This window comes from Stigmatopora nigra, chromosome 13 (genome assembly GCF_051989575.1).
Source record: "Stigmatopora nigra isolate UIUO_SnigA chromosome 13, RoL_Snig_1.1, whole genome shotgun sequence".
Classification (NCBI taxonomy): domain Eukaryota; kingdom Metazoa; phylum Chordata; class Actinopteri; order Syngnathiformes; family Syngnathidae; genus Stigmatopora; species Stigmatopora nigra.
In genome coordinates, this window is record NC_135520.1 from 9911545 (window position 1) to 10030509 (window position 118965).

Below are 118965 nucleotides of genomic sequence, written 5' to 3' on the forward strand. Positions count from 1 at the left end.
TATAAGTAGATTTAACCTTCCCTAGTCCAGTTTATCTCTTTTTGGCAGGGTTTCCATATTGTCTTAATATAGTTACAAACTCATTTTCATACAGGGTAGTAGTGTACTAAACATTTGTGGTACAATTAAAACAATGTAAGCATGAATTGCACATGATTAACCAAGACAGGATACATATGTGAAATCATAGCGATTGAGAGTTGAACAAAAAGAAATGGAATAAGTGTCTGTTTATTTGCACAAACATGAAACATTAGATTAGATTATATTAGATTAGGAATGGAGGAACTAGTACTGCCAGTGGCTGCCGCTTGAACGGCGCAATTTTGAAAAAAAAAAAGACATGAAAACAAATATAAAAATCTCATTAAATTGTCATATAATCAAATTGGGGTCTTGTAGGGTATCATAAGGTTTGGTATGATGAAAGCATTAGCCAAATAAAACTAAATGTTTGGGTGTGAAATTCAGCTTCTTTTCAAACTTTTCTAATTTAGTGATGAAGAAATGTTAAAGGTTATTATATTAAGATTGTTAAAAGTATCAAAAGGTATTCAAGTATTGTTACTGAAATGTTGGATCTGGATATATTTGTTAGGGGGGTTAGGGTATGAATACTCAGTTGTTAGTTTGTATTTTCTTTACCACACTTACTTAGACAATTGTTGTCATAGGGTTAATCGGATTTTGCGAGAACTGGAGGATAATGAAAATCCTTTTGAACTGGCAGAGCTGAACAAATGTATATTCTTTGTCACCCTACCAGCAAATATATATTGGATGTCTACTAGTGATGAACTCATTTGAAGATCATTTAATTACTTTTGATGTCTTAACAAATTTGAGTACATAATTTTCTCCCACATAATAAATGATTCAAATCAAATCCACATTCAAAATAGACTTGGATTGAATATTAGAAAATTGGAATTTAATAATTTAATCCACCCTTTGGTGCTGTGGTTCTTCCGGTTGAGTTCAGTGCGGCCAGTCTGAGTTCGATTCTCATTCGTTGGCAGTGTGAGTGGTTGTCTGTCGCTCTGTGTGTGTGCCCTATAACTGACTGGGGACCAGTCTAAGGTATAATCTGCTTTATGCCTGAATACAGTTGTGTTAGGCTCCAGCAACCCACGCAACCATTTCGAAGATGGCTTGTATGGAAGATGAATCAATGAGTGAATGATAAAAACCAGACACGTTGTAAAATCTGAACTGGCCTTCAATAGAAACATAGCCTAATTTTAATGTAGCAGAGAGTTGTCAGTTCATTTGGGTTGACAAGACAAATCAACATATCTGCATCCTCTTACACTTCTGGACCAACTGCTCAAGTGTGGGGAAAAAAAGGTTCAACAGCTGCCTCCTTCATCACCTGACAAGTCAGATGAAAGGAAATGCAGATTTGGCACCCTGCTCTAACAGATAGTTTCATTTTTAGACAGCGCTTGATGTTATCATCCTGATGGCAAAGGGAATGCAGGTCTTCTGTGTCTCAAAGCTCACGGGAAATATTAAGGCCGTTGCTGTTGCATGATGATGACAAGATCAAAGCCTCTCAAATGCTCTTTCATTATTTTCATTGTAGCTTGCCTTTTACAAAGGCGTTGCTGTAAAAAGCCAATGAGATGCAGTGAATCTATTAAGTTATTTGTTGGTCCAGCTATTAACGATCCAAGCACTTTATTCATACCACAGAGATTGGTATTTTAAGTATAAGATAAAGTGTAACAAGCTTTGACAAATTCTGCCAGGCTTTTTTTTCCTAAGTAGAAGTACCACTGTATTCACGCAGTATATACAGCAGGTTGTCTAATGTTTAGTAAATGTCACCATAACCAATACTAAAAGTAGTAAATTACATTTAAAACTACTACGATAAATTCATACGATTCATTGCAATACTTGACCAAATTTTACTGGGAAACTGTATTTGTTAGTACATACTATATTTAAAGGTGTTCACATTGTATGTATTTTGACAGGCAGTTCATTAGGATGGAAAAATCCCAAAATTGATTGGACCAGTCCAAATGCTACAGATGTGTTGTTTATGTAGAAGGAAGGGTGGTTGAGTTGGGGTTTCTAGACCAAAAATAAAGTACTATACATTGCATACAGATTACCATCTTGGAAAAACCTGCTCAAATCAAAGGTAACAACGCCTCCCACTCCTTCATAATTTAATATCCATTGAAAGGTACGCATGTCCTCTATACAAAACAAAAAGAAGAAAAAGAAAAAACAGAAATTAGGTTGTGTGCAATGAGTAAGAAAGATATTCAAGTTTTTTACTGTTCTCTACAAAGGACACATTTGAACTATTAGTGATTTGGAAGATTTTCACTACTACATACGTATATCAACAAAAGATCCGAAGCGCTCAACTCTCAGGCAGAATAGCAATTGATGCCACAGTGTTGACATATATAGGCAGTTGACTAATTCTATTTTATTTCACCTTTTGTTTTTTCTATGGTAATGCAAAGGAAAAACGGTGGCTAACCCTTGTGGATTGTCCTCTGCAATCACTGTGATGATCAGACTACTACGCTTTGCGTGGGCAAGTACAAAGTGACGTCAGTGACGTTTGAGCAGCTGCTTCCTTTCAAATGGATATGAAATGATGCCACACATTTTATAAAATCCCACCGTGCATGATCTCAGCATACACTCCTGCACTGGCCAAAGCCAAACCACATTTCCCAATGGAACTGCCCCATTAAAAAACAGCTTGTGGCAAGTGTCAGCACGCACAGCCGTGTGTGTGAAAGATGTGAGCAATAACAGAAAAAGGAGCGTATCAAAGAGCATCAAGCGGGCCTCCCGGCTACGAAGTGAGTTAATACTGTACGTCATATTACGCTGTTGGAAAAAAGAAGGCTCACTGTGACGTAATTTTATGCACTAGCCTTCAGTCTTATCAGTCTCAGCTCGGAGCTAATAAAGCTGTACCGCTGGTGCTTGGATGTGATGTGCATAAAAATGTGTGAGGCCTCCAGGCATGCAACTTCTGAGGCATTTTAGATTTTCATTCATTTTCTGAATCACATATCCACACAAAGTTTGCCTCGGTGCTGGAGCCTATCGCAGGTTACAAGGAGACGGGCATCCATTCACACTCACTCTTATACCATAGGACAATTTAGAGTGTTCAACCCGTCTATTATGTTGTTTTTTGGATTTGGAAGGAAACCAGAGTACCCTGAGAAAATCCACACAAGCCAGGAGCAAAACATGCAAACACAGTGATGTCCGACCTCTGACTGAAACCCTGACCTCAGAACTGTGAGGCCGACGCATTAACCACTGGTCCGCCGGGCTGCCCCTAACGTCTTTATTATGGGAAACAAAAATGGAGAGGGGGACATTTAAATTCATTCATTCAGTATTTTCTGAACCGCTATATCCTCACAAGAGTCGTGGGGGTTGCTGGAGGCTATCACACTTAAATTTAGGCACTAGACGGGTGGACACCCAAAATTGATGTCTAGCCATTTGCAAGGCATCCGGAGATTGACACCCATTCAAGCTCACACTCATACTTAGGGGGTATTGAGACTGTCCAACGACCTCTTTGGAACGTGGGAGGAAACTGGGGTACCCAGAGGAAACGCACGCAGGCCCAGGGAGAACATACAAACTCCACACAGTTGGACCGACCTGGATTGGAACCAGGGACCCCAGAACAGAAGCTGAATATTTAAAAAGTAAATCAATAAAAGATAAAAATGAGAATAAATGAATCAATAAAAATGTAAGACGTGTGAGGATGAACGGTTCGGAAAATGAATGAATGAACACACTGTAATTAGTCGATTGTGTGGCATTCCCAGTTTACTTTCCATTGCCACTGGGAAGGGCAAATAAACATTGATTCCTACCTTCCATTCAAATCGCATTGGAAGTCTAGTGCTGTCAATGGCAGCCAAAGGAGTTAAATATTTATATGGATTAGTGAAGTTAATGACCCCTAGAAGAAAACAATAAATACAATAAGGCCCGTGACTAAGATGAGTTTAGCACCTCTGCTGTAAAGGATGAGGAATAGAATTATGCCATTTACAGTACATATGATTGATTCATATTGCAGCATGATAATAAATCATTTTACCATTTGTGCTATAATATTGCATGAAGATAAACAATTATTAATGACTAATTTGTGAGTTATGCTTGTTGTCTCCGATTGACTCTAAATCACAGAGACAGAAAACTAAAACAATAATTTCAAACATTAATTCTCCTTATAACAAACATTTCAGATAGCATTAAATGGGGCCAATTGTTCATCTAAAATCTGTCTCTTTTTGCATTTTTATCGGGCAGGAGCTAATTAATTCATTTATTTTCCATATGAGACCTCAGGAAAACTCCAGTCTAAACTGGTTGCCCGTTTGTTGTCATATCAAACCCTCGACTCCAGAACGGTGAGGCCCACGCGCAAACAACGATACGTAAAAGGAATGAATGATTTTATATTTATCAAATTAATTTTAATAATCAGATACAGTACATCTGCGATCAGCTGGCCACCCCTTCAGGGTGTCCCCCGCCGCTGGCCCGGAGACAGCCAGTATCGGCTCCAGCACCCCCCGCGATCCCAATGAGGATAAGGCGTTTCAGAAAATGAGAGATGAGTGAAATATTATCTATTAATATATTTACACTTTTTGCATAAAAACAACTCAAGGCACACCAGCATTTGAAAATTGTATAAATCTTGTCTTCTTCTAGTATTAAGACTTGAATCTTCTAATATTACAATCTATGGTTTTAATCTTCGTCATATTTAGATTTTAACCTCAGTAGTACAATTTTAATCTCGCAATATGAAGATTTTTTCCTTGGATTGTCACAATTTCCCGTATAACCATCCCTCAACGCACAGTGGTTGGAAAACGGCCCCTCCACTGTCATTCACTACAGCGAGCCTGGCAATAAGACGTCATATGTACGCACCAGGAAGTATCTAGACGACAACAGACGGAACTGCAGCTGGATACGCTTGTCAACACCCTATACGCTTCCCACCAAAAGACAATAATTTAAGATCATAAGAATGAAACACTAAGATTACACTACTACACTAAAATCGGGCTCGTGGAAAAATCGGTGAAGGGGGTAAGTTACTTTATCTGTTATCTTAGGATCATATTTTCATATATATTTCACATTCGGCAACCATTCTGTATACTAGTTTTGTATACTGCATGGTACATCGAATAATAGGGAATGTGTTTAACCTGTTTAACGCAATGGGCTACCAATGGCAGTGATGGACGAACCAGCATTGCTATTAAGTGACATTTTTACATTGATCTCAATTGGCTTTGGCATATTTTGAATGAAATCCAGGTCGGTCCACCTGTGTGGAGTTTGCATGTTCTTACCGGGGCTGTGTGGGTTTTCTCTGGGTACTCCGGTTTCCTCCCACATTCCCAACACATGCATGGTAGGCTGATTGGAGACTCTAAATTGCCCCTAGGTATGGGTGTGAGTGCCAATGTTTGTCTGTGTGCAGGTGCCCTGCGATTTTTGGGTCAGAAAATGAATGAATGAATATTTCCAATGATGAAAGCCTGAAAATCAACAACCTCACTTAATTCCAGTATTTAACGTCTGTCACTGTCAGTGACAGCCAATGAAATGAAAAGTAGCTAAAAAAATATATATATATTTTAGCACAGCCCTGCCTCTTCATCCCCCTGATCTTTTGTACATTTTGCATGAATATAGTTATGTTTCACTTATTTCAAAAAACAACCAGCTATAATGTTTAATTATATGTTTTAACTTTTCAGATTGACAGCTATCCATCTTTACAGAAGACAACATAACATTTATACGTAAATGTCTTCTGCATGTCCACCACAATCACCTGCAGTGGCAAAGTCTGAAGTTGCAATAGATGGAGAATGTCCACTGCTGGCTGCCACTTTCGCTTATTGGGACAATATCCTAGGTCCCCGTGTTCATCACATTTGGGCACCAAAAGGGGAACATCTGATGTTGCTCAGTGATGGAGATGTGACCTTCTTGGCCAATCACACACTAAATGGGGAGATTTTGCGAAGTGCCGAGTGCGGCGCAGTGGATGTCAAGTTTTTTGTCCTGGCAGAGAAGGGTGTCATCATTGTGTCTCTCATCTTTGATGGTGAACTCAAGGGGGACAAGAACACCTGTGCGTTGTCCATTATTCTTCCACAAACGGAGCTGGCCTTCTACCTGCCTTTACATACCATTTGCGTTGAGAGGCTGAAGCATGCTATCCGAAAGGGTCGCATTTGGATGCAAAAGGTAATTTTGAGACCTCAATAATAACTTGAGTAATTACTCTGAAATATTGTTGATAAAAAATCTTAAAATATTAAAATATTATTTAGCTTTAGAGTAAAACTTGACTGCTTTAGAGAAGGCAGGGCAGCCTGGCAGCCAAGTGGTTAGTGCGTCAGCCTCACAGCTTTGCGTGGGTTTTCTCTGGGTACTCCGATTTTCTCCCACATCCCCAAAACATGTTGGGTAGGCTGGTTGAGCACAGTAAATTGCCCCTAGGTATAAGTGTGATCGTGAATGGTTATCTTTATTCTTGTGCCCTGCCTGCGATTGGCTGAGCACCAATTTTTGGGGTCACCTGTCTGGTCCCTAAAGTTAGCTGGGGTTGGCTCAAGCATCCTCCGAAACTTTTAGCATCTCCACCTTTTGATTAATGGCAGAATAGAAGCAACAATTAGGTGCATACTGCGCTCTACTGTACACATGATTAATGGCGGATTGGAGTCAACCATTCAGTGCATACTGCCACCTACAGTACAAGAGTTTATACCCCCTTCTTCCATCTTGATTACCCCTCCATGCGCATGAGTGCATTGAGCACACCCGCGAATAGTTGCCGCCATAATGGATAATCAAATTTGTTGGCAAAATTTAATTATCGATGTTACTAATTAGTTTTTGCAGCCTTATTATACACTAAAAAAACCTTAAAAATATATTTTCATTAAGTACCCAACCATTGGTATACATTGATTTCAGTGTGTATACATCTTTACAGTATGCCATTAATGTTTTTTTTTGTCCTTTGCTTTATTTCAGGGTTACAACATCATCGCAGTGTTGAGCTTGGAAATTGTTCCTATTATGGAGCTGCTTTCCTCTATGAAGACGCACAGTGTGCCTGAAGAGATAGATGTGAGTGACTGTAGTCATCATTTGACAAAAAGTAAAAGCACAGTAACATCTCATTACAAATTATTGATTGGTGGGATGTCATGTGGCATTTTGTGTAAAGAGCCCATTGACGGCCGACTGCTGTACTTCAATTTGAAGATACCACACTGAAAGCCGTTTGATTTGCACCAAAAGTGGGTAGCCTGACGCAAACAGGACTGGGCTCATCTTTGGTGTGCGTTTCATGAAGGCGAAACATGCCCCAACAAAAGAGTGATAACCTTAAATGAATACTTTTCTTAAATCATCTCCAATAAAAAAAACATTAATTCATTATGTTCAATAATTCATTATTTTTCAACAGTGTGTGGATGTGGGCCAGTCGAGCAATGCGATAGACTAACTTATTCGGCCCCATTTCTGAGGTTTTGTCATTCATTAATAACAGTTTCCTTATGCACATAATGGTAGTTTTCAGGCTTTTTGATACTACTGCACATTATGATTCCGCACATTTGTTTGTCATTTGTATCTTGCCAAGTAAACCTCTTTTACAGTTATTTTCCTGTTTTTCTTCATCTGACTAGATAAGAGACACCCTGCTAAATGATGATGACATTGGAGACAGCTGCCATGAAGATTTCCTCCACAAGTAAGCGCCCCAATCCTGACAAACGATGATAGATAATGAGTAGTGCTATATTAACCTCCATCAGCCCTCCAGTGAGAAAAGGGGCCAAATGTAGCTGAAGTTTTCTCTATTCCAAGTTGCTCACAGCCTTAGACCTTCATCGTTGCATTTTGCTGTGATGCAAAATGGTCTGCAAAATAAAGTAATTTATTTGCACGTTAAATGACATTTATAGCGTAAGAGAGTTTAATAATACAAACAGCTTAGATGATTTAATGTTTAGCAAGTATAGATCATTTCGGACCAGTCAGATCATCCATGTTAATAGCCATAAACTACAAAGAGAGCATCTATTGCAGTCGATGCTTCACTCGGATACAAGCAGTTGGTATTAACTCTTTTGGCCTTGTCAACTGAGATCCTAAATAGCTCATGCTAAATTTCGTGTCCAGTCAAACAGACTGCACTGTTTGTGGACGTGTTGTGCATTAGTTTAAATAGTATGTGCGATATGATATATTCAGTCATTAACAGATTGCGTGTGCTTTTAGCAAAACCTGTAAAACTGGTAATTACTTTTTATGACTGCGTTACAAAAAAAAAAAAATCTTATACTCCAATAAGCCAGCAGCCGGATAGGAGCCATGTTCGAATTTAGTGCAAGGAAGAAGACTGAGCAGCTGCCACCAGTTAAGGTGCACTTAAATACTACAAAAAATACTTTAAAGTGATAGCAGACCATATGTTGGACACAAATCCATCCAAAAAAAACCGACAGAAAAGGCTTAAGAATGAAATTACATCCTAATTAGCCTTTCTTTTACAACTGCCTTGGCCCTGCCCACTAAAAACTATCCAAATAGGAGATAATGTCACAGACAAATTGCTTCAGTATGATAGCATCTATCCATATGCTATCTTTTCTCTTGTTATCATTTGGCTGTTCTGTCATTTCGTCAACATTACTAGTGCAGCTCTGGGAAGCTATGAATCATCATCATCAGTTCTGGTTGTTATGTCACAACCAGAATAGCTAAAAAAGTGGGCATTCCCTGATGTATTATTTTGGGTTGAGTAACTATAGGGCGGGAAATAAAATTAACCAGATTTGAATGCCAAATTTGTTTTTTTTACTTGTTTAATACATTCATGCAATTATTTTCATTTCTTGAAATTGCAACCTTTTAATATAACCTTTTAAATCATTGCTTTTAACATTTTGATGTTTGCTGTCCAGCACATTTTTGCTGAAAATAATGACTCGTCTTATGAATGCAATTTAGGTGTGAGGCCTTAATTTACATCACTTAATGCTCTCTGCTCCCAAGAATTTTAGAAACAGTAAAAACAAACTCTTTTTTTTCTCACTTCCCACTGTTGTCAGAGTCAAGCCATGTGTTACATTGGCATTGTCATATTTTTAGTTATCACTAAATTGCCATCTACTTTATATGTGTAAAGCACCACTAAAAAAATCCTCAGGGTCACGCATACATGCTCACTGGCATATAGATTTAATATCAAGGATTATCTGTAGTTCTAAATCTATTTCTGTGATTTATGATTCAGGGCCATCAGCTCTCATCTCCAGACTTGTGGTTGTTCAATCGTTGTTGGAAGTAACCCAGAGAAAGTAAACAAGGTAAATTCACCAGATTACTTGCTACAATAACATCAATGAATACAAAATATACATCCATTTAGTTTAACTATCAATCAATTCTAAAGCTAGAATATTTTCACACCATAAACCACTTTGTTACATGAATAGTTTTAATTCTATGGTTTTTGAGTCATTATTTCCAATCCATATTTTGGCAGATTGTGCGAACACTTTGCCTCTTTCTTACTGCTGCTGAGAAGAAATGTTCTCGCCTTTGCAAGGCAGACTCGTCTTTCAAATATGATACAGGCCTCTTTGTTCAGGGTCTACTAAAGGTAAGATACAAGCAAGCAAAAAAATCTAGCTGATTTAAATGTAATACTCTAGAGGTCTTATTATTTATGTTTAAGTGAATATCTGAAAAACGGTTATTTTAATATATGTTAATTTGCCAGTTGTTCTCTATTTCAATATTGTTACTTATGTTTGTTCTTGGTTTCACCTCGAATTAAAAAAAATCCTTTCCAAAACTATGATGTATACTCCATTGCGACATATAAAATGTTTCCTCTTCATTTTGTATTTTTTTTCTGTGGTACCACTTATACACAGTAGCGACAAAAATACAATGGTTGTTATGCAGTTTTTTATTTTGACAGAACTTTTCACATAAACCACAAAGAGGTGCAAACCAAAAAGGACATACTTTAATAAGAAAAAAAAAGTTCTCAGAGGATGAACTTGGCGAGCATGTTTCTTTTTTATTGAAGTCATTTTTCTGCATAATGGTTTTGCTTGTGTAAGATCCCATTAATAGTTTTATATAGTTTTCCATCTCTGGGTAGGTATTTGCCATGTGTTCACCTGTTACTGTATTTTTCCTCTGCATTTACATTGAAGTTTAAGCCTTTTGTGCATGACTCTTTTTTTTTAACACTTAGTTTTGACTGATTATTAATCAAAATGGATTGGACGTCTAGCGCTGACCGTGGTGCTGAAAGATAAAAATTCACAGCCAGAGTTCCCAGTTTGACCTATTGAACATTTATCGCCAACAATTACATGCAATGAGTCCAAAACTGGGAAAAAAATAATTTTCAAGTCTTACTAAATTTATTAATGACGTTTTTATTAGGTGACCAAAAATATACTCTTTACACTGCACTGTAAAGGAATCAAGTATTAACTTTTAAATAGCTCTCCACTCTAGTGACCACTGTCCTCGCAAGGGTTAAGTAAAATACATTTTGCAGATCACTGTGTCTATTTCCATTTGTTCTAATCCTTTATTCATTTTTCAGGACTCTACTGGTAGTTTTGTACTGCCCTTCCGCCAGGTGCTTTACTCACCTTATCCGACCACACACATCGACATCGACATCAACACAGTCAAGCAGATGGCGCCTTGCCATGAACATACATACAGACAACGTGGCTACATGCGGTCTGAGCTTAATACACTTTGGAAGACAGACGGCGAAGCGGACATACCTCCTGACAGTATCATCTCCACCGATGAAACATGTACACCTGACTTGTGAGCTTGTCATTTCTTTCCATCGTTATATTGACTTTTATTGTTTTGTTGTTTTAGAAATGTGATTATAATGTCAAAAATAACAATACAATTGAATTCTTTTTATAGGAATATATTTCAAGATGTTATGCATACAGATACTTTGGTGAAGTCATTTATAGATGAGGTAAGTCCTTAAACCTTTTTGCCTTTGATATCAATGCTAGGTTCACACATCTAATTCTGCAGAGTAAAACAGTTTGTATCATGTGGGTAATCATACACCAATTCTAACCTTCTTATCACAATTTGCATGACTTATTTGCTACGAGCAGGCGACTGAATCGCAATAAACAACTGTAGTTTCTAATGAAATAAGGAATGGTAATATTTCAAGTTTGTAGTATTCTAGACCAATGTTATTCTCTGCAGACTAGAAATGTGGCAAAATGCTTTACTTGTGCAAACGGGATAGCACAAAGGAAAAAGTATAGTAGGAATTATTCAGAATTGAAAAGTTAACATTTCATACTACAAATAAAGTGTTACTTTTTTCATATGCTTGCCTAATGTTTAATAACTTGCTCCATGACATTTTTTTCATCTGCCCGAGTAATCGGAAAGTGGGTAACATCACTCTGTCAGACAAAGGAGAAAATACTCCAAAGTCTAACAGTCTAACTTTTCCATGAATGTTTTTATGATTGTTTCAAGTATCTCAGATTATTCTTGGTTCCCCTAAATCTTGTATTCAAATTTCTTGTCATGTGTAGGTGTTTATGCTGAAGTGTGGCCTTTCCCTGCGGAGTGCCTATTTGGCTCAATTCTTGTTGCTGCTTCACAGAAAGGCTCTCACACTCCTGAAGTATATTGAAGATGAAACGTAAGAAATCTTTACAAATTTCCTCAACTTTTGCTGAAATTACGAATTGTAAGACCTCAGAAGGATTTAAATTCTCACTTTTTTTGTCTCTTAGTTTGTGAGCATTATCCATGATAATCAAATGTGCTCCATATTCACAAAATCTTTCTAAATCTAAGTCAAGAATGAAAACTGTTGTAAGGATATCCAGAAATTACAGAGATTTTCTTGTGACTAATTCATGGTACACTCGAGCCCTTTCCCCAAAATCATCTGGGATAGGCTCAAACTCACCTACAGTAGTAGTGAGGATAAGCAATGAATATGATGAAAATGATTATAATAGAAAGATAATGAGTGACTTTACCTCAATTGAAAAGACTGGGGTTTTCCGACTTTGTCAAAGTCTGTGTCTGTCTATCAATAGTTCATCTTTGGTAAACGTCCAATCCATTTTAGTGGCAAGACGGTATCTGATGTAGTGTTTAACTGCAGCTATAGCGCTATTTTTCAGTGCCTGTGTTTAACAAGTTGCTAACCATTGACTCCTTACCCTTTACAGTCAAAAGGGGAAAAAACCTTTCAGGTCCCTACGCAATTTAAAGACTGACCTAGATCTGATGGTAAAAGGAGACCTGAACATTGTCATGGCTTTTGCGGAGAAGTTGAGAGCAGGACTACACTCATTTGTATTTGGAAAGCCATTCTACACAAGCATGCACGAAAGAGATGTTCTCATGAATTTTTAATCCTGAATTTTTAAAAAATATATATATACGGTCATATATATTTTAATTACATGCAAGTTTCCTTTTCATACCAAGATTTTTTATTCAACCATTGTCTTATCTTTTCAATGATTCAGTTCAAATCATTACAGTTTCTCTGAGCTGTTGAATTTTATATCCCTAATCTTCTTTTATGATATGTTTTGACAAGATAAAGATTATTCTATGTGCTATGGAGAATAGTGTGAAAATCGTGCTTTTAAAAGTGTTACAATCATTTGCATGCTTTAAGATGCAGTTTATTAAAAGCCTCTGATATTACTTACGTGAAGCAAATGTCATTGTAATTTAAGGAATAGATCCTCATTTTTTTATTATTAAGGAATGTTTGTGCAAAATGTGAATGTTACAAATCCATTTGCAGTATTAAAATATTTACTTTAATTCTGAAGTCTGGTGATTTAATCAAAGATGAACTCAAAATCATTATCATTAGAATTGGTTACGATTTATCATTCTTTTCTGCTTATTTTTTTTTAAACAATATAATTTTTTCTGGGTTTTTTCCCCCCCACATTCTGTCTCTGATAGTTGAAGTTTACCCATGTTGACAATTACAGGCCTCTAATCTTTTCAAGTATGATAACTTGCACAATTGGTGGTTGACTGGTGGTAAACAATACTGTGTTTTTTTTTTTTTAAAGTGCTCATCCAGCCCACATGCATGTTTTTGGGATGTGGGAGAAAATTGGAATACCGAGAAAAAAAACATGCAAGCCCAGGGAGAACATGCAAACTCCACCCCTTCAGGACCTTGGATAGAACCCTCGACCCCAGAAATGTGCTGACCACTCACTCACCAGCCTGACCACCTTGCAAAAACATCAGTAAAATGAATAAATATAAACAATGCTGGATTGGACCTTATTAAATGTAGAGAAATATAAACAGGATAACTAAATTGCTTGGATTTTTTTCTCATCTTTCAAAACTATAGTTCAAAACAAAACATTCAATTCAATGCCACAAAGCTTTATATTTAGTGTCCAGATGTTGAATGCGTTAATTCAATTGAATTGGGTTTATATCAGCCAAATCTAGTTATTACATTCCAAAACGCACCTTTCTTTGTTACATAAAAGCTTTAGTTTTTGCGCATTTGACAAAAGTTCCGCCCCGTTTTGACGATCATAGTTTTGATTGGTACACTTATATTTTCGTCAGAAATACTTGTAAAATTGAACTCTCATTGGTGGAATCAGAAATTGACGCACCGATTCCCCATTGGTCCGTTTCACATCTGCTGTCATCAGAAGCGGAAGAGATGTTGGCTATCCGCAAGCCAGGTAAATATTCAACAGAGGATGCATTCTGCCCATGCCTGTCACAAAAAATGACAGCAACTGTTGGATCACTGATATAAAGATGAAAATTCAGCCTTCACGGGGACATCAAGGTACTGTAGTCTCTATAAGTGCTTTGTTTTCATATATTATTAATTGTGAAGTTGCAGGGTGCGGCCCGTTGTCATTAGCTTGTTGGCTATCCACAGTGCTTACTTTCTAATATTGAACATTTATCTTTGTTATGGGCATGATCCTTCAACATCAAATGCTATTTGTGTGCAGATCGGGAACGCGATTCATAACTGCATCATAGTAAAGTGTTAAATTTTGAGTGAATCGCCGTTTCGGGGTAGTTTCATGTGCTGAGTAGTAGTGAACTGGGGAAATTGCTCAAGAATTAGGATTAGCTCGTCTGGTTTTGGTATGGCTTTCCCACAAACCCGATTTTAATAAAAATAGTGCTTTTTTGTAGTCCACATGAACTGTAACAGTGGCAAATTCGTCATCTGTCTCCTTACAATATCAGATCATATTCGTCCCTTTTAAATTTCCCATGTAAACAAAGCAAATTGAAGTTGGGCAATCTGATTGGTTTGTGATAAAATGCCAATTTATCAAGTCTGCGCTTTTTCCATTTCTTCTGGAATAAATGGGGAAATAAGTTTTCATCATACAATATTTTTTTTTCTTGTATCCTTTTTATAGATGTACCTGTAAACCAAAATCACACATCGAGCTGGTGGGCGGAATCTGTGATGTAATTAGTTGAACTGAAATGTAGGCCTACATATGCGGTAAGTACTTTATCCATATTAAGAGTTTTCTTAAGCACAAATACCTCTCTAACTATTTACACAGGGATCATTGCCTGTTATTTCATTTTCAGTTGATCAAGGTCAGTGAAAGCTGACCAATAAACAAAGTGAAGAAGGAAGAGAAATTAATTCTAAATAACTTGTTAAAAATTAGTATGAGAAGTGCTGATGTGGAACTTTTAATTAAATGTTTTGCATGTATGTTATTTTTATATCAAAGGTCGTGCTTAAAAAGTAAATACAAAGTTAAAATTCACAATCCGTATTGTATGTACTGTTCTTTAAGACCAATTTCTATTAATTAATGGATAGCAGTCTTCTATGCTTTTTTGTTGTTGTTGTAGTTGTCGAAATCAATGAGAGAGCCATTAGCAATGGAAGTGCTTGGTTCCAAAAACAACGAAAGTACCTTTCCTAGTCTTGGGGATTTGGATGACTTTCTCACCAAGCATAACTCTAACTTCATATGGCTTCTCGTGGGTAAGTGCTTTGTATACGTTTTGCAAACATCAGTTGAAGAGAAAAACTTAATCTAAATATTTATACATATAAATATATTCCCCATATATGAGGATATGGGTTGTCCCAGTTATTTGGGGGACAGGTTGAATGGATATTCATCTTATTTAGTTAATTTTGTGTTCTTGAAATTAATGTGTATAATTTTTATATTCATGTAATCATTTAGGATTTATTAAGACATTTCCATATTCCCTATAGTGGAAAAATAATCAAATGCATCCAATCCATTAAAAAACAACTCACCTGCAAAATAGAAAATGGCATTTTTTTTTGTTGATTTATTTTTTCTCGTTGCTTTATATAACAAATAAGAGGAATACATGAATATTTCATTGAGTTATATCTCTATAGATAGTTCAAGAAGTATTTGAATACCTGTCTATGAGCTGTTATTCTGACCCTGAAAGACCTGTTAGTCCACCTTTAAAAGTCCACCTCCACCCCTGAAACAGATTTACCTGTTTGAGGTCCTGTATAAAGACGCCTTTCCACCTCATACAAGCAGTAAGACTCAAACATTTAACTTGGCCAAGACCAAAAATCTCTCCAAAGACACCAGAGACCAAATTGTACACCACCACACATCTGGAAATAGTTACGTAGAATGTGTCAATTAGCTTGGTCAAAAAAGGTCCACTGTTGGAGCAACGAGTACAAAATGTAAGAAACTAAATGACGGTCAATCTCAGAGTGGAGCTCCATGCAAGATATCACCTCTTGGGGTCTCAATGATCCTAAGATAGGTGATCAATCAGTCCATAAATACACAGGACAACCTGGTCAATGACATTTGACTCAGTCAATAATACGTCTTAAAATACATGGCATGAATAATACATTTGAATCTAATGTATGTTGTATTTCTTCCACTTATTAATGGTATTTCTAAACTAATCAGTATTGTATTTTGTCATTAAGCCACCATTCTGTCCTGTGGATGGATCATCTATTTAACTTATTACAACTCCCGGAACATTGGGCTCATCCTCACCTACATCATCAATAGACTCTACAAGGATGGCTACATTCATATCGGTAAGTTTTTTAGCAGCTACACACAAGTTAAAACCCCAAAAAACGCTATCCCATGGGTCACGGGAGGTGCCGGAGCCATCTCAACTAATTACAGACACCAGGCACGGGCCACCCTGAATTGGTGGTCAGTCACAGGGAGACGGACAACCATTCACTCTCGCGCTCATACCTAAGGGCAATTTATAGTGCTCAAAAGCCTTTATGCATGTTTTTGGGACGTGGGAGGAAACGGGAGTATCCGGAGAAAACTTACACAAGCCCGGGAGGAACTATGCAAACTCTACACAGTGAGGACCGACCTGGGATCAAATCCTAAACCCCACAACTGTGAGGCTGACGTGCTAACCACACGGCTGTCGGGCTGCCTAGAATCAGTATATGTTCTTTGATTCTAGATATGTTAAACACATCGGCAAACGTTAAATTCTTCTTTATTTGTGGCCATGACTAAGCATACAGAAACATTCGTACTATTCTAAATCCAAAAAGAATTTCTAATCCAAATGTGTTTTAATCGGATAATCGTGCTAGAGTTGAGCATGTTTTGTTCACTCTGTCACTTTATTTGAAGATCCTCTGACGCCACTCTCTAACATTCGTGTTGTTAGGGTGACTACAATTTTATAATACACTCCATATTTTCTTCTACTTTTCTCATTTTTAAAACATATGGAAATGCAAATTTAGTTATTTTTGATTCAATATATAACGTTTTTTTTTAAACTCTAGTGCACTCATTTTAAAATATTTAGGAGACTGCAATTTGAGACTTTTTTCAACACGAACAGGACTTGGGATATATAAATGTAAATAAAATTGTGGCCATTAAGTTTTTTTTCTGGCACCACGGGGACAGAGTGATTATCACGTCCGACTCATTGTTCTGAAGTCGAGGGTTCAATCCTTGGTGTATTCTGACCATGCTTTGTAGAGTTTGCGTGTTCTCCTAGGACCCACATGGGTTTTTTCTCAATGTGATCTGGCTTCCACCCACATCCCGAAAACATTATGCTGGTTGAACACCCTAAATTGCCCCCAAATTTGACTTTGAGCATTTATGGTTTTCCGTCTCTCTGTGCCCTGCGATTGGCTGGCAACCAATTCAAAATGTTCCCTGCCTTGGTTGGGATAGGCTCAGGCACTCCTGGCACCCCTTGTGAGGATAAGCAGTTCTAAAAATGAATGAATTAATTTCCCACACCTTTTTAAACACTTATGTACTACACAAAATTGTTGTCTTCTTTCTCCACAGGTTCCTTCTCCTTCTCTGTTTTGTCAGGAAAGGTCATGTTTAGAGATGTTTACTATATCAACCAAGATATGTCTATCAGGTAATCTGGCCTCTTGAATTGATCCTCTAGTCTCTGTAAATATAATGTTCTGTTTATTTTTTAATTTATTTTTTGATAGAATACAAGATGGCTTCCTCATATTCCGCTGGTGGAAAATGTATAACCCGAAGCAGAAACAGCATGGTGAGGGATCCTTCTGCAATTCCCACACAAATTCTTGGGTATTTTTGTCTTTGGAGATAAATTCACAAAAAGATTTGCTTTTGAGGGTTGACAAATCTTGTCACATTAAATCCTACAATTTAGCAGTTATCTATGTTGACTGCTTTTTTATGTTGTTGACTACTTATAATTATACCATACTCAACTCGAGTTCTTTTCTTGGAGGACCTAGTCATAAGATCCTAACCCTTCTAGTCACTTTTGTACCTACTCATTCATGTGACTACTTATTCATGTTGACTATTTATCTATGTTGCCTAAATATTTCTTGATGGTTTATTGATTATATATTTATTTATGGTTGTTGTTTGTACACTTCATGGTGCAGCTTTAAATCTCATTATACTTGTATAATGAGAATGTAAGCAATCCATTTAATATAGGCCACTTTACAAATACTTCTAACATAGACTACACGTGTTTACACTTCTCAGAAAAAAATGCTACTTTCACAATGAAAGACCAAAGTTGAGAGTGGATATGGCCTAAATTGAAATTCTAGGCCATTTTTAATTGTATATATTTATTTACAGTATAGCTTTGTTATGTCATCAGACCCCAAAGCAGAGACGAGGCTTTACGTGACAGTGAACGGTTTTGAGTTTCATGTCTACAATCGGACTGACCTCTACGCTCGGCTACAAGAGACTTTTGGCCTGGAGCCGACAGTTAGCACATCCAAAAAAGATGACGACCAGGGAGGGGAAACAGGAAAAAAGACCTTAGAACGGTAAGAACCTCCATTACAGCATGATATATTCTGTATATTTTACATACTTAACTATAGTATATACTGTATATTATTATTTATTTAAAGTTTGGATTATTTGGTAGGGCGGCCCGCTGGAGCGAGTGGTTAGCACGTTGGCCTCGCCGCTCTGGGGTCCTGGGTTCAAATCCAGGTCATGTCCATCTGTGTAGAGTTTGCATGTTCTCTTCTCCCTGGGCCTGCGTGGGTTTCTTCTGGTTACTGTGGTTTCCTCCCACATTCCAAAAAACATGCATGCTAGGCCGATTGGACACTCTAAAATGGTCTCAAAGCTCGGTATGGATGTGAGTTTGCATGGTTGTCCGTCTCCATGTGCCCATCGAGTCAGCTGGGATAGGCTCCAGCACGCCCTTGCAACCCTAACGAGGATAAAGCGGTTCAGAAAATTAGATGAGATGAGAGATTATTTGGTGTCTGGTCATAGCTGTATTCAGTATTACTTCATTTTTGATGATGTATCGGGTAAGCAGCAGTATTGTCATATTCTATAAAGATGGCTTTAAAGTAATTTTGTCGATAAAGCTAGTAATTTGGATCCTCAGCTATGCATCCTATATACAAGAGGTTCTTGATAATTAATTGGTTCATACTAAAATATATTTTTAATATCTGAAATGTGTTTGAAAGTAGGAAAGAAGTTTTTTTTCCACTCCAAACATTACTGTTATTCCCTCACTGTAGAGCACAACTGATTACAAGGCATACCACCCAAATTTCACAAAAGTCTTCTTAGTATCTTTTGATATCTGTACTCTGTAAACCTGTCTCATCACCCTCAATTGTTCTTTTGTATTGGCTCCAAGTAGCAGACAGAAAATTATTTGATAATAAAATCTCCTTAGTGCTTGATTATCTCAACTAATACGAACCCTAGCATAGCAATTTCATTCTTGCACGTTGGATATTTAAAATATCCAATTTTATAATTAAACTCATTTAAACAATTGATTGCCTCCCAGAATGTCAATCATATTTGTAGTCTGTTAAATTGCTATTAAGTACTGTTGGGATTTTATAAATCAGGAAGAAAATTCTCACATAAATTTATTGTCATTTCTCGGCAGTGTTAACATTCAAGCTGAAAATCCAGACACCACATCCTCTTGGCGCTCCCTCATTCCTGTTATCAAAGTTAACATCAGTACAGTGAGTTAACACACTTGTAAAAATGCTTAGTCTCGTGCTAAAAAGTAAGATTTTTTTTACCTTGTAATGTGTCTTACTATGTTTTATTTCTCCTTTGAAGGGACGGTTGGCATTTGGGAATCACCACCTCCCTCAGACTCTTTGCTTGAATTTTGAGGATGCCTTTCTGACCTATGCCACCAAGCCTCCATCTAGCCACCTGGATCAGTACATGCACATTGTAAAGGGCTCACTAGAGAATGTGCGAGTCATGCTGGTTCCTAGTCCACGCTATGTTGGCATGCAGAATGATGAGTAAGGATGTGTTACCGAGACAGATTGTCTTTTTAACTCATTCACTGTCATTGGCAATGGGAGACATCAATTTGACTGACAGTATTTGTTCAATCATTGCCAGTAAATGCCAGCCAATGGTTTATTTTATGTAATGACATTATAGCTGTTAGAACAGTGAAAATGTTGTTGGTATTGCCTAAATTGCAGTCAAGGACTTCCCTCATTGTCTGGTATTGATGCCAATAGCAGTAATTGAATGATTTCAGTCAGTTTTCCCAGTCAAAGTGGACTGGATGTCTATGGCCGTCAATGACAGTGCAACAGATTACTTAATCCCAGCCATGCCAAATGAAATTGGTTTGATGTATAAAACTGCCAATGGCCGTGAACAAATTAATTGTTTATATATTATAGCATAGTTGTTTTAGAGCATACATCAAAGTATTTGATACATGTATTCAAAATTACTGAAATACAAATTGTAATAATATACAGCACTTTAAAGTTTATAAACACGTCACAAAAATTAACGATGTCTTGGCAATTTGTTTTGAAGACCCCCCAGGCTGATGGGAGAAGGCTTTGTGGTCATGCAGTCCAACGATGTAGATATCTACTACTACCAAGATGAACCTGGTATGAACAAACAACAACAAACACAAACACTATGGAATATTGTCCACACTATTGGCTCAAGAGAAGGCTAATAACTAGAAATGAAACCAGCATGTAGATGCACCAAAAGAATTTCCTATTCTTGCTTTGTTGTTTTATTCATTTATTTTTTGGGGAGTAACATTTGTTTGCAGAGAAACACAATTTTTCTATCTGTACATGAGGTGTGGTACCAGTGGGACAAGAACATGGGGACGAAGCTGAGACACCCAGTGAGGATGATAAACTTCAGGATCTTCCTCCATGCTGGGGTCTTGACATTGTCTGTGGAAAAGGAACTGATTTCAACTATGGCCCTTGGGCAGATCGCCAGAGGTGCATAGACAAGATATTGCATGGAAAAACAGACACATAATCTAATATTTAACTGACATTTCAGTTTTGTGCAATGTATGATATTTTTAATTTTGGATTAATATACGTTAACTTTATGTTATAGGGATTGTCTGTGGAAGTTCTTCTTGCCGGCAGACTATCAGGACATGAAAGTGACTGCAATGGCCGAGAGAGGACAACCCAGGCAGATACAGGCATTTGAACTCCGCATGAACATCATTGCTGATGCCACCATTGACCTGCTTTTTACCAAAAACAGGGTATATTAAACTCTAGAAGTGTTTTTAATGCTTGACATTTTAAATTGATTTTCTTGATCCTTTTATTTATTTGTTTTTGTGTTTTTTTTTTTACTATGATGACTATTCCTCACTGTTTCTCCAATGACCAAACGCCCACTGTACCAATACTCTGTGTCTTCCTCTTTTTAATCTTCTGTCTTAATTCTTCCCACTAGGAAACCAACGCTATTCATGTGAATGTAGGTGCAGGTTCTTACCTGGAAGTCAACATCCCCACGACTGTTGGAGACACAGGTAGTTAACAAATCAATAAATAAAAAATTAAAAAGAAACTTTGGCCATCCCATATATTAACTTATCTATATCTATGGACCCAAAGTAGAAGGAATAGATAATCATTTGAGAAATTTATCAATCCTGTTGTCTTCCCTGCCTAAAAAGTCCTGATGATTGAGGTGTGGAAATATTCAGCAGTATAACTCAAAATTTGTTTTCAGTCTTGTCATAATTATTTTTTTCCCATATTTCGTTTAAAAAATAAAAATAAAAAAAACATGGAATGACTTCATAAGGTCTTTAACTGTTGCCACATCTATCATTTTTAAGAACTGACAGTGCTCTTTTTGATTTTTCTCTAAGGCTACCTGACTACGATCAAAGGGCAGCTGCTTCATGTTGACACCACCAGCAGCATGCAGTACAGGACTCTCCTTGAAGCTGAGATGTTAGCTGTAAGGAGTATTTCATTACCTAAGTGCTCTACAGCTTTAGATTTAGAGATTCTTTTTAAAAAAAATTTAATAGTAATAATAAACATTTTTACAGTCAGTTTGTTGCTAAATCTGTGCAAGCTACACATAGATAACATTTCCAAATGTCTTTTACTTCCAACATTTTAGTTCCATGTGATTGCCAGCTACCCTCGGGTATGGAACATGCCCCAGTCTTGGCAGTGTGAGATTGAGGTGTACAAAGCCACTTACCATTTCATCTATGCCCAGAAAAACTTTTTCACAGGTGAGTTAAAAATCATTATAAATAAACAATTGGAACCTTTCATAATGAGACTCACAATTAAGAAAAATGTTCAAAAGATTGACATCATATAACATTTTCTTATTAATTCAACAGATTTGATTCAGGATTGGGCCAGTGATAGTGCACCAGACATTTACTCGTTTGTTCCCTATTCTTGGACATTCAAAGTTCTTTTTCACCAGTTTGAAATGATATGGGCTGCAAATCAAAACAACTGGATTGACTGTTCCACCAAGCAGCAGGAGAATGGTAAGGAAGATTTTTCTTAAGTCTGCTTGAAACTCTTAATTTTTTTTCACCACTTTGCTACTGATTCATGAAAAAAATCTGGAGACGACAATTAATTAATGAACACTGCTCTTTAAGAAGAAAACATTGTATAAAATAAGTCATAATGGCTAGATAAATAATGACTTTTAAATGTCAATAAAACACATACAGCAAACAAATTAAAATGACATTAAATTAACAGAAGAAAATAATTTGAATTGTTTTTCATTGCTAAATTTTTAAGTGCTTTGGCTCTCCACTCGGGTTGAGACATCCATTCATTTATTCATTTTCTGAACCGCTTTATCCTCATTAGAGTTGTGGGGGGTGCTGGAGCCTATCCCAGCTAAAGCCAGAGGCGGGGGGACACCAAAACCAAGGGAACAACCCAGAGTTTTAGACACTTTAATCAAGACACAATGCATTTTATCTCTGTTCTAATCCTTACAATGCCAATTTCCTGCAGTGTACCTGGCAGCATGTGGTGAGACACTCAATATAGACTTCATTTTGCCTTTCCATGAGTTTGTTCCTACCACTTGCCATACACGCTTCAGCTTGAAGGTTAGTCCTTTTTTTAAAGTATGGTGAAGTGCCAACATTAATCTATCCAAAGTTTGCTAATGAGTCATAACTTATTTTTAGATTTAGATTCATTTTATGCACTTGCTAAGATTAATTTTATGCACTTGCTGAGCTTTTATCGAGTGTATTTCATTATGTCTTGACCATTTTAGGCAGAGGATACAGACATGCGACTTTCTTTGCCTGAGTGCCATCCCAGTCGGTACCCCCTCCTCACCCTTGCCAAAGATTACCAAAATGTCAAACTGCCCCCAGACACGTTTATGCCAGGAGAAAATCAAAGCGCACCACCACCCAAACCCAACAAGTCCCAGTGGAGGAATATCACCCATGCAGAGTGAGTGTGTAACTGTGTATTAAAGTTGGAGGGGATGAAGGAGGGTGATTTTATGCAAAGAAAATGGCTTCATGACTAACCTCAAAGTACATTGGAAAAATATTTAAAAAATTACTCTCTCTTGAATTATTATATTGTTTTCAATTTAATAGAAATGAAGTTTAATTAGTCTTTTTGTTAAATAATCATCATTACTTATTAGTACATAGGAAAGTGTAGGCAAGGTTAGTAATTAAGATGAGTGGTGCTAAGTATATGAAACAACTTAAATTGTATAGAACGACAACTTATTTTCTGCGTCGGTCAGTGTGGAGCTCAGCAGACTCAGTTGGTTGGCTAATGTAGTACTATCTTGAAAATGTTTAAAATGATTAAAAAAAACACAAACAAATATGTAAATATTTTACTTGAAATGGCATCAATACTCACAAGTGGCATGATTGGACATGCCTACAATGTATTCAGTATTATTTTTATCCATTCATGGTTGTCAACAAGTCTTTATTTTGCCCTATTCAACAATTTTTTTCCCATTTTTACTTCGCATTTACAACCTCTTTATTAGATATACAATATACAGATATACAAAGTACAAATATATCTTGAAATTATATGTACTTCTTTTTTTTTTAACGCAATTCACTCATTTTTTGCCATTTTCAACAATAGACAACCATTTCATTTAACCTGGGAGTAGTGGCTTTGAATGCTCCTATTTCAGTGACATTGATGGAACTTTTTGTCCAATTTATATTAACTGCAAGGGACAAATTATAGTTTATTTGTACTGAATGGCAGCAAATGAGTTAAGCTGTCTTTCTAAAGTTGTTTCATAGGCTGTTGCAAAATTTAAACTGCATTTGTTCTTCCAAATGTTTTCATCAGAGCTGGCTGGGTTGACTGTTGGAGTGTACCAAACTTCTTGCTCATTATTGACTACACATGGCATCCTATTTATCCCCAGAAAGCAGATGAGCAACTCAAACAGTCATGTAAGCTTCCTCCTATAGTCCAACAAATGTATAATTCTTTTCAAAATGTATTTGATTCATATATGTGTTTTTCATAACTATAGTGTCTGAAATGGAGGAATCAATCCTGTCAGCTTCACGACCACCAGAACACACTCCAGGACACCATTCCCACCCATATTACATCTCTGCTACAGCCAGCCACAGCCAGGCAGCAACTGATCCATCAGAGCTCCCTCCTGACAGACTTCATGTAGAGATGGAAATGTCATCTGATTCTCAAATTATCCTTTATGGTCCTTTACTCCGGGCTTTGATTTCCATCAAAGTAAAACTATTTTTTAATTGTCTGTCTCATCAAAACCTGCAAGTTATCGAGTAGCATTTTAATGTTTCTAATGTTTTCTCAGGAAAATTATTTTGGTGAAGATGACATGTACACTGATTTTGAAGAGACAGTGTCGAGTCCGGTTTTGTCCACTTCCTCATCAGGCCTTGGTTGGTCACCTCTTGGAATGGAAGACAGCGGACATAAGGAAACGTCCAACATACATCCCTTGGACCTGCGTCCCTGGGATATAACTGTGCTCATTAATCTCTATAAAGTTCATGGTCGACTGCCCATGGTAAGGATTAATCTGCATGTTTAGGGTTTAAAAAAATGTCAACAGAACAAAACTTTGTAAATCAATGCTGAAAGAGTAACAATATAATACTGGACAGTCTTGTCCAGAATAAAAATATACTGTTGTAATGTTTCAAACATCGGTAGTTGATTGATTGATATCAAAACAAACATGATATTTAACAGTAAAGATTGAACATTTAAAAGGCTTATGTTAAAAAAGGCAATTTTGAGATTTGAAATGTCACTGTAATATATATAAAAAAACCAATAATTCATTCATCATTTGTACTGCACATCCTCACAAGGGTTATTGGGGTTGCTGGAGCATAGCCCAGCAGACCTCAGGCGAAAGCCGGACAGCACCCTGACTGGTCGCCAGTCAGTCGTAGGGCATACAGAGAGACAGGCAACGGGCTAGAATCGATCCATCACTTGCCCTGATGAAGGTTAGGCAGATGAACCACTACAAAATCAGGTGGCAGGAATTTAACATCAGTTTAAAAATAGAAATTCGAAAAGGAGATTAAGGGTAATTTTTAGGCCATATCATCAAGTGCGACTTTGGCTGATGTGGATGCAAGGGTGGATTTTGGTGATGTACAAGGATTAATCTCTAAATTTGTCTCTCTTTTTATCTTCAGCACTGTAACAGCGAGCTACCAGAAGGTCCATCTGGCTTCTTGGAGCGACTATGCTTTGAAATGAAAAAAGGTCACAAGGAGACTATGCTTCAGCTATTACTGTCACCAATTCACATCTTTGTCAGTGATAACTACCAGGTGAACAATAAAGAAAAAATGTTATCGGCTCTATCATGCACTAGTTATGTCCCATGCCATTTTATTTCGCTTTGCTTCTGTCTTAAGTCTATTTAGAAGAAAACAAATATATTATATATTTTTAAAAATAATACATTCTTTGTGCCACAGCGTCCCACGGTGGACGGAGTCCTGAGAGATGGTCACCTAAGCCTGTCCGGCTTGCAGATGAGAGCACATGCCATGTTCTCCGCAGAAGGATTGCCACTAGGAAGTGACACCCTTGAATATGCCTGGCTCATCGATATGCAGTTAGGGTCTCTCTCTGGCAGGGTTACTCTTCCACAGGTGTGTACTCATTTCTGGTGAACTTGAAATCTAATTTAACAATTATTCATGCAGCATCACCTGAAATTTCAACTACAACACATTCTGGTTTTGAAATAATTTGTTCCATTTAGTGCAAACTGCTGCCACCATGAAACTTTTAGCTTCCATATGAATAAGAACATAATGTTAAGTTGTTACTCTTGTGGTGTGAGTGTGCCACAAAAAGTCAAAGGATAAAGCAAAACAGACAGTCAAACCTTTTAATTTTAAGAAGGAGGGCTTTATTCTGAAACATAGTCCACCAGTGTCACTCCTTGATTCCCGCTACACATAAAATCAGTTAAAACTCTTTTGATCTTGCAATTAATATATTGTGTAATTGTTTTTTTTAAGGTGGCTAGTATGATAGAGTGGGGGGAATGCTTCGTTTTCCATGTGATGTCCCGGGAGTTCCAGCTTGAACACCCGAAGCCCACTGTCATTTGCCAGCATGGCGTTGACCGGCGCATGTGTGATGCTAAGGTAATTTTGCTTACCATAGTACTTATTGACTGTTATTTTTGTGCCATTTTTGTGTGTGTGTGTGTGTGGGGGGGGGGGGGGGGGCTTCGTTTCTTACTGGCAATGTCAAAGGACAATTAAATCCTTCCAATTTCATGTGCTCAACAGAGGATTGAAATTAGGTGGGATAAAACTGTTTTTAGAATGTATAAACTCTTTGGCTGCCATTAATAGCTGTAGGCGTCCAATCCATTCTGGTTTGCATTGACCCCTGAATTAATGTAGAGGCACTGAGTGAGGAGCACCATTCTGTGTTAAAGCTATGGAGTACAACAGAATGTCAATTGAATTTACGCTTCTTTAGCTAGACATATTAAATGATGTTTTCCTAATTTGCTGCGGAACAATAACAATTGCGTTGCCCTTATTTTTGACCCCACTACTTGAGAACATTAGCAATTTTGGGCGATCCCTCCCTTGATTACCAAACTCTTGTGCTTGTACTCGTCAAGGTTTGGGTCTGTGGGACATCATTTTCTTATACAAAGTTGCTTTGCATTTTTCTTGTGATCGGTGATTGTATAGAGTCAGTTTATTGCGAGACAGAGTCGTGGTGAATAACTAATGTGAGCAGTGAGCATATCATTCACATAACCTGACATGTAGAGTGCTTGTGACAAAGTTAACAATAGACTTTTCGACGTGAAATATTTATTGTCATTATAATGTTGGGCATGATTAATAACTGTGAAGAAGAGCAGTTAATTAAGTGACACCGACAAGCTCATGCATACGCAAGCGTGCATACATTTTTATCCCCTTTTGTGTCCATGTCTTTTATTTATTTAATTTTAAAATTAATCGATTATATTAATTATAATAAATTGCCTTCAGGGAACCATTTCACTTCAGTTATTTTACTAGGATGTCAGCGTTGCACACACAATTAATCAAACTTAAAAGCTGGACAAATCTTGCCCTTGCAACATGAACTGGATTTTATTGGTGTAAAGTGGGTTGAAGAAGGGCAAGGATTGCTTAAAAGTTAGTAAACCTTTGACATACCCAATTTGCATGAAGTTTAAATATTACAACTCCCCCTTCCTTTTATTTTTATTTTTATTTTTTTAGTTGGCCTGCTTGCCAGGTCACTGTCGAACCTCCGAGGAGCTCAAGTACACCATGACACGACTGGCCGTGGATGGAGTGGACCTTTTCATCGTTGAACATGGCTGTGCTGCTAACATCAAAGTATTTACCACTTATTATTGGAATAATTTTACAATGTACCTCTTAGCACTTTCCAATTTCAACAGCTTTATTGTTAAACTTGGAATAGCTCCACTATTTATGCAAAATAAGTATTTTCAATACAGAATAAAATCATTCTGTGTTGAAAATACTTATTTTGCATAAATAGTGGCGCTATTCCAAGTTTTATGAGCCCAACTACAACAATCATGGTGGAGTAAAATATGATGTTCCTTTTTAGACCGGTATTTTACGTGTGGCCAACTGTAACCTGCATAACCAAGCTGTGGGAGAGGGCATCAGTGCTGTGGTGCAAGACCTAAACATCCAACAGTACATTGAGCAGCAGCATCACAGTGAGGTGAGCAGGCTGCTGCCAACTGGTCAGGGGCAAATTCCAGGACAGCCACTAAATCTAGGACAGCCTCCGGTAATGCGACGCTCTGTCTGGCTGGAAGCGGGCTCAGTCAACCTCAACCTCATCACAGCAGACATTGCCCTGGCTGCTGACCATTCAGCCAAATGTGAAGTCCAGAGGCAATTTCTGGAACTGCATGACACACAAACCAAAAGGTATATAAACATAATCTGTCATATGCTCCTTGCCAACAATTGCTGTTTTTCAATATTGTGCTGTCGTTTTTCTATGGTGAATTAGCAGTTGACCTCTTTTTTTCTCAACCCTCTTCCAAGACTCTGGTTCCTATGGCCTGAAGAGGCTGGCATTCGAAATAAGCGTAGCAGGAATCGATGTGGCTGCCTCGGAGGTTGCAGGTTCTTTGGAGGAACCAACATGGGGTTCGATTTCTTCAAACTAGAAGAGATGACACCTTCATCCTCATCTGCATTCTCATCCTCCAGCACAGAGTCGGATATGTGTTATGGTCAGTCTCTGCTTCATCCTGGAGAGTGGATTATGACCAAGGAAACACCCAAAATTGATGGTAGGATGATTACAATAATGTTATCCGTTACAGACTGTCTGCTTCCATTCATACCGAAATTAATCTATTCGTTAATTGAAATGAATAGAGCAGTCACTCGGCTTAAAATTTGTCTAATTGAGGAAAACCTTTGGTGTTAGGTATTTTTGGGATGCTTAATACAAATATGACCTTTTTTTGTAATTTATTTTTACGACTGTAAAAATAGCCCAAAACTAACAATAGATAGCAAAATAATACCTGTTACTCCACGATTTAGACATACTGCACTGCTGCCCAAGTGCTCCAATGTGTGAAAATCAATCAACTATGACATGCGAGCGCTGAACACAATTCAGAGAATGTTTGCTCAAAATTGTCTGTTCAAAACATATCTTTTTGGAGCATGTCTAGAATTTCTATCTCATTCTAGAAACAACAGTCCATCTGTGATTATAAAATGACAGTTTCCAAATCTGCATTTTGTCTTAAACATTTTTTTAACAATCAATTTATTATTATTAAGATTTTTTTTACTTTTACTAATTAGGAAGGGTTGTTGGCCTGAAAACAGATACACACTCACCTTGCCTGCATCCTGGAGTGCCTGAGAGGGCCGGTCAGCAGCACCTTAGTCTCAAGGTGCCACAACGCTCTCACAGCTCTGCCTCTTCCTCAGAGGAGAATAGTTCTTCCAGTGCGGCATTACCCCTTCTAGCCGGTGATAGGGACACCCCTTCGCCAAATGTTGAACAACGTGTGTTTTCTGTGAATGGAAAAAGTCCTGCTGAGTGAGTAAAATGGAAAAACCTATCGAGTTGACTACGAGAAGCATTTAAATGTGTGATATATTTAATCAATCTAAGCTGAGATTTTACATTTTTAGCTTCACATACATTTTTATTTCATTTTTAATTATGCTACTTGTCTGTGTGACTTTTACAGCACTTTCCGGGATATTCCTGAAGGCTCACCTATTTCAACCAGCAACTGTCAGGAACGAACTTCGGTGCGCTCACCCCTTTGCTCTCCCATTAAGCGGCAGTCTTCAGTACACTCTAGTCGACTAGGCAGCACGAAGAGCTTGTCAGCTGCTGTTTTTAATGACAGGCCCCCTCCAGTGCTGTCTGGAGGTGTTCAGTTTAGCGGTGATGTTTCCCGGAGTGACGAAAACGTCCTGGATTCACCGCGTCAACGTCGAAGCTATGGCTCATTCCCCTTCACTCCTTCAGCAGACTCCAACACCTTCCATCAGTACCGATCCGCAGACTCCAGCATGTCAGTAGCTGACAGTGAAGCCTATTTCTCTGCAGCTGAAGACTTTGAGCCGATCAGTAGTGCTGATGAGGGTCCTGGGACATACCCAGGACGCAAAAAGAGGAGAAGGCAGCAGATGCAGCAACCACCACAACCTCCCTATTACATGGAGAACTACAGGTTAGCTTTAGTCTATAATTAAAAGTTATGTCATATTCTCATGAACAAGGGAGCATAGACAATCAATCAAAGTTTGTATTTTCATTATGTCCAAACAGTATAACATGAGATTAGATTAAACTTTATTCACCCCTTACTCGAGAAATTCACGTTGTTGCAGTAGCAAGAAGCTGAAAACATACACTGGAAAATACATTGTAGACCTAAATTAAGGTTTTGAAATGTTCTTGAACTCGAATCCATAAATTAGTTACTAATTTTCTTGGTAACTATAAGGGTTAGAACTATTTATTGCAAAAGTATAGCTGAGCATTAAAAAGGGAACATATTACATACCTTATAATTTAGTAGCAATTGTACTAAAATATTCTTCTTCTTGCTCAGTCGGAGCTCCATCTACCACAGTGTTGAAGGCCCACTCACTTATGTGCTCAATGGCGAGCTGATCACTGAGCCCCGTCCTCTGCCTCTACCACCAACACTACCACCACTGCCTTCCCATCCTCTGCCAAGCCACATATCCCAAGCCTCCTTTGTATCAGCTCTAGCCATGGAGGAAGAGAGTTCCGTGGAGGCTGAAAAGACGGCAGAGCCTGGCCCAGTAACAAGACAGCCCCATGTGATGGCATGCTACCAGAACTACCTCGCCCACTATCAGGTGATAGTTGTATTTTTATCTTAATTGTCTCATGTCAGCCTGAAATTGTTTTCTCATTGAGTTTTCAAAAATTCTGACACTATCTGAATCAGGGATCGTTTAGGGGAGTTACATACTTCGAAAGACACGAGGCATTGGGGTAGTTAGGACTTTGGTCTGAACCATGGCGGTCGCTTTCACCCATCAAGTGAATCACAAGTTTTATTAAGTTCAGGGCTTGCATTATTGTTATTTTTTTACACCATTTTTTTTACTTTTATTGCAAATGAATATTGGGTCCAAATATTGGTTATTGGTCTTTTCTAACTACTAATTTGTATCGGTACTGAAAAATCCCTATCGTCAATTACTACCTTTTGATACTCTCCAAAAATAGCGTTCTCATTCTTTTGGGATTCAAGATGATTTCAAACCTTTATTTAGCATGTGGTGTTTTTATGTGAGACTGGTCTTGGGTGTACAAAACTGTACATCATTGTGTTTTGTTCTAAAATTTCTGTGTGGAATTTGTGATTGCCCAACCACAATTGTGTGGGTGTTGGCAGCATGGAAGGAATTTAATCCAGTTCTAACTTATCTATTGTGTGTTGACGTGTGCTGCTTTCCAATTTATTTTCATTTTTATTTTTTTTTACTTTAATTCAGGTCTCCAATTGGTCTGTCAAGCAACCCACCAATAAGAGGACTTCCAAGTCTTCACTACACCGCCCCCTAGACCTTGATACGCCCACAAGTGAAGAAAGCTCAACCTCTTTTGACCAACTCTCGGTTCCAAGTTTTAAGGTTATTGTTATTTTATCAGTACAGTTTGTAAATTCAATTACTTAATTTAAATATTCTAAAAGTAACCAAAGTGCATAATCATACTAATGTAGATAAAACTATTTCAGGTGATAAAACACGGCCTCTCAGCCAGTTCTCTGTTAGATAGGGGACTTCAGCTGATGGGAGATAACAACAGGTATTTCAGTAAATAATATTTTATTTGATGGATTTTTCAGCAGCAACTAATGGTCTACCAAACATTAACTTTATATTACCTTTTCCTGCAGTACGCCTTATACACCCCTGGATAAGAGAGCGATGGAAAATACTGATGAGGATACTACGACAGATGATTGGTCTTTAGAACAGCCTTTAGCACAGACCAGGACCACAGCCATAGTCGAGGTGAAGGGGGCCATCAATGTGGTACTTACACCCCTGGTAGCCGAAACCTTGGACAGGTAACGTTGCAATGTTGGTGAAAATCATATAAATAAATAAGAACTGTAAAGAAATATTTTGTTCATTAGTTCTGATAAACAGTATTGGTTTGTAAGGTGGGAATTTGTTTGGACTTTTATTTGAGTGTCACTGTCTAATCATGATGGTGTTTTTTTCTGGCAGTTTGGCTTTGTGAAGACTGATTTTCCAGTATTGCTATGAATCTATTTACATCTGTAAAATATTTTGAAAACCTTACAACCAGTTTGTATTGGTCTCGTTTCAGGTATATAGAGTCTATGGTTCACTTTGTCAGTATTCGTCATCCTGCAGCCATTTTGGATGATCTACATGGGAAAGTTCTCAATGAGGCTTATCAGATTAGCAAATCTACAGTGACCGAATCTGTAAGTAAAGAAAAAAAAACATTTTAAGGAAAAGCCCGCCTTTTTTATAATAAATATTTTATATAAATTTGGACAGAGCCAAGCAGCCAAACAGGAGCAAAAGCTTTCCAAGACAGAGGGCACAACCCATGGTTCGCTTAATCCTTCCCATGGTAAGACAGATTTGTCTGTCAAACCAGACAATGTGAAAATTAAAGGCCTCCAAGCCAGTGTCTCAATCCCTAAGGTAAACTTCCTGATTTAAGATTCATAATTAACCGGGTCGATGGATGAGGGGTTCGCGTGTCGGCCTCACACTTCTGACATTGAGGGTTCAATCCCAGGTGGCTACTCTAGTTTCTTCCCACATTCCAAAAACCTGCATGCTATTCTGGTTGAACATTCAAAATTGCCCCTATGTATGAGTGTGAGTGCCAACGGTTGTCCATATCCTTGTGCCCTGCGATTGGCTCGCCACCAATTCAGTGTGTCCACCGCTTAGTTGGGCAGGTTTGACTCCAGCATGCCTGTGAGGATAAACGGTATGGTAAATGAATATATACGATCCTAGGGAGCTTATCCCAGTTGACTCGGAGGCGTGAGGACACCCTTAATCAGCCTGGCCAGACGATCATTTGGAACAAGCAGATGGACAATCATGCACACTCACACGTATATTTAGGGGCACATTAGAGTGTCCAATCAGCCTACCATGCATGTTTTTGGAATGAGGGAGGAAACCAGAGTACCCGGAGGAAACCCACGCAGGCTCAGCAAGAACATGCAAACTTCACACAGGTGGACCAACCTGGATCTGAACTCAGGACCACAGAGCCGTGAGGCCAGCACGCTAACCACTTGTTCCACCGGGCCACGTTGCAAATATTTGTATACTCTAATATATTAATATCTGCAGTGTTTTATTCTTTATTCTTTCCTTTTAGGTGAACCTATGTCTTCTACAAGCCTCTGTGGAGGAGGGTTTTCCATCTTCTTCGTCTAAGTGCGTCACACATGTATCTCTTGTGGCGCTGTGCTTTGACAGAATTGCCACTCAGTTCAGGATGAATAGGTGAGGCCTCAAATGTTAAGTGTGCTTGGAAGCATGTGTGTGCATCTGTGTTGTTGGGTAGTCTAATATCTGTGTGTGACCCATTTGAGATAAAAATTATTTTAGATGATATACTTTTTTTAGGCAAGGTTATCTTCAGTGTTTTGCTGTTGTTGTTGTTGTAATCTTAAATTCAGGTAGTGAAATTTGTCAACAATGAAGTTTAGTCACAAAAATATTAGGAACAACTCAATATGATGCAGTACAGTTCTAAATAATATCACATGCACCATGATTATTATATTGAAAGCAGTTTTTGTGTATATTTTTTTCCAGGGGTATAGTCGAAGAACCTCCCATTACTACAGAACAAGGGCGACCCTCTGCTATGTTAGAAAAATACGCTTCTGCCACTAAGATGCAGCCTCAATCATCTGGCTCATTACGTTCTAATGCTGGCATTGAAAAAGGCAAAGAAATAGCCGCAAGGCTCAACATCCATCGTATCCATAGCCAGCTAAGAGGCCTTGACTCAACAGGTTGGGTTATTTTCTTTTAAAATGTATATCATATTTAATGGTTTGCTTTTGGATTGTCTGAAATGCTATTTCTTCATAATTTCTCCACCCACAGACATTGGCACATCTGCCATTACAGCCATCCCTATTGAGAAGTCCAAAGTGCTGTTTGGATTAGAGGAAATGGAGGAGTTTTCTCTAGTAGATGAGACAGACTTTCATGGGAGCTCAGGTGACCTCACTCGTTCTGGCACTTCACTTGAGAAATGGGGTTGGATAATGTTTGAATGCGGCATTGAGAATCTCACAGTCAAAGGTAAACAAGCTGGAAGAAAATTCACAAAATATGCATATTTTTGAATTGCTAGTGAAACTTTATACTGCTTTTTGTAGGCGGTCGTCAATCAGGAGCTATTCTTTACAATGCGTTCGGCATGATGGGCCGCTCAGATACGGATGGAAAAGCCGGAATTCCCAAGTCTAATGGATCAACTGGTTCTCAGACTGGGAGTGGTTACAGCACTGATGTATCTGATGACAATTTACCACATGATACTGTCAACCCCCCTTCTGATGTTAATGGGCATTCGGACTCAGATGATCAGGTACGGCAGCTGGTTGTGATTACATTACCGCGTTGTACAGTACAAGATAAGAAATTAGTCTAAATTAGGTCATCCTAGATGCAGAACTCAAGTTAATGCAGTTATTGCAATTTTGTTGTTTTATCACTGCAGCTCGGTTAATTTACATTTCAGAAACCAAAAGCCTTTTATTTACAAATGTGATTGCACTTTAGTTTACATATATAAATATCCGATACTATTAAGATCTGATAGACAGTTTTTGCATGATTTGAATGAGGCAAAATAACATCATTTTTCGTTCAAATATATTGTTTCAGATGTATTGTCATAATTTTTTATGTAAAAATGGAATTTGGTGTTTAAAGTATTTTTTTCAAACTTGAGTCTTGAAAAATGGGGTCGTCTTATGTTCGATATATGCTTCAATTTGAAGTCCTTTGTTGGTGATGGGACAGGCCCATGTTAATTTTAGCTCTGTTTCTTAATATGCTGTAACTGTCCAGGATGAAGGGGTTGAGTCAGATGACCTAAAGAAAGACCTTCCACTAATGCCTCCACCACCTGATTCCAGTAGCATGAAACTAACTCTCCGTGAGATTTGGTTTAGTTTTGCTGCACCTACCAATGTGCGACCTTCACAGGCCATTTCTAGGTAATGATGTCATTAAGCCGCCTATAGATATGTTTACAATGTTTATAAACTCAACTAACAAATGATAAAATAAATGTACATCTCTTAATGTAAACTGAGCAAGCAAGCTGCAAAGATTTTACTTTGCATTTAGTTTGATTCCAACGTGATCTTTATTACTTCCTCTTGGTCATGGTGAGGTTACATTTCATAATAGCTATCAAAAACATTTTCACATGTAACAATTGACAGCAAAAATAATTGCATGGAGCTGTGCATCATTTATTGAATGGCACAATTGAAATATGTAAGTGTCACGATTAGTGTTATCAGCTTTAGGTTTAGTACTCTTCTCAGTAGGATGTAAGTAAATAAAATACTTTGTATTTTGTGCTTGGCTATTAAAATTATGCAGTTTAAAACATTAGTAGATCATTTTCAATGTACTTAAATGTTTAATGTATTCACATTTGTCAGGACGCAAATTTGATAGATGTCAATCTAACCCCCCAACATAAATCATCCTTATGTTTTCTAGGCAGTTAAATCTACTCAGCACTGCCACTCCAGCTATCGGAGCCTGGTTAGTCCCAATTGACCAGCTCAAATCTTCTTTTCGCAAACTAGACATGGAGGGTACACTCCGTGTGTGTGCTGTAATGGGCTGTATAATGACCGAGGCTCTTGAGGTCAGTACCTTAATCATTAAGACAATGCTGTTCAGTCCAAACCCTTTTCATTGAATTACTAAATTTCCTTATTGCAGAAAAAAAGTATCCACATCCCGATTCGAAGCAAGTATAATCGTGTGACTAAGCGAGCGCACTACCTGCATGAGAATCCCTCATGTATGCTTTGCAACATCCTTCACCGATATCTGCAACAGGCAGACTATTCCGTCATTGAGGAGGCAACCTTGGTTAGTATGAGATTGATGCATTTCTTTACCAGTGCAAATACATATTATATGTTCTCATGGATGCCCTTTGATACTAAAATCCAAATTAACCTAAGTGTTTCCAGTGTTAATGTTTTCTCTCCTTATATTTATTTACAGAACGATGGGGTCCCAGCCTTAGTGACTCTTAAAAAGGGTCTTGTAGCTTTGGCTCGTCAGTGGATGAAATTCATTGTGGTTACTCAGGGATTCAAAGCTATTGGTCTAATGAGACCGAATCAGCTCACGAAACCAAAGGAATCTCAGCAGAACTTGGCTGAGACGAACCTGGGCTTGGATAACGGTGCTGCAGTGCAAAGCGATACAAGTGGTGATGGAGCTGAATTTGAATATGATGCAGGTGGAGGAAAAATATTTCTTTTAACCCTTTCATGGGAAAATTGCGATTTAGTGTCAACTTTAAGCTGTTCACTGTAGTGACCACTTTCTCCAAAAAAAAAAAATTGGGGTAAAACATTTTTTACATTAGAAAAATTAACTCTCACAGGCAAATTATTTCTTTTTTTCCATTTCACCATTAATCGCCAAATATCAACAGAAACCTGAAGCGCTCAGTCATTGCTTGAGAAAAGATTGTCTTAATATACTTTTGACATTATGTAAAGTTGAAAGATTTTGCTATATTGTGTCACACTACGTTTTAATTGAAATCCTTTGTAAAGCCACAGTGAGTGAGCACACCATGTTATTGGAGGGACCTTGCAATCGCCCGCCACCAAAAGAGCCAAACTGTGGTCCTGTCAGCGGAGTAGAAATCATGAGGAAACTGTCCAAGTCGCATGCACACAACGAGTCTGCACTACGAATAAAGGTAAATGTCAACCATCGCTCCTGGTATATATGTCTCGTGATGGAAATTCATCTCATCTAACACGACACTCACATGTAAATATCTAATACCTAGGGCTCCCATCCATATCAGTCTCTGAGTTACACCAGCGGTGACACAGCTGCTGACTCACCAGCACATGTGAGCAGGGTAGGGTTGCCAGTCAAGGACAGCCCCAGGAAAGAGAGTCTCCTGAGCAATTTAACAGGGAGCTTTCGCAGTCTGCACAACCTGCTGGAAGGGACACCCCAAAGGAACGAAACATCTTTTGCCACAGCAGCCAAGAGCGGTTCCCTCACTCGTACAGGTGACATATTAAAAGTTGCAACATTCATCCTTTTGTATTCAGATCAACATTTATTTCACCATTGAAATAGGATTTTTTTTTAAAATAAAATTTGTATCTTGGGCACAATTTAGGTTATGACACAGAAGGCATGTACGATTTTTATGCAGAGGGTCAATGGTAGGGTTGCAATGATAGCAATTCCGATACCCGGCTGTGTGGTATTGGCAGATACTGTTCCAGTAACACGTTTTTTTTTTTTTTTAAATAATATTTATTTCTTATTAAACTAAATTACTGTGTATTTGGTTGAAGGTAAAGCCATTGCTGTCATAGGGATGCTAGATACTACTTAACTTACCATTGACGGTGGAAAACTTTTAATCCATTTAAAAAGGGTGGGTTGCTGGGCTATGAATGAACATTCATTGACACGCTCCCACTCAAAATGTATTGGATGTCTACTAGTGATTAAATGCATTGAAATTCACAGCAGAAGCATATCTTCTTGGGAATGGTGAAAAGCCCACTTTTTTATTTTTTTCAAAGATGTGGGTCGATGAGCGTTTGGAAACTAAATTTCTAAGAGTACAGATTTCTAAGCATTGGTGCTTAAAAGCTCATTCCAATACTCTCCAATATCAAGTGTTATTTAATTGATTTTGGTTAAAAACATTGAAATAAGAAGCATTATTAGTGTATGCCAAAATAGTGCAAATTGTGCAGTAAACCTAAATGGTTAAACTTAAACTGTCCTTTTTTATATTCAGGGACAGATATCTTGACGGAACATCCACTTCTATCTGAGCCATCATCCGTTAGCTTTTACAACTGGATGTCCAATGCAGTGGGTAACAGGACAGGGGCTGCGGTACAGGACTCCCCTCTTAACCGCTCACAGCACAATAGCCTCCAGACGGGTGAGACACGATTCACAGAAATCTTTCTTCCTTTTGAGTTTTTGTTGGCTCTAAATTTGAAAGAAAAAAATCTTTAAAAAATCTGAGCAAATCCACCAATATATAAATTCAACTTTCTACAAACCTTTCAGTTTTTCATGACCCATTGGATTCCCCAACTATTTCCTACGAGTACCAGCCTCTACAGAGAGTAAACAGTCCAGAAGGAGGTTAGGGGTTGTCACTCAGTGTTGTGCTGAAGTTGGTGTACTAGTTAGACCTAGGTCCTATAGTTGAATCCCCTTTATAAGTTAGCTAGAAGTTTGTATCAGTATCCCTTTGTAATAACTTTTTATCGAATGCCTTTGTTGATTATTTATTATGAAGGAGAATAATCTTAAAACTTCAATACCAACAGTGAACTGTAACTTAACACATGCATAGTAGTAAGAATACACTTTGTCAAGTTCAGCTGCAGCTTGGATCTCCTTTTCCAAGATTCATGGTGTAAATGATATTTAGCTTGCATCACTAAAAATCCCACTTTCCACATTTAGATTCGCATGACTTGATTAGTTTTCTGTGAGCATTGATCATGTGATCTTTGATGCAGATACAATTTTAGCAACACCACAGTATATTAAGCAGCATTTTAGTACTGTTTTGTTAGCACCGATTAATTTGTTTTTGTTGGTGTTACTGTTGTATTTATGTCCCAATTTTATTGTGCTTGGTTGATGATTTGGCAAATTGCATTTGCTGTACAGCATTTTGTTACGACTTTGCGTCTGTCTACACAGGATGTCTGTGTAATATTTAAGTGGGCTTGTGTTTGAATCTCGGATAGTCCCGTGGTGTGGAAATTCCTACTTTCAGCTTTCTTTAATCAATTTATTATGGATATTCTGATTTCCAGCGACATCCCAAAAAACACAAATTTTTTGATCATATACAGCAACCTTGCCTTCTGCCCATGCACTTCCTTAAAATTGTTCTAAATACACAAGTCACTAATGCCTGATCTTTAGAACCATTCTAATTGCATAGCTTGGTGGAACAATCTATTTACTAGTTTAGTTCAACACTATACATTTCTTCAACGTTTTTAGGTGGAACGTGTAACCTACCAACTATACCCTCTGCATCGGACTTCAACACAGTGTTATCCAGTGACCAGAACACCCTGGATGGGACCCACTCTCAGCATTCTCAGCATAGCACTAGCCAAGATGACATTGCTGATATTGAAGAAGGAAATCAATGTCCTGCTGCTGTTCAACTGGCTGATGCTCAAGTAATGTTATTCTTTTTTATTATTTTTGTTCAGTCGTTCAGTTGTGGACAAAATACTGGTACCCACTATCTTAAGGAAAGAAAATCCCACACTTGGGTTGTGAAAATTTGAAACTAATAACAGTAATAATTTGTATTATTTACAAATGTCAAGTCACAAATATGACAGTCTTACACTGCTATAAGAAGCATTCAAATAAAATGTCTCTTATTTCCTCCTGCCGTCCTGGGCAGAGTCTTTTTTATGTTTTTCTTTAATTATTTTAACATTTTGTTGAGACAGATTTAATGTATGTAAGTCCATATACTTGCAATTCTTAATCAGTTATGTATTTTTGTCTCACTAAATGAAAATGTTTGAAATTTGCATTAGCAGTTTACATTTAATTGCAAATTTGTTGTTTGTTAGATGTACAATGACAATAGCTTACTTCAGTTTTTTTTGTCATTTGTTGTATCTCTTAGGTTGTTTTCAAGCCTTTACTTAGCTATACTGGAATCCAAGCACAAGACACCACTCCCTTGAGCTACAAGATGTATTTTGGAGAACATTTATCTTTTTCTGGTAACCTGGAATGTTTGAGAGCAGACATTGTGGACTCTGATGCATCCAAAGAGCGTAAAAACAAAAGATCCAGGAGGTATAGTACATCTTTTTGACCATAAAAAATTGCAGTGGGAAATCATACAGTGATACTATGAATGTCCTCAGTGTTTACTAATATTGGATCGGTTCATGGATAAAAATCACAAATATCACTTGGCTCATTAGCTATACTTCAGTTGGTAAATTTTAGCATCATCACCCCAACTTGTATTGGATTTTTTGCAGATAGAGACAGATAACAAATAGTTTGTGAAAAAAAAATCACTGTACCTAATTTTCAAATCTGAGGAACTGGCTAGCTATGCAGCATTATCTGACATGATTTAAAAAACAATCTCAATTCTTCCTTTTCTAGACAAGGTAAGGTGAACCTGCCACCACTTGATTTCAAACCAGCTCTTCTTATCGAGACATTCAGCTTGAATGCAGTCGTGATGGAGAAGTCAACCAGTGCACCACAAGGCTCCTCTACAGTCCCACTGTCGTTCCACGACCTCAACCGCCGCCACTACAATACATTTCATTGTGACTTCACAACAGCCTGCCAAGCCATTAGCCAACGTGTCGACATGGCTTTAGTGCGGCTTATTCACCAGTTCAGCACCATGATCGACGACATTAAAGCCACTCAAACAGACATCAAGCTGAACCGCTATACTGCAGGCTCAGCCTCACCAACACCAACCTTCAAGGCCCGGCCATACCGCCATTTCAGATCGTCTGACTTTAGCAGAAGTTCAAGGGGAAGCGTAAATGGAACAGCACGCAGTGCAACACAAACCTTGAAGAGCAAGCGAGGTTTGGTTGTTGCGTTGGGTGGTGGAGGGGTGGGGGTGGCTGGAAGCGTACCAATCAATGGACCACCTTCAGCCATGGACACACTAGGAAGGAGGGAGCATAGAGGACGTGGTTCACTTGGACGTTCTGAGCGCCGTACCTCAAAGGTAACAAGCTGTCAAAATTTCCATTTTCCTGTTAAAAATAGTATTATAAAATAGTAGCTTCACCGACCAATTTTGACAACAATCCATGTACATCTCGCACCTGATTTGTGTTAATGTATTAATATGTAATAGTTACATGGGGAGATTTTACTAAGAAAGATTTTATAATCTGGCTTTTGACTTGCTTTTTGGGTTATGGATACCAGCAATTAAGGGGAGTATATATAATATATGTGCAAAATGGAAAGGGTGCCTTTGATGACCAAATTTAGGAGGTAAAAATATGCTTTATACTAAAAAAAAAACTACAATTTGCACCCTTTTTTAATCATTGAGAGCATATTTGTTTGTGATATGGTGTCATGTATTCAGACACAAGGGGGCGCTTGTTGATTCCAAAAACATTCAAGACGATGCAAGCATCATTTCAAAATGAGTTTATACAATGTTATTAGAAAAACACCTTTTTAAAGGTTTAACATAATATAAATACATTTAACATTAACTGTATGAAAATGGGCTTTTCCTTGCAATTTGGAGCAAATTACAAACAATACTAGCCAAAGTTTATATTTGAAGTTGCAATTTGTAAAATTGCTGCCATGTATCTCTTTATAAATATTTAGGTGTCCAGAAAAGGCTCCCGTGATGTGGCAGATCACACGACGATCCAGATGGATGACTCTGACTCCATCACAGTGTCGGAGCAGAGCGAGCCTTCAGCAGAATGTTGGCAGAACATGTATAAGTTGCTCAACTTCTACTCCCTCATCTCAGATCCCACAGGCATTTTGGAAAAAAGTGCTGCTGAAAACTGCTTGTCAGGTAGGAATCAACAGTCAGCATTTTTTTCCCCTGTTTAAACCCCAAAATCATTCACTTTGTCAAGATTCTAACTTTGCTTTTGGAGTAGTAGCTTTGTCCTCACATACCTCCTGTGTTTTGTTATTAGTGTTGTTTGTCTTCACATATCTCCTGTGTTTTTTCTTAATGTTGTTTGCAAGAGAATCTTTGATGAATTATTCAATATAAAGTGTCCTACTGTCATTACCCAAAATAAGAAACTATTTATTCTTTAATACAATATGTATCCCCAAGTTATATCTCTGCCATTGTTATCCTAAATTATTGAATGTAATATCCTGAGGCTAAGCAAAAAAACCTTTTTTAGTTGCAGTTAAAACTGATGTCCATGTTCACCCTATCGTCAACTTTCAGCTGTTCTACTTTTGTAGTCCTACATCAAGACTATTATATTTTTGTTCACTATAGTTATACTTAAACATATAAACGTATATACATACATTGACTCAAATTCAACAGATTTATAGTTCTCTATTAGTTATATTTATAATTTTCTTTTGTTTGTGATCTCATGCAATCATTTTTTACTTGAGTGAACTTCATTAAGGGGATACAATTGAATAATAGCTTTGATTTGTAGGTTTGCAGTATATACAAATTGCATTGCACATGTTTCAATTCACTTTAGCGATATATACGCTGTCTTATATTGTCCCTCTCAAAAATGTGATTGCATTAATGGCAATTTTCTGTGATATTTTCTCTGAGTTTATATACTACCACTAGAAATTGACTTCAGTCAGCCAAAATAGCCACTCATTGTTCAACATTTAGTTATGGCATGGTATAAACTGGATTAATTAATCAACCCTAATCTTTTCCACTTTTCCACAGAAGGTGGGCGTCGGCCATCAGAGCCATTCTGTAACGTGATCTTTGAGAACGAACAGGAAGAATCTACACCCACGAGGCCTCCTGCTACAGGTGGAAGGCGTCGCAGCCTGGTGAGCTCTGAGCCCCAGCATGTCACACTCATAGTGTTTGGCATTGGAATGGTAAATCGCACACACCTGGAGGCTGACATTGGTGGACTCACAATGGAGGCGGAACTTAAGAAGATACATGGAAGTTTTACCCTCAAGGAGAAGATGAAAGGTGAATCTTAAGACAAAAATACGTGATTTTGATTTTTTTTAAAATTTATAACAAAAAAATATATATTTTAAACCTAAATTGGGAGGACTCAATGCCCATGTTTTCCCATTGTGGGTGCTAGACATCCATTTTATTTTGAATTTCATTTTGTCCAAATTTTTGGGCCGTAAATGACAACCAATGATTATATTATGTTGTTTTGATGGAAATACTTTTACGATAATCAGAATTTAGTTACATTATTGAGTTCATTCTTGACATGTAAAACAAGTCAAGATTGTATAAAGCCCTAAATCACCCCTCAAATTTCCAAGAGAAATACTACATAAGTAACAATAGTATTTCCATGTTAATACATAATGTTATGTTAAAAAGTTACAAAAATTTACAACAGCAATAATAATTTTAACTACTGATTGTACTATCATGAAATAAGTAAAAAATGTAATTATGAATAAATACCAAAAAAAATCTTAATGAGCATACTTACTATTTGAATTGTTCATATTTAAATTTAAACATGGTACATCTTTAGCCAATAGAAAAAATACAATCTAATTTAAATATGTTTTTTTTCCTGGTTGGATGAATATGGCTTTTATCCTTCATATTGCATTACTTTTGACTTTTATTTATATTATTCTCTAGATATCCTCCATCAGAAAATGACTGAAACCTGCGCATCAGCTCACATTGGAGGTGTGAACATTGTGCTACTGGAGGGCATAACACCAGACATTCAGTACGTACAGAGTTCTTTACACTTGCATCATTGCACAAACTTATGTATTTTTTGAATTGTGTCTTAAATGCAAAAGTACTATAAATTCTTGCCTTTATAATCGGCTACCTTGATTTCAATTCTTGTCATGTAAGATAATAAATAAGAAAATATGAATCAAAAATAAAATAATAAATAAAATTAGTGCTGTACAAAATGAAGATATAAATACATAGCCAAAACGATATAAGAATGTCCTGCGGCATTTTGCATGTTATCTTAGCAGAAGACGCCTGCCCAATTTGTGCTGAATTGCTACATTGATAGGGCTCCTGGTGTGATAGTAGTTCCAGAAATCAGCCTAAAAATATCCCCAAGTCCACTTGATAATTAGCCAATTGGCTCCACTGTGAATTGTACATGAGTATCGCATGCAGGACAATTGAAAATAGAAATATTATCCACACAGAACGAGACAACCGGATTAGCTAATTCATTAATGGCAATGTGTAAACCTAATATACAACAATCAAAACCACATTGCACAATAATAGTATAAAATTAGATATTGAAATGATTTTACATTTGTGACTGGCCAGTGTGTTGTTGGAAAGTGAGTGCTTGAAAAGTTGCCATGAATTTGGTATAATTTTGCACCAAATAAATAAAAATTAAATTTATCATGCCATATCTATATTGTAATATAAAATGGACCATATTGTGGTAAATTGTTTTTCTCCATTTTGCTCATCACTAAACTATTTGTAATTAGAAGTTATGAACATAGCATAGATCATACTTTTATAAGAACAATTCTGCCTTGGAAAATGAACGCATATTTGATAGACTATATACACTAATTTTGTAGAATTATTTTTCCTTTTCCTGTGCTTTCCTTTTCTTGTTTTTCTTTTGCTCCTTCCTTTAATAACATGCATAGACTGGAGGATTTCCCAACATCTCCGACCAGCACAGCAAAACAAGAGTTTCTGTACGTTGTTGCTCATTAGGGCTCACTGCATTACATATTTTAAAATCATTTCTATCATTTGTTTGTCATGTCTATTCCATCCACATGTGTAAGCATTAAATGGCTTTACCATATACAAAGGAAGTAGCTGGCTTTTGACCTTCACACTTTCAATACATTTGAACAGGGAGGGGATGCATGGAAGCAAATGAATCAACATTCATATGTTGTCACACTTCCCCTCAGAATGGAATGGTCGGTTACTACAAATAAGCTAATTTAAATTCACAGCAGAATGATTAAAAAAGCTATATTATTGGGCATCTATCTTCATCAATGGCAGTGAAAGAGTTACTAGCAGAAATTAGAGATGCAACAAGCCACGCGTTATTCAGTCTAAACTCTAAAGCATGTGTTATCTCTAGATAAATTATGTATTTAGCTCCCCCCAAGTATGTTTTTCTTTTTTTATATATACCATTGATTTTGTTGTTTTTGTAACTCCTTGGTCGATCAGGGAGTTTTGCACCTACCTTTTATGTTAGTACGTGCAGTCAATTCTCTAGTACGACTTTTTCTGAAAAGGGCATGTTCAATTAATATTTAATCAGTAATTTTAGATCCGATTTGAATTTAATTATAACACTTGTCAGATGTAAATGCACAGGTAATTTTCTGAAGGCATTTAAGTATTTTATCAACAATAGAAAGTAAATATAGCGTGGTGGTGCTCTGTGTCGATTTGTACAAGTCAAAACTCCATAAAAGTGGTACAATTTATCATTGTTCTTGTTTCCAAATATCTGGATGTGCTTAATTGCATGACCCCTTAATAATTGTGTTCTTGTGCAATCACATCATATCATCATGTCACCTGCTACAGGTTCTTATACAAATTTGTTTGATCAAGAGTTTTCTTCTCTACATTTCAGAACTGTGGTTAAATGTAACATCGCCAAGTCTCAGGCCTTGTACAGTGCACAGCGTGGACTGAAAACTAATAATGCAGCAGTCTTCAAAGTGGGGGCTATCATGATCAACATCCCCCAACACCCAGCCACTTTACACAGCATGATGGTCCGCAGCTCCCATCAACTGTCTAAACAGATCTCTGACCTCATCCGACAGCCATCTAATGTGTATGTCTGCCATTTGGCCATCTTCTATTAGAGAATATACTACCTAGGAGCCATATTGAGCATTCTACAATACTCCTAAATGCAACACATGTGTTCATGCTAACTTGTTTGTCACTTGTAAGGAAAATTTGAAAAAAAAGACAAACTTCTGAAGGATTTTTAATTATTTGATTTTATTCCACGTGTCGCACAACTATTAAGTTGCTTAGCATGGATTTACAAAAATGCTTTTTACAAAACAAATCACATCCATTTCAGGTTATTTTATAAGTTAATCCACTCAATAGAAAAGTAAATTTAACATGCACATCTTATTTGATCACTATTCAATGTCTGAAAAAAACCCTCCAAAAACAGGATATTACAATGGAAAAACGTTTAATTGGTTGTAATTCAGCATCTACTAACACAAAACTAGTGGTTATGATGTTTAATACTATTATGACACATTATATTCAGTACATTTTTTTTAATGCATTTATTTGACATTCTTAACACACTAAATACTAGTACTTAATTCAAGGGACCATTTTGGATGGATAGATTAATTGTTGCTTCCTCCCCCACAGTCAACCTCCCAACAGGGAAGATACACCCACTCCACAACCCTCTGATAAAGGATCTAGCATCAATCAGACGCCTGTTGAAGCTAATGAGTTCCCTCAGCTTCCAGAAGGCCTTGAAAAGAAGCCCATTGTCCTCAAGTTCAGTGCCATGATGGATGGAATCACCATTGGGGCTGCCCTTCTGCCCTCACTGAAAGCAGAGTACAAAATGGGTCCTATGAAAAGCCATGGCATGACAGGTCTATTAAAAGACAATGCGTTGTAATAGCTGGTAATATTTTGAGAAGTATCAAAACAACTTAATATGTATCTTTGTGCCTTCCTTAGGAGCTCAGACTAGCTTCACCTTTGAATTGCCAAACCACAAACTGTGCTTTCAATCAAAAGTTTCCCCAGTGGACATGTCCACCATGCCGCCATCAGCGAGCCTCACCCTACCCCCAGTCACTATGTCTGGAGAGTACATCATGGAGGACCACGAGAGTCATTCCGACCAAGGTTGGGGTACTGATGACTTTCCTGCCAAGCAAGGGAATTATCTTCAGGGCAACTATCTACGCTGTGTGGCTGAGGTGGGAGTTGTTGATGATATATGACAACATAGGGAATAAGTTATCATTAGGAATATAATTTAAACACTCATATTTCTCCTCTCCTGTGTAGATTGGCTCTTTTGAACATAATCTGACCACTGATCTCCTAAATCACCTGGTTTTCCTACAAAAGGTTTTTATGAAGGAGGTCAATGAAGTCATTCAGAAGGTGTCAGGTAATTTAAAAAGAAAAGCTCAAATTTAACTTGAATTTGCTGAACTGTTATAAATGCATTAAATGCACCTCCCTTGTTAAGATTGCAAAAAGGCTGTATAACACTAATTTCCACAAAATGGGAACAATTTGATTTCTGTTGACATTTGATAGTTTTTAGAAATTAAGTAGGATTTATTTATGATTTATTGTGGTGTCAGATAGCCTAGCCGTTATTTTGCAAAGACCATTCAAAACTGTTAATGTGTGTTTTCATTCCTGTAGGGGTCGAGCAACCCATTCCACTGTGGAATGAGCATGATACCTCAACCGAGGCGGACAAACCCAAAATCCTGCTTTATTCGTTAAGCCTTATGTTTAAGGTAGTTTCCACTTATTTTTGCATATCTGGTTATATATTTTTTTTGTAAAGTAAGAGTTATGTAAAATAATTAGTTTACTTTTGTATTGTTTTTACTCAAAAAAAGAAATGAAAATGAAAAAACATACTCAAAAAAGGATTTGGAGAATTATGTCTCTAAACTATCAGTGTTGACTAACAAAATTGCATACCTCTTGCATACCTCCTGCCCTTATTAATGATTGCTATTCCCCTTACTAAGCGCTAATAAACCATACAAGCACAATACACATAGAGGACACTTAAAAGTCCCAAATTTTCCCAAAAGTGGACGAGGTGCCCAATCAGTCGGTGCACATTTTGAATCCACTAAATGCCCGAGTCTCTAGATGTCGCTGTATGTCGCTGACAGCTTGATTGTCTGGATACATTGCTTGCTGATGCGCTACATTTATATAGTTACTAGGAGTTGTCGCAGGTTAATGCTTCCCTCTGCTTCAACAGAGTAGTGATGCTGGTAGGCCGGTTACAGCCGGCTGTATTGTCTTGCAATATCAGTCAACCACATGCCATCTGCAATGCATGAAGCATTCATAAGTAAAGGCACCAGTGTATGAGTTTGATACCCATGGTACAATGATGCAGAAACATGCAATACTGTTCAACATTTTAAAATCATAACAACAATCTTGACCTAACCATTCAATTTCACAGGGAATCCAGATGACCGCTACCACCCCGTCGATGAGAGCTGTACGCTTTGAAACTGGCTTGATTGAGCTAGAGCTTTCCAACAGGATCCAATGTAAAGCTCAGCCTGGTGGCAGCAGCAGTTACTTGAAACTCTTTGGCAAATGTCAAGTTGATCTTCATCTGGCCCTCGGACAAATAGTCAAGCATCAGGTACATAGTATAGGTCCATCAATTAAAAAAAAAAAAAGAAATGTTTATTTATTTAGAATTAAGCTTAACTCATATTGCCTGTGACAGGTGTATGAAGAGGCTGGCTCAGACTTCCATCAGGTAGCATACTTTCGGACTCGAATCGGTCTACGAAATGCTCTACAGGAGGAGATCAGTGGCTCATCTGACAAGGAGGCTGTTCTCATCACACTCAATAGGCCTATTGTTTTCGCTCAGCCAGTGGCTTTTGACAGAGGTCAGCTTCCTTAGGGTTTCTCTTAATCACATCAAATACCGTCTATTATCTTGCAGTACATGTAATACAATTGTTTACTAGATGATTTTTATATTTAGTTATAGTTTTTATGTAGCTCAGTTACATGTGACATCAGCTGCTATTTACATTCCTTTATATAGTTTTTACCATCTGTAAAGGTTGTGTCATAACCTATTTCTTTAAATATTCAGTGAAGAAAGACCAACTTTATTCATTGGTGTTAGCTACAGTAAAATATAGTAAGCCTTTGATTGTTTTTAAGGTTAGATTCATCAAGGGAATGTTGGAAGGTTAGTAGCTCAAAATTTGAAGAGGGCTTGTACTAATTGCCTCAATTTGTTATAATTATCAAGTATATCAGGATGAACAATAGGTCATACTATAATTGCCAATATTGACTGAAAATCCAGAGTCATATCTCCTCAACAAAAAGAAGACATATGTATAGACTTTAGGCAGACAAGCCCACAACCTACATTTGGTCTCAAAACTTTTGTTGAGTCTTATAACACTACAATGGCAATTTTTAAAAGCTGTTTCCATTTTGGTGTCCTCTCACAGCTGTGCTATTCTGGCTGAATTACAAGGCAGCATATGACAATTGGAATGAACAACGTTTGGCACTCAACAAGGACATTCATGTGGCCACAAAAGAAGTGGTGGACAAGCTGCCTGGTATCCAACAGACTTCTGCCCAGGCCTTTAGCACCCTCTTTCTTCAGCTGACCGTCAATGACTTAGGCATCTGCCTGCCCATAACCAATGCCTCTCAGGTAATCAGATATGTATTAGGATGTTAACATTACTAATACCATATTCTTTTCACAGCCCAGACCCTGCAAGTATAAAATATTTGCAGGAAAAGTATATATTTTTTCTCATTTTTGTTGTATAACTGCAGTCTGATGAGACAAAGGTTCGATACTCGGTATCGGCACCCGGTACAGTTATTTTTGGAGTAGTAGATTTGGTTACAGGATCCGATTGGTAACCACCATCCCTAAAAGGACTCATTTGGGTGGCTGCATCATTGTGTGAAGATGCTTTTTATTGATAGGAACTAGGAAACTAAGGCAGCAATGTGGAGAAACATTAAATGAAGAACTTCATTATCTGGATAAAACAATTAAGACACTTGGAGAAGGTACCACATTTGGAGAGATCACAATATCTTTTAGGATAATCATGCAACGATTGGCTGCCAACCATAAAAAGTCATCTAAACCAGTGTTTACCAAAATCAGTATGAATCTCAGCATGGTTTCCACATCAAACACCTCTTTAACAAATTTATTCATTTAATTTTCCGCAGGGTTTTCTCCGGGTACTACGGTTTCCTCCCACATACCAAAAACATGCATAGTAGGCTGTTTGAACACTGTAAATTGCCCATAGCTATGAGTGTGAGCATTAATGGCCAGTTCACCCTTGTGCAAGAGATCTTGATCTCAACAGGTTCTATCTGGTTGAATAGAGGTTTAATACCATGTTATTTGAGCTTAAATGCAGTATTTATTTCTTTCGAGGTACCTGTTTCACTTTTAATGGTATGCAATTCCATAACACTGGAGAATCAAAATAATAGTATAAGAATAGTTGTTAACTCAATACTTTGTCATCTAAACACACTAGGTAATGAGAGGTCACGTTTCCTGTAGTAATTAAGCAGGTTTACACCCTACCTGAGCTTTATTATTTTTTAGTCTGTGTAATATATAGGTGTTGTTGACGGTGATATACGTTTTGACTTTCCAAATGAATTGGTTATTTAGCACTGAAAATTTAGCTTTCACATGCAGGAGGTAACATAACATATATATCATGGCTTATATCCATAGAAAGGACAAGCAAACCCTTCCAACTCTGAATCTGGGCCCTGCACATCAAAAGCCAAGAGTAAAAGTGCACAAAAAGTAACCAGCGATGTGTATATCACTTATGATGGGTTGCTGAGGGTCAGAGGCTGAGATTGCTAAAATGTGTTGACATTTGTTTCACTGGTGATTCTTTGTTATTTCTTGGTCATAATTAACCCACTAATGGTGGTGGTGGTGTCTAAATGATTACTTTCCATTTCAATCATTTTGTGAACAAGTGGGCTTTTTATGTACCGTATTTTACGGAATATAAGTCGCATTTTTTTTCATAGTTTTGCAATTTATACTCTGGTGCGTCTTGTGTGAAATTATTAACACATTATTATATCATTTCACGTTATTTTCAAACAGTGGAATATGCAGCCGAAAAGGGTAGTCGAGCAGCAGAAATACAGTTTGGAGTTAGCGAGAAACTGGCGAAAAGCGGAGGTTACTCTTTCTGAAATGAAGAAAACAAAAAAGCTAATTGCATCTACATCCCGAGTTGAAAGTGGCACCGAGCATGAAGATTTCATTGGAGTTAGTGATTTGAAGTGAAACTGATAGTTTGGTAAACTTGTTAGCGTGTTCTTTATGCTAGAGTTATCTGAACAACTCTTAATGTTACGTCGTTACTGACATTACCAAGCATGTCAGTCATGTGACATTAGTACACCATACACTTATTCAGCCTGTTGTTCTGGTGCCTGGTGTTGGATTTTATAATAATCGCACATAGGCTTTGACATATCATTAACTTGACAAAAAGCCTTATTGTCATCATACCTAGAAACTGGTTATGACAAAATTGGTCATCAAATACATTTTCCACAAAAATGTGACATATACTTATATGTTTTTTTCCTTCTTAATTATGCAATTTTTGGCTGGTGCGACTTATAGTCCAGAAAATACAGTACTACATGTACATTAGAAATTATCTTAATTCCTGCAACTGAGTCATGAATTGCTCACAAATATATTTATTGCCCAAAGGAAACATTGCGATCTGAATGTATTAACTTTGCAAGAATTTGGATAATTTCTACAGACCTTTTTATTATTATTCTACAAAAACCTAGGAATGACAATTAAGGATTTCACATTCCACTGTGGTTTTGGTACATTGAGCATTGAAAATGACAACAGTATTATTTTTTTTTTGTAGATGAACAATTTATTCAAGCACTATAAAACCATAAGTGGACATGTTATAGAGCCCTGCAAGACAATGATGTACTACAACTACATTCATACAGTCTTATATTATACTTTATGAAGTCTCCTAAAACAAAATTTGTGGAAATATACATTAACCACACTTAATATTATATTACATTCCAATATATACTATTATATTGCTAAGATGTCTGTCAACTAGACCATATATGGTTTTAGGGGCATGAATAAGTTGTTCATGAAAACATTGTGATTGTTTTCATTTTCAATGTTCTTTTTTACCTCCTTAAAGAGAAAAGAACTGATACAAAGCTGTCTGAAGTGGGACCTACAAGCCTTACCTACACTGTCCTCTTTTAATTAACAATATCCGATTTCTGTACAGTATATATACATACTTTTGTTTTATCTCATTGCAAGCCCCAAGTAACACATTTCTCTCTCTTTGGTGCATTGCTAGGCAAACCACAGCATAGATTTTGACACTAGTTCAGCTTTGGTCTTGACCATTGAAAGTACACTGATCACGGCCTGCTCCTCTGAGTCCTTGGTTAGCAAAGGACACTTCAAGAATTTCTGTATCCGCTTTGCGGAGGGATTTGAGACTTCATGGGATGACTGGAAGCCTGAAATCCGAGGCGACCTGGTCATGAATGCTTGTAAGTAATAATAGTTACTCACTGTGTCTAAGATTTTCATTGAGAAAATTATACTATTTTGTTATGCTCACTTAGGTATAGTCCCTGATGGCACATATGAAGTTTGTTCACGGACCACGGGGCAACCATCTGCTGGTAAGTTATAATCAAATATGAATTTCACGGTAATTATGTTTTTGATTAATTTTAACGTTTCTCGTTTTACTCTCATTAACGAATCAGAGAGCAGTAGTGCCGGTACCTGGACACTGAATGTGCTTTGGAAAATGTGTGGCATTGATGTTCACATGGACCCCAACATTGGGAAGCGCCTTAATGCCCTGGGAAATACGTTGACCTCAATGACGGGCGAGGAAGACGTAGAAGACATCACCGACCTCAACTCTGCCAACATTGTGGACCTTTCAGATGAAGATGAAGTTGATACCATGTCACCAACCGTTCACATGGTTAGTACATATCTGCTTTGAGTGAGTTCCTGCAAAGATTGGACACTCTATAATATTCTGTATTGAGATAAACCATTGGTTAGATTTGGCTGTGGGAATCCACAGCCAAATCTAACCAGCCAAATCTAACCAATGGTTCTTAAACGTGTTGGAGCTACCGAACCCCTCCAGTTTCATATGAGCATTCACCAAACTCTACTTTTAGTGTCAAATAAAATAGGAGTTCGATCGAACCCAGGTTGAGATCCACTGGTCTAGCCCAATTAATGGCAGCCATTGAGTTAGTATGGACATAATTCTACTGGAAATGTTTGGCCTAATGGAACCTTTTGGTAGTATTGTATCCAATATATGCTGTTTGTATTTTTATTCATTAATATTTACGCTTATCCTGGCAAGTGTCGCGGGGCCTGTTGGATCCTATCCCAGCTGACTTCATTCGCCATTGTTGGCCAGCCAATCGCAGGGCACAAGGAGACTTGTACCTAGGAGCAATTTTGTGTGTTCAACCAGCATCATACATTTTTTTTTTGGGGGGGGGGGGGGGGTCTGGGAGAAAACCAGAGCAAGTCCACGGAAAACACACAAACTCCACACAGGGAAAACCAATCTGAGATCAAACCCTCGACCCCAGAATTGTGAGGCCGACGCGCTAACCACTCGTTCTGTTTGTGATTTAACAGAACATTATGGTAACTTCTGCGCTTGCCCCAGAAAATACAAATAGTAATATCAGTTAATCGCAGTGAAAGAGTAAAGCAGTTGCCAAATGTCATTCTTTTCGTGAAATAGCTTAGTGAAGTGAACTTAAACAGTGGTTGGCAAATCTTCTTGCTGTCCTTCCGTTTGTCCCTACCGTGTTTCTGCAGAGTCCAGAGACCCCATTCAGCCCACGTCTGACTTTCAAGAAACGCCTGGTAAACCACATCCTTGGGCTTAGTCCCCGACCCCAAAGTGTAACTGACTACATAAACAGTCCCGACCCCCGCCTTCGAGCGGACAGTACCTGGGCCCAAAGACCTCTCTCCTGGGCCTGTGTATGTAGCAAGCCATATTGCTGAACTTACTTTTGGGGTGAAAAAGTAACACCACCCAGATAACTTAACTTGCTGGCACCTGCTTTTGACCAATGAGGGTTTCGGGTTTGAAAAATTCTGAACTAGCCTTGCTTCACATTACTGACAACCTTTCTTTTAGAATTAATTTTGGGTGAAATTACTGCACATCTGTGGACAATAATGGGAACGATCCTGTGGACTGGTGATGGTGGTGGAACCTCATTTACACTCAACACTGAATTTTATAATGACTACTGTATTTTTCCGGCTGTAAGTCGCACCAGCCAAAGATCGCACAAAGAAATGGAAAAAATATTTTTTTAAGTTGCCTTTATACAAAAAGATTTATTTTATAATAAACCAAGAACAAACATGTTAACATGACAATAGTAAATGGATGATAATTAGACGTTTAACTAACTTGAGTTTTAGCGGCAGGCCCAGCCAAACTATGAAAAAGGTGCGACTTATAGTCCAGAAAATGCGGTAATTAGACTTTAAGGTCACATTTGAAGCACATCTGGTCACAGACTGCTCTTGCACTATATGCAGGGTTACAGTTTGATTTTCAGCTGTTATTCATTGTCCCAACAGGAGGCAGTTGATCCCAGAAGGCAGATGGTCATGGGGAACCAGGTGATTGACGGGCGTGGACGAAAGTTTACCAAGAGGGTAGTGGACATCAGAGAGCTGAACGAACAGGCCAAGGTCATTGACGACCTTAAGTAAGTGTCTTATTTCACTATGCCCTTAAGATCAGACCCCTAAGCACATCTGGGGTTAAGTGAAATACTCAAATTGTTTGATTGAACCAGGACAATTTATTTTTAAAAAATATTCAGTGATATCTCTGCTTCTTTAGGAAATTGGGAGCAAGTGAGGGCACTATCAACCAGGAGATTCAGCGTTATCAACAGCTTGAGTGCGTGGCTGTCAATGACATCAGGCGAGATGTGAGGAAGAAGTTGCGACGCTCCAGTATGAGAGTAAGTTCTCGTATTTCTCCCTTTCTGCATTTAATTGCAGCTCTTTGTCTGTACAAAAAATAACTACCTCAACAATTACCTTGTGTGTGTCTCAATCATACCTTTAAAGAACTATTTCTGACTTTATTTTTGTTTCCTTCAAGGCGGCCTCGCTAAAGGATAAGTGGGGTCTTGGCTACAAGCCAAGCTACAACCGCTCTAAAAGCATCTCGGCGGCGGCTGGTCGACCACCTCTAAAACGGATGGACAGACAGAGGTAATGTGGAGAAAAATAACTCCTTAAGAAAATTATGGCCATTCCTATGTATGAGCCTGAGTGGTTGATGTTCACAGTTTTTGACTTTGAAGAATTGGGTTGAAACTACTAGGGATGTCCCGATCACATACTATGTAAGTAATCTAGGTCTGAATTTGAGGACGTCCCAATACCGAGTCCAATCCAGCACCCCAGAAATTATTTTTTCCCCAATTTGAACACAGCTATCCCAACTTTATAGTACTGCAGTTGTTTCAATGCGGCATTAGGTAAAAATAAAAATCATTGTCTTTTGCAAATCAGTTGTGCAGGAAAAAATAAGGTTGCAAACAAATTATTACATTTTGTGATCCAGCATGATAAGTTGAGCTATCTTGGTTGTTGTTTTCTTGACTTTTTACTTCTGAAGTTTGTTTCACTGGTGTAAATATAAAAGTACATAGTAAAAAGCCTTTTTTAAAATATTATTTCTTTTTTTTTTTTTTTTTTTTTACAATATCCTTACACCTCAAGATTATTTTAAGTGGGAAGGCTAGCATTGACAGAGGATGTTTAACTGCCATTTGACGGTGACAGACGTCCAATTCAATTTGACTTGGGGCTGGCAGCGAACAAAAGATCGTTGCCAATACTCTCAGTCAATGTGGATTGGACAGCTATTGTTGTCAATGGGTGCAATGGATACATGCATTTCAAAACACCTTTTTTGTTTCTGTTTTCATCAATTCCAATCCTCTTAAAAAGACATAACAGTGCACTTTTTTATCGCTTCGGTGACATCCTTATAATAACCAATGTCTTCCTCAGATCATTATGATGCCCCAAAATTCGCCATTAGATATTTCACAAGATTTTAGTATTTTAGCTTCCTAATCTTTCCCTGAAACCTATTTTATTATGAGCAAACCCATGTTACATCATTTGCAATTTATATTGTGAAAAAAAGTGTTGTATATAATATTTGACAATGACTTTCTGCGACTTTGCTGTTTCCAGTTCCAAAATGGGCGATGTGGATGACTACACAGATATGCGTGTGGATGCTTCCTCTTTTGGGCCTCGGGTCACTTTTAACATCCAGGATACGGTAATATTAAATTATGTCCATACTACACCTCATCCAGTAAACAGATACTTTGTTTTTAGTGTCATAGTATTCTGTGGATTTCTAATAGTAACTTTTGAGTAGTTATAGATGACAAAAATGTAAATTCTTTGAGGCTGTCTAATGTTTGATTAAAAATAATTGTCATGTGAATGCCAATTGGAAAGCCCACATATTTTTCACATGGACAATATTGTCATTCATAACAGCTTGGATGGGAAAGTATTGTAAAAATTTCTGGAAGAGCTGTTTTATACTTGTTTTTTCAACTTTTTTTGTTCAACTTAATATGAATAATCAGGCTTTGGGGTCTGCAATTGCACCGGTCAGTCCAGGAGATGTATTCAAGGTACACTTTAAAAAAAAACAAAAAACTAAACTTTTACAAACAATAATTCAAAAGCATTACTGAATAATACTATACTTTGATTTCCACTTCTCTGTGATTACCTTGTTAATGCTGTTAGGATTTTTAAAAACCCAAGCAGGATGAGGAAATACTGTCTTTGGCAATCAGGGTAGATTTAAGAAACACTGTTTTGTTTGAGTAACAGTGTGGGTGGATTTGCATAACTTGTTATTTTGTGTGTTGTTATTTATTCAGGCAGTATCCAAAGTTGTTTATTTATTTTTTATTTTTTTTTATGAATCAAATTATAATCCCATCTCTGCAGTCACTGCACAAGATAGCAACTTTTGCCTGGTGTTACGTGAATGAACTCTTGAAATAGCAGAAAATATTTTGCTTCTACTGTGTACTAGGAAGTATTTTCATCCTGTCTTGGAAAGTTTAAAGATCGTAACGAGCTTTGCTCATAACTAATTTATTGCCGACTCCTAATACTAACTATGCATGATCAATTGATGAACCACAACTATTACTCATATCTCTACTATTACTGCTACTGTTACACAAAAAATATCATGGAGACAGATCACCAAAAATTATAGGTCTCACTAGCACAATACATTAAATGTACAACATTTTATAAAAATTCAAAGAAAGAGTATTCTTTAAGTAATATGGTATACTCTTAATAAGACATAAGGATGCCTACCTTTTTGTTTCCAACATGACTTTGCCATAGCGTTACATCAAAAAGATCACCAATAAGTCTTGGGAATAATGCAGAATAGCAGCACTCACCACCTAAGTTAATGAAGCGACACTTGTCCTTCCTAAGAAACCCACAATATGCTTTCATTTTAGAAGCTCGTTCTTTTTCCAGTTGTAGGTTTTGCATCTCATTCTTTTTCACTGTATTTTGTGAGATGCATCCAAATGACTTGTTGTTGACCTAATAATCACCAGTCTGCACTGTGTGATGAGCGCCTCATAGAGCAAGCTGGTTGCCGATTGGCAACCTGGGAGTTTAGCTCAGCTGTTATCTCACTTGAGTCCAATCAGTGTGTCTGTGAGGGGGCTCAATTTACAGCAGTGATAAATACTATTGCACATGTGCATCAGAAACAAACGGGCAATATTTCAAAAAGCTGGCAAGAAAGAATGCAATGTTGGAAAACATGTTGGATGACAACGATGATCACATAAAAAACTGTATATATGTATATGTATAAATATGTATATATATATATATATATTAGTATGTATGGATATATGTATGTATATATATATATATATAAATATGTATATATATATATATATATATATATATATATTAGTATGTATGGATATATGTATGTATATATATATATATATATATATATATATATATATATATATATAGATATAGATATATATATATATATATATATATATATATATATATATATATATATATATATATATATATATATATATATATATATATATATATATATATATATATATATATATATATATATATATATATATATATATATATATATATATATATATATATATATATATATATATATATATATATATATATATATATATATATATATATATATATATATATATATATATATATATATATATATATATATATATATATATATATATATATATATATATATATATATATATATATATATATATATATATATATATATATATATATATATATATATATATATATATATATATATATATATATATATATATATATATATATATATATATATATATATATATATATATATATATATATATATATATATATATATATATATATATATATATATATATATATATATATATATATATATATATATATATATATATATATATATATATATATATATATATATATATATATATATATATATATATATATATATATATATATATATATATATATATATATATATATATATATATATATATATATATATATATATATATATATATATATATATATATATATATATATATATATATATATATATATATATATATATATATATATATATATATATATATATATATATATATATATATATATATACCCCCCACACACACACATGCACATGTATGTACATGTACAATGATGATCACATAAAAAAACATGTACACGTGTGTATATATATATTTTTTTATGTGATCATCATTGTCATAATTAGTTAACGAATCCTGGCAGTAACAATTTCTTAAAGGTGAAAATTCTCACTGTCTATCTGTACACTTTAATGATATTTAAAACAAAGTACAATTCAAAGTTGATTCGACCCTGTTAGGTAAGGCGAGAATATTGCCAAGGTCAGTATCTTTTGGTATTTTCGAACTAAATAATGCATTCATTGAAATTCCATTTGCAATTGTTCCATGTTTCCTTTGTTCACACCTGTTCTCCATCTGGGCTCTCCTGTTGTCTTCATTTTCTTTCTCGCATGAGTTCCGACAACAGTTACAGGATGCTAGTGTTCTGTCTTTGGATGGCATCTGTTTATTACAAATTGTAGCTAAATATCCTCCATCTCCATTCTTACAATATACAATGACATTAAATTGCATTCTATTTTAGTTCAATGGACGGAGAGTTTGTCCAATCAACAGAACACTATCTCCTTTGTGGTGTGGATTTCTCGTATTATTGGCAATGATTTATGAAATGCAAGTATGACTTGTATTGTTTATAATGAATTCTGAAGGTCTTGGCAATTAGTGCAATTTTGAAGGGAGATAAAGGCAAAAAAAACAATCCTTATTAGTATTATTGCTCCATTCAAAAGAGTGCAGGACTTAAATTCAGAATATATTACTTTAGGGAGAGACAACACCTTTATCATATGCATCCAAGCAAATATTTTCCTGTTTAATAGACCCACACATACTATATTTATTTACATATAGGTATAAATATATGTATGGTTATAGAGTATCTTTTTTATTTTTAGGAATTTCACAGTTCTGATGTGTAAGATGAATTAATGCTAGAACAATTTTTAGTTAATCATTTAGTAGCCTCCCAGGCTGTCCCACATACTCTATGTAGTGCCAACTATGCAAGAAGTCACTATAGACATCCATGCTTTTATCTTGCGTACCGCGGATCCTCATAAGTGTTGAGGGGGTTGCTGGAGCCTATCCCAGCTGAATTTGGGTGAAAGGCAGAACAACACTCTAAACTGGTCGCTAGTCAGCCGAAGGGCACACAGAAAGATAGACGACCATTCGCACTCACAATACTCCTGCCACTAGCGGGAATCGGGCCTGCGCCTGCCTGCACTGAAGTAAGGCAAGTGAAACAGTACACTATCAGGCATACTTCACAATTCACAATATTTAATATATTCTTTAGTTGGCCCAAGAGGTGACACTAGCTTTGTCTTAGTCTCAGAGAAAGACAGTGAAAGATTAATTTTAAAAAGTGGGTGTTTTTTTTTCTTTTAGCTATTTATGCAATCCTTAAGAGAATCAGGCATGCATATAATTTGGGTCACAGTTTATCACACAATAGCTGCGTCTGTCTTTTTTTTTATAACATTTTCTATATAAGAGATCTAGGAAATGCAAAAATGTGCATATTTGAAAAACATTTCCTTCCCTGGAAGGTTATTTACACTAGGTGTTGTCTTTCCCTTTAATTGGATAATTAATTATTTGTAAATAACCCAACCATGAATTCTTGATGGCTTTCTAAATCTGACAAGACAGTAGCATAGTATAGGAAGTGCTTTGTTCAGCATGTTTTCCCAACTGAGTCTGACTTTCTGATCTTCTATGAAGTTTCCTGAGGAGTCTGATGTGGACCTGTTGTCAGTCACCATTGATGACCCATATCATCTTCATGAACAGCAACATCTTCATTCCCCATCCATAATTGGAGAACAGTGCTCAGTGTTCAGTGCTCCTTGCACTCCTGCTGTTCTCTCACCCATAATTCCCTTCCAGCACGATGAACTGCAGCGAGATGACCTATCCTCTTCTTCTTCTGAAGACTCAGAAAAGGAAGACGATTTTGAACGCGAGAGACCCCTAAACTATCGAAGGCCTATGTAAGTTTATTTATTATTTTATTCTTTGTCATCATATTTCTAGACAATATATTGTTCTGGATTATGAATTGAATTTGTCAAAACTATCGGCCAGAGTAAAGCAGTTAAGTCGCATCGGACTGTAAATTGAAATGTTTGAGGGACAATAAACACTTTGTCAGAATTCACATAGCCTTCATTATCACAGTTTTGGCTAATATTCAGTTCACTGACGATACTGAGAGTCAGATCACTAACTTTTCATGGCTTCTAATCCAGAAGCAAAAAACATGCTCTCGCGGTTGGTTGTGGGTCATTTTTACTCTATGGCTAGCCAGTATTGCATTTCAGAAGATGTAAAAGTATTTGTTTTACCATTATATAAGTTGCATTGTAAGTGCCAGAAGTAAAAAGTATGAAAGTAAACTGACTGTATTTGACTCGTAGTCCTGAAAATACAATATTTGATCCCATATTAGCACATTTGCATTAAATGTGTGTAAATTCCATTTACTGACTTATTGTTTGATCATTTCAGTTTAAGTGCAGTGATTGAACTTTCTTCAAATCATTTCTTTGTTCTTTTAGTCAAGCTTCTCACAGGAAATCATCAGGATTTTCCGCTGTGAGTCAGTTGTTCAGTGAGCGTTGGCCGAGCTCACCTGCCAGTCGGAGTTTTGGCGGCACGACAACCGAAAGAAACATCGACTTTGAGCTAGATGTCCGTGTGGAAATAGACAGTGGGAAGTGTGTTCTTCACCAGAGTACTCAGCAACCGGAGCATGAAGACATTTCATTCAGAAGGTGTGCATTGAAAATTCTCTTCAATATATTTTGTTTTCCTTTTTTTTACTCCCTTTGTCTCTTACGATCATTTGAGTTGAAATGGATTTGATGTCTATTGCCATCAATAGGTGTCCATGTGCACTATTTTATTAACTACCACAACACATACTCTATGACCTGGTGTGGCAGTAAATTAGTTAAGCTAATGATGAGGTTTTAATAAATGTTCACTGTAGTAATCAAGAAAGGGAGGGTTAATTTACAGGGTTGAAAATAGTGTCGGGTCTTGAGTTTTTATTTTTTTTAGGTAATATCAAGTTAATAATGTGAGTATCATGAGAAAGACATTGACTTTTGAATGCAAGAACATTTTTTGTACTTCAGATGTTTTTCTTGTGAACACTGTGAATTATAAAAGCAGATAATTCAAATGACCATGTGGATTTTACAGGAGCTGTGATCGAAGCCTTAGGAGTCTAGACCACGAGTCCCCCCCAAAGAAGAAAAAATTGCAGCCCACATACACATCCACTACACATCTTCTTGCCGGAAAGAAATGTCCATCTTCCCTGCCGACCAAATCGAATGACCTTGAGAACACAGTTTTTTACATTCCTGGAGTGGACGTGAAGGTCAGATATCACCGCGGCAATTCAAGATAAAAAAAGTCTATTTGGAATAGCTTTTACAATTTGAATTATCGATTCTCCCTTTTCTAGTTGCACTATAACTCTAAGACCCTGAAGACTGAATCGCCTAATGCCTCGCGTGGATCCTCCCTCTCGCGCACTCTCTCTAAAGAGTCAAAGCTGTATGGTATGAAAGATAATGGTCCTTCCAATGCTGTCCAAAGCCAGACTAACTCCCTCCTACCTCCCCCGCTCCCACCACCCCCATCAGGTATTAAAAGTTCCTTCATTCTTAATTGCATGCCCTCACACCATCCCTAGCCTCTTCATGCCACTCTGTGGGTATTTGATGGTTCAGATATGCATGTGATTTTACAACATCCTGCATGCAATTAATTATGTACATCCCGACATGAATCCATCCTTTGATCGGATGGCCTCATGGATATTAAAAGAACATTGCAACCTCTATTCCTTTGACCTCTCCTGATTCAACTGGCATACAATTGAGACTTTTAATGTGTGTCTGCAGCCAAAGCTAAAGGGAGTGGAGGGGTGAAAACCGCCAAGCTGTATGCCTGGGTAGCCCTGCAGACTCTGCCAGAGGAAATGGTCATCAGCCCCTCTCTTCTTGATTTCTTGGAAAAAGCATTGGAAACCATTCCTATCACTCCAGTGGAACGGAGTTATTCAGGTTACTTTTCCTAAGTGTGATTCCGTATTCATTCAGTAGTCTTTCTTTTCTTCAACAATTACAGGTTACATTTTTTATCTCAACTTTATGCAGTGCCTGCCCAGGAAGAGGACATGGGTCAGTTTGAGACAGTGGACCCCCTTGAGGAATCAGCCACCTCTCTAGTGTCTTCTTCAACATCTGCATATTCGTCTTTTCCTGTGGATGTTGTTGTTTATGTCAGAGTTCAGGTACAGGGCAACTCAGAATGTAGTTTTTTTCCCCCAAATATGATTAGACGCCGCACAATTGAATCTAAATCTGATATAAAATGTGTTCTCTTATTTAACATACAGTATTTGTGTTCTCAGCCTTCTCAGATCCGCTTTAGCTGCCTGCCAATGTCCAGAGTTGAATGTATGCTAAAACTGCCGTCACTAGACCTGGTCTTTTCCTCTAACCGTGGTGAATTGGAGACCACAAGTGGAGCTCATCCGACTGATGGGTCACACCCACCCTCCTCCACTCCACCTGGGCAGCACATCCCCAAACTACCTCAGAGCAAAGGTCTGAAAATTTAACCTTTGTCAAATCTTAGTAGAGTTATACCTTCACTTGAGTGTTCAACTTCTTAGTGCTTCGACTAATGTCTTCTTCTTGATTTAGTTTCTCTCTGTTTTGAGAATAAACTCAAGGTATAAAGGATTTCTACCATACACAGTACAATCTGCATCATTTCTGCTTTCTTCTCATTTTCAGCCTCTCCATTACTGGGAAGTCCTCTGGGAAGAAGCCGCCACAGTAGTAGTCAGTCAGACCTTACCGCAGGACCGAGCAATTCTTCAGGTCTCAGTTTCACTGCCTGCATGTCGGACTTCTCACTCTTTGTCTTCCACCCGTATGGTGCAGGAAAACAAAAATCTGCAGTCACAGGACTCCCACCAGGTCCAAGCCCACTAGGTAATGTGTGTGTATGTGTGTGTATGTGTGTGTATGTATGTGTATGTGTGTGTATGTGTGTGTGTATGTGTGTGTGTATGTGTGTGTGTATGTGTGTGTGTGTATGTGTGTGTATGCGTGTGTTTTACCACAATCATTTAGAACAAAGTGGTTTACAACACTAGTCAGATCATTTATTCACAATACACAAATGATCTCAGTTCTTTTTACATTTTTTAAATCTGCCACTTTTTTCTACATTAATGTGTGAATTGTTGCTGTATTTGTGTGGTTAGTCAGAAAGAATGGCAATACTAATGTGGCAAAATGAGTCAATTGGCTGAAAAGATCAAATTGAGAGATGTTTTTTATCCACTAGTTATCGATCCCCAAAAGCTATAAAATTGGCCAACCGATCTGTACATCTTTAACTTAAAGACAGTGAAACACTATCTAGCCCTGTCAGGTTTACATTGAATTTCACTGGACGGATGATAATCATTAAAATACATTTACATTCTAAAAAAAACTAAAATTAATAGGATTTAGTTGGATTTAATTTTAAATGATGTTGCTGGAGCCAACATTTTAGGTAAAGGTAAAATGTTTCAAGGGTGTTGGGTTGAGTGGTGAAAATTCTTTCAATCTTGTGGTTAACAGACAGCCGATGGTGATGTTAAATTTGAATGACAAGGATGACCACCCAGAGACTAAGAGGGTGTGTTAATGCTTGGCTATTATGTTGAATATGAAGAGCAGGATGATTACATAATGTACTGTGTAATTTACAGCCATTAAATTGGCCAGTAATTGTGGGACAGGTTTTTGTTACATCTGTGAGAGGATCTTGAGGGAGGGTCAGTTCTGGACTATTTGCAATCTTAAATATTTTATTCACAAATGTGTGAGTTACAATTTATTAAATGGGATTTGACTACAAATTGAGGGTGGCAGGATTGTTTTAATGAGAGAATATACAGAGGCACAGGTGAAACTGGAGAGACAAATTGATGGAATTTATGTGTGCCCTGAATAAAAATGCAATTGAGAATGACACGCAGACTATTAACCTATGAGGTAAAGTATTGATCTGAGGGGTGGTAGATTGGATTGGTCCGAATAAATTTACATTTGTTTCACTGTATAATTCTGAGAATAGAAATTGAATACTATGATCTGATTTTCTTTACAACTGACTTCTTTGGCAAAGGTGAATATTATACATTACAGCACGGGAAATTAATCTTGTGATTTTTCATTTTGTAATATGATCTATGGGACATTATGGATTATGCAACCAAGAACACAGCCTCAGGGAATGTCAATGGGAATCAGTGAAGTGCAGTGCCACATAAATCCTCTCTGTTTTTCTTATTATTATTTCTTGTGACCTGATTGTTTACCATCTCTGCACTTATTTTTCCTGAAGGTACAGTAGATGAGGAGCCAGCATCTGTAACAGGAAGAAAAGATTCTCTGAGCATAAACCTGGAATTTGTTAAAGTCAGTTTATCAAGGATGAGGCGCACTGGGGGCCCGACATTTATTGAAAGCTTCATTCCCGGTAAAGGTGGCAAAATGGACACCACCCTCATCAATATATCAGGTATGTAATTGACTCTTCTGATAGAACTAATTAGGATCATCTCATTTTTTGGTTCACAGTAATTAGGTGACTTGGTCAATAGTTTAAAAGCTCAAAGGCCAGAGGTGATTTGTCCTGAATTCAGTACATACTATCATTGTGCTTGGGCAATTTTAACCTTGATATTTTACACTAAAAAAATAAATTAAGTAAAAAAACAATTAAAAAAAAAGGTCAAAATAAATTATCAGCCATGTCTGACGTCTTAATCTTATCAATTGTGGTCGAAATGCAACCTTACTAAAGTTCCCTCAAAAGAGTAAAATTTTCATGATTTTTAAGGCGTTCATTTCAATCAGCTCAAAATAAAAGACACAGACTACATACTACACATACTATGCATCAAAATTCAATATATGCCACTTCCCTTGGTTCACCCCTGAAAAAAATGTCCTAATGATAATATCTAATGAATGTCAACATTCACAGACCACCAATAATAACATTGCATTATATTTCACTCTGAAAACTATATATTCACACTCATTTTTCATACAAAAAGGTTTTTTAAATGTGATGTTTTCTCTCTAGCTGTTTGTGACATTGGCTCAGCTTCATTCAAGTACGACATGCGGCGATTAAGTGAGATTCTGGCCTTCCCAAGAGCCTGGTACCGGCGAAGTATTGCTAGACGCCTCTTCCTTGGAGACCAGACCATTAATCTTCCAGGTACTTTGCCTGGTTTGTGTTGCTGACCAAATATAATTGCCACTTGTCTTCCTGATTATGAAGAGCACTTTCTATCATCTCTATTGTACTATTGAAGGATTTTCAGAATTGTATAAATGTCTCCACAGTAGTCTTTTTGATTACTGCCAAGCAAGTTTATTTTTAAACTAACGTGCCATTACCTCATAGCAGGAAAGCTTTGTTCCGGATTTGTTTCAAAGACTTTTGGAACATACACGTGTGTTGTTTTGTGTAGTTCAAAGATCGTACATGTGTGTTTAAAAGATGGAATTTAAAAAGTGGCCTTCGTTCCCCTTTAACACACCTTCTCCTTACCTTGTTTCAGCCTCTGGCCCTGCCACCCCAGACTCGTCTGAAAACATGACTCACCATCTTTCTCCTGAGTCCAGCCGTAAAGCATACTGGAGGACTTGGGATGGCAGCACTGGAACACACATGCCTCAGTCCCCTTTTGTTTTTTCCGACCACACCACTGGAAGTAACATGTCCCCTGGTGGCTTTGGTCATCTTCGTTCACCTGCACCCGGACGAACCAGAAGTGTGTCAGATTCATCTGCACCTAGAAGAGGTAATCCCTTTAATCCAAACTTTGAGCGGATGAACTATTCCATGAAATTGGTTGACTGTTTTATTATAAGTTTGATACTCTGCTAATACTGTTTACTTTCTGATCATTCTCATACAGATTCGGTGACAAAAACATCCACACCCTCATTTAATAAAAATGGCAAACCAGCAGGGCAGCAAGGGGCACCATGGGAGACACTAGTTGTTTTTGCTATCAACTTGAAACAACTCACTGTCCAAATGAACATGAGCAATGTCATGGGAAACAACACGTAAGATGTTATTTATTTTTTTGCACTTCTTAATAGTGGATGAATAGGGTACTCTATGTCTAAATATCATTTTAATGTAAAATAAAATCAGTTTAATGTCAAATAAAATCAGTTGGATGTCCAATAAAATCAGTTGGATGTCAAATAAAATCAGCTTAATGTCAAATAAAATCAGTTTGATCTCAAATAAAATCAGTTTAATGTCAAAGAAAAGATATCATGGGTAGAAGGTAAAGCTATCAATTGTTTTATATTTTTTCTAAATACTTAAAAATATATTTAATTGTGGCAAATCAATATTGTGATATGAAATGTTCCATATTATGATAGGATATTTTTCCATATCCCACAGCACTATGAAGAGTCAGTGTCATCTCTGACCTTTTTCTCTCCACGAAACAATGCATTTCTCACTCTGACGGTCATTTATGTTTCATAGAGACCGCTAGTGCATTATTCAGCTGTGTCATTTCCCCTGCAGCTGGACAACCAGTGGTCTAAAGAGCCAAGGCCGCTTGTCTGTGGGAAGTAACCGTGACAGAGAGATAAGCATGTCAGTTGGCCTGGGACGCTCCAAGCTCGACTCCAAGGGTGGTGTAGTTGGTGGCAATATAGACGTCAACACCCTAAAGATGGTCTGTAAGTAAACCTAAACAAACTGCTGCCTTTTTTTAACCAATGTTTCTTAGATAAAACTTTTTTGTTTAAGCTGAATCAGTTTGTGTACATTTTATAAAACCACGACATGTTAAACTTTGATTGACGTATTTGACTAAATACAGTGGTAACTTTACTTATGAAATTAATTTGTTCCAAGTGGTTACTTGGATTTCACGAGTCACATATTTTTTATTTAATTACATTGAGGTGGAGTTGCAAGTGGCTGCTGATTTAACATATACATACAGACACAAGTAAAAACCCAACTTAAAATTATGTTACGTGCACTCAGAAAAACTCAGACATGACCAAGTGTCTAAAGCACACGAATCAGGAACTCACCGCCATCCTAAGCAGATCAGACATGATCCCGGAAAAGTGCAGGAAAATGGGTGTTCAGTCAGAGGCTGCATTTTTAAGTCGGGCTGTTACAGTGCTTCTCTATCACACTGTTAAATCAAATCAGTAATTAAGTATGCTACAATTGTTATTTATATATTTAAATAACAATGTCTACGTATATTTTATATTGTTGTTTTTAACACATTTTGTACAAATAAAGCGCAATACGGAATAATGTAAATGAAGCTCATTTCCACTCATTACATTATATAGCTTCTGAATATTCCCGACAATTTAACCCTTTCCTGTTCTTGATTTTGTTTTCTGATTGGTTTTAGCACACATCTCCGAACACCCAAACCAACAACCTAGCCATAAAATCCAGATTACTATGGGTTCCACCGAGGCACGAGTTGATTACATGGGCTCAAGCATCCTGATGGGGGTTTTTAGTAATGCTGACCTGCAGCTTCAAGACGAGTGGAAGGTCAACCTGTGCACTGTTGACTCCAGTATTTCTGAGAAAAGGTATGACGTTTCATTGGAAGAATCCATCTAATTAGCAAGTGTGCAATCTAATAACCCTCCTTTGCTTCCCTTCCATCCAGTGAGATCTTTGTCCATGGAGATTTGCAGTGGGACATTTTCCAAGTGATTATTTCACGCTCCACCACACCAGACCTCATCAAAATTGGCATGAAGCTACAAGAATTTTTTACTCAGCAATTTGACACCAGCAAGCGGGCCCTCTCCACTTGGGGGCCGGGCCCCTACTTGCCCCCCAAAACTCCAGTTATCAACACAGATAAAGGAGGAGCAGAGCTTTGTAAGGACAACCTTTTACTTATCTTGCCGTATTCAATTTCTTAAGGATTATGTTATATCCTTAGCTAGTATTGAATCTTCTTGGACACCAGAAAAGTATTGTAATTCTGACCTTTATCAGGACCCTCTTAGATATGCTCATTTTTCACTATACATCCACTACCCGGAGAGACCTGGCTTGGCATAGTTAAATAAGTCAGAAATCACTCAGATTTTCTAGGAAAAAGGCAAAACTGTTTTACTCATTGTATAGTTGCAAAATTCACATTATTGCCACTAAACTTCCATTAACAATTTGTCAATGTAAAGATGCAATATCCGGAAATAAACATTACTAGGTGTTTAAAAAAAACTGTACAACAGGACACAACGTTGTAATATTGGCAGATAGTGTATTACTGCCCAAAGAGGCAATGTATCATTATGAAATTTGTTATTTACACCCCTTGTCATGGACTAGACAGGATTTAGTATATTAGACGAGTTTTTCACACAAAAGAATGTAACCGGTCAGTTAAGTAAGGCAGAAATTCAACAGACTAATTGCAGTGGTAAACCAACAGACTTGAAATATCAGTCAGGATTCCAATCAATACCAGCTGTGGGAATTTATTTTTTCCTCAAAACGGATGGCAATGAGTGCGTTAAGTTAATTTCACTTTGTGTCTCATAATTCTTAGACATGGATGCAGCACATCACCGTCACTGGCCCGGTGTGCTGAAGGTAATCGCAGGTTGCCACATATCCCTCTTCCAAATGCCTCTCCCAGAAGACGCTGTGCAATTGGGTGGCTCAATGAGCCTCCATGGCAATCACATGACCCTGGCCTGCTTCCATGGGCCCAATTTTCGCTCCAAATCATGGGCTCTATTTCACCTGGAGGAGCCCAATATCGCCTTTTGGACTGAGGCACAGAAGATACTAGAAGATGGTGAGAAAGCAGTTTTTTATGTCACTGACCCCTGTTAGCAGTGTGCTGCCTGGCTGTATAATGATGGATGCAAAAAATATATCTTTTCTAAAACAGGTTCCAAAGATGATTCCACATATATTGTGCAGACACTGGACTTCCATCTCGGTCATAACACAATGGTGACCAAACCATGTGGGGCATTGGAAAGCCCGATGGCTACCATAACCAAAATAACCCGACGGAGGCACGAAAATCCCCCTCATGGAGTTGCAACAGTCAAAGAATGGTTTAACTATGTGACTGCCATGAGGAGTGAAGGTTATTGTTATTTTTTTCTTGATAAAGTCCTTAAACTTGCCATAAAAAATCAGCTCCTTAAATGAATTCACAGAAAATTAACTTTGTGTGATATTGACAGCAGCAGATGAACCAGTTACACTGAATTTTAATAAGCTGTTTTTATATTAACCTAACCACACAGTAACTTTGTTAAACTATAACTTACAACACTGAAGCTAAGAAAACAAATGAGTTAACAAGGTTGAATTCATTTAACAATTAATTGAAACTGTCATTTCAAGAATACAAAACCAAATATACACAGTCAATTAACACTAAAAACCTGGACAGTGCTGATGATAGCGATGTTCAGTCTTTCTTGAAGAAGACTATCTTTTCTACAATTTTGTAACAAGAACAGAATCTTGACCTTAAGCTGAATGGAGTGTTGATGCTGTTATTGTTATCATTCACTTCAGAGTTAAACTTGCTAAGGAATGTGGAAGCCAACAACCAAGAAAGTGGAGTTGTTGCCAAGAGCTCCAGTTTGCTCAGCAGCTTCCGCAGTAACTCCAGCTACAACCACGAGACTGAGACGATCTTTGCTCTTCCCAGAATGCAATTGGATTTCAAGTCCATTCATGTACAAGATCCAGATGAACCATCTCTGTCAGGTAGAGAACCTATTTTTTATGTGTTATAATATAATATCTATTTTCTTCAATAACCAGGTTGTCTAAGTCTACAAAACACTACAATGTCAAGTCCAAGAGTCCCAAAGATTATGCAATTACCAATCTAAAACATTTACTTGAAAAGATTCACCTGGTTTATAGTGAGATTGATTAACAGTCCTGAATGATAGCAGGAAAAAGGAACTTGTACTAGTACTACAGTACAACAGAAAGCTATGACAAGGGGCTAACTCCTATTTTACAGGCAACAATCGATGTTGATAAACTAATTAAATTAAATGGAAATTTAAGTAGACATATTTTATACGCATGACTGGTTTTCTATAACCTGGTGGGCGAATGGTTAGCACGGATGCCTCACACCGATGCCCTGAGTTGACAGAAATAGAAGAAGAAATGAAAAATGAGATTGAGAACCAAGCTAGGTCCAGGTAAAAGGTAACTGATAAAGGAGGTTGCAAAAAAATACATTAGATTTCCAGTTGAAACAATGCAACTAAACTGTTCTTGCTTTTGCTTATTGCAATTGCTTATTGTTTCTACTCCCACTGTTAACAATTTTCTTTTTCCAAAATGGGAGCAAATGATAGGTCAGGCAGAATCTCATAACAATTTTCTTCAGTTTCAATCAATCAGTGTGATGTGTCTGTTTTTTGTTGCTTCTTGATGTAAAGGTCAGCTTAGCTCCATGTTCATGTATTCCCAGATTCCAACAGCAAACCAAAGGTAGAGTGCAGTGTGGTGACAGAATTCACTGACCACATCTGTGTGACCATGGACGCCGAGCTCATCATGTTCCTTCATGACATGGTGTCTGCTTACCTGAAAGAGAAAGAGAAAGGTTGTCTGATCTTTTTGTTTTTTATTCAATGCCACAGCACTCGCTATTTAACAACAATATTAAGTTCCTCAAGAGTGTCTGGATGCATGTGTTTGCTTAAATTTGAAAGGGACTAGAGTCAAGTGATTATTTTCTCACACAAAAAAAGTATCTGTCGTCATTTGTTGTATCCGGATACAATATTCGATTGCAAAGGTATTGATACTCAATTAGTTGTTTTTGCGCAACTACAGGTCACTAGAAATGTGTTTTCATTGGCTAAATTTGATATTGCTCTACTGTTAATGTGAGATAGTGTGGCATTTTCTTGCTTGTTAACTCATGAGCTGCAATGGAGGGCACTAGACGTCCAGTCCAATTTAAGTGTTGGCAGCAACTGTATGGCGTGGACGTCAACTAGTGATAAATTTATTTATAGAGTTTTGAGAGCCACGTGTTTAAGTATATCATTGAAGAAATCAAGTTTTCTTTTGAGTACTCGACTATGCATTTTTCAGTTGATCCCGTAGCTCAAAATAATGTCAGCGTTAAAGCTTCTTGTTCACATTTTGTCAAGTAAACAGGAGTTCAGGAAAAATTTGATCTGTTCACGAGCAAAAGAATAGACAGTGCTAACCTCTTAAATTTTCTATGTCGGTTTAAAACAATCTTAGTACTTATGTCTTTGTCTTCTCCCCGTCCTTAGCCCTTTTCACCCCACGGATGTTTGCGGCTCGTCCAGGCCAGAAAAGCCCCACGACCGCGCACGATGACAGTTCTACAGATAAGGACAAGGACAAAGATGACGGCATCAACTACACCACAGTGGATTGGAGGGAGTTTATGTGTAACACGTGGCACTTGGAACCAACTCTCAGGTCAGCTGGCCCTCATCTTTAAAAAAATAAAAATAAAAAATATATATACTGTATATCTTATAGCACACAGGTGGAAAATGTAAACACATTCTGCTTTCCTACATATCTGAATTTTTTTGGCAGAAAATATCTTAATCTTCATCAATATTACAACAGTAAAAAAAGGACAACATCAACTCAAAACTAGAAAATGCAATTTCTGAAGAAATTGCTTGGGGTTGGTTTGCTTTCCCATGGGTCATTTCCTCTAGAATTTCAGTCTATTCCTATTAGCTCAGGAGAAATTTGGGTAATACTTCTTTGTTCATTTGGACAGGTAGGGGCGAATTATGTTATTCAATCCAAATGAATTGGATGCCTAGCTCCGTCAATAAACCATTCAGATTGAGTCGATTGTGGGTCGCATTGTTATAAGTTTTAGACTCTCATTAAAATCCATTCTTGTTGATTTTGGAACATTTTGTCACTGCCTAGTCTGACATGTTTCGCCGTGTCACTTCCGTCTTCGTCAAAAAGCCCCTCTGATGACGGTGGAAGTAACACACCCAAACATGTCAGGTTACAAAACCACCCCAAAAAAGCATTGTCTGTTATAAACAAACTAATCAAAACAGATAACTCCAACAAGGAAAAAATGAACTTTATACAACTGAAAGTTTGGAATGTATCAGAGTTGCACTGATATATTCACATAGTCAGCGTGTTAGACATATTTATTGACAGATTGTCCGCCTCCAGTGCAAAAAGTAAAGAGGTTTCCACCCCTAATCATTACACTGTCTTTACCTTCAGGCTCATTTCCTGGACAGGCCGTAAGATTGACCCAGTGGGGGTTGACTATATCCTTCAAAAACTAGGCTTCCACCATGCAAGGACTACCATTCCCAAGTGGCTCCAAAGGGGCGTAATGGACCCACTGGACAAGGTGCTGTCAGTGCTCATCAAGAAGCTGGGCACTGCCCTGCAAGATGAGAAGGACAAAAAAAACAGAGATAAGGAGGAGCACTCACACTGAGGAAAGGTTAGCACTGGACAGCATTCAATTGCTGTTTTACACTCTTTTCCAACTGATCTTTTCTTACTCCACTTAGCGAATTTCAGCATGGCTGTTTACTGCGGTGCGTGCCACCACTAGCAGCTCTGACTGAGGCTTTTGCATAGATGTCATCAATGTGTACACTATTTTTGGAAAAAGAGTATGAATTTGTGTCGTACATGTTGTTTTCATGATTCCGACCCTGCCTCTTTTACATGTTGTAAATGACCTCGCTTGAACCTTTATTTTTTTAATTCTTTTGAAGGCTTTCCAATATTTAATGAGAAATTATTTCTTAAAGCATTGCCTTTTCTTTGTTTCCAATGGAACACGTGGTAAATGATGCTTTACTGTATGTATTTTATGTTTTATTTAATATTTTTGTTTTCCCCTTATGTGAACAAATGAACACTGGGTATGATCTGCCATAGGGACATCATGAATCTGTGATTATTATTATTTATGGGTAGGTGAAATGGAGACCTTGTAACATAAATTTGCTTGATTGGGTCAAGCTTGTTTTTGGTTTTTAGTCAATGTATATAATTGCATTTCGTAAATGTGTTGATTTCCTAACTTAATAAAATATTGACACTGGATTTTATATTAATTCCAGCATTTTGTCTCTGAGACCAAATTCCATGAGGTGTTCTCTAGAGCAAACTGTCAAACTGGTGACCTGGGGCCCAGGTCCAGCCCGCGGTATCATTTTGTGTGACCCTTGAAAGTAAATCACATGAATCAACTTGATGTTTTTCACTAAATTGTCAAATTTCTGCAGTACTTAAATTGAGGAGCAGTTTACTTTTTTTCTAACTGTTTTTAACAAAATACATCAATAAAAATAAATTTAAAACAGATTTACTGTTCATTACCTTGTTTTTTACATCTAAAAATTAAAAAAAAGAGTATTCACTGATCCCTCCCAACCCTTTTTAAATGAAAATCAATAAATAATTAAATGATGAAAATTTGATAATATATATATATATATATATATATATATATATATATATATATATATATATATATATATATATATATATATATATATATATATATATATATATATATATATATATATATATATATATATATATATATATATATATATATATATATATATATATATATATATATATATATATATATTTATCTCAGCAAACAGCTTTCCAAAGTGCAATCAAAATGTCATTGATTCATGTATTTTAATAAATGAAGCAACAGATTTTACATATAACATTTTCAAAACCAGTTGAGAAATAGAATAGCCATGGTGCCATTTTAATATTAATGCATTGACTTTGATGGGAACATCTCACCCATACCAATATGGTAACCCTGAGGCTGTTGGTAGGGGTACTGAAAGATCCTTTATGATTCTCCAATGAAATGAAATGGATTTATCTTGAGCTAACATCCATTCCATTTTTGGTAAATCATAAATTAAAGATTGGTAAACATTCATTTTCTGAACCGCTGATCCTTAGAAGGGCCGGGGGGGGGGATGGAGCCTATCCCAGCTAACTATGGGCACCAGGCAGGGGACACTCTGAATTGAATTGAATGCTTTTATTGTCGCTATACAAGTATAACAAGATTTAAAGCTTTCACCACAAAGTGCACAAATAACAAAAATAAGCAGACAAATAAATAATCAATAAATAAGTAATAAATAAATAAGTAGTCCAAGTGATTGTTTCCGATGTACTGTAATTATTTTCTGTAAAAAAATGAATTTGATGTTCAAAAAGTATTTTTTCAAACTTGACTCTTGAAAATGACACGTCGTCTTATATTCAGGCCAATACTGTACACCATGAAGTAGAATTTAAAGAAATCTAAATTTTAAAAAAAGTCTCAACATGTGGGGCAGTTTTTCAGCTCCCTTCAGTGTGGGCAGTCTGGGATTGTAATTGTAAGTGCAAATGCTCGTCTGTCATGTTTGCCCTTCAACTGATTGGCAACCAGTCCGCCTTTCACCCTAAGTCAGTTGGGATAGGCTCCAGCACATTGTGACCCTGACAAGGATAAGCAGTGTTGAAAATGGATAGATGGATGTCATTTCTGAGTGACCTGGCCCGATTATCTGCTGGTGATTTCCGTCTGATGGGTTTCCAAAGTGTTGTGAGGACACTGTAATTACCCTTCTCAGCAACATTCGGCTATTTTCACAAGCCTGAAAGAGTTTCCCAAGAGGCGTGGAATTTTCCAAATAAGATTCGGCACCCATGCTGCTTTTGTGAAATAAAAAATGGGTGGATCGTGGATCACTGCTTTTTTTTGTTTGTTTTTTCATTCAATCGTTCATTTTCTGCTAAAGTTGCAGGGGGTGCTGGAGCCAATAACTACGGCACCTGGCAGGGGACATCCTGAAGTGATGGCCAGCCAATCGCAGGGGACAAAGACAAGGAGACAGACAACAGTTCGTGCTCACATTAGGGAAAACGGTATAGAGCAGGGGCGGGGTAACACGCGGCTCTAGAGTCGCATGCGGCTCTTGGCCAAAATGAATGAGACTCTCTGCTCTTTGTTTCATGGTTTTCTTTGGTTCATGTTTCTTTTATTTCTTTTCTCTCTTAAAACACTCAAATTCATCAAGGCCAATTAAATACAAATAATGAATTATATATGATGTGTGTCGAGGGTGGACACTTACCTTGAAATGAACACATTGTGTTTTTGTAGGGGTAAGAAATTGTTATGGTCAATACTATGGTTTTAATTGTGTGTTTTGTGTGTGTCTGTCTTGGCAGGGCACTACGTAGTGTTTTTATCTTTGTGTCTAACTTGTTTGCTGCCCCTGGCGTAAGTTTTTTGTTGAGGTTTTAGTTATAAATTCTGGCATTGTGGTAACAGTAAGGACACTTTTTGATACTTTTGAGAGACATAATTAAAAATGTGTCAGCCTCACAGTTCTGGGGCCCAGGGTTCGAATCCAGGTCAGTTCACCTGCATGTAGTTTGCATCTTCTCGCTGGGCCTCTGTGGGTTTTTTCCAGGGTACTCTGGTTTCCTCCCACATTCCACAAACATGCATGGTAGACTGGTTGGACAATCTAAATTTCCCCAGAGTATGGGTGGGAATGTGAATCACTGTCTGTCTTCTCAAGCCCTGCGATTGGCATGCCACTAAAATCAGGTTGTCCCCTGCCTGGTGCCTGAAGTCAGCTGGGATAGGCTCCAGCACCCTCTGCGACCCTTGTGGGGATAAAGCGGTTCAGAAAATGAATGAATAATTAGAAATAAGCAATTATCTTATTTTGAGAGGCGTGTGTGGGTGTGGTGTCAATGAATGAGTTAAATGTGACGCAGCTGCAGAGAATGCGGTCAGATAATCATTGCCTATGTTGTCCAGTTTTTCTGAGAGACAGAGCTGTATGTCGGAGCAGCGACCCCCAGAATTACGGCCGTTTAGTGACGCCTTTGGGGGGGATATTGGACGTGTTTAGGACGATGAGGTTGAAGAGGGCAACGCTCAGTGAAGCTCAGCCGCGGCAGACGTGACTTCATTAAGTCCGGTGAAGTGAGCAGGAAAAGCCACGCCGGGAGATGAACGTGCCCGGGAAACGGGATCCCCAACGTATCGAGCGACCCGATGCTCTTTTCCTCCCCACTTCGGTAAGTTCACCTTCATTTTTATCGGGTGATGAAATCTACTTCCTCTTCTTCTTGACTCATGTCACCTTAATGGGGGAAATAGAAGAAGCGACTTTCTTGCTTGCAATAAACCGAAACACATTATGCATGTCTATTTTTAAAGTGCAATGAATACGCTTTTTAAGGTTCTGTTGTAAAACATCACATTACATTTTCATACAAGATAAAAAAAATGAAACTTAAACACTTTTTTGAGGAGTTTCATTTAGTTATTTAACTTTTTGCATTTGCCTAATTTATTTCTTTCTGATATTTGTGCCACTGAATCTGTAATGCTAAACCTGCATTTGAAAGACTTGCAAGCCCGGGGTGAACATGCAAACTCCACACAGCGAGGACCCACCGGCGATCGAACCCTCGTCCCCAAAACTGTGAGGCCGACGCGCATAACACTCGACCGCCATGCTGACCTTGATACAAAATAATTTATAAAAACACAAAATTCCTTTTTTAATTGGTTGTGACATCATGTTTAGGGTTAAAAACGCATTTTAAATGTAATATCTTTAGGAAAAAAAATTGATATGGAACCTTAATGATTTGGCAATGTTCTTTAAACTGCAGATTATTTTTCTTCTTTTTCTCATCTTTTTTTTTGCTAATGTTGTTTTTGTTATATTTTTTACGATCACTTTCTTGTCACGATGGTGAAGCTTAGACACCGGAGTGGAATTTTTATTAAAAAAACACATTCAGTTTCTAATATCACATAATCAGGTCATACTTTCTTTGCCTTTCAAAGCGAGTACTGGAAACGAGTCTCTGGAGAATAATGTCGCTAACTTATGCTCTATGAGCATTTCATTTCCGCCAGTGATTACACTATGCATTATTTTGTAGGAATATTCATTGATTCACTCATTTGCAACAAGCTTATCCTTTTAAGGATTGCAAGGCGCTCGAGCCTGTCTCAGTGGACTACACCCTAGACTGGTCGCAGGCAATCACAGAGACACACAACCATTCACACTCACAAACACACCACCTCTGAATGGGAATTGATCCCACACTTCCCGAACCGAACTCAGGCCAAAGAACCACTGAACGATTCTGTGGTGTTGTAGGAGCAATTATAACCAACCAATGACACATGCGCATGTCTCGGAAGAAATGAACTGAATTGATTGTGGTAAGCGTCCAATCCTCTTCGACATTCATTCATTCATTTATCTTATGCACCTCTTCTCCACACAAAATTATTTTATAATCTCATTTTCTGAACTGCTTTATCCTCATTAGGGTCGTGGAGGGTGCTGGAGCCAATCCCAGCTATCTCCAGGCCAGAGGCGGGCGACATCTTGAACTGGTGGCCAGCCAATCGCAGGGCACAAGGAGACAAACAACCATTCACACTCACATTCATACCTGGGGGCAATTTAGAGTGTCCAATCAGCCTACCATGCATGTCTTTGGAATGTGGGAGGAAATTGGAGTACCCGTAGAAAACCCACACAGGCCCAGGAAGAACATGCCAACTTCACACAGGTGGATCGACCTGGATTTGAACCCAGGTCCCCCACTGTGAGGCCGACACGCTAACCACTCAGTCGCCGGGCAACCCTTATTTTATAATAATAAATAATTTTCTATCATTCTACGAGCCTTTTATCTTCACAATGGGGTGCTGAAGCAAATCCCACAAAGCAATGGGCAGTAGAACTGTGAGCCGGACATGCTAACCCATACACTGTGCCGCCATAATAAATAATATTAGATAAATGATAGTTTTCTTCTGTTTATGTTTTGAAAACTCTTAATTTCTGATTTTTCCATTTCTAGTTGTAATATTTTTTTGGGTCATTTTCATTTATTTTACTTCAAATGGATTGGACGCATACAGTTACAAACTCCTTTTTGTTCACAACATAAGAATGATACCATTGGATATTATGGGACCGAAAGATTCAGTCATTCATTTTCTGAACTGTTTATCCTCACTTGGGTCCCAAGTGGTGCTGGAGCCTATCCCAAGCGAGGAATACCCTGAACTACGGGCCAGCCAATTGCGTCACCCCATGAGTTGGGCAACTTATTCACGCTCATACTCATACCCCGAGGAAATTTAGAATGTTCAACCAGCCTGCCCTACATGGTTTTGGGTTGTGGCAGAAAAATGGACTACCCGGCAAACACCCAGACAAGCCCGGTAAAAATATCCAAATTCCACACAGAGAGGACCGACCTGAGATTGAACCCTTAATCCCAGAATTGTGAGTCTGAGTCACTAACCACTCGACCTCTGGGCCGCTAGCACTGAAAGAGTGACATATAAATTAAGGCATAGTTAACTGTGATGGCTGGCACTGAGTGAACACATTACTGCCACTGACAATGACAGACGCCCAATCCCATTTGAGTGAGTTTTTCCACCGGTTCTCGACCCCAAGTCAAAATGGGATGGACGACTGTCACCGTCATTGGCAGCTAATTAGTTGTTTTTTTTTAAAAAGGCTGAATAATTAAAAAAAAAAGCTGATTTATCTCAATTTGGATGTTTGACGTGTGCAGGAAGTTAGTATTAGCATGGGCTTTGGATATGGACATCTCTATGATAATGATGAGCATGTCACAAGCTTCCCAATTGTTTTATAATTCTTTCTTTTGAATATAGAGTGCAAGGGGTATAAAGACACCTGACACTCTTTAGGGTGAGCCTTAGATAATTCAAAATTCATTTGCAACACCTAGAATTGTCATTGTAATCACCATTTCAAGACATCATGACCAACTTTAATTGTTTTCTAGGGGGAACATGAAGCTAGGGGCATTTTAACCATATATCATTACAAATGGGATTAACTGTAGACTCATGCTATACAATTATCAGGTAATCGCACCCAGAATTTTCCCTTTCAAAATAAATAGTGGCATGCAAGTCATATATAATTAGCAAACCCTGCGGTCACTCCTTGAGATTGTCCCTTTGCAGGGATGGCCGGTGCATTAATCTATTGCAATGAAGTGTGAAACACAGTAATGCTTTCGTAATTCTGGTCCAAAAGGATTACCTGGAAAAGGCCATGCTGATTAAATATTCTCAGACTTAAAATCCGAAAGAAAATTAACATCTAGGTTCTTTTTTTGAACTCGCCTATTTTTATACTCTATGTTGCTCCTGGCCTATCAGCCACAACCACCAAATTTTACAAGAAAACTAGTTTGTCATACACTGTTTAAACCACACTATATACTGTAAAACACAAGTATATTTATACTATGATTCCTGATAATGACGAAAACAATAGTTAAGCCCAATCAGGAAAACTGACACTAATGCTGATTGGCTGTGGCAATCAAGAGAAAAGCACCACTAGCTAATAAAAACAACAACTTGAAATGGGAGGAAGTCAAGTGACCACCTTCCTACTTTAATGGTCAATGGTAGATCATGAGTTAAACAGTGTCTGGATAAGCCATGACAGAATTACAATAGATCATGTATTGTTTTAAGTGGTATTGGTGCAGTCCATATCGGGTTTGAGACCCCAAAAATCAATGCAACAGTATTTCTCATGTAAATAGAAGAGAGAGAGTTATTACCTGTTGGAACGTCAGGCTTGAGAAAAACAGAAAAAAACACTGGAAAAGGATTTTCCTTTTCGAAAGACCTTTTTTTTCCTCACGTTTTTCTAGCAAAATTTGCGTGTAAATGACGGTTAAAGTTTTTTAGCGCATGTGTGTATATTAAAGAGATAATTCTGTATACTAGGCATGAAACAATGGGTTTTACTAAAGTGTCAAGTAAGGGGTAGAAATCTGAGATACTCGCATAAGACTGGATAAAATAGTGTTGATGTTTATTAAAATATTTTTTCCATTCATGTGTTTCTTCATGAGTACACATCAAAAAATCAATTTCAGTGTCCAATGTAGGGTGTAGTTCGCATTTCCCTGAAATCAACTGGGTTAAAATCCAGCACACTGCAATCCTGACAAGGATAAGCTCTTGAAAATGAATGACTATAAAGCAAAAAAAAAGAAAGTATCATTATTAATACCCACAGCGTTTTATTCGCTTTTTTTCTTTAGATGCAAGGCAGGAAATTTATGCATATTGATGTTGCCTTCATATCCCAATAAGAAAGACGGAATCCCGTCGTGTCCCTTTTGTCACTGAAAAGACACAGATGTGGACACACAGTTTGTTACCTTAGACAGTAAATATTTACTCAGAGGAATGGTTTTGCATCCAACTCTATTAGGGTACGTATAATACAATACAACTGAAAAGGAATTACTTGTATTTATTTGTGTAGTGGAGAAATAGCTGAATGACTAAGTGATGACAGAAATGCATTTGTATGTGGACGTCTCATTGTCAGTATTGTGTAGTTCTGCAATTCTGTGTTATTGTAGCATTATTAGCATTGTATAATCTGGGTGGTGTTACACGGCATCAGTAAAGTCTGAGCTTTGTCATTGGCCCTCAAAAAAGGGTAGATTGCGTAAAGTTTGCAAAAAAGTTTGAGCACCGCTTTTTTTGAAGAATATGTCAAAATGGATGACGGCCCATTGGCGCGAGCGTTTAGCGCGTTGGCCTCACAACTCTGGGGTCATGGGTTGAAATCCAGGTCACGTCCACCTGTGTGGAGTTTGCATGTTCTCCCGGTCCCACGTGGATTTCCTGCGGGTACTCCGGTTTCCTCCCAAATTCCAACAACATGCATGGTAGGCTGAACACTCTAAATTGCCCTGATGTATGGGTGTGAGTGTGTATGGTTGTCTGTCTCCTTGAAATTGTAATATGTATAGATAATAACTTTTGAAAGGATGACCGCTGCCACAAGTTTAACAAAAACTCATCGATGTGTACATTAGATCTTTGATCAAGTTGGCTCTGTCTGACTGTTGCTGTGTTTGCTTGACAGTTGTGTAGCCTTTCAAGGTTATTATTACCTGGGAAGTTTTCTGTTGCTAGAGCCAATGTAAACTCAAATCACATTACACAATTTGAAGGACAAGTAGCCTCTTTTCTTGACATATGCTGGCAATGGCTAAAAATGTTTTTATTTCAATATTTATTCCCATCACGTCTAAGGTTTACACACAGATACGCCGCCTTCACCAATACAAATATACTTTGCTCTACGCACTGGAGGTCAGTACTATTTGATGTCTTCTGAAGAAACACAATTTTGACCAGTCAGCATCTTGACTATGATAGGCTGGCTTCAGATTTTAACTGCATTGACAGAAAGTCAAATACATGCACATCGACAACACAAGAATATGCTTAAGCTTACTGATCTGTAAAAGTCTCCTCCAGTGTAACTACTACAATCGGGAACATTGAATTGAATAATTGATAAGATGACTCCCAGAGAGCGAATAGAGAATAAAATTTATTTAGAGAGCTTCATTTCCTGCATCAAAGAGAACATTTCACAGTGCCGCTATGCCACTGTCCTCGTTACTTAATAATTATCTACCTGTCAGTTGTGTTTTTACTTTGTTAGTTGATTTGAATACTATTTTGTCACATTCACTTTACTCCTACTTGCATCATGATATTGCAGTTTTAATTTTTTTGTTTGAAAGCTTAGACTAAGGGTCCCAAACTATTTTCAAACGTCTACCAGTTTGATGGACATTTCTGAAAGGACACAAAAACGGTAAATTGATAATGTTCATTATGTCATGATTATAACACCATTCTGATTTAAAAGGACAAAGAAAAATGCTTTTTTTTACTTTTGCTATCGGCTCAAATTGCCTTCAAGGTATGGTGATGAAAAAAACTTCTCATGAATTGGACATACCACAGAGAAGTGTTGTAACATCCTTGAAAACTGCTTGAAAATCTCCAAAGTATACAACTTAGGCTCTAAAACCATTTTATTTTCTGTTCTCTTTCTCTCTTCTGCCGATGCTCTGTTAAATTTAGTTAATAACTTTTGAATAGATGAACACTTCCAAAGGGTTAACAAAAACTAAATGTGCTGTTTTAGCATGGCTACATGTTTAAAACATTAAAAGAAAGTATATATATACATATCTCACAGTTCTGAGATCAAGGGTCCGACCCGAGGTCTGGATCTTCTTGTGTGGAGTTTGCATCTGGGCTTGGGTGGGTTTTCCGTGGGTTCTCCAGTTCTCTCTCACATCCCAAGAACATGAATATTAGGCTGGTGAATCACTCTAAATTGCCCCTAGGTTTCAGTGTTTACGTGAATGGTTGTCCGTCTTTTTGTGATTGGCTGGCCCCCAATGCAGGGTGTCCCCCACCTGGTGCCCATAGTTGGTTGGATGTGTGTATATATGGCTCCGATCAGGTGATTGGAAACCAGACCGAATAATGTAATTCTAATAGGATTGAAATCGGGTGTCATTGTTCAAATCTTAATTATTTATTTTTAGTATTAACTTGTTTTGGCCATACATCATCCCCCAATCAATTTTGAGTGGGAACGATTACTCGACGCTACAATTGAGTCATTTTGGGGAGAAGCTTACACGTTCATTGTGCTCCTAATTGCTCCAAATAATGTCGATACGCTTCTCATTTTCAACAGTTGAAATCTGGAATTGCTTTGCTTTACAATGAGGACACCAGCAATTCCTATGACGTTTGCCTGAAACTTTCTAAAGAGGTATTAACCATACAGAAGCTGGATGTGGTTTGCACAAAAGGAAGCAACTTTCAAGTAAATGTAAGTGCCCCTGAAGGATTTAAACTTGTATTATGATTTATGCTGCAAAACTCCAGATCATTTGTCACATTCACAATATCCTTTTGCCAATAAGAAACTCACACTTTCTAAAGCACAGAACTGTATTACTCCGAAGACAAGAAACAGGCGGTCTGGGCTTGAGCATCAAAGTAAGCAGATCCACTTTGATTATAAAGACACAGATGTAGAAATGAAAAGAGCTTTGTCTGGCAGAAGTTATTGTCTGAGGTCCAGCATTTCATCTGTCTCTCCTACTTTTCAGGGGGGTGCCGAGCATAACGTGCCTGTGGTTATTTCCAAGATTTTTAAAGATCAAGTGGGTAAGAATGTAGTTTATCCTACTTAACGATGCACAGTAAAGAAAAAAAACTTTAATCAAGGTGACTAGAGAAACATTTTTGCTTTTAATGGCTTTGCTAATATATGTTTTTTTTAAATACATACACTTACCTAATAGAGCTCAAAACTTACTTTTTATATCCATGTTTGAAAATCTGTTTTTGATACTGTGTGACACATGAATTTCCATTTGTATCGTATGCAATGAAGTAATAAGGCTATGATAACAGCATTGATTTGACCCAAATTCATTGCTGTATGATATGAAAATAAACAGTATTGCCAAAGACAATATTCAACTTTTTAATCAATATTTTATCTATATCGTTATTATTACCATAAATAGACTTGTTCCTGCAAAAAAACACATTAAGACCAACAGTTGGCGCCCAATTTTATCTGACTAGATTTGTTTGGGAATACCATTCAACGTAATAATTGTCCAATCGTTTGCAGGGCCATTGCAAATTGCAATACTTTTAACATTTGTTGCAGGTCATTTTAATATTAATTAAAAAATAAAAGTCAGTGGGGATTCCATAATCGTTTTATAGTTTGTCACCAAACAATTAAAAATGTATTAAATTGTGGCATATTGTTAATGTGATATAAAATGGCAGGTATAGTGGCAGATTTTTTTTCTTCTATTTTACACAACACAACTATTGTACTAACCGATCCAGCACAGACACTTTGACCAATGAGATACCTGCAGAAAACAAGAAGCACCTGACTGCAAACCACTGATTGCACTTGTAGGACACCAGATTGGTGTAAAGGTGTCCTCTTTATGGGTTGGATTGAAAACTCGCATCCACTGCGGCCTTTTGTGGAATAGTTTGCCCTACCCCTGGCTTATACGCTTACCAAAATGGGTCAACAAGTGACAATTGCTATTTCCACCACATTAGGCCAACTGAAATAACCATGTATTTAATAATATTTTTATTAACCAGTGATGCTTTACTCTGTATTACCACAGTTGATCAAAGAGGGAAGTTGTTCGTCGGCGATGCTGTTTTGCAGGTAGGTCGTCTGTGATTTTTTTTTTTTTTAGATTAACTGCCATTGACAGTGTAACACATACAATTCATTGAAAGTGGGATGTTCATTTGCTGCCACCTTCCTATTTGAAATAGATTGGAGGTCTACTCGCGATTAATTTTTTTCAATTCAGAGCAGAAGGGTGATTGAACGACCGACTATTGGACGTCTATCATTGTCAATGACAGTGTAAAAGCAAAAGTGTCACTTTATAAGGGTTTTGCACCTTGTTTTTTTAATACTCTTCTATTTCGATGTGTAAGACGGATATTTTTCCCTCTTGCTTCTATGTAAATGGGTTTTTTGAATATGCAGTAACAATGATTCAGTTTATCCTCAACATGTGTATACTATTGCATTTGTTTCCTTTTTTTTAGGTCAATGGCATAAATGTGGAGCATTGTACTCATGAAGAAGTTGTAAGTATATGACTTAGAAACGTATGCCATGTTGCATTAAATATAGAATAGTGGTTGTGGGAGGAGTTTCATTTTCAGTTTATAATATTTTAATAATATTCTATTTACTTTAATGTTAAAAAGTCATAGACCATAACGTTTTGACATTTGTCAGACTGGTGGATGGGTGGTTAGTACGAATGGCCTCATATTCGAAAATTGAGGGTAGAATCCCACATTTGGATCTTTTTGTGTGGAGTTTGCCTGTTCTGCCCAGGCCAGTGTGGGTTTTCTCAGGGTACTTTTTTTTAGGTAAGAGTATGAGTGTGAATGGTTGTCGATTTCCTTGTACCTTGCGATTGGCTGGCCACTAATTGAGGCTCTCACCTGCCCGGTGCCCATAGCTAGCTAGCTGGGATAAGCTCCAACACCCCCTGTAACCCTTGTGAGGATTAACAGTGTGGTAAATAAATGAATGTACTTATTGCTGTATTCATTTACAGCTGACCCATCATATCTTATCACATATTTCTGTCAGGTTCATCTCTTGCGCACAGCCGGAAATGAAGTCCTCATCACTGTGCGCTATCTTAGAGAAGTCCCATCATTTCTTAAACTGCCACTAGGTATGAGTTCTGAATTTTATATGTTAACGGTAACAAATTTGATTTCGGTTCAAGATACCCTACGTGCTATAGAAATTGTCTGAAAAGTCAGGGCTTTCCTTGCTTGACACTATACAATTTAGTATTAAACATGCAATTTTTACATCTTTTTTGTTTAATAATTACCGTATTTCCCGGACTACATGTCACACTTTTAAAAATATCTTGTTTATTAATTACTGTATTTCCCAGACTACATGTCACACTTTTAAAAATATCTTGTTGAATAATTACCGTATTTTCCAGACTACAGGTCACACTTTTGAAAATATTTTCTCTATATATACGTACTAAGAAGTGTGTGTTTGTATACATATATATCTACTTTGCAGGTTCTCCTGGGCCATCTGGTGATCACAGTGTTGAATCTGCTTTCCTTTTTGACTGCAGCTCACATTTCAATGGTGCCACAGTAAGACATTATTTTTTTCATATGCTTTTTTCAGTACTTTTCATGTGCAGCTTTTGGTGTAGCTTGATGCTGGTACTGATATCTCAGTCCTCCAGCTAATAAATAAATTATAAGACTGTAACGTTGGAATATTGTATAGGATGCAATTTAATTTTAGAGTGTCCCAAAACATTTGGCATAATTGAAAATGCAATTATCTTGAAAAGTAGAACACCCATTTTTTTTGTTAAAATATTTTTACTACTATATGAAAAAAAGTAACCTATACTAAAATATTTTTCCTGATATGTTATTTGATTATAAACACTTGTCATAAAGTAAATTTGATTTTGACAAAGGAGGACTTTTTTACATATTCCCTGTAAACTCATTGGTGTCGCTACATCAATCTTTCATTTGCTTTCACCCTCCCAGTTCAAATGGATTGGACGTCTACTAGTGACAATTCATGCTGCCTTGACAGGCCTTTTAACAACAGCGGATTAAGGAAACTCATTCTTATGTATTTCTTGCAGGATTCATCCCGTCCGTCACACTCCACTAATGAACCAAAGTATGAGAAGCGCTGGCTGGATGCCATTTCCTTGCCCTTGTTAATGGCCAGAGTCTCCAGATACAAAGCTGGCATGGATAAGTTAAGGTAAGGGTAATCCAGTGTGATATAATTCACCTTTTGTCAGGCACACTTCAGCAAGTGCTTCTGTTGGTTTTGCAAGCACTTTTGTTAATGCCAATATCTATGCACAGACATAAACGACTTTAAAGGTTACCACACCTGAGACTGTGACTCAGAATGTGTGACCGATTACATTTATTTGCTCACTTTTTTATGGCACACACAGAAATGGTTTCAATTAGGGTTGTCTTGGTGGCCAACATGGCTTTTTTGGGGGAATCCGATTTGGTCGGATCCAATCCAATATTTACATGTTTTCAGCACTGTTACGCATTTCTTCTGGGACTGCTTCTCTTTATAAGCCAAACATAGTAATACAGCATTGTGTAATATTTTTAAACAAAGTATTTCTTAAGGAAGAATTAGTTGTCAGGAAGATTGTATTAGAAATTTTACCCAATTTGTTGTCATTTTTTTCCCCTTTGACTTTCACTTGAACTCATTGACTGGCCTTGAAGATGGTGAATGTCCAATCAATTCATTTAGACTGGCAGAGGCACAAGAACATTAATTCCAGTGAAAATGGATTGGATGTCGCGCCCTGTCAATGGCACTGAGCATTCATTGCTATTCCTTTTGTTGTAAATGAATTAGATGTTCATTGTCAATATCAAGCAACAGGTTAACAAGACAGGTGGTCCAGAATTTGATTGAAAAATTTAGAAAACAAGTTTGTGTTTATTTATCCTTAGATAAAAAAGTAGGTACTATAGAATTCATGCCAGCATGTTTTACTTGAAAGCAATTCTCAAATAATCCTACAGTTCAGGTAATATGACAGAACTAAAAACCCTCTCATCACTCAAGAAACAAGGTTTTCAGTCTTCCTCATTTCTTTTGTTCTGACCTTTTGTGTTTGTTAGGTCGAACTGTTTTGAAGTATTTGCCTTGAATGGAGCCGGTGCCAATATTCTTCAATTTTGCAGTGCAACAGAAACCACAGACTGGCTCCAAGCAATATCAACAAAGATCAGTAACTTGACCCTGGAGAATGTAAGAATATGCCTATCTACCATCGTAAATATATTGATATGTTTTTGTTGCCTTTAAAGTACCTGTTACAATTGTTGTAGCACTAGTGTTTTTGGCACTGTTGTCTACAGACTATTAAAACATGGTTGGAACAGTGTTCAGTGATAATGATGAGCACTCATTGATTTACTGTGGCAACTGCTAATTGAGACTCTCTAATACCTAATTAATGGCTGCTAAGTAGTCATTCAACTTGTGCACTCTGGCTTGATTTCCTTCTATTAGACTTTGATTAACACACTGATCTGATGAATTGATGTCAGAATACGGTCATAGTGTACATGCCCACATGCAGTTTGTGCAGCTGCCATTTTATCAAACATGTAATTAAGTCATGCTTGTATCACGAGATTGTGGCAGTTGAGCACAACTGCTAAACTGGCAATCAAGATAGAATTGTCTGAATGCTTTGGAGAATCTAATCTTTTCTTTTACCGACCTTCTATCAAGAACAGCCAGTAGTCTCCACTCAACTATTTGTTTTTTACTTATGGATAAGACATCTGGCAAGAGTGAAGTAAATATGGCTCAATACAAAAGAGTGTAACATTGCCATTATTTCTCATTGTGAAAGAGTATATTCCGTCGCTTTTGTATCAGTAGGTAAAGAGCAAGGGTGTCAGACTTGGTTGTTTCGCGGGCCGTTTTAACGTCAACTTGATTTCACGTGGGCCGGACCATTTTTAAATATAATATTTAGATTGTTTTTGTTTTATAAAATAACTGGATTAAAAGCCCTGAATATTCAGTTTTTTATGGATCTAAAACAATGTTTATTTTAGCTTTTTTCATATATTTTTAGATTTTACAAAATGACTTTGGAATTAAAACACAGAAAAATTGATTAAAAAATACAATTATTGATTTAAAAGGGGGTTAATCAGGAAATTCAATATGCATTTATATTCTTCATTTTAATTTGATCCTAAAACAGAAAGTTGGCACTCATGATTGACTTTCTCGGGCCGCACAAAATGATGTGGCTGGCCAGATTTGGCACCGGGCCGCCACTTTAATACCCGTGGTATAGAGTTTCAATAATTGTGTATACTAATTTTTGTACATATGTATTCCCTCAGAAAATTCTGGATACCAGGGGTTAATGCATAACTGCCATACGTGTTATAAAACATTATTTTGAAGTTTAATGTGCTAGAATATATTGCTAATGCTGCTCCTGAATTAATTCAGTCAAAATGTCTAATGAGCATTTCTTAAATGTGCCTTCTTTTCTGTTTTTCTCACAGATTAAATTGGCTAACAAATACAACTCTTCAGATGATCAGGTATGCAACTGCATAATTATTGAATGGACAATGCAGGCTTTTCACATAAACGTTTGTTGATTTAAATAAAAACGACTAAGAGTTAGGTTATCTGCTTTTATGCTTTCTCAAAAGATGCCAGGGTTGACTTTACTGCCTCAGTATTTATTCATTTTTATTTATTGCATTTTTTTTGCACTATAACTCTCCCCAGCTAAAGAATACACAATGATTAGGGAAGAAATATAGACTCATTTTGGCACTGCATTTTTTTTAATTAGAATCCAAAAAAATGCATTAAATTAACCATAGTAAAGAAGAATAACGAGCTAAATGGGCATCTGTTGTTGTAACAGTTTTCAGCAAAAAACAAATGCCTAAACCACAACAATAAACAAACAAACAATATAGATTAACAAATGATGCATTATGCATTTATTTAAACAATTAATTTGCATATTTATGCATTCCATTCTTTTTGTTATGTCTATTATTATTGTTAAGCATCCCAATATATGTAGCATCCATCATCATTCTCTTCATATCTCAACCACGGATATTAATTTTTAACTTGGATTTTTCGTTTACCTACAACATATATATTTTGTTCTGCTTCCCGATCTTCCGAAACATTTTATTTACTCCTTTTTACTTTCTGGCTCATCAATAGCTGATTGCTTATTATCTGACCTCTCACCAGTGAATTTACCAATTTCATTTTATTTTGAACATAACAAACAGTACTACTTCCACTACTACTCCATTAAAATAAAGTTGTCTTTTAATCACAACACAAATATTGCGTAGAAACGAGACTGTGCTGACGACAATATACAGTAAAGAATGACGGTCACTGTTATCAAAACATTCGCACGTGATAAAGCTTTGCAAATAACAGAATAAATGGAAAATGCTAATATTTTAAAAACTGTCTGATGGCCACATCTTGGCTTGAAAATATGATTTCAGAAGAGGTCTGTATAGCCGCAATTGCGTATTAGTGAAAAAAATGGTACATACTTACTTTTGGAGGCTATTATGCAAATGATTTCTTTGTAGTTGAGGAAGTCAACATTGATTATGTTGAAGTAATTCATCCATACATTCAGTCATTTTCCAAGATGCTTATCCACCTGCTAGAACCGATCCCAGCTAATAAAATGTGTGTACTTCCTGAACCGGTTGCCAGCCAAACACAGGTAACATCGAGACTAACACAATGTTGAGTGTTATTTTGAAGTTATATTATACATCTTATAAGATCAGAGGAGCTGCACTTTTAATACAAGTTGGATAGGTGCACTATTGACAGTAACAAGATAAAGTAAACTCATTAAAAATAATGACACATGACAATTACCATTAATCATTCCATTGCAATTGAAAGTAGCGGTAAAAATTGTAAAAAATAACGGCCTCCCTCAACAGATTATTCACATGGGATGGGTTTGTGAAAGATCAGAAGGCAGAGCTGCTTCGCAAGAAACAACTTTCAAATTCCTGGCTCTAAGAGGACAATATTTCCATATCTTCAGAACACCACCGGTAGGTAATCAATATTTACTAAATTGTCTTTTTTTTGACAAAACCATTATAAACAGTTAGTTGGAGCAATGTCTTATCTTGGTGAGTTGAAATGTATTGATTTATATGTGAAAAAACAAAGATTTGGAGATAATTTTGTAGTTCTGCTCTTGAATTTTTGGTAAAGAAAATCTGAATTGTGGAGTTTGAAAACAAACATTTTGAATTTTTCAAGTATGTTTTAGAATGCTACTGCATGTGTTGAAAAAAAATCAGTCTTATTTCACAGATCGAGAAAGCAAGATTAATTTGAGTTTAAAGGTGATTTCTATTTTCATGAAAAAAAATGAGAATCGTGAAAACTGAGGTTGGGCTTTTCAAAAATTGTTGCTTTTTCTGATCCATCGTGATTAGTACATGCCTACTATTGTACCTATTTGACATAACGGATACGCTGTTTAAAAGTAGCAAATACTTCTGTTTGTTCTTCTCTTCTCTTTTGTGCTCAGCTATGTGCTGCTGAATGGGCTCAAGCAGAAACTTCTTATAACCTCTATGAGGTGCTTTTCAAGGTTCACAAGGTATAATGGGATGTACAAAAAACTAGTTAATCACTGCAGTTTTAAATGACATGCTTGTTTTTCATATTTCATATTGTAAAATAAAATTATGTATGTGTATATGTGTACATGTGTATATGTGTATATGTGTATATGTGTATGTATATATAACCGCTTTATCTTCATTAGGGTTGCTGGGGGTGCTGGAGCCAATCCCAGCTGTCTCCGGGCTAGAGGCGGGAAAGACGGACAATCATACACACTCACACCCATACCTAGGGGGAATTTAGAATTTCCAATCAGCCTACTGTGCATGTCTTTGGAATGTGGGAGGAAACTGGAGTACCCGGGGGAATCCCACGAAGGTCCGGAGAGAATAGGCAAATTCAACCCAAATTGACACAACCTGGATTTGAACCTAGGACCCCAGACCTGTGAGGCCGACACGCTAACCACTCGCATCACCGGGCTGCCCATTTATATATGTGTATATATATATATGTACGCACACACATTTTACATACATATATTAATTAGGTCTGGGCAATGGTTAGCAATTTGTTTCGAATTCCAGTCTTGTAGTAATCAATTAAAAAAGTGTAATTAAAACTCTTGTTCTAAATATACTTCCATAAAAGTCAAATAGTAATCTATATTAACTGAAATATATGATAGCTTTCAACCCTCTCATTTCAACTGGTTTAGACGGCTGTTTCCAGCAAAGGTATGATAATGAATTGAAAAGTAGTATTAGAACACTTACTTTAACTGTACAGGTTTGTAGATATATTTCACATATATAGACCAAATTTTAAATAAAGATAATGTTTTAAATGATCTCAGAAAACATTCCTGTATTAAAGTATTGTTTTTACAGCTGTGGATGACAGAGGACTGTTGGCTTCAGGCAAGGCTCTACTTAGGTCTGGAACATTCACTTGAACAACAGGAAAATGAGTCTCTTTGCTTCAGCATTCTCATCGGTCATGGACAGAGTCACACCTTCAGAGTAGAGCTGGCTTCTGACCTGGCTTTTTGGGAAAAGTCATTTCAAAGAGCTGTCTTCTTGGAAGTGCAGCGAATAAAAGTGAGTATTTAACTATGATAATCTATCAATGGATTGTAAAGCAGTTCTATACTTTATTATTCTGAAAATTTCCACACTGCATAATTGATTTCCTTGTAAAATAACTCCTATTTTAAACTCATTTATCAATGTCACACTTTTCTATTTCGAATTCTAAGATACCATTTAATACTTGTTTATGCAAATTTGCAACCAATATACGTACTTGATGCATGTTTAATGATAACTTCGATCAAAATGGAGTCCAGGGATCTCTATTAACTTTGAATTTTGAAACAAATAAAATAAGATAAAGAACTTGAAAATAGCTGATAGATATGAGTTGAAAAAGTGAAACTGAAATAAAAGGAAAGTCGTTTATCAGTGAGAAAAAGCTTGAAATGACGGAATAGGAAATATTTGTCAATTATGATGCAATCTTTCAATATCTTTTTCCACAAATGTCATCCTAACATCCCCCAGATTATTAAAATCCTATTATGGTTTATGATTGATCGGAGACCTCTCCATCAATCCATTCATTCAAAATTAGCAGCTTTGACTTTAATTTACGCTCGACCCACGTAAAGTGAAGTTGTATAAAAATATTAAACGATTAATGCCATAATTCCCCATGGGAAATAGACCATTATTTAAGTATGCTATTATTTGAGCGAATAGATAATAATATAAGCATAATTCTAAGTCTAGGATTTGATAAATTGCATGGATGATTACCGACAACAACCACACCCGTTTTACTGTGAAGAGTGAAATCAAGCATTGTAAACTGTTTTTGACGGCCTAACAATTTTGCTTGACAACCTGTCAGTCATGAATGGTCAGTGGAATGGTTAATTTCAGTCTAAGCTCGCTTCAAAAGACTCAACCACATGTATTTAGAACTTTCTAACCCGTCTCAAATGACTTGCACTACACACAAATACAAGGAAACATATTTTATAGCATGTCCCTCTCATGCTTTGACTTACATCAGACTTTGCTAAGGCGATTTTCTGCAAGAAATAGTTCATGTTGGTAATTCCCACTGAAGAATCCTTTCCAATTAGTCAAGTCTCTTGCTCATAGTGCTCACCATGAGTCTAAGTTGGGGTGACAGCATGAGGCTGCCATGCCTTCCTGATCCCTTTTACAGCTGAAAGCTTTTTCAGAATTGGGACTCCTGACATGTCCTATGTGATTCATTGCATTCTTATGTGACCAAAAAAAAATGACAAATGGATCTGTGACAAAAAAGAGGGAGTCCTTTGTGTATTACATACATGAAGAACAGCAGAAGGAAGTCTTGTGGTATAAAATTGCTGTTATAATCAAAATAAAATAATAATAATAACAGAAGTTTTTCAAAATTCAAGCATTTGTAAAAATACTTGTTGAAAAATCTAATATTTAGAACTTTAGGTGGTGTATTCAAGTATCCATTATGGCATGGATGCAGAAATAACAAAGTACCAGGAAGCAAATGAGGAAGACATAGGTTTAGGGAATGCAAAGTTTCATAAATGCTCTATAATCTGAAATAATAGGTGACAAGGAAAGACAATGAAAAGACTTAACAAGTGATGTCAAACATAAATCAAGTTATGTACTACAACAGGCAGAGACAGACTTGTCCAAATGCATATCAGTCTGAAAAATAGAGGAGTTTTCCTGGACAGGAGTAGAAGTGGAGAAATGTAGTTTATTTCCACCAAAACCAACTTTGCAAACAAATAATTGATTTATGTGTGAATCAAGTGGCCCAGTGGGGTAGTGGTTAGCATGTTGGCTTTACAGTTCTGGAGTTAAGGGTTTGATCCCAGGTGGGTCAACTCAATGGAAAACTAGTTGTTTCTCAATATCCTGCTGTTTTTCTCTAGATATTACTGGGTGTCCCCTTCCTGGTGGCCATAGTTAGCAGGGATAGGCTCCAGCACCCCCTGTAACCTTTGTGAGATTAGTGGTTCAGAAAATGAGTGATACTTCCATGGAATACACCATCAGGACAGGAATATGAAGCTTCAATCGGTCATACGATAGACCTGACCATCTCGATAATGGACAATATTTGTTTTGAGATTTTTGGTCAAGCCAAACTTGGACACCATTGCGGTGATGCCTCTACATATAAAATGAAATCATTCCAACCCTTCTGAGATCCCTAATGCTAACCCCAGAACCATTTAAAAATGTTAAAAGCTAAAGTTGTTCTTAAAAAATCGACTTAAAAATCCATCTGAATTGATTTTTTTCACGAGAGTTTTTGGTGGATATAAATAATAAGTGACCGCATTCCCACCCGCGTCCACAAGTGAGCAGCAGTCAACTTCTGTGCCCTGACAAGTATTAGTTGTGCTTGGACAATCAATGCCGCTGTTCCCCATATCAAATTTCACAAAATACTACACAAGCTAGGGTAAACCATGCAATTCTCCAAAAAGCCGCTGGTTGTGGAAGATGTTCTCAAATACTGGATACATCAATCTGCTGCAAATAAGTTGATCCTGCCCTGCCTTGTTGGCTTAATCAGCCGATGGAAAGAATCATGTCATCGTAGGCAGCAGAACATGACAACATACCCCTTAATAAAGTATACCAGCTTTGCATGAAATATGTGCCAGTAATAAACCCAAATTACGACATTTCCCCCGAGGTGTTATCTTTCAACCGAAACACTTAGTCATTCATCAATCTTGATTAATGACTGAATGCATGTGTGCCTACAGTTGCACCCTATTTGACAAGAGAGGAACTATTGCTTCATATAATTAACCCATTTTTCAATCAATTACTCCAATTCCCCATATCTTGTAGATTTTGGGGAATAAGCCTCATTTCCTAATTCCATTAACAAGAGTGTTACTAAATTTTTCTTAATTATTATACTGTGATTTTTTTTGTTTAATTATCAAATCTTTTTTGCCAGCAAATACTGTTGGCTTTGTAAACACTATTATATTTATACTTGTGTTCTTTCCCACCAGACAAAATGCTACATGTGCAGCAACAATGGAAACACACTGTCCTTCACCATAGATTTTGATTCAGGCTTGACATGTTTGGATTGCTCCTCTAAGGTAAGTGATGACTGATTTAATAATATACGGTTAGTATAATTACTCATCTGCAGGTTGTTGAGATCTTATTCACGTACAAAGCGCTGGTGTAAAAATATACTCAAAATAAAATTAAACAGTAGGTCAAAAAGTTTTACTTAATTCGCATGTCTGTGTCCAACAAGACTTTTATTTAGAAAATGAAACTTTTGAACTGAAAGTGGGAAAACAAACAATATTACAGGCACATTAATAGTAGACTTTATTACCTTCAGATACACGCTTAATGGGCTCCTGGACTGACCTTGTCTGTCAATTTAATCATATGTCAAATTATTTTTTCCCATATAAAATATATAAATACAAATTAATTTGCTCCCTAATATATTCAAAGTAACTTGTCTTCAAACTGTGCCATTTCCAGTTAATCATGTGACTGCCGATTCCCAAAATTGGCATTAAAACACTGGAGTGCACTAATTTGGTTTATTATACATTTAAAATGACTGCCGATTGTGTCTTAGAGAAATTCTAGCTATTTAATTCAGTAAAGCGGTTGTGGTCACTACGTCGATCGCAATCTACCAGTTGATTGCCAAATTGATCGAACCTTTGAAAGTAAGACATGATGATGATGATGTGATCCAGTCTGTTGGTTTCCTTTGAGACTGAACAATATCTCGTTTGTATCCCAAACAATTGATGACTCGTCGAGCTTTATCGGTGGCCCGGGGAAAAAGGCACATAGCCGTAGTTTGGCAACTTAAAAAGTCGATCTTGGAAAGAGATGTGAGCACCCCCGCAGTAAAGTACTATTCTCTGACATGACAATGTGACTTTAGCTCACTGGCAGCCATTGAGAATACTATATGTCCAAATCAGATGAAGTAGAAGTCCTCCGATTTTGAATGTATTGGAAATTTACTATTGATAAACCAGTAACTTAGATTTACCAAAGAAGAATGAATATACTTCAATATGATGCTCATGATGGATTTGTATTAATCCCTATCCTCCTTTGTAGTTGGTCCTCTGGCAATATAAATTCTCGCAACTTAAAGGCTCCTCTGATGACGGAAAAAACAGAGTAAAACTTCTTTTCAAGAATGCTGAAAGCAAGCAAATAGATATGCAGGTATTAGCATGATTTCCATACATAAATGTGCAATTCAGTTGTAAAATTTTGTAATCGTGTGTAACTAAACTAGTGAAGTGGTTTTAACTACAAACTGATGTATGTCTCTTTTCCCGGCCTTTTTCTAGGAACTAGAGTTTGCTAATCTAACCGCAGTCCTCCACTGTTTACATTCTTTTATTGCTGCCAAAGTAGCATCCATGGACTCCTCTTCACATGCAATCAAAACTATAGTGTAAATTATAGAATGGTATGAAAGGACATGAGTGAATCATTGTTATTTGTGCACAGTGTCAGTGCATATCTTTCTTATCATTGCTATTTTTCTGCTGTGTAGCAGTAAATGATACAGTGCTCAAAATACCGTTCACATTTTGTGTACTTCTCTTTCCTTATCTTTGGTATATGTTATGAACACTAACCTGACTGCCACAGTCATGATGCTGTTTACCATAATTACACCATGACTCAACCACGTCACATGTAATTGGCCATGTAGAAAAAGAAATTGAGATAGTTAGGGTTCTATATATTCTCTTTTTAAACTAAGGTTTTATGTGTTTGCTTCTTTTTTTTGTGTCCGATAAACCCATTGCGTCTGATGTTCACATTTCACATGTAATTAGATCTAATGACGCACTTGTGTTACCATGTTTTCTGATGCAATGAAAACAAATCTTGTCTAAATGTTATACATGTCTTTTCTGTATTTTCTTTGATATTTTTATTTTAAAAATTATTGAGCACAATTTATTTAAGGATGTATTAAAATTAGTGCGGAGATTACGTATGTATCTTATTTAAAGACCGCTTATTACACTTTTTCTTAACCTAAGTTGAATTTTTATTTACACAATTCAAATTTTCTTTATACAAGCGAATATCTTCACAAAACCTGAATGATCTAAAATTTAAGCGCCTTCTGTGGTGTATTGACAGTTTCTCATAAAATAAGTCTTGTAAAATAAATTGAATGCAAATGGTGTTGCCTTCCGTGTATCTTAGTTAAATAATGCCTCAGTGTAAATTTGATTTATTTAATAAATATACAAGTCAAAGTTAAAGAGATTTATTTCTGAAAGAAAAAGATGTGATTAACCAACCTGCTACACAGCTACAAGATGTTGCATTAGCACAAGAGTCAAGGATGAATTTCAAGTACAATTCTTAGCTGTCAGCAGACCATGACTCATAGTTGACGCCACTGAAGTCTGAATGCTAAAATCACAATATGTGGGAAAATTTATTTAGAGCCACTTCAAAGCCTGCAATTACGCACAAAGAAGGCCATTTGCGTTTGTCGCCTAAACATTTGAAGGGAGTCCAAATCTTTGTTTTTGTATTTCCAAATTAGAAAAGGCCCAAAAAATAGAGAGCCATGGGTACAAAATATAATAACATTTTTAAAAAGCATTGTACAAACCTTATCATATGGTCAGGGACGTGCCTAAATTTGTGTTGAAAGAACGGTTTATTTTTTGTGCATGTACGCCTTCAGGATTGCTACATCTGAATCGATCCAACCCTCAATTACTATTTTATGGCTGTAAAATCTTTACTGCAGCTGCAGCTACGAGACATAAAAGCGTCAATATTAACCTCATACAATAGAAATATTATTTAGGATACGTAGATTTGCTTTTGCAGCTTGCTACAGATAGTTCGGTAGCATTGAGTAGTCGGCTCAATCACTTGTGAAAGCGATGACTTATCCCTACGCCTGCGAGAAGGCGTTAGTGAAACCAACTCGAAATCTGATTGGTTAAACTGCAGTGGTCTCAAACCGGTCCTCAAAGGGCCGCAGTGGGTGCAGGTTTTCATTCCAACTCAACAAGGATACCTTTTGCAAGTGCAATCAGTTAATTAGAGTCAGGTGCTACTTATTTTAAAGACACCGGATTGGTTAAAATGTCGGCACTGGATCGGTTGGAACAAAGAACCAGGACCCACTACGGCCCTATGTGGAACCGATTTGAGACCACTGGGTTAAAGCAACAGTTTTAGCGACGCTTATTTTATGCTCCGAGCTTGCAGAACTGACTGTGAAAGCCTCCAGGTAGATTTCTGACCTTTGCAACAAATAATGGCTGAAATGTTATTGATTAAATGCTTAAATATGAAAACACACACCTGGGAACAGAGTACTCAGGTGAAAAGCAATGAAAAGAAGCTAACGGACAATTTTGAAATATTTGATAAGAATTAATGGACAAAATATAATTCACATCACTCTGTGATTCAGATATTTTTTACACCAACAGAGAAGGCCTTGCAGCCCTTGACAGCCCACCAATGGCTGCCACATATCTGTCCAATTATGATGCATTTGAATTCTGTCAGATTTAACTGTTTGAAGTGACATTTCTTGTTTTTACCTGTGCAAAATGTGTTTATCACGGTTCATGAGCCAGATGATATTTTGTCTGTGGTTGTTATCGACATCTGGCAGCTGACAGAGGTGGACAGGGGGTTAAATATAATGTGTTGTTTTTTTTCTTTTTTTCTCCCCTTCACCAAACTCATTCTAGTGTGGGATAGTTTATTTAAGCCTCGGTTACTGATTCTTCCACACACATAAGGATGTTGTTGAGAATTACAGACCAAACTAAAGTACAAGGTTTTACAATAAACTTTATCTTTCATAAAATGGTTTGTTGCAAGTTGATGTATTTGAGCATGGTTTTCGTCTGCATTTCTTCCACGATTATATCAAATGATGAAGTCAACACTTTCAACAGTAAGTATTTTCCTCATTATTAATTATTACAATCAATTTCAATTTTGTATAAAAATGATTCTCAAGATACTAAATAATGCAAGCATTTAGTAATACTATTCACCCTTTCAAATTGTTTTGTCATGTACTTTACAGAAACAAGTATGCTAAAATTAATAATGACATCATATCAAGAAAGTCTTGAAATGCTTAATGGAAAAGCATTTCCGATCAGACAAAGGTAATGAACATGAAAAACTCAATATCACCTTTTCTATTAGAAAAAAAATCCTCCAAATGGCTCCACTTATACATAACTACACATTTCTTTTCATTTGTGGGCACAGACAAAGTTCACCCTTGTCGTCTATCCGTGGTTATGCATTTAATCGACAAACTGAGACAGAGACTCGAGAGATTGGACGAGCTGCTGAAGTTTTTCAGTCAACTCTGCAAGCCCTTGATAAAAAATTGAAGCAGAGATACAAACGGGATATCACATCAACAGGTAAGTTCAAACATTACTTGACTCTTTATTATTAGCTATTAGAAGCTTTTTTCATTATTAAAGCTCTTTGACATGCTTCTTTTGATCAAGGTTTGCTTTCCTGGGAGCATATGGAACTGATTGCAGAACTGTCAGGATGTCCACCTCCAGTACATGCAAGTGACTGCCATCATAGCCAATTCACCAAATACCGCTCCATTAATGGCATGTGCAACAACAGGTAGTTATGTGACATTATCAGTTTTCTTTCATTTTGTTGTCGTTGTACTTTAATTCTTTTTTTCTTCCATACCGCTCACAAGGGTTGTAAGGGGTGCTGGAGCCTATCCCAACCAACCACGGGTAGGAGGTTGGGGAAATCCTGAATTGGTTGCCACCCAATCGCATGGCACTAAGAAAAAGACAACAACTCACGCTCACAATCACAGAAAGTGCCCCTTCCTGGGGCTCCCTCGAGAGCACGATTGGAAGAAATGTTTTGGACTTTGCTAGTGATAGTTATGGAAAGTCACAGGGACATTGAACTGTTTCTCATTTCAATCTTTCTTTGCTTTTTGCCAGATATAATCAACACTGGGGAGCAGCTAACATTCCTTTGATCAGGTGGCTCCCACCTCAATATGAAGATGGAGTGCGACAACCCAAAGGTTGGAACAAAGGAAGGCTATATAATGGATTCGAGCTTCCAATGGTAACTAGCACAATTACCGTATTTTCAGCACTCAATTTTCTCAAAGGCCAGCAAATGGCCATATAATGTGATGCGTCATAGCATATGGATGAATTTTGTTTAACCATGGTATGAAGAAGTTCCCTTGAGCACAGCTCTATCTAGTAGTAGTATAACACAACCCCCAATCACCACTACTACTACTACCAATACTATTACTGTAATTTAGGTTTGATTTAGGTTGAGTGAACTTAACATCAGGGGTAGGGAACCCATTGCTCGCAAGCCATATGTGGCTCTTTGGATGGGTGTATATTGGTCTGCCCTAACCTGTAAGCTAAAATGTCGAACACGACCTCTAGCTAGGGCTGTTTTAATCTATATATTTGTATTATTTTTTATTAGACTCCTTTCTCCATGAATACACTCTTTCATACCCAAAGATTAGCATCAGCGTACCAAAATTGCTTTTAAGACTTTTTTGTTGAGTTAATAGTGCACACATTTTCATCTATTTTCACTTTTAAATTATGAATGTAGCTCTTAAGGAACTAGATTTAAAAATATGAATTGTTTATGGCTCTCTCTGACAAAAAAAGGTTCCCAACCCCTGCTCCATTTAATATAATATTTATTTTAGTGTCCCATTGCTTTGTAAGAGATGATGTATTTTGCTTTTGAGCTCCTGGCATCTAAGAATCTCTACATATTCATAATGTGTAATTCCCACAGCCCAAAGACGTCAGCAGAAATATCATAGAGAGTGCTTTCAAATATAAAGATGACAGATACTCTCACATGCTTGTTGAGTGGGGCCAGTACATTGATCATGATATAACACTGACCCCTCAAAACCCTGGAAAACCTGATGATGACTGCCTGAACACTTGCAAAAATGTGTATCCCTGTTTTCCAATCCAGGTAAATGTAACCCCCATAGTATAATGATAGTATTATTATCTCTTTGGCTGCCATTGACAGTAATGGACTATGAGCAAACTATCGCTTCAGGACAAAATGGATGTGTATTGCTGTCAATAGGTCTTTATATTAATATTAATTTCCCTTTTTACTAAATACCAAAACACAAGACAAAAGTTCTACTCACCATAGCTGTATCACCAACAAAAACATACTAAATTTTATCTCAAAATTTTCTCCAGCAGGCCCCTGATGACGTCTCAAGTCCAGAAAACTGCATACCTTTCAATCGCTCCTTACCAGCCTGCTTCAAAGTCTTTCTCCCTAACATCTCTCAAGCCTTGCAGCAACAACAGATCAATGCCATAACATCCTTCATTGATGCTTCAGTGGTATATGGCTCAAGTCAAAAAATGAACAACTTTCTCCGAGATCTCGATGGGTTTAATGGGAAATTGCGTGTTAATCAACACGTTGAGGACAAACATGGAAGGCCTTACCTTCCTTTTGAAGAATCTCTGGAATCAGAATGTCTCCACAGCAAGAAAAACTCAGCATGTTTCCGTGCCGGAGACAGCCGGGTCAACGAAGGCCTACCTCTGACCAGTTTGCATACACTGTGGGTGAGGCAACACAATCAAATAGTTCAGAAACTTAAAAATCTCAACAATCACTGGAATGCGTCCACTTTGTATGAAGAAACACGCAAGATTATTGGGGCTCTTCACCAGGTACTGTAAATCACTGCATATAAGTATATAAATGGTAACATGCTGTTGATGTTGTCTCGCAGTGGGTGCAGGTTTTCGTGCCAACCCATAAAAGGACATCTTTCCACCAATCTGGTATCTTAGAAGTGCAATCATTGAATTGCAGTCAGGTGTTTCTTGTTCCAGCAGAAATCTAATTAGGTAAACTGTCTATGCTGGATCGGTTGGAACAAAAACCTGCATCCACAAGGGTCCTAGTGGACCGGATTTCCCAGGTCTGGTTTAGGGTATAATAATAATCTTTATAGGAGTGGGTGATGTAGCCTCAATATTACATCACTATTTTTCAAGGAAATTTGCAATGATTATATATTTGACAGAATGGGAATATAAGAGCTATAAATAAACATGTAATTTCTGTTTTGATTCAACAGCATTATTCTTGGATGCAGTATTTAAAATTGTATGCAATTATTGTACACTGCAAGTAAAATGGTGCGATGGATGGTTGACTAAAGGTAAACAATAAAGATAGAAGGCAATGCAAAAAAAAAATACATCCCGATTCAACTCGAGGTGATTCAGACTGATTTATATAATGTGAAAAGACAGGATTAAGAAATATAATTAAAAACAAAAACACACAGTTACATAAAAGTCACATTAAGTGAGTAGTAAAGTTTTTAAAAAATCATAAATTAAAAAGAAAATTGAAACAAATATATCCAGATAAGACATTGTCAAATGTGGACATAACTCCGCTTTAGTTAACTTTAAAAAACATAAAATAATAAAAAGGCACCCTGTTGGGAGTGAGTGGTTAGTGTGTCCACCTCACTGTTCTTGGGTCAAGGGTCCTTTAGGTTGGATAGGCTCCAGCCCCCCCATTCATGTTACTCGATACTTTTTTTTCAACTTTCACTTACTGATGCCAATGGTGTGCTATCGTTTGGTTTTCAAAACTGAATTACTAAATTGTTTTTTTTTTTTTTTTTTAGATTATAACCATGAGAGATTATCTTCCCAAAATAATTGGTGAAGAATTCTTTGAAGATTACATTGGACCATATAAAGGATATGACTCAACGGTGGACCCATCAGCCTCTAATGTTTTTGCCACGGCAGCCTTCCGATTTGGTCATGCAACTATTTCCCCAATTGTTAGGAGACTCAATGAAAGCTACCAGGAGCATGAACATTTCCCAAACTTGATGCTACATCAAACCTTCTTCAGTCCATGGAGAATAATCAAAGAAGGTGACAGTTATTTTATGAAACTGTGGACAGATGAGGGTTTATATTTTTACCAGTGGCGGTTCGTGAATTTCCTAGTGACGCCTTCAGCGAATCAATCCAACCCTCAAAAAATATTTTATGGCTATAAAACCTCTACTGGAGCTACAGCTTGCAACACATAAAAAAAAATCAATAATAACTTCATACAATTGAAATATTATTTAAGAATATAGCTATGTTTTACTCACCAAAAATCCTTTTTACCTGTACACAATATCCATCCTCCTTTCTTTCCTCCTTCTTTTCTATCGCCATCGATTCTACCCACTGTGAACCCTTTAATTTTATAACAGTATACATCAATTTTGCATGAAATAGGTACGATGTATGTATGCAAAAAAATACCAAAAATACAAGAAAACTATTTACTAAGCCATTAACATGTCACCACAACACTGAACCAAACAAAAACTAATCAAAAGCACCTCAGCTCAAGTATGCACTCACGACATTGGTTGGCCTAGCTCAAATCTTGGAATAATTATTTACAAAATGTTTCGTTACCTGAAAAATCTCTATTTTGAAGCATTCATAGGTAGAGATACCTGTGTATTTTATTTATTTCCATTGTTCAAAATGTTATTTACAGGCGGGATTGACCCAATCCTCAGAGGTGCAATTGGAACAGAAGCAGCAGCTCTTCATTCAAACAATTTATTGGCAGATGAGCTGACAGAGAGGCTGGTTGTTTTAACTATTCCGCAAGAGATGGACTTGGCTTCACTGAACCTTCAGAGAGGGCGCGATCATGGCCTTCCAGGTTTGTCTCGAGGGACAAATTTGATGCATTCTTCAAGGATTTTTATAGTATGTGCCTAATCCCCCAAAAACTGGTCAATTCTAATTCACTCGAAATACTGAGATGATGTTCTTTATCACATTTGCAAAGCAAATACACTTCTTGAGAAAATGATGTACAGACAGTACTAGGGTTGCTGAGGCTTGGTTCCAATACGAGACTAAAATGATATCATTGGTATTGCTGCCAACTCTCCCACTTCAAATTGATTAGACGTCTAGCATTGTTGATGGAAGACAATGTGTTCAAAAATAAAATACATTCTTCATCACAAATTAGACATCACTATATTGTCATAGGTGACTATACTATGTAGATTGTTACCCAATATACAAATAGTAGGACATTTGCCATTTATTTTTCAGGATACAACGATTGGAGAGAATTGTGCAGAATGGAGCGCATCAAAACACTCACAGACTTGAAACAAGTTGTGAGTAATGCGAGTGTTGCTGAGAAGATCCTTCAACTTTACAAACATCCTGACAACATTGACGTTTGGCTCGGAGGACTTGTTGAGACGTTTCTTCCGGGCTCAAGAACTGGTCCTGTGTTTGCGTGTCTGATTGCAAAGCAGATGAAAGCACTACGTGATGGTGACAGGTGAGACCAATTCAAGAAATTTACAAGTTTGACATCATTAAAAAAATACAATCATTTTTATAACAATTTAATTGAAAAAAAATACAAAGAACATCATTATAGTTATTTTCTAGATGGTATTTTGCAGGTTGTTTTGTTGTTCCATGTCAAACAGATTACAAATTCTGGCCCAAAATGCTCCTAGATTTATAGGCTTTATTAATCCAAAATTTAATCCCTATTCAGATTTACTTTAACTCTTTGCGGTCTGGATTTGCCTTTTAAAAATATAACTTCAAGTAGTGGGGAATACATATCATTCATTTTCCGAAACACTTGCCCTTAAAGAGTCGCAGGGGGTGCTGGAGCCTATCCCAGACAATTACGGGCACTAGGCGATGGACTGCCTGAATTGATGGCCAGCCAATCGCAGGGCAAAAGGGGAATGACAATACATTAATCCTTCTAATTATATTCATTCCCCCAAAATATTTTCTTTAATTCAGGACTTAGTATTCATTATGAGAATTTAATTTTTCTTTTTTTTTAATTAAAGGTTTTGGTGGGAGGCAGATGGTATATTTACCCGACCACAGCGGGATGAATTGTTAAAAGTGTCACTGTCTAAGATCATTTGTGACAATACTGACATCACAGAAGTCCCAACAGATGCCTTTGTATTCGAAAAGTACCCCTCATCGTATGTTTTATGCAACACTTTACCAGAAATGAATCTGGAGGCATGGAGAGATGAACAAAAGTGAAGGTATGCTGTGTAATATTTTTACATCTGATATCTGTTTAGCACTGATGAGTATCATCATTATTTTTAAGTAAAAGAAAAGAAAAATGCCAAATCTACCTTTGGTAAGCTGCCTTAACACTTATTTTTCCATGTTATTTGCTGTTTATGTTGTTTTATACCAAAGTTAGCGTTTTGAATTTCAAATGAGAATTTGTTAAAACTTTGACTACATTGTTGTTGTAGTCATTATTCAATATCTTTTATTGTTGCCATTACTTTGCAAACTGACGGCCCTTGTATTCCTCTTATACCTTTAAATTAATGGGTGGCACCATCATTGCTTGTAAGGAATGTAAATGGAACGACAAACTTCCAAATTGGAAATATTTGGGGAATATTTAGGAAAATATGAGTGTGGAATGTCAAATACTTTATTTAAGATTGTCATCTCGCAGGTTAATGTTCATATATCATTACTTCATGTTAATGTTCATATATCATTACTTCATGTCTGTGCAGATTTAGGCAATACATTGACTGAGGCTTTACAGCCATCTGCTGGTAAAAATGTGGTTATACAAAGATAATGAATACAGTTTACTCAATACATATTCTTAACGTCCAAAGTTGTCCCTGGTAGCCTTGCATGTGTTACACACAATTCAGATTGATGTGTAATAACCATGCCAATTAATTTCCTCAGGAAGCAGCAGATCATTAAAAGAAATTATGCTATTCTCGTTACTTTCCAGGCAGACAATACATTTAAATCATGTTTTAAACAACTTTCCAAATCTGGAAGCATTTAAAAAAAAATATATATATATATACATCCTTATTAAAACAATTGCCTTAGAGAACAGATTAATTTTCTATTAGAATACGCCACTGATATGGACTGTAGATGATATTTCTTAGTTTGCTAAGCTGTCGTATCCTTTCAACTGATAATGTTTAATATTTTCCATTATTTGTGTCTGCAGTCGGATACAGGAGAACTGGTCAATTTAGGAATAAAGATAAAAGTTTGGGATTATGATGAAGATTCCACATTTTTTAGTTTAATGATAAAATATTATAAAGTAAAAAAAGCTCCCAAATATCCATCCTGTCCACTTTGTTGCACAGCTGTTTGACAAATATATTCATTTGTTGACTTTTTTCAAATCCCCAAATATAGTCTACCAAGTACAAAAACAGTATGTAACAAATGAGATGTACAGAAATGTGTAAAAGTGAATGGAATATATTTATTCAATATCTAATATTACAATTAACAGTGCGTAAACAAACAATGAAATTGGCATTTGCAGATCTACATGTAGTATCACGTTTCTATCTTGCAAAGTCAGGAGATACTGGTTCAGATTATTTGGCTCATCTATGTGTATAGTTTGTATGATCTCACATAATTTCTTTTTTTCAACTTGTTTTCCCCCCTAAGTGCTTCAAATTCTCTGAAATACAAACAACCATTCATGCACTTATGTATATCAACATGCGTCATCTAAGATATAATAATGCAAACCTATTTAAAAAGCTCTACCTATGTATTGTATCATTTTTCAAATGAATGCTATCAGTTGTATTAATACAAAAAGTCAAAGTTTTAACTTAGCATTAAAAACTGCTGAAAAGGATGGAGAAATTAATGACAAGTACTTCCCCTTTATCTGAAACAATCACAATGTTTTTAGGTTTTCAGCTAACATCACCTTCAGGCACACATTGAGAGTTGCATCCACTGAAACAAAGAAATACATATTTATCTTAAAACCTCTCGCTGTCAGGTACATGGTATTTTTACCTCTAATTCAGGAAGCACCAGATTCATTCCATCAGAAAAACGGTCAAATATTTCTAATAGCAGGGGGAAAAAAGAGGAAGGGGGTAATTGTTAAAATTGATAATAAAAGGCATGGCTTTGATACACAAGATTTTACAACACTGCAAGTTATTATAATTGTGAAGGTAAAATATTTTCATATAATAATACTTCATCAAATCATAGAGTTACCAAATTTGAGTTCATTTGAAGAAAATGCTGGTTATCAGAATATTACTCAATATACACAAAGTGCATTCCAAAGTATTCTTCCTGTAAGAGTTCAATACAGCAAAAAATACTTATACATGTTTTACTGTCCATTTACAGTCATTTTTAGATCACAATTTGAAGTACAATGTTTCAAAATAGAGTAAACTACTAGACAACTAGATGTTGCTCCATATCCTGCTATTTTTCCATGGATATTAGTGCACTTTTTCCCTTTTGTGAGGATAAGAGGACCACAAAATGAAAGAAGAAATACTTAAAAATTGATGATATAACATGTTAACACACAGTGTTTGTTCGTAATGTGTTGTGGGATATTTACAACAAAAACAAAAATCCAGGGGTTAGCATGCCGGCCTCAGAGTTCTGGGGTCGAGGGTTTGATCCCAGGTGGTTCCTCACTTTGTGGAGTTTGCATGTTCTCTCTGGCCTAGCGTGGTTTTTCTTTCAGTACTCCGGTCTAACACTCATACCTTGGGGCAATTTAGAGAGTTCAACCAGCCTACCATGCATATTTTATTTAGGATGTGGGAGGAAACTAGAGTACCCAAAGAAAACCCGCTAAATCCGGGAAGAACATGTAAGCTACACACTGGAAGGTTGCTATCCACCAGGGATTGAACTGTCACTCAGAGAAATGTGAGGCAGATGTGCTAACCACAATTTCACTGAGCTGCCACCACAGTAGTTAAAAAATTATTTTGAGCGCCTGCCCTAAAAAAAAAAAATACTGACCCAGAATATCAAACATTCATTAAGGAACATACGTTTGTTAACTTTCATTCACTGCCATTGACAGCGATAGACGTCCTATCCATTTGAAGTGAGGGGTTTGGAAACAAATGAATGAACTTTCCTTCACTCCCACTGCCCCAACCTAAAATGGACTGGACACCTCTTAATGATGAACTCATAACTGAATGTCTATCACTGTCAAATGCAGGGAAAGAGGTAAAAATGTGCAAACTGGCAGATTTCACCATATGAATGGAAGAATGAAAGAATGCACCCACTTTTCATAGAGACAATGCGAAGAGCTAAAGTGATGAAGTTCTCCAGTGTGACATGTCCAGAGGAAGTCCCATACCGCACAGTTAACATATTTAACATGTTATCACTGGCCCTTATTCCTAAAAATTGGAAAAAATTAATGCATCATGTGTAGTGAGTGCAGATTGACAATCAATTGATCAAATCTAGAAAGAAAGCACTACCCTTTTACTTTACCTAAAGAAAAAATGGCGTTCTTCAGCTCACTCTGAGAGAGTCCTCCATTTGTTGACATATCAGCAGACTGGAAAATATCCTGGAAAAAATGGATTAATCAGCAACTACTGCACTATATTGATACATATAGTCTGTAAATTTGTCTGTTTACATTTTAGTTGAATTTTGCATTTACCTTGTACTTCACAACCTTCTTCCACAAGCTATAAAGCTCCCCAGTGCTAAGTCTGTTGTTGAAGTTTGTCTTTTAAATGAAAATCAAGGTGTAAGACCAGCAGAATCATTTTTAATACTACTTCGAATACAAACTTGAAAATATAAAAATATGGGATAATGTATAAAGAGATGAATGTAACAATTTGATCATGAAAATTATTACACTATTATTTAATTATTAGATAACTTCCCAAGTTTAGTGAATTTGGGGTTTAGAATAAAATGTTAAAATGCAGATTGTATTTTGGTAAAAAAAAAAATTCATTAATTCATTCAGGTATCATCTGTTCCACTTTCCCTTGCAAGGTTTGCGGTGGGTGCTGGAGCCTAGTAATAGGGCAGAAAAAAATATTTTTCATTGGTAATCGGTATATACAGTTTGGTCATCTGTTGGCCTTTTATCATAAACAAAGTTTTCTGTACGCACATTACTAAACTGTGGAGACAGATGACTCAACTGTTGATTCATATTACCTATTAAATACTCTAGAATTGTTTTTTTAACACTAAGTGGGAAGGCGTATCCTGATTTGAAAAACAGAAAAAAAGGATACATTCATCAGTACAACCATGCTACGGCATGCATCAATACTGAATCCCCCAGTTTTCAAGTCTCCTACAAAACAAAATGGGATATCAGATACATATACCGTATTTTCACGACTATAAGGCGCACTGCATTATAAGGCGCACCCTCAATGAGTGACATTTTTCCCATATATAAGGCGCCCTGTCTATTTTGGAGAAAATGTTTTAAGTGCGCCTTATAGACGTGAAAATACAGTAAGTAAATTCTCAAAGCATTTCTGCGAAAAATAAACAGCACTTACCATTCAAGACTTTTTCATTTAGAAGTCTCTGTAGCAGATTTGCATCCACGTCATCAACCTGATGTGAAATAGTGCGTTTAACTTTTTGAAATGACATACTGTATGTCAAGCTGCTTATTGGGAAAACAAACAAGTCAAGTTCAAACTGCGTCAGTTGATGTAAGTTCATTACCTGATCAAATAATTGCTGGAACAACATTCCCTTCTCATCATCAACGTATCTGGTCTAAAAGACAATTAGTGTTAATTTGAGTGTACATTTTAAACAAAATAATAGTTCAGAATGATTGAATTATTGAATCAAATGATCTTATAAAACAACCATTTTAACTTCTTTTTGTCCTGAGTTATGGCCACCAGAAGTCTCACTGTTGGGATACATTTTTTTCAAATGTAGACAGCTGTATTGAAATGTACATAAGTCCATAATTTTGGACTTAACACAAACTACTTACTGGACATCCGTGTCTGCCTTAGAGAGGATGGTCAGGATGAAGGAAGCGGTCTGATTGGCCTTGAAAGTCGATGGTACAATGAGGTATTCCCCGGGATCCACTTTGACAAACTCCATCACTTCACGAGCATTTATGAAGTCTTTTGTTGTCACAACAGGTTTGTTTCTTCTAAAAAAAGCTGTTGGAAAGTTCCCTTTTTCTTCCTTGAACTATAATTAAATGTAATTGAAAAGATACGGCAGTCAATATTCATAGTAGTGCGATATAGTAGATACTGATTATGGAAAATGAATATACTAACTTCTTCTGGGACCTGAAATTTGATGAAAATTGATGATGGTAGAAAAAGTTGGAGTTGGGGAGAAGGGAGAAGCAAAAAAGAGGGAATTTTACATGACTTTACTGATTGGCTGTCCAATTTAACACCTGTCCAATTTAACTGGAAGGTCTGGCAGAGATTGTTTGAACGCTGTCAGCCTCCCACTCTAATTGGATTGGACATCTATTGGCACCAATGGCAGTACAATATGATCACTTAATGTTTGAATATTATATATTTGAATAATGACTGACTCAGCACAATATATACTAACCTGAAATACTGATACTCCAATGTAGAGATTTTTGACCAGGGCTCTGTTTCTTTTGTCTGGCTTTTGCATTAGGGACACCAACATGTTTTTATCAAATTGGTCTGGATCGCTTTCATGTTTAAGTTGGTCAATTTTGACTCGATACTGTGGATTAGTCCAGAAGCTCTCCCCTGAAATGTAAACAAACATTTAGTCAATGATTCCAAGAAAATCCTATAAGTAGTTTTAAAACTGTCTCAAAACCGTTTTGCTTTTGGAATAAAAGCAAATAAAACAAAATGGAAATATGGGTTTAAGTAGTGAAGGGGGATTGGAGCTAAATAATTGAGGCAAACCAAATGTATTTTTATCACAAAATTCAACAACAACAACAAAAATTCACTTTGCTTTGCATTACATTAAAATCAGGAAGACACAATCAAAAACTCAACTGGGAAGTCATTCATTGCAGATTTAAACATTATGGAAGGTTAGGGAAATTCATTTGCAATTGATGTGTTTAGTCCTGAATTAAAGGAACTAACCATTTAAGCACATCTCAGATCTTCATCTAATTTATTGCACAATTTAGATTAATCCAGTTTCAACCTGCCTGGTTCTTGTTTTTGGAACACACAACAAACGAGTTCCAGATAACCTAGGGCGTCTGAATGTTTCAATGTGGTTAAACACATTAAGCATGTATTTTGGTCCAAACTAAATAAATAAGATTTGATAGTCTATCCTTGACTGACCAGAAGCCAGTTGAGTTATTTCCTGACTGGTGTCATATAGTCCATTTTCCTTTTATTTGTGAGGACTCAGGCAGCAGCATTCTGGATTAGCTGCAGCATCCTGATTGACTATTTGTCAAGACCTGTAAATAAACAATTAAAATAATCCAATCTTCTGAAAATTACTGCACATATATGTTTTTCAATGTCTTGTTTAGACATTTTGTCCATGGTAATTGGATGATTTAGAGATACGTGTGCAGGCTGTTGAGTTCAGATCTGAGTAAATAAACATACCAAGATTTTTTTTATTTTAGTTGTAGCAGTCAGTTAAATTTGAACCAGAATGAAAGCTATTTTCGGGGCCCCAAAATGATTACTTCTGTCTTTCCTGCATCAAGTTGGAACAGAGTATGGCACATCCATGCATTTATGAATTTGAGATGTTAAAAAAAGTACCAAGGTTATTTAAGCAGCCTCCAGCAGTTTTCCCAGCAAGCCATCTGCCCTCATAGACGGATGCCTTCCAATGGCAGGAAGTTTCTCCATCAAGAAAATCAGGACACACACAGCAAATGTCAAGTTCATTGAAGAATCCACAAAAATCATCCAGGCTCATCCTGGTGGAATCATTGTTCATTAGAATTGCTGATGAGCATTATCACATTCATTTAAACACACTTACCAGAACTCCCCGTTATTAACGACAGAAAGGCACAAATGTCGATCTTCTGGGCTCACAGTTTTCCACAAAAGTGATCTGCAAATTTGGACAAGAAGCATATTGGGCTTCAATAGAAATAATGCAGCAAACATTTACAATCAGAGGACGAGTAATAGGAAGCATAAGTCCAAAATAACCTCTTGTACCTTTTACTTACAAATGCTTCTACATACAAAATATTCAGGTTATAAAATGCTTCGATGCTCCAAGTTACATAAAAAATCCAAGTTACAAAAACATCATATGAAACCAAACATCCGCTGAAATGTAAATTCACTATACATGTATATGATATTTTCTTTGGAAAAGTGCCTAACCCTAACCCATCACCTAGTTGTTTCTTTAATTTTCTCAGTGTATGTAACGTTATTTTAAGTTGTTGTGCATGTATACGTATGTTTGTTAAGCTGCTACTCGCAATTTTATCCCATTGATATTCATTTAAAAGGCTTGATAAATTGTATACTTATCTTTGTTCTTGTTTTTGCATACGTATGCTTACATATTTCATACAAAAACGGAATAGTACTTATTTTTAAAGGATTTATGTCGTAGTGTTAAAGATTGGGGAACGACTTATGTTAACTCAATATAGAATATGACAAAAAACTGACAAAGTTTTAAAGTCAGTCAACATTTACTAATTGTACTTTTCTCTAGAAAACCATATAAAAGATACACATTCCAATGATTATTTGTTACCTACCGATCACTCCAGTCCCCGTTCCACTCTCCCCTGCCCCAGGGATTTAACAAGCGTACTAGATTTACTGCCTGTCCTCGACTCATCATCTGCCTCATAAATCCAACAAAGAGCGACACATTAGTTTCCGTTCTTTTTTGAACCAAGTTAAATTAATTTTCTCACACATGAGACAAAAGTGATCAGAGGCAGTCCTGGAATTTTTTTTAAAAAAAAACAGTCACCCAAATTCACCTGTCTGACGCCTGTGACCGTGTAGGCGTGGCCTTGGACTAATCCATTTGGCAAAACAGTGTTGGCTGATGTTTCCTATAAATCACAGCAGGTATGTTTTAATTAATCACATAATACGACATGTCAGAACAGCACAGAAAATTATTTTGCTAGTGACTCCCTCATTTTGATTGATAAAAGACTTCTTACACTAGGCTTCTCTTTCTTCTGACACTAAGCTTTTCTTGCTTCTCTGATCTTGTACTCACATTGTTAATAAAAGGCATGTACGATCTTGAGTCGGCCTCATATAAAGGTTCAATCCTAAGAAATATTCCTTTCCTCAACCTCTCTTAAACTCTTTTTAGGATTAAGAACAGTGTATGGTGTGTTTATACCCCTTGAGGAGTGCCACATCCCATCAATGATGTGGATTGTCCAGCTCTGCACATAAGGTCCCAAAGTTCTAAGGGTGGCTCTGACAAATTGATACAAACGTGAACACCTCCTGTGAAGTCCACTAATGCCTCACTGGGTTGTCCAGAATTCATGTCTGCATAGGAACCACACACTCTAAGAGAAGCACATTGAATTAGCTGCAAATTAGACATAGTTTTATGAAAATTATATATAGTATGTTCATACTTAGCATAAGCTTTCTCCAACAAAGCAGGCCAAAATTCTGTTGGGTCTTTCGATCTCGCAAAAATGAGTCTGCCATTGATTGTTGGAAGCTTGTCATCAATAACAACATCTACCCATCTGCCAAACCTCCAGAACTAAGAGGTAAAAAAACAAAAAGTCAGAAAAACGATAAATTAATTTTGTTAGTTTGCAGGTTCTTAACTGGTCAACCACTGTTAATTGTAGTTTCCATACGGGAAACTCTTTATTACAACATATGAAAAAGATCATAAAATAAGATAATTAATAGCTGTACTTAATTAAATGAATGTATTATGAATATAACACTAATAAAAAAACTGCTTGAATACAGTAATTGCTCTGAAAGCATAATGAGAAAATAAAAAATACAAGTAAATACATATTTTTACCTGAATAGAAATGTCACTAGTATGCATAATATATTTACCCGAAAGTGAAACAGTCCACAATAGTTCGTCTCAAAATTTTGCTTCAGTGGAACAACATGCTCAAAAACAATTCTCTGGAATGTCAGAGCACCCAATGATGCAAGAAACCAACAGTTTCCTAAAAGAAAACATTTTGATGAATAGTTGTGAAGAGGTGCCAAGTTCTTAATGATTCATGCAAAGCAATGGCTGTGTGAGAAGCTGTTTAGAAGTTAGTGGTAGCCATTGGTACCACTAGCCATCCAATCCTTGCGAACAGGGTGGGTGGCAACAAATGAACAATTGTTCATTCACTGCTGACCCCTTCACTTCAAGTAAACTGTATTTCTACTAATGATAAACTCATTTAAAGTGTTTTAATTGAGGTACATATTGGCTGCTATTTAGAGAATTAGAAGTCCAACTCATTTAAACTAGTAGGGTGGCAGCAAATGAACGAATATTCATTCACCAGTAACCCTCTCACTTCAAACTAATTGCATGTCTACTAGTGATAAACTCACATAAAGAGTTTTAATTGAGGTACTTATTGAGAGAACTAGACCTCCAATCTATTTAAACTAGTTCAGATTGATAAACTCATTTAAATTGACAGCAAACAAATATAAAGGGCCACATGATTGGAGATCTATCATCACAAATGACAGTGAAAGAATGAATACATTTTCTTACCGACAGCACCTTGACCAAAATCAAACCTTGAGATGCCATCAACAATAAAATTTGGGTTGGCAACCAATCTCTGCAATAGAAACAGTCAACAAGTGATGTTTTAAAAAAAAGAATACTGTAGCATTATGAAATGTGTTTCCAATTTACTCATATTTTGGTATTAATGTTTCAAAGAAAACTGAACATTTAAAGGCTTTCAAACATAAAAACATGTTTGTTTTAGTATACCTTAAAAAAGACAGTGGACCCTCTAAACATGTATAAACCATTTTTTAAAAATTCAATACATCTATATATTAAGAGGTTCTCGGGGCCTCCTCTAAGTGGTACATCCCTGGAACACCACCTTGGAACCAGCCAAACCAAATCACCTAGCGACCTCATCTGGCTCCTTTCGATGTGGAGGAGTGAATTCTATCTGCTGAATCCTTACCAGATGACCGACATGATGCAGTAGGAGATCAGTTGGTTAATGATGAGCCCCTTCACCAAGATAGACTGATACAGAGCTTGAATTACTGTTGATGCAAAATTGATTGGTCTGTCGACCTTATATTCCAGTTGTCCCTCACTTGAATGAAACACTTAAATTCCTAGGTGGGATCTCATCCTTCACTTTAATAGGGCATTCCACATTTTTTAGACCATGATCTGACTTTTAGAAGTTCCAATTCTGAAATCAGCAAAATACTTGGCTTTGAATTTCTGTGGCGAGAGTTGAAGGTCACTTTTGGATGAAACCCACAGAAGCAGAATGTCTTCATATACGCAATAAATTTCCGCATGTCACAAGACAATGACCCAGAGCAATACCATGTTATTTATCTTGGGTGAGTAGAATGGAGTTGGAAGCAGCGCAAACAGCAGACATTAGGAAGTGCGGGTGCACTAACTTGAGCTTTAACAACAAAAAGGGAGCTTCCAAAAATAAACATTGGGCAGGGAAGCAGGAAAACTCAGCAGGTGAAACTAATGAGAGATCACATGGACAGGACACACAATATAACACGCCCAAACCACAAATTATGACATGCTCTATCCAAAAGAAAATTCCAAGGGAACGATTTAATGACCATGTCAATCTTTGCACCATACAATCATAAAAAAAATAAAAAGTAAATGGAGCTTTTGGAGCAATATATGCTGCCCAGGCAACAGTTCCAAGCCACATTGTTTTAGTACTGAACTGGCCTACCAGCAATCCAGACATGTTAACCTTTTAGAAATGTTTGTATATTCTGAAATACAAAGTCTGACAATGGACACGCACTTTCAAGCAATTGAAATTGTAAGTATGGTCAAGAATTCGACTTTCAAAGCAGCAGGAAATAATGTCTCTATGTATTCAAAGCAAATACAGGCTTAAAGGTTTTATCTTTATGTCAACGAATATATCTGTAATTGTTTTAGTCATCTGTAAGGTATGAGTGCTAAAATGTTATCTATAATATTACGCCTGTTGACCAGTGTTTTCCAACCACTATGCCTGCGGCACACAGGTGTGTTGTGAGCAATAGTCAGGTGTGCTGCGGAAAATTACTTGCTAAGAAGTCATACATTGTTATATTCCAAGAGATAAATGGTAAAGTTACGACATTCAAATTAAAGCATGACTATCAATAAGGCCACATTGTAATATTACAAGGTTGAAATCGTTATATTTCACCATTCAAATTGTAATCTTACAACAGTATATTGTTTTGTTGCTTATTTTTAATGTACCGTGAACTGAAAATTGTGTCGTTGCATGGGCATCAACTTTCTGTGTTACCACAAAACCACTTTTTTTGCAAAATATTAGGAGATTAAAGTCATATCAGGAGGGAAAAAGTCATAAAATTATGAGAATAAAATCGGTACATTACTTATTTTTACATCACCCAAATTGTTTGGCCCCGAGGACTTCAACTTTTTAGGCGATGTAAGGTCTGTGTGAAAAAGTAGATATAATAATACTATTTTTGTTTTTATATGATACTACTTGACAAAAATTAGATGAGAATGACTTTGTTTTGTAAATAAAGCTGACAGTCTAAATGAAAATATTTCTAGCTGGCAGTGGGCCTTCAGATTCTTCCGATATATGTGTTCCACAGCTCAAAAACGACTTGGAAACACTTCTGTAAACTATCAATGATTTGTTTAATACTTCTGAGGGTCCACCGTATTTTGACTGAGATCATCAGGCACCTTTTTATAGATGGTAAGAACATGGGAATTGTTGATTGAAAAGCTTACCCGTGGTCTGACCCATACCACATTCTGAAGGTCAGAGGTGTCCAGTACATCATTACCAATTGATCTTCTGTCAGGGGGGAACATGTCATCGATGTAGCGTACTTGCCGGCTGATACAATAATCTGTCAGTCTTTGGTAGTCTTGTTTGAAGAATTTATCAGGATTGTTGACTGTCCCATAACCATCTCTGCTTTGACGTGCATTCATAAAATTCGTGCAAATGCCTGGAGAAAGCATCTTTGTAGCGTCTTAGCTCTCTTCTGGAATAGGAGTTTTAGATGATTAATTCAAATTTGTCTCCTTCAGAGAGGCAATCTCTGATGTTATAATACACTGTAAAATATACTGTCGTGGCGTGCGTATATTTACATCGAACATTTAATCGATCTTTTTAATGAGCTTTGTAATGTAAACAAACGATCGTATCCGGTTTTACTACTCTTAAACTGGTTTCACTTATGATTGTTTATGGTAATGTTAAATTGATTAAGTGCTTTAACCCTTGCATATTATAGTAATATTGAAGGAAAGCCATTTAAACTACATTGTAAAAGACTGTATACCATTAAAGTAAGTTCTGTTATTAAAGGAGTGGCTAATCCAGAACAGAAAGAATGTTTTTGTTTACCTTTATAATTTTAAAATCCTTGCAAACTTGCGTTATTTCTTAATTTACTTTTTAGACGACCAACCTGCATATATTTCCAGTATGTGCACTGTAATCTAAAGACATCCAATATCAGTCAATGTCACAATAAAGCACAATGGCTGAAAGCTAACTAAAAAAACAATAACATATTGTTCGTTTATGAATGTAAAATATTAACTCACAGGGAAGTCAGGTGTTGTTGTCTTGTGTGCAGGTGAATGAAGCAGAAGTGAGCAGACAAGGCAAGGCTTGTCACTTTATATAATACCAAAGCATGCCTGAGGCTGCGGCAGTGGTTATTTAAATACTTAATCGCTGAAAACCATATTCATTTCTTTCATTTCATGTGCCTGTTATCCTTAAAAGGACTGTGGGTGGTGCTGGAGCCAATTTCGGCCAACCACGGACATCAGATGGGGGACACCCTGCATTAGTGGCTTGCCGATCACAGGGCACAAGGAGACAAACAACCATTCCACTCACACTCATACCTTGGGGCAATTAAGAGTGTTCAATCAGTCTACCATGCGTGTTTTTGGAATGTGGGAGGAAAACAGAGTACCCAGAGAAAACCCACCCAAGCCCGGGGAGAACTTGCAAGTTCCACATAGGAAGGCCAGACCTGGTATGAAACCCTTGATATCACAACTGTGAGGCGGATGTGCTCAACACTTTCTCACTGTGCCGCCCTCTGAAAATCACATACAATATGTTTTGTATGGTGTTACATAATTCAGAAACTAAAAACATAAAACTACTTCCTTGTCTTGTTGAATACGTGTTTTTAATGCACACAGCTACTCAA

The 118965-nt window shown here is 36.9% G+C and overlaps 5 protein-coding genes across 15 annotated transcripts; 4 read left to right on the forward strand and 1 right to left on the reverse strand.

The window, feature by feature from the left end:
- Positions 1 to 4944: 4944 nt before the first annotated feature.
- On the forward strand, positions 4945 to 12951 carry c9orf72 (C9orf72-SMCR8 complex subunit). The gene is made up of 10 exons (XM_077731167.1): positions 4945 to 5121; positions 5802 to 6297; positions 7093 to 7188; positions 7755 to 7819; positions 9368 to 9440; positions 9620 to 9736; positions 10703 to 10938; positions 11047 to 11104; positions 11691 to 11800; positions 12342 to 12951. Exons 2-10 carry the CDS (start codon positions 5851 to 5853, stop codon positions 12526 to 12528), a joined length of 1389 nt encoding a protein of 462 aa, XP_077587293.1. The 5' UTR covers positions 4945 to 5121; positions 5802 to 5850; the 3' UTR covers positions 12529 to 12951.
- An 871-nt stretch (positions 12952 to 13822) lies between these two features.
- On the forward strand, positions 13823 to 74188 carry kiaa1109 (KIAA1109 ortholog). Of its 9 annotated transcripts, XM_077730781.1 has the most exons (92): positions 13823 to 13963; positions 14559 to 14647; positions 15013 to 15148; positions 16109 to 16225; positions 17478 to 17556; positions 17636 to 17700; positions 18295 to 18469; positions 19573 to 19654; positions 19755 to 19948; positions 20487 to 20566; positions 20770 to 20920; positions 21045 to 21201; positions 21399 to 21477; positions 21823 to 21914; positions 22083 to 22200; positions 22315 to 22470; positions 22958 to 23055; positions 23229 to 23413; positions 24299 to 24405; positions 24489 to 24712; positions 24795 to 25010; positions 25654 to 25791; positions 25942 to 26118; positions 26494 to 26622; positions 27733 to 27852; positions 28094 to 28425; positions 28546 to 28796; positions 29326 to 29566; positions 29721 to 30212; positions 30597 to 30870; positions 31516 to 31653; positions 31761 to 31831; positions 31923 to 32096; positions 32363 to 32483; positions 32560 to 32709; positions 33407 to 33534; positions 33850 to 34052; positions 34147 to 34347; positions 34425 to 34636; positions 35122 to 35270; positions 35788 to 35938; positions 36016 to 36168; positions 36307 to 36547; positions 36870 to 37018; positions 37112 to 37343; positions 38093 to 38242; positions 39331 to 39515; positions 39980 to 40155; positions 40477 to 41065; positions 41692 to 41890; positions 42764 to 43024; positions 43673 to 43766; positions 44686 to 44736; positions 45648 to 45854; positions 46424 to 46659; positions 46748 to 46992; positions 47084 to 47189; positions 47453 to 47550; positions 48243 to 48431; positions 48519 to 48687; positions 49270 to 49481; positions 50547 to 50621; positions 52204 to 52402; positions 52478 to 52537; positions 52625 to 52851; positions 53721 to 53888; positions 54504 to 54634; positions 54772 to 54895; positions 55039 to 55151; positions 56148 to 56238; positions 56558 to 56605; positions 60431 to 60699; positions 61267 to 61482; positions 61916 to 62096; positions 62184 to 62364; positions 62626 to 62787; positions 62881 to 63017; positions 63138 to 63333; positions 63526 to 63726; positions 65135 to 65311; positions 65882 to 66019; positions 66366 to 66608; positions 66726 to 66879; positions 67361 to 67518; positions 68220 to 68409; positions 68490 to 68707; positions 69387 to 69638; positions 69735 to 69938; positions 70379 to 70573; positions 71301 to 71435; positions 72121 to 72292; positions 73085 to 74188. In XM_077730781.1, the coding sequence occupies exons 3-92, from the start codon at positions 15025 to 15027 to the stop codon at positions 73305 to 73307; spliced, it is 15531 nt and encodes a 5176-aa protein (XP_077586907.1). In that variant the 5' UTR covers positions 13823 to 13963; positions 14559 to 14647; positions 15013 to 15024; the 3' UTR covers positions 73308 to 74188. The 9 variants fall into 9 exon arrangements, with proteins under 9 accessions (XP_077586907.1, XP_077586908.1, XP_077586911.1 ...); XM_077730782.1 differs by lacking the exon at positions 44686 to 44736; XM_077730785.1 differs by lacking the exons at positions 50547 to 50621; positions 53721 to 53888.
- Positions 74189 to 76639: 2451 nt separating this feature from the next.
- Positions 76640 to 97813, forward strand: sntg2 (syntrophin, gamma 2). 3 transcript variants are annotated; one of them, XM_077731712.1, is made up of 17 exons: positions 76640 to 76948; positions 83500 to 83637; positions 83751 to 83807; positions 83921 to 83978; positions 84980 to 85023; positions 85419 to 85460; positions 85978 to 86065; positions 86437 to 86516; positions 87032 to 87156; positions 88119 to 88185; positions 89472 to 89510; positions 90918 to 91034; positions 91523 to 91594; positions 92451 to 92660; positions 95624 to 95716; positions 96720 to 96830; positions 96959 to 97813. In XM_077731712.1, the coding sequence occupies exons 1-17, from the start codon at positions 76880 to 76882 to the stop codon at positions 97067 to 97069; spliced, it is 1521 nt and encodes a 506-aa protein (XP_077587838.1). In that variant the 5' UTR covers positions 76640 to 76879; the 3' UTR covers positions 97070 to 97813. The 3 variants fall into 3 exon arrangements, with proteins under 3 accessions (XP_077587838.1, XP_077587837.1, XP_077587839.1); XM_077731711.1 differs by having other exon boundaries at positions 76641 to 76948; positions 88056 to 88185; XM_077731713.1 differs by lacking the exon at positions 91523 to 91594 and having other exon boundaries at positions 76641 to 76948; positions 88056 to 88185.
- A 156-nt stretch (positions 97814 to 97969) lies between these two features.
- tpo (thyroid peroxidase) lies at positions 97970 to 106255 on the forward strand. Its single transcript, XM_077731710.1, has 11 exons — positions 97970 to 99567; positions 99703 to 99787; positions 99894 to 100054; positions 100145 to 100274; positions 100616 to 100745; positions 101457 to 101645; positions 101888 to 102376; positions 103354 to 103612; positions 104241 to 104411; positions 104816 to 105053; positions 105589 to 106255. The coding sequence occupies exons 1-11, from the start codon at positions 99411 to 99413 to the stop codon at positions 105794 to 105796; spliced, it is 2217 nt and encodes a 738-aa protein (XP_077587836.1). The 5' UTR covers positions 97970 to 99410; the 3' UTR covers positions 105797 to 106255.
- Positions 106256 to 107007: 752 nt separating this feature from the next.
- On the reverse strand, positions 107008 to 118464 carry LOC144206770 (calpain-1 catalytic subunit). The gene is made up of 22 exons (XM_077731918.1): positions 118343 to 118464; positions 117512 to 117771; positions 115274 to 115343; positions 114601 to 114719; positions 114153 to 114286; positions 113906 to 114080; positions 113529 to 113603; positions 113298 to 113383; positions 112553 to 112627; positions 112327 to 112487; positions 111155 to 111324; positions 110863 to 110874; positions 110562 to 110770; positions 110429 to 110474; positions 110279 to 110332; positions 110107 to 110164; positions 109831 to 109892; positions 109236 to 109304; positions 109061 to 109139; positions 108847 to 108963; positions 107585 to 107637; positions 107008 to 107521 (listed from the first exon to the last, which is right to left on the reverse strand). Exons 2-22 carry the CDS (start codon positions 117746 to 117748, stop codon positions 107495 to 107497), a joined length of 2088 nt encoding a protein of 695 aa, XP_077588044.1. The 5' UTR covers positions 117749 to 117771; positions 118343 to 118464; the 3' UTR covers positions 107008 to 107494.
- Positions 118465 to 118965: the final 501 nt, after the last annotated feature.

Coding starts and splice junctions, on each gene's coding strand:
- c9orf72 (XM_077731167.1), top strand. CDS start 5,851: ATGTCTTCTGCATGTCCACCACAATCACCTGCAGTGGCAAAGTCTGAA. Junction 9,441..9,619: donor ACCCAGAGAAAGTAAACAAG/GTAAATTCACCA, acceptor ATATTTTGGCAG/ATTGTGCGAACACTTTGCCT. Junction 10,939..11,046: donor GAAACATGTACACCTGACTT/GTGAGCTTGTCA, acceptor TTCTTTTTATAG/GAATATATTTCAAGATGTTA.
- kiaa1109 (XM_077730781.1), top strand. CDS start 15,025: ATGAGAGAGCCATTAGCAATGGAAGTGCTTGGTTCCAAAAACAACGAA. Junction 48,688..49,269: donor GCCAGTGGCTTTTGACAGAG/GTCAGCTTCCTT, acceptor GTCCTCTCACAG/CTGTGCTATTCTGGCTGAAT. Junction 56,239..56,557: donor CTTTTAACATCCAGGATACG/GTAATATTAAAT, acceptor ATGAATAATCAG/GCTTTGGGGTCTGCAATTGC.
- sntg2 (XM_077731711.1), top strand. CDS start 76,880: ATGAACGTGCCCGGGAAACGGGATCCCCAACGTATCGAGCGACCCGAT. Junction 85,461..85,977: donor ATTGTACTCATGAAGAAGTT/GTAAGTATATGA, acceptor TATTTCTGTCAG/GTTCATCTCTTGCGCACAGC. Junction 89,511..90,917: donor ACAACTCTTCAGATGATCAG/GTATGCAACTGC, acceptor CTCCCTCAACAG/ATTATTCACATGGGATGGGT.
- tpo (XM_077731710.1), top strand. CDS start 99,411: ATGTTGTTGAGAATTACAGACCAAACTAAAGTACAAGGTTTTACAATA. Junction 100,275..100,615: donor AATGGCATGTGCAACAACAG/GTAGTTATGTGA, acceptor GCTTTTTGCCAG/ATATAATCAACACTGGGGAG. Junction 105,054..105,588: donor GCACTACGTGATGGTGACAG/GTGAGACCAATT, acceptor TTTTAATTAAAG/GTTTTGGTGGGAGGCAGATG.
- LOC144206770 (XM_077731918.1), bottom strand. CDS start 117,748: ATGCTTTCTCCAGGCATTTGCACGAATTTTATGAATGCACGTCAAAGC. Junction 114,720..115,273: donor TTTTGGTCAAGGTGCTGTCG/GTAAGAAAATGT, acceptor GTTTTCTTTTAG/GAAACTGTTGGTTTCTTGCA. Junction 109,893..110,106: donor AAATGAAAAAGTCTTGAATG/GTAAGTGCTGTT, acceptor TTTGTTTTGTAG/GAGACTTGAAAACTGGGGGA.